The 132,017-nt window shown below is 52.3% G+C and overlaps 2 protein-coding genes across 16 annotated transcripts; both read right to left on the reverse strand.

Moving 5' to 3' along the window:
• Nucleotides 1-518: 518 nt before the first annotated feature.
• Nucleotides 519-65,405, reverse strand: Srcin1 (SRC kinase signaling inhibitor 1). 15 transcript variants are annotated; one of them, XM_057776956.1, is made up of 22 exons: nucleotides 64,047-64,326; nucleotides 56,796-56,858; nucleotides 42,980-43,281; nucleotides 39,886-39,984; nucleotides 33,560-33,583; nucleotides 28,682-28,877; nucleotides 27,946-28,144; nucleotides 27,451-27,544; nucleotides 26,113-26,987; nucleotides 25,441-25,533; nucleotides 25,145-25,188; nucleotides 24,674-24,861; nucleotides 23,291-23,466; nucleotides 16,872-17,002; nucleotides 16,613-16,760; nucleotides 16,107-16,353; nucleotides 15,443-15,677; nucleotides 13,761-13,915; nucleotides 13,360-13,512; nucleotides 12,622-12,744; nucleotides 8,929-9,075; nucleotides 519-3,891 (listed from the first exon to the last, which is right to left on the reverse strand). In XM_057776956.1, exons 1-22 carry the CDS (start codon nucleotides 64,168-64,170, stop codon nucleotides 3,757-3,759), a joined length of 3,951 nt encoding a protein of 1,316 aa, XP_057632939.1. In that variant the 5' UTR covers nucleotides 64,171-64,326; the 3' UTR covers nucleotides 519-3,756. The 15 variants fall into 15 exon arrangements, 14 of the variants coding, with proteins under 14 accessions (XP_057632939.1, XP_057632940.1, XP_057632944.1 ...); XM_057776958.1 differs by having other exon boundaries at nucleotides 3,748-4,163; nucleotides 64,047-64,327; XM_057776957.1 differs by lacking the exon at nucleotides 12,622-12,744.
• A 48,126-nt stretch (nucleotides 65,406-113,531) lies between these two features.
• Nucleotides 113,532-115,993, reverse strand: Epop (elongin BC and polycomb repressive complex 2 associated protein). The gene has a single exon (XM_057775428.1). The coding sequence runs from the start codon at nucleotides 115,414-115,416 to the stop codon at nucleotides 114,295-114,297; it is 1,122 nt and encodes a 373-aa protein (XP_057631411.1). The 5' UTR covers nucleotides 115,417-115,993; the 3' UTR covers nucleotides 113,532-114,294.
• Between the last annotated feature and the right edge of the window lie 16,024 nt (nucleotides 115,994-132,017).

Consider the following 132,017-nt stretch of genomic DNA (forward strand, 5'->3'; position numbering starts at 1 on the left):
AGGACAGTTAGGACTACATAGAGAAACCCTACCTTGAAAGTTCAAATAAACAAATAAAGAATTAGTGGGGGGGGCTGGAGAGATGGCTCAGTGGTTAAGAGCATTGCTTGCTCTTCCAAAGGTCCTGAGTTCAATTCCCAGCAACCACATGGTGGCTCACAACCATCTGTAATGAGGTCTGGCGCCCTCTTCTGGCCTTCAGACATACACACAGACAGAATATTGTATACATAATAAATAAATAAATAAATAAATAAATAAATAAATAAATAAATGTTTAAAAAAAAAAAAAGAATTAGTGGGTTCCCTCTTCCGTATCCCAGGGGTATCAGGAATCATGTGTCCTAGGTATTGCCAGCCCTATGACTCCTGTCCTATCTGTCCTTTCTCCGTGCCATGGCTGATGCGGGGCATGCTGGTTTCAGGGGTCCCCACCCCTCTGCTAGTCACCCCAATTTTTTCCAGGACCCTGAAGATGAAGAAGAGAAATAACGAGGCAGAAGCCCAGAGGAAGAAGATCCAGGAGAGGAAAAAAGAAACAAGTTTTATTAAAGCCCCAACACTCGGCTAGAAAAACCAGAAGGGAAGGGAAGAAAGCAGGGAGGCAGGGGAGAAAGAAGGACATTAAAAAAGAGACAGAAAACACAGCAACCCTTTCCATTTAGAAATTGCCAAGTTACACTGACAGGTCACAGAATGTCCACAGAAGCCATCACTGCTACACCGACACAGGCCCTACGGGGTGGATGGGGTGGGTGTGGAGCCAGGCAGGCCTTGGGGACCCCACTTGGGATCCCACTAAAGCCTTGGCCCTGAGGCCCCTGGGAAAACGGTATATTGTGGAAGGGGCCAGAGAGAACCCCCCATGCGGGTAACACAGCACAGTGGGAAGGGGTGAGGGAACCGGGTACAGGGTCCCCCAATGTGGCAGTAATACAGCACAGCGGGCAGGGGTGAGGGGACCGGGTACAGGGTCCCCCAATGTGGCAGTTTCTCTTGTCAAGCACACACTGATGGACAGAGCGGCAAGGTGCATGCAGCTGAGGGGGCATTGACGTGCTGTGGGCTTTGAGAAGGTGCGGGGAGGGAGGCCTCAGGAGGGGAGCCGGGCGAGTGGTGCAGGATGATGGAGCACACACGTGTACACGCACACTGACACACACAGAGGCCCTCTCACACGCCTGCCTGCACCGGAACACAGCCACACCCACAGCTCATATTATCTCTGTTCATCCGTACACAGTCCTCACGTGAATAGCCAGGCACGTCCGTCACACATTACCCTTCCTCCCAAGGTTCCTGTCACAAAGTCATGCTGATGCCCAGGCAGGTTATGCTCACATACATGTACACAGCTTCACACATACAATATAAGTTTTTGCCTATGTACACACAATCCACGCATGTGCACACACAGAAGTTATGTAGGCTCGTGCCAATGTGCACACACACACAGGCTGCACACAATCCCATACAAATGCCTCCCAGCACACACATGCGCGGGAACCAAAGCGAAGAACTATGTAAATCCCGCAGGCCCTGCCTGAGAGCCCGGGCAGCCCTGTATGGATGGTCATTTGTCCCCGCTCCCCCTCCCTCCACAAAGGACACTCAACTCAGGACAATGACGGAGGGGTGCACACTCAGGTCACAGGGCTGAGGGGGTGTGGGGGCAAGCAAAGAGTAGCAAGCAAAGAGAAATGGAGTGGAGGGGCCCCTCCCCCTCCCCTCCCAAGCCAGGGGTCTCTGTACAGCCAAATCAAACCAAACTGCTTCACCGACTACAGAAGCCAGGCCACACGCCTGTCCCCAGCTCCCTCCCCTGCCAGACAGCAGCCAGGGAGAGTGCGCTGTGGTTTTCTTTTTTTTCGTTTTTAAATATTTATATATATTTATATTACGTATATTATATATATATAATATGTAAATATATTTTTAAAACAATATAAAATGTTAAGACACTTCACTTAAATGTAAAGAGTTGCTTGCAATTAAAAGTAATTGCATCATTGTGAGGTCCCTTTTTTTCCCCCCTATTTTCTAGGGTTTTTTGTTTGTTTTCTTTTTTTTTTTTTTTTGTGTGTGTGTGTGTTTGTTTTTTTTTTTTTTTAATTTTATTTTTGTCCTTTTTTTTCTGGGAGGGATTTTTTTTTCTTCTTCTTTTGTTATTTTTCAAAAAGGCTTTGCTTGCCTTGGTACAAAAATGATCAAAGCTAAAAAACAAGGTGAACCAACAAAAAAAAGCAGAAATTAAAAAAGAAGAAAAGAAACAGAACCCAGTTTTCCCTCCCTCCCCAAACTCAACAGCTGCCACTGGCCTCCCCTGCCAGGCTCCAGGGTCTTGGGGCTCCATCCCTTCAACAGTTCCTTCCTGTGCTTACCAGGTGATGAGTCTCAAGACCACACCTCTGTGCTTACTCTACACTGTGCTCCAAAGGGAACCCCCTCCAGCCTTCCTTCTTGCTCTGGCCCCTCTGTGCCTGCTGGGGACCAGGCCAGGACCAACCAGCCTCTCCCTTTGCCTCCAGGGCCCACCCAAAAGCCAGTCTGCCCTACAAGGTATCCATAGACTGGAATACTAGCTGGTGGCTCTGCCTTGGGGACCCTCAAACACCTCACAGTGGTCACCAGATCCCCATAGGCAAATCACATCTCACCCCTTCCCTGAAAACCCTCAAATCATAAAGGCTGGCTGAAGGTCACGTTGCCCCCAGCTAAGGGTCAGTCTTTACTGCACCCACCCCCCCTTCTCCCTGTTTCTCTCACAACCAGACCCTACCCACCCTCCAAATGTGTCTAGGCCCTTCCACCTTGCCCACCCCCCACCCATAAAATAAGTTAATGGCATTTAAAGTGCTAAATTAGGAAACTAAAAGTTACCAAGTGCCCTGCTCAGGGTTGCCCTTTCCCAAGGCAGAGCCCCAGGGGCAGACCGAACGCAGGAGCAACCCACCAGAACAGGGGGGAGCCACCCACCAGAACAGGGGGGCTCCCACCAGAACAGGGGGTTCCTCTGTCCTTAGCTAGCACCAGCCAGACACTGAGCAACAGTGAGCCGGCTCCTCCCCTCGCACCAAGTGTCGCCCCCAGCCTTGGCCTCTTCTCTGGCAATCCCATTCAGCAGGCCTGCCTACAGGCCCACCCTGGTTCAAGAGGAAGCCACAGGCCAGCAGCAGAGGCGTCTTTCTTCGAAGGCTGGACAGGCAGTGAGGCGTCTCCCAGGCCAGGGTCTGTCTCCCTGGTCCGTCGTCCAGTCTGATGCTGGGTCTGTCCATGTCCGTTAGTTCCTCCAGGAAGGAACCCAGTAACGAACGGGAGGGGGGGGTCTCTCTCCGCTGCAACAAGTCTCCGTGGCTCAGAGTTGGTTCCAAGTGTTCTTGGGAAGTTAGGGGGGTGGGGACGTCGGATGGACTTGGGAGGAAGAGGGTGAAAGAGCAGAGGGAGAGAAGATGACAGGAAGTAGGCTGAGGGGGCCCCCCCTCCCCGTTAGGGAACAGGAAGTCAAGGAAAATCGGTGTGTTTGGTTTTTAGTTTTCTCTTTTGCTCTTTAAAAAGAAAAAAAAAGAAAAAAGATCATTAAAAGAGAATCACTTAAAAAACCAAAAACACCGAGAGGGGATGAGAGAGCTGAGGGCCATGGCCCCAAAACCCTTCAGGAGTGAGAGTTGGGAGGGTGGAGTGGGCATGAAAGGAAGCAGGGAACAATGGCAGAAGGGAGGGAGGGAGGGGCAGGCCGGGTGGTGGTATGAGGGGCTTCTAGAAGGAGATGGAAGAATTCCTTGCCCCAAAGGAAGTCAATACGGGGATGGAGGTTCTGGAACCAGAGGGCTTTTCTGAGACTGGGCTCGAGGTCTCATTCGACCCGCTCATTTCTTTAGATGGTTTAGTGGCCTGGAACAAAAACAGGGGTCAGGGGTCAGAGAGAGCAAAGGAGAGCCTCCATGCTGGCTCCTGGCTGAAGTGTTGAAAAACGGAAAAATTGCACAAGTCCAGGAGAAAATGAACTGCGAAAGTGAGAAACAGAGGGGACATCTGGAGAGTGGTCCTCTGACTGGGGGAACAGGGTGGGGAAGTGTCTGGGGGGCAGAAAGAAGGGTGAGGGAGGCATGGGGTTGGATCAAAGGCCCGGAAACCAGAGTAGGGGTGGCTTCAGTCCATGGTTACTGAGAGGAAAGACAGAAGACAGAGGAGATGCCAGAGAAACCCAGGCAGAGGGGACGAGGGACGGGAGGGTGGGGAAGGGAGGGAAAAGAAGTAAAAGGTTAGCAGCGACAGGGGTGCATCTGAAGCCAGCAGATAGGGGTCAGTAGCTCAGCCCAGCTCAGGTGCCACCTCTGGCCTGGGTGGGAGGCCCCTGGTATAAGCAGGGGTGAGCTAGCCCCACCTGGAAACTCTGAGGAGACATCCTGCCACCACCAGCACCCCCCTGCCCCTCCCCTGCCAGCCCAGAATCCCCACTGTAGCCCTCCCTGTCCACAGGCCCCAGCTCTGAGTGGTCCTAACAGTAGCTGGAGACCAGGCTATGCTCCCAGGCTCACTCTCCCAGTCGGAAGGCCCTGCGTGCACGTGCACACATACACACACCCTCCTCGCTTCTGTATTGATCTTGTCCTTTGGAGTCATGGTCTCTCAAGTAGGGTTTAAGAGCCACCTGCATCATCTCCAAAGGACAATCCATGGCATGTGTTGCAAATACAGATTCCTAGGGCCCCTTCCTTCCAGAATCATATCCACTTTGGGGTGGGAATGTGCATTTTGAGCTGGGTGAGGGTGACACAGACCGGACTGCTGGACCCTGTGACTAAATCCAGTGACTCACCTGGAATTTAGCTACCAGGCCTTGAAAAAAAAAAAAAAACCAGGTGCTAGTAGCTGCACACACCTTTAATTCCAGAACTCAGGAGGCAGAGCAGGCAGATCTCTGTAAATTCGAACTAGCCTGGGCTACAGTGCTAGTTCCAAGGCAGGAGGTCGCCACATTGCTGGTGACTGTGTTCTCCTCAGCAGGCATACAAGTGGCCCACCAGTGACTCATACAGGCTTTACCAAAGTGTCAGCTGGTAGCCAAGGCTTCCCTTCCCCTTCGGGAGAATCAAAGCAAGCTGTGGATCCTCTACTGTGGCCCTCACCATCAGGCAGGGTCCTACCCCATGGCATTCTTTATCCATTGCCACGGGGGCCAGGTGTGACCCGGCCCTCCTGGGCCTTGGAACAAACTCAAAACAGGCACCTAAGGGCTCTCTGCCAATTGCCTTGGGCTGGGTTCTGCCCCGCTCCCGCTTCTGCCTTCCTGTCGTCCACTTAAAGTTATAACTCGGAGCTGGAGAGGGAGCTCAGTGGCTAAGGGTGCTTCTGCTCCTGCAGAGGACCTGAGGGCAGGGAACTCAGAGCCCCCTGTAACTCTAGCCTGAGGGGTTCTACCGCCCTTTTCTGGCATCTATGAGTTTCTTCACACAAGTGGCTCCCAGGTACGTACCAACTGACTCAGGCACACACGTGCACATTAATAAAAAATTGAGCCAGGTGGCCGTGATGCACACCTTTAATCCCAGCACTTGGGAAGCAGAGGCTCTCTAGACCAGGCTGGCCTCGAACTCACAGCGATCCACCTGCCTCTGCCTCCCAAGTGCTGGGGTTAAAGGTGTGCACTACCACTGCCTGGTTGCATTCACACATTTATGGGGATGTCTCCCCAGGAGCTCCTCATGGAGACCATCTGTGATTTTACGTTTGGTGGAGTTCTCAAGAGCCAGCTTCCATCTGGGGATACACTGACTGCAACTCCATCCGAGATCCACCAAAGCAAAGGGAACAGGTTGCTTGGCAACCCTATGCTGTTCAGTTACCCTGTCTCTGAGGGTTTCTATCACATTCATGGCACCTGCCAATGGTCTCCTGTGAGCTTTTTTTTTTAAGATTTATTATTTTTATTTTACGTGTATGTATGTTTTGCCTGCCTGCACGTATGTTGTGTACCATATCCGTTCCTGGTGCCATGGAGTTCAGCAGAGGGCACCAGATCCCCTGGAACTGGAGCTACAGATTGTCATAAGCCACTATGTTGGCACTGGGAATTGAACCTGGGTCCTCAGTGAGAGTAGCGATTGCTCCTAAGCATTGAGTCATCTCTCCAGCCCCTCCCTACACCCACGGGTCTTGATTTTGTTAAAAGAAGCAGAACCTCTGTGAAGAGACAGAAGCCTAAGAGAGATTCAGCTTTCCTCTGAGAGAAGTGGGGCACTTCTGGACCCGGGGTCCATGGCAGCACCCTCCCCTGCTAGACCACACTGCGCCAGATTCTCAGGCTTCTCTAGGACACCTGTCCCTCCAGGCTCTGATTCAAGCTGGAGCCGCACGCCCTGCCGGCCTCCTTAGCCAGGTCATCCTGGTCCTGCCCAGGGACTAACGGAGCTGCCTCCTCTCTCCCCCTAGGGTGCTCACAGCTCCGGTTAGTACTAGTCCCTGGTCTCTGTCCCCTCAGCTCTCTGGTGGTGCCTTCGTGTGAGCCACTAAAAGAGACAGAGTAAGTGGCTGGCCTACAGGAAGTGTCCACGGCTTCGCATCTATTCCAAGTCCTGGATTCCTCAGCTCCAGGAATCCAGTTCCCACCCCACCCACTTCAGGTCCTCTGCACAGCACGCAAGGGCTCTTCCAGCCACCTCGGTGCCTCTGTCACGCCTGTCGCCACGCACGGCCCTCTCGGGATTTCCCCTCTGCCTCGGTGTCCCTGGTCCCCACCACTTCCGATTCTCTTCATCTCATCAACATGGGAGCTCTGAGGTCGGGCTTAGTGCCACAGGCCTGTCATCCCATCTACTCAGGATGCTGAGACAGAATCCACAGCTCAGGGTCTGCCTGGGATACTGAGTGAGACCTTGTCTTAGTGATCCAGGCCACCGGACATGTGCATGCTGGAGCAGAGCCTATCGGAGGACCAGCCGTGAGGACAGGACAGCAGTGAAGGGATTCAGTCTGGGTTTGAGGACACTGACTTTAAACGGCTTTGTGTGTAGGCTATCATCAAATATGCACTCTAGAAAGTCCTCACAGGTCTTACAGAGCCGATGAGAGGAGACAGTCGCAGACGACCTTAGAAGATGACGAATTAGGAGGAGACATGGTCTGGTTTGATTTTCTAGTTTTTCTTTTCCTACAGTACCGGGGGCTCAAACCTGGGGTCTCCCCGCTAGCAGGCGGGCAATCCTCTGCTAGGCCAAACCTCCCTATCTGCTTCTTTACTGCTGCCTTTTTAAAAAAATCTTCCTAAGAAACATCTATTGCTTTGCCAGAAAGCAATGTTTTGAAAGGGCAGACCTGGGCACAACATGAGTGACAGGAACAGCTGGCAAAAGGGCAGCAGGGTGGGACAGAGGCCCATTCTTGGGTGAGGAGGGGCAGGAAGGGACCAGTGGTGTCCAGAAGCTGTGGGGTTTGGGAGCTGGGCGGTGGCTCTGAGGGGCAACTGGGGAAGACACAGGTTGGAGAGATGTGTCACTAGACAGCTGAGAAGCTGGAGACCCTGACGGAAAAGAGGTGGAGGGGAGGTGCCCACTGCAGTGGCCCAGGCAGGCAGAGTAAAGCAGGGACAGAAAGGAGCCAAAGATAGGACAGTGACCTGGCTGCTGTGATATCTGTCACCTCATTGGCCGTCGGGGCTGATTAGCCGTCTGGCTAGGTGGGTGTCCCTCCTTCCTCACAGCTCCATATCCCTCCCTCCCAAGGCTGCACGGTTGGTCCAAGAGGACAACCTTCTCCAGTAGCTTTTCCTCCATAGAAGAGCATCCTTGGGCCAAGGGCATACAAGCAGATGTACTCTCCAGCTCAAACCTTCCAACAAGCTTTCAAGGTTCACAAAGGAACCAGGGAGGACTGACGGGAGAGCTGGGGTGGGAAATACCAACCCAGGTAGAGTCTACAGTGGCACAGATATGGGGAATGTCTAGACAGCCACATAACCTGAGGTAGTGAGAGAGAGAAAGCCTGCGTGGCCCTTGGCGGCTTGCCCCACCCTATGGAGAAGTCTAGGGAAGCCTGTCTTCCTAGAAGGCAGCAGGTAGATAAGGGCTTGTGTACCAGGGTTATCTGGGGCCTATGGTGGGTGGGCTTTAAGGTAGCTAGGTCAGTCTTGGTTCTAACGCTATTTGCTGTGTAGGTCTTTCTTCTGCTATTGGCTGAACCTCACAGCCAGCCTTGGCCATCCCTAACCTACTTCTGAGCCTAGGGTCTCCATCTGGACAGAATGAGGCCCTCCTGCGACCTCACACAGGCCTGGCGCACAAGAAGCACTCAGGAGAGGTTCTGAACTGAGCATGTGCACTGAAGGGCTCTCTACAGCTACATCCAGGGCCTCCTCCACTCTCCGACCAGGTGGACCACACAAGCAGGCTCCAGGGTCACAAGCACCATGGGCAAAGTCTGTCAACTCCAAACCTACAAAGGGAACCCCAAGGGGTTGTTACACCTGCAGGATTCCTACCACACCTCATCTGCCCTTCCAAAGGTCAGCTGAGCCCACCAACCTGTGACTCAAACGCGGGTGCAAAAGCAGCTTCCTCCTGAGCTGAGGGCGGAATGAAAGGTGCCGAGCAGGTGGGAGCCATGCACAGGGGCAAAGACGGGCAGGAGAGTAAGATGGCTGCCGTACGGGCTGGCTTTAGAAGTGACCCAGCCACTGAGGAAGGGAGTGAAATCTGCACTGCACAGGCAGGGAGCGAGGCTCCTCTGTCCTTGGGCAGGAAACTGGCTGTGAACTCAGAGACTCACGTCTAAACCAGATCCAAAGCACCGGGGCTGCAAGGAGGAACAAGATGGAGGGCATCGACAGGGAGGGACCCACAGTAACTGAGACCATCACTGGAACAGGGGCACATGGCAGAGGCTTGGTGTATGGCCCTCCAGGGACCTGGGTGTCCCGGATCCCACCCTCACCTGCTGCTGGGCCTGGATCCTCATGTACTCCGCCCTTTGCTTGCTGTGCTTGCCTTTGTCGGGGCTGCCTGCTGGGCCCTGGGTTGCCTTCAGCCGAGAGGCTCCTGGAGTCACCACCTTCATGGGTGGCACAGTGCCACCACCACTCTGTGAAAAGAGAGAGAGGGCTGAGGTGGGACCGTTCTGCATGGAACTCTAAGCACTGGGTGAAGGCTCTGGGGTTAGGACCTCCTCAAAGAGGCCCTTGGATGCCTGGAGACCCCTCACTGACTCCCCATAAGCACCCAAGACTTAAGTCCCTCTGAGCCCAGGTTCAAGGCCTCCCTGGAGGAGATGATCAGGCTAGTCAGAGCTCATGTGTGACTTTCCTGAGTGGCCCAAAGAAAGCCATTTTTACAGGGAGGGCCCCAGTACCACTCAACTCCCAGCCAAGGACACCTTCCTGGTTCCAGGAGGCAGTTGGAATTGGGGGTCTCTAATAAAAGAGCATCCCCAGGTCCGCACCACCCCTAGAGCAGAAGGCAAGAGGTGAGATTTCACCCCATAGATGGGCACATCTGGCCCCATGGCCCTCCCCCATATAACAGCCCTTCCCAGAGAGACTCTGGGGACCCAGAGGCGCACGGTCAGTGAAGTGACAGCAACAGAAAGAGTCAGAGACAGGAGGGGAGGAAGGGGTGGAGAAGAGGAGAAAGCTTTATTCCCTGGTTCACAGAGAGCAGGCAGGGCCAGAGCCCTCCTGATTCACGCCCAAACAGCAGAGCTGAGTCCTGGGTGAGCCGGCTTCCCGGCCGCCCCTGGCTCTGCCCATAGGCCCTGGCCTGGAAACAGGGCTCCCAGAGGGAGGTAGGCTGAAACAAAGACAGTGGGGATGATGGAGGCGGGCCGAGCTTCTGTGGCCCCACTCTCTCCACTCTGCAGGCCCAGAGACTGGAGCAGGAAGTCAGCAGGAGAGAAGGGGAGGCAGCCACCTGAGGGGATGAGGGTGGGGACTGGGGGATGCTTGGACACGTCATAGTAGTGTTGGCACCCATCTCGCTGAGGGTGGCTTCTAGCTCCTGGAGCGTCTCCTCCAGACTGTCCATACGCAGTGGGGTAGCATCCTGTACTGGGTGGCCTGAGCCGCCGGTCTGTTGTCCTCTACTGCAAGCTTGACTGTCACATTCAGAGTTTTGAGGGGTCTCCTCTGAGTGGGTCTCATCTAGAGACGGTCCCCAAGGACAGAGAACTCCGGCTTCCGCATTGTGTGGGCTCCGTAGAATTGTCGGTTCCTTTCTGGACAGTGAGCTGCTCTTGGGCCAGAGTACCTCAGCAGCTAGTCCCAGCAAGGCCTGTGGGCCATGGCAAGCCCTTCTGCTGCTGGCCAAAGTCCGGGGTCTTGGTATGGGGACTGTCCTGGGGCCCAGGTCCTCTAAGCTGCTCTCTGGCAGAGAGGGAGAGCCGGAAGTGTATTCTGTCAAGATGATCTGAGGGATACAGAGAACCCTGGGACCTGAAGCAGCCTGGGGGGACAGAAGACGAGAAGGATTGTGATCCCTGCAGACTGAATCTTGAGCTGGGGTGCGCTCACTTCCTTCCTCTCCCAGATGGGGAAACTGAGTCGGGGAAAGATCTGATCATGTCAGCCAATAAACTGAGCCTTGAGTGCAGGTGTCTTTCCATCCTGCATAGCCCGTGGACTCCTGCTTCCTGGTGTCAATGCCAGCTGCAGAAGCATGGGGGTGTGTGCCTTTCCCATCACCCCGGTAAACTTGGGAGCAAATCTCAGGCTTCGTCCCATGCACGAGGGGATAGTGACATGGGATGTGCAGCAAATTAAATGAGTCCATGAGGACACCCTACTAGTGCCTGGCATCATTTGAGCAAATACAAGCTACTGGCTAAATTGACCCAAACAACCGAGACCTTCCTCAGCATGAGCAGAGAGTGGACGCTGGCCTCCACCTCAAGGTTCAGGCCATCTTCCTTATCTTGGGCTCTGCACTCACAACCATGAGGCCCATCCCCAGTGAACTTAAGGGGGAGGGGCTTGGCCATGGCTAGTTCCTTGGCCTCACACACTGGGCAATGCTTAAGTTAGGCACCTGTTTCTGCGTGAGCTCCTTGGCTATGGTTCTGGACTAGATCCAGGGGCCTGAGGGACCCTGTGAACCTGAGTGAATTCTGCCCTAACTCTAAGTACCAGCCCATATCAGACACTAAGGCCTATGTCTTAGTCTTCAATGCTTTCTGTAACCCATGAAATGACTGTCACTCTCCCTGTCCTCGCTTCACAGGTCAGGAGCACCATGTCTCACGCCTTGTCCAATCCTTGGCGAGTTAATGGTAGAGCCAGGATTTGAACTCAGCCTAGGTTCAAGTTCAGTGCTCTTTTCACTAAACACGCTGTGAGGAGACCCCTCCTACCCCTCCCAAGACAACCCACCCAGCCCTGCCACTGCTTACCTGTAAATAGGGTGCACACAGGGAAGGCAGAGAGGGCCCCCCCGTTCGTCAGGCTCCTCTGCCTGACGGCGCCTCAGGATGCAGACAGACAGGCAGCCAGGGAAGGGGGCTTGCCTGCTGGGTCCCCTCATGACTGAGTCCCAGAACCAGAAAGGGACAGAGCTGGGTGCTGAGGACAAAACCAGTCAGGAAGTGGCCCTCTCACACTGCTCACTCCCTGAGGACTCCTGGGACAGACTCCAGACAGCACTGTCCACCTTCTGATGCCTGTCTGTACCCCTGACAGAAAGCCAAAGGCCACCAGGCCTCGAGTCAAGCCCCAATGCTGGTGGCGGCCATCATGAACCCCATTGTGGGCTGGGAAGGGAAGGGTGTGGGCGCAGGAAGTTGAGGACAGAGGTCCTCTTACCCCAACTTGACTGGGTAGAGGGAGACCTCCCCAGACCTTTCTCCACCCTCCTCCTGGAGCACAGTCCCTGGGGTGCAGACAGCAGCCCCACCCCCACAATCCCAAGAGGAAATAAGGTGCAGCAGGAAAGCAGCGAGGGCTGAAGTTTAGGAGAAGGAGAACTGGAAGAGAAAACCAGCAGCCAAGGAAGGCCATGGGCTTCTCTCATCCCAAGTCCCCTGACCAAGGCGGCAAGAATGGCCATGGGGCAGGGAGAGGCTTAGGGAAGCCATCCCCGTCTCCATTCCATCCTGACCCTCCCCACCCCCGCCCCCACCCCAGTGCAAGGCATAGATTTCAGTGGGAGAAGCACGTGCCTTCCCTGGCATAGGCAGCAGAGCAGGGCATAAGGAAGGGACCAGGCGAGGTCTCAGGACAAGGTCAGATCGAGTTGGACTCTAAGTCACTTCCTGAACAAGACCCAAATTCCAATCTCGGTCTCAGGACAACTCACAGGCTTTGGACCCAGCCTTAACTCAGGCTGTAAATGGGAACAAGGCATCTGAGAGCCAGAGAGAATCAGGTTTGCAGAGAGTTCAAGGGTCACACGGGACACCCAGACTGCAGTATTCCAGGGAGACCCCCCTGGAAAGCCTCGGGGAGGTACAAGTTGTGGGTTGCGTGCTGCCCTTGGCGTGTGCGGGAGCGTGAGTCCACGGGCGTGAAGCTGGGGCAGTGGCAGAGAGGCTGGTGTGCATGGCGTGTTAGCGGGTTAGCTTGAGAGGTGCGGAAAAGGAAGCTGTGGAGGAACAGGCAGAGAGAGCCGTGAGAGGTGCAGGGAGGCCCGAGAGGCCTGTTACCTTCCATGGGGAGCTCAGAGCTGATCCCCCAGGGGACCCCAGGTCCTGGGGGGACAGCAAGGTGGGGATCGGCTGGCGACGGGGCGTAGGGGGAAGGGAAGATACTGAACTTCTTTCAAAGACCTGGGGAGCAGAAGGCAGGGGCAGGTTTGGAGGATGGGACCCCAGTGAGGACCCAGGCGCTGGTTGAGTACCTAGGCACCTATGGAGGGTGGCCCAGGACGGCAAGGGCCCTAGTCTCACCCCCGGCACCTCATCATGGCCACTGACCCACTGGGCCTCGACTCTCGGGCCTCCACAGGGTCCTGACAGTCAGGGACTCTGGCGTGGGGCAAAGATTTCTGAGACCCCATAAGCGGTGACTTGTAACGCTAGGCCCTTTGGCACAAGGGTCTCCAAGATTCTGAGGCGTGAAGGGTTTTGGAGCAAGAGTTGTCCTCAAGATTGCTTGGGTAGGGTCTCAGTAAGCTCGGAATATCCAGGTCTGGGACAGAGTGTAGTGGGTCTTTGGGTCCTGGGGTGGGGGCAGGGAGAGGAATCTGAGAGAGTATAACGAAAACTCAGACCTACCAGGAGGAACTTTAGACTGTCTCCTTCCATTTCCCAGTGGAGAAGAAACGGAAGCTAAGCGGATCGGGTCCTAGGGCTGGCCCGCCCAGGACCTGCTGCCCAGCCCCGAGGAAGGCTTGGCAAGGAACTGAGCTTGGCAGAGGCCTCGTTCAGTCACGCCTGACCCACCTCCAGCTCAGCGATGATGCGCTCCTCATCATCTTCATCCTTGATGGCAGAGGCCATGATGGGTGGTGTGGAGGCAGGGCGGGCCACCTCAGACACAGCCCGGCGGAGCTTCACCTGGGGCTTCTGGACCTCCAGCTCCTCGGACTCAGCCTTCTGTAAAGCCCCACATCTTATCAAGCCTAGGTCCTTTCCCCCCTCCAGCAGGGGCTCACCACACCCACCACCAACCACCAGTTCCCTGGCAGGAAGACCCGCCCCGTCCCTGCGAGAGTTTGCTGTGGGATTAGAACAACACACAGCCTTAGAATCCCAGCTAGATGTCAGGTTGGGTTGTTCTGCTTGACTGCCCTCCTCTCAAGCTTTCCCTTAAGGTACCCCTGAACCCCACCAATTGGGTGTACCTTGATGAAGGCTGAGTCTTTCTTGCTGGTGACTACCACCTCTCCGGTGCGTGTGGTAGTCAGGCCATGGGAGGAAGGGAAACTCCGGCGGGGAGGGGGTGGCGGGGGTGACTTGGAGGGCTTCTCTGTGCGGTATCTGGGCACCGTGAGCTCATCTGCAAGCAGTGGGGACCCGGGGTCAGGGACCCGCCACAATAGTGTGGCTCACCCAGCCCCACCTCCTCCAATGGCACTCAGCTGCTCAGGGTTGTCAGGGAGCCAGGAACACTGTGGCACCTTGGCACTGAGTTGCTGACCCAGCATGGACATCATGACATCACCAGAGACCCAAGGCCACACTCAAGCCTGGGACTTTTGTGCCACTCTGAGCCGCCTCGTGGCCACAGCTGTCCCTCAGCCCTACCAGACTCAGCTTCATCCTTTCTCTGAGGAGCTTGGTCCCCGCTCACCATTCCCCTTCCTCCAGCCTGGTTTCCATGGCAACCCACTAAAAGGTCACTCAAACCATAACACCCTGGGGCTCTCCACCAAACACAATAGTCTGAGTTCCTAGCCCAGCACCTTCCACAAGCTCTCAGCCTTGCTCTGCATTAGGGCCCAGCTCTGGACCCTGCTCCAACCTGGCAGCATCCCCCCTGCACTTGTCACTCTGCCCCCTGAAGGTGCGCTCACCGCGGGGGATGTGCCTGCTCATTCCTAAGGCTCCATTGCAAAGTATTCTCTTTCCTAGGACTGGACAGTTCCAGGCCGGCTCAGGAGCGGCACTTAGCCCCTTTGTGCTAGGGATGCATTAAGTGTGGCCCGGGACAGATTATGTAACCATTTGGAGTCTGTCCTCTTCGTAAGGAGGGAATGACTGTGTCTGCCTTCAACTGCTGCACCCAGAAGGCCTCGGGTAGTCACAATCTGTCACTCCACTGAATCCTAAGCACAGCCTGCAGAGATGGCTCAGAGTCTAAAGGTGCCTGCTGTACAAACCTGGTGACCTGAATTTATCCCATGATCCCACAGTGGAAGAAAAACATTAATTCCCACAAGTGGTCCCCTGACATGTGTGCACGTCACACACAGACACACACAGACACACACACACACACACACAAATAATAAGATAATTAAAAATCTTTTAAATAAAAAAAATCTGAGGCTGGAGAAATGAGTCAGTAATTAAGAGCACTGGCTGCTCTCCAAGACCAGGTTTGATTCCTAGCACCCACGTGGTGGCTCAAAGCCATCTGAAACTCCCATTCTAGGGGATCCAGTGCCCTCGGGCCTCCTCAGGCACCAGGCACACACGTGATGCCCAGATATATACATACAGGGAAAATACCCATACACACAAAAACAGAAAAATAAATTCTGAGCTCCCTGAAGCACCTTTCCCAGTCAGGGTCGCTGGGAGAAATGCATGAACCAACGATGACCGTGCCTCTCCTTCAGGTGCCCCCCCCATCCTGCAGGCGTGGGGTGTCAGAGCCCTGGCGTACAGGTCAGCACTGCACTGTCCTCAGAGCGGGGAGAAAATTGGATGGACCCCAGCTCACCCTGTCCTTCCGTATCCCGGTCCCCCCAGCGATCGCTAATGGCTAGTACCCCATTTCTCTGGCAGTCCGGCTACCATGACTCACTGCCAGTGCATCCCTACATGTCAAGTTCTGAGGGTGGGCCTTACATCCCCATACCTGAACCTCTTCTCCCACTGGGCTCTGTCCGGGGGGCTGCCTTCTGACCATGGGGCGCCTTGGGGGGCTTGTGGTCTGGGGTGGGGGTTGGTCCTGGGTGGGCTTTGCTAGCACAGTCCAGGTCCGGGATGGCCTTGAGCAGCTCAGCCTGTGTCTCCTCCAGCAGCCGGTTTATGTCCTTGGCGCTGTACTGGGTCAGGGCTGCCCGCTTCTCTTCCCAGTCTCTCTCCGCAGCCTTGAGAAAGGAAGCAGAGCTGGTGTCAGGGCTCCTGCCCATGACCCCCTGAGCTCTGCCAATCAGCCCTTCCCCAGGCCACATGAGCTAAGAACAAGAACTTCACAGAGATTTAGCCCCTCCTACTGGGTGTTAAACATTGTCCTTGTAGCTTAGAGAGATCTTTTAATAAATACATTATTAGGTCTATTTCTGGACATTCTATTCTGTTTCATTGACTACCCAGTCTGTGTTTATACAAGCACCATATTGCTTTAATTATTATCACTTTATAGTATACTTTCTGTCGAGATGGGTAAATGTCACCAATACTATGCTTTTCAGACTCCTGGTCCCCCTCCTAAAGGGCCATGTGTCCCTTCAGTACCTGCCATTCCAGGCGACAGCAAGAACCGTGAGACTAGTTTGTGCCCCACCCTGGTCCATCACCTCAACAGACACTGCTTTGTCCGCGCTTCTCTTGCCGGGAGCATCCAGGCCTTTGGTGGGGTTACTGCTCTTTGGGGTAAGAGGGGCTCCTTCGGCAGGCCCACTCAGCTCATGGAGATTCAGCGGAGGGCTGGGGGGTGGTATTTCAAAGTCCAAGCCTTTGCTGAAGTCTGTTTCAGCTGCCACTTTCTTGGGAGACTGGTTCAGGAGATTGTTGGGGGGTGGCCACACACCCTCATCCACTTGCCTAGGGTTGGGAGAGTTAGAAGCAGCTAGTGAGAGATGGTAGCCCCTGGAGGGAAACCTGCAGATGTGAGGGGGGCAAGCCTAGGAAGGTGTGTGAGGAAAAGCCAGGCATTTGCACGCAGGGGTCACAGGTCAGAGTTGAAAAGATCTAACTGGTGCAGAGTGACCTCTGAGGAGTCAGAATAAGGGCCAGGTGTTCCCATGGGTTTGGGCCTGGTGTGTAACCCCACGGGCAAGTTAAAGACAAAGGAGAGAATGACCTTCGGATTTGGGCCAGCGTGTCAGTGACCCCCCGGCAGCGCTTGAGAAGTCCATCAAGGCGCTGAGGTTCCTCCTTCAGGAACTTCACTGCCTCCACCTCTACACGCAGCACGACGCGCATCTTACTCTGCAGGCCTGGGAAATGAGCTGAGAGGGCAGGAGGAGTAAGCTGGCTGGGGAGGAGCACCCAGGAGTGGCACACTGCGGGGGAGCACAGCAGGGAAGCCCTCGGGGTCACCTTTGCCAAGGCAGGCTCACCCTTGAGCTCTGTTAGCGTCTCCCCAAGCTGCTTCAGCACCAGCGCCTTCTCTTCCAGTTCAGGACCGGGTACCAGCCGGTGGTTATGGGTCACATCCCTCTGGATCTTCTCCACTGACTTCTCTAGGTCACTGCAGGCACAGAGAGACCCTTCTCAGCCCCTCTGGCCCCAGCCTAGCCCCCTGAAATTGAGCAGCTGGAAAGAAATTGTGCCACCAATCAGATCAAAATTAAAAGCTATAGCCAAGTGTAGTGGCTTACCCCCGTCATCCTAGAATGTGGAAGGCTGAGGTGGGAGGGCTGTGGAAAGTTTGAGGCCAGCCTGGGCTACATAGTAAGACCTTGATGCAAACAAAACAAAGCATTAAAAAAAAAAATCACAAAACCAAAAGCCCCACCAGGCTACATGCCCAAGTGAAATCGGAAATGCTAGCTCTCAAAGATGAGACTTTCACACTGTTCTTTACGAGGTACCGCGGCCTCCCCACAAGCACTGACCTACAGTAACATCACCTCTCTCCCTAACTCTTCCACAGAAGCAGTGGAGAAGATGGTGGCCTCAGCAAACCTTACAGTAGCCTAGAGGCAGCAGTACCCATCTGAGGACACAGCCATGCTCACCGCCTTTTGCCAAATGACCCTGCCCCAGAGCCTTTCACCTCAACATCAAAACTGCCTCAGGTTTTCAGTCCGTTCACCGGAAACATTTATGATCCTACATCTTCCGAAAACGCAAACCAGGAGCTGAGCACAGCGGCACAAACGTGCGATCCCGGCACATGGGAGGCCTCCCAGCTTTGGCGGCTGGGGACAGGATCACAAGTTTAAGGACAGCCTGGGTTACAACAAGATGCTGTTTCAATACAAACCAGCCAACCAAAATCCCAACCAAAGCAAACCAAGTCTTCCAAGTCTTCACCCTATATGTTAATTTCTTATGCTCTTTTTATTTTTATACATTTATTTTTTGGTTTTTCAAAACACGGTTTCTATATGTATAACCCTGACTGGCCTCAAGCTCATAAACATCTGCCTGCCTCTGTCTCCCAAGTGCTGGGATTAAAGGTGTGTGCCACCACTGCCTGGTTGTGTTAAGTTTTTAATATGTGGGTGGGAGGGAGGTCAAGGAGATGGCCCAGTGGGTAAGGTGCTTGCTACGCAGGCATGAGGACCTGACTTCAGATCCCCAGCACCCATCTAAAAGATGAGCACAAGAATGAACAACTTTAACCCCAGCCTTGGGTGAGGAGGGGGCAGAAACAAACCAGTTCTGGGAGCTCACTGGCCAGTTCCAGGGTCCGTGAGAGACCCTGCCTCCAAAGCTAAGGTGGAGAGGTGGAGAGATGGAGAGATGCTCCAGCAGTTAGTGAGCAATTGTTGCTATTGCGGGGATCTGGGTTCAGTTCCCAGCACCCACATGGTGGTCCAGAAGCCTAACTCCAGTTGCGAGGGATCCAGTGCCCTGACCTCCCTGAGCACCAGACATGGACACGGTGCACACATACATACACATACATACATACATACATTTATATATGCAAGCAAACGTATTGCACAAGATAAAATACATAGATCTTTTTTAAAAGTGGGAAGTGATAAAGACACCTGACATCAACCTCACACCCACGTGTGCACCCACAGACACACGTGTATACCATATAAGCACACATAATCTATATATAATAGATAGATAAAAATGAAATCCTAAGTTTGAATGAAAACCATCATCCTGAGGTTAAACCCCAACCTTAGCTCTACAGTCATCAACATCTGAGTCTCGCCCCTTCCCTGCTTTCCCAGCAGAAGGCTCTGACACAATCACCTAATATCCCTGGGCTCTCTGGGCTTCAATCTTCTCACTCAAAAGATGAGTGTGAGCCAGGTGGTGGTGGCGCATGCTTTTAATCCTAGCACTTGGGAGTCAGAAGCAGGAGGATTTCTGTGAGTTTGAGGCCAGGCTGGTCTACAGAGTGAGTTCCAGGACAGCCAGGACTGTTTCACAGAGAAACCCATTCTTGAAAAAACAGAAAGAAAAGGGAAAAAGACAAAAAAAAAAAAAAAAAAGAGGACACTGGGGCTGGTGAGCTGGCTCAGCAAGAAAGCACACTTGACGCCAAGGCTGAAAACTTGGCTTCCATCCCCAGGACCCATATGGTAGAGGAATTGAACTAACGAATTGACTGGACACACGCACTGGGGTCCTCACACATATACATCCAATAAATAAATAAATGTAATTTTTGACAGGGTATCAAAAGTTCTAAGTTCCTGGCTGGCCTAGAACTCACCATGTAGACTCATGCGATCCTCCTGGATGGAAAGTACCAGAGAAAAAAATTAAAGAAAAGAAGTGGGCGTGCTAGGAGTGTCTCCCTTGGGGCTACTACGAGCACTAAAAGAGCCAATGGCCCCTGGAAATCACTCTTGCTTCTCTCTCTCTGCATCACTACTTTCCCTGCTTGCTTCTGCTTAGATCATTCGGAATTTTTCCCAGTTCCTTATTGGCACTGCCCTCACTGGCCCTTAGAATAAATACTCCCCAGCCTAGAGTATCCCATTTACCTGTACACACAAATTTCCATGCTAATTTCATCTTAGGTCTCATAAAGAAATCCTTCCCCTGTCTCCCTGCTTAGGGTTGGGAGTCTTCTCCCAAACCCCTGAGGCTCCTCTTTGCTGGCTTGTGAACTTTCTGTGCCACTAGCCCAAAGCAGGCACAAAATGACATTTCCTAGTTTCATCTGCGTTCCCAGTGCCCAGTCGGTGCCTGGTATGGAGCACCTACATGGTCAATAAATGTGAAATCGGGGCTGGAGTTTTGAGCACACAGTGCTCTTTTGTTTTGTTTGTTTTTCGAGACAGGGTTTCTCTGTGTAGCTTTGGAGCCTGTCCTGAAACTCTCTCCTTAGACCAGGCTGGTCTCGAACTCAGCCTTCTGAGTGCTGAGGTTAAAGGTGAGCACCACCACCGCCTGGCAACACACAGTGCTCTTGCAGAGGACCTGAGTCGGATTCCCAGCACCCACCTCTGGTCTCTGTGAGAACCAAGACACATGTGCATATACCCACATGCAGACACAAATATTATACACAATTTTTTTAAAAAATAACTTTTTAAAAAATTAAATATTTTTTAATTGCAGGATGGAAAAGTGAGAGGAGGAACTGCTACGGGTAGGTGCGCCTTCTCAGCCCCGGATGGGGGTCGGTGGCATCCCTCGCCACATGTAGGACTTTCTATACTTTCCCGTCGAGTCCCACCTGTTGGATTTCAACTCAACAATGCAGGTGTAAACGACTTGAATCTGTTCTACCATCTGATGTGTCTGCTCTCGGTCGAAGTTCACTGTCATCAACCAAACTCATCAGCATGCCTCAGCCACCCTATCCAACGAGAGGATGAAATGACAGACCAGGTCAGAGCCAACGGCAAAATCCCGAGATTCAGCACCGCTGGTCAGAGAACGGCTTTGCACTGAGCACTGTCTGTTCATCAGGCGCCACGTCAGCCCTGTATATTCACTTCCTCATTTTAACCTTAAAACAGGTCCTGGAGGGAGGAATGTTTCTTCCACTTAGCACATGGGCAAACAGTGGTTCAAAGACTAAACTACATTTCCCAGCTTCCCTTGCAATTAGAAGTGGCCATCCAACTGAGGCCTATCCAGTGAAATAGGGATGGAAAGGGCACATGCCGTCTCCAGATCTAGTCCATAAAGACCTCCTGTGCAAGCCCCCTCCACATCCTTTCCCCTTCCAGTTGGTTATGAAAATCATGATCTGGGTGATTCTGGAAGGCTCGTGCGGAACACGGCAGAAATGCCACCAGCTCGAATCCCTGACAGACTGCATATGGGAGAGCAACTTTCTAACCTCCCTAGTGTTTTCTCAAAAAGATCTGTCCATCGTTTTCTTTTAGAGAGATGTATTTATTGAGCTTTAAGTGTGTAAGTATTCTGCCCGGCGTATGTGTACTGTGTGAAGGCCTGGTGCCCACATAGGCCAGAAGCACACATCAGAACCTTTAGAACTGGAGTTACAGATGGCTGGGAACTGAATCTGGTCTTTATTATTATTAATATTATTATTACTACTACTACAAGAACAATAAGTGTTCTTAACCCCTGAGTCATCTCTCTAGCCCCTTTAAGCAGGTTTTTGAGATAGGATCTCACCGTATCCCAGGATGGCTGAAAATAAGTAGCTGAGGATGACCTAGACCTCACAACGTTTTTGCCTCAGCCTCCTGAGTACTAGGATTACAGGCTTACACCGCCACACCCAGTTTAGCGTCTTTTACTTTAGAACCATTAAATGATCTGGGAGCTTGTTGTGGCAGCTGCCTTAAATAAATAAGGAACCCTAATTGAGGTTTGGCCTCCCAAAAGCAGGATGGCAGAAGCTCTGAGAGGAACTAGTTCAAGGTCACACAACCGTTCTATGGTGTAGCACTGTCTACTCACGGGGGACTTCAGCCATTGGCTCTGATGAGTCTCACTTCCAAACTGAATGATGTCACCTACCTGCTGTCCCACCTGCCTGCACTCTACCACAAAGGAAAAACCAGCCCTTTCCCACAGCCAGCGAGGGGTCAGCAGACAGACTTGGAAGCCAATAGGCTTCAGTCAACGGGGATGATGTCCAGAGAGAGCCCAAGCCTCTGGCTAGACAGACAGGTGAGTGAGCCCAGCAGGAATGAAACCAAAACCCGGCTTCAGCTGCCTATGGGACGCCAGAAAAGAGGAAGGAACAAAGGGAAATGAAAGAGAGAGAGCACATAGGGGCTGCGGGATACTGTGGGGCAGCTAGGACAGGAGGCAGGGGACGGTCTTGCAGGCCAGACCAGACCACCACAGGACCCAGTCCCTGCCTCACTCAAAAGAGGCAAGCACCAGGCTGGAGAATCCCGCTGGCAGCTCCCGGGTTCTCTACAGTGAGCACTCTGAGTGATAGGTGTGATCAGACATAGCGGGTGGAGGTTCTCAGTGCTCCCAGAGAACTGAAGCCCCCAGGAAAGCAGGGACCAGACACTCATGAGGAGCAGGGCATAAATCGGTCCTTTTATCTCTCTTGCCTCAGTGCTTTGATGGTTCCCTTAATTTCCCTTTAATGTCTCGGTCTAACTCCTTTTGAAAATCCTGGCCCAGCTCCTCTATGCAGAACGGGAAGAGACAAGGACAGGACAGGGAAGCGGGGAAACAGGATCCCTGGACAGCAGCTGGGCTGCTTGGAGATCTGGCCGAGGCGTCACTGTCACCCACCTGGACATGATGGACGGTTAGGGTTGCTGCTGATGGCTTAGATGTGAGATGCCCCTTACTGCATCTCAGATGCACGATGTCACAGCACTACCGGGCTCCTTGCCTTAAACATTGTCAAAATGCAGACCAGGCTTGCACGGGCCCTCAGGCTGAGCTGTGACCTCCTCAGAGAACCCCTGGTGAGGGTTCCAAACGTGACTTAGTAGGGTAGCATTGTCCAACAGCTCTCTTGGCACCCTGGTCTCAAGCCCCTTAGTATGAAGCAAGCCCTTAACTGTTTTAGAAAGAACTGGGGGGGGGGGCAGGGATACAAAACACAAAAAATAAAACAAAACAAACAAAACCAAAACCTTAGTACTGATGAGGGTAGCAGCTATCTTGATTATACAGCCCCTTGATTCTGGAGTTGTCTCTGGATCCCCCTGCTGCCTCGTGTCACTAAAAGGGACCACAAGAAGGGGTGGGGCCTTTGCCTCAGCCCAAATATCTCAGGAGAAAAAGCTGCGGTGGACAGCGGCGCTGCTTCCTGAATGGACACAGGAAAAACAGCAGGCATCTCTCATCACAGGTGCCAGACAAAGGAACTGTGGCCAGACAGCCATTTGCTAAATCTGGAGCAGACTGTCTCTGTTAACCCTTCTGTGTCTCAGCGCTCACGGCGGGTTGTTCTCTGTTGTGCCTCCTTTAAGAGTACCAGAGGCCGCATCACTATGTTGAGAAGAGGAGTGGGTTTCCCTTGACTCTTGGTCTCAGGGATCAGCGTGGCAAAGGGTCAGCAACACCTCACCTGAGCCGCTGACAACACCCCTGACCTTCTTGCTCAACCCGAGAGTGAAGTTGCATAGGTCACAAGGAGAGCGGGCAGAGGACAGGGGAAACAGACAACTGGCTGCAGGCCACAGGAAGCAATAACATGGCAGAGGCAGGCACCAAGCCAGAAAAAAAAAAAAAAAAGAAATCAGGAATTATGCCAGATGGCCAAAGGTTTGTGGGTCATGGAGAAATCAGGCCACAGAGGAGGGTGAAATCAGACTTCTGAACAGCCAGCGTCATCTATGTATGATACCGAAGTAAAGGGGATGCGCCTCCCATGCAAATCAGGCTGGGTCACCGCGGCCGTCACCCCCCACCCCCTCCGCGCGCAGGGGCCCAGCCTCACTTGAGCTGCTGAGTAATGAGCTCCTCGTCATTGAGGTAGCGCAACCGCTCCTCCTCCACCAGGGTGCGCTGCCGCTGCAGCGGGTCCTCCTGCCGCCGCGCCGCCTCCGACACACGCATGCTCAACTCCGCCTCGGTGCGCTTCAGCAACGCGCGTACTGATTCCTGGTTCTGGAGCTGCAGGAGCAAGGATGTCCGCGTGGGCAAGAATGCACGCGTGGAGCCGGGCGGTGGTGGCGCACGCCTTTAATCCCAGCACTTGGGAGGCAGAGGCAGGCGGATCTCTGTGAGTTCGAGACCAGCCTGGTCTACAAGAGCTAGTTCCAGGACAGGCTCCAAAACCACAGAGAAACCCTGTCTCGAAAAACCAAAAAAAAAAAAAAAAAAAAATGCACGCGTGGACCGGGTCAGGGGAGGATGCATGCTGCTGGGGAAGGGTGGGCAAAGGGCAGCCCCGTGCAAGCAAAACTCCACAGAAGACTGGGTTGCTGGGTGAACTGCTGCAAAGGCGTGGCAAAAAAGACGCAGGACTGAGTTGGAGAGAACCCACCAGGAGATCCTGTCCGAGGATGATAGGGCTCATAGAGAGAGCAAAGTTATAGGTTTCGCCCAAGTTACAGCGGCATGGCTGCGGTTGCGGTTGTGAGCAGCAGGGAAGGGTGGGACAGCTGAGAAGGTAGACCAAGATTACATTCTGGAGGGACAGGGGAACAAGATGAGAATTTGTGTGGCCAAGGGGTAACACTAGGTAGGGCCCTGATGTCAGCGTGACTGTGCAGTTATGTCCTCAAGTAGCCCTGAGTGTAGACAGGCCCAAACTCGGGTTGATAGGGTCTGCCACTGTGGCTAAGCTTACAAGATAAAGGTCCCAGTTCCGAGCCCAAATGACGTGGGTGGGCAAGATCTTACCCGTGGCCCAGATGGCAGCTCTCTGCCTCCCCCTTCAGCCTGTCTCTGCTCATTAGCTTCACCTGACAAGCCCTGAGCCCCTTCTGAGGAGCCGGCACAGTGATGCCAGGCTCCTGACAGGTGGGACCATCTGCCAGGCAGGGCAGGACAGCCACTCCAGGTTCAGGAAGGGAGAGCTGAGGGGATTTGGGGAATATGGATGTGGGGCCTGAAGGAGCTGGGACAGCCTCAAGGGATGGTGAAGGGGGAGGGGTGGGCTAAGGCTCAGGGAGGGAGGAGACTGGGGGGTCAATAAAGGGTCAGGGCTTGGTGAGAGGAACAAGGTTTAATGAGGAAGCAGAAACTAGAAAGGGAAGAGGAGAAAGGGTCAGAAGAAAGACCACTGAACATGAAGGACTCCACTCTGCCAGGGTTGGATGGTGAGGAAAGGTGGGGCAGAGCTTGGGGAGAATAAGTAAGGGAGGGGGCTCGGTACCTGGAGCTTGCGCAACTGCTGAAGCTGGCCACGCAGGTCGCTAGCACTGTTCTGTAGGCCCCGCAAATGCAGCTGCATCTGCAGCCGGCTGACAGCAGTGGGCTGCCCTGCGGGGGTGCCGCTGGCCGAGGGCGGGGGAGGGCCCGACACCGGAGTGGCCCCGCTGCTCCGACTACCCGATCCGCACGCTGCCAAGAGGGACCAGAAGGATGAGTGATAAGGAAAGAGGAACAAACGGTGAGGAGGAGAAGCCATCCTCTCCACTCACGCCCCACACCCAGCCAGGGAGACACACGGTTATGACCGTCTACCCTAAGGTGGCAAGCCCTAGCAGGAGCCATGTGCCTGGGCAAAGATGACTCGTTTATCGGCAGAAAGCCCCATGATGTAGCTACTAGGAGAGCTGGCAGCCCAGCTTCAGGGTTAGGAAACTAATCCTACAACTCTGGGAGGAAGAGAAGGGTCACTCACGTGCTGAGGGGGTGGCTGCTCCATTGGAGCCTTCAATCTTCTCACTGTGGCGGAAAGAAAAAGAAAATGGTCGTAGGAGCTTGGGCTGGCCCATCCAAGCTGAATGGGACCTTAAATGTCACCCCAGCTCCCTGCTCTTAGGATAGAGCCACAGCGAAGGAAAGGGAGTCACTCGGAGCCACACAGCAGACACAGGCAGAGCTGAGTCCTGAGCTTCTGATTTAGCTCACGGTGGCGGGGCTCATAGCTGCCTCAAGCCCCGGTCCTGATAGTGGTATTGAGAGAGGGCCTCTCACCTTGGGGTCTCGGGCTCTGAGCCTCGCAGGAGAGCGCTCTGCACCAGCCCTGTGAGGCTAGCGATCTGTTTCTCCATGGCCTCCATGCGTTCCCTGGGGAGGAAGGTGGATCTGAGCAAGTGCTCCCGTGAGTTTGCGGTCCCTCCTGTTCACCCCACTCCCCCAGATAGCAGCCAAAGGACAGACGGCTCATCTTTCCTTAGCTGTCACACAGAACAGGGACCCAAAAGTCAAGGCTCAAACTCCTAGTTCTCCACTGCCTCTCTACCAGTGCTCCCACAAGGCAATCTGATGCAGGAGGATTGCTGCGAGTTTTAGTAGCCTGGGCTACATAGCAAAACCCTGTCTCAAGAACACAAAACATAAACACAAAACGCCCAACTCCTCCCTATCCCCGAGCCTGCTCCAGCGGATTTCAGCGGGGTCCTTGCTGGACAGCTCTCACTGCTGTTGGCGCACTAAAAGGGCTGAATCAGCACCTTCCTTTTACCTCCGGGTAAACCGAGGCTTGGGGAATGAATACAAAGTCGGGTCTCTGTTCCAATCATCACTTGAGGCTTCACCCAGCCATCCAGTGTCTTCCCTGCCACACTGAAGATACTCTGGCCCTCCCCTGTGACCTAAACCCGGAGAGAACCCTCTGCAGTGCCTCCTTCTTCAATGTCCCCTCACCTGGTCTCTGTGTCCTTGGCTGGCACCGGCGGCCCAAATCCTACTAGTGAGCGCTCCCCAGGTCCAGGGAAAAGCTCGGAAGGTGGTGCTCCGGCCGTCGAGGCGCTCCCAGTGCTGCGGGCCTTGCCTCCGGGACTCTCGGCAAAGACCGACGAGGAGCCCGAGTCTTTGCGGAAGGACTGGCGCACCGGCGAGCCACGGCTGGGCGGCCCCGAGTAGGGGCTGTGCGGGGGCGGGGGTCCCCCAGAGGGCGCCGACACGTCGGCCAGCTTCTGCGGAGACGAAGGCGGCAGGCGGAAGCCGTAACCATCGCCATAGAGAGGGCCTCCAGCGCCTGCCTTATACAGCGAGTCCTCCAGGTCGGACTGCAGGGCGGCGGCAGAGTAGGTGCTGAGCGAGCGCACCGACCCCCGCTTGTACAAGCCACCTGCGCCCGGGTATGCGAACGGGTCCCCCGCCGCGGCGGCCAGGCTCAGGCGGCCCTCGTGCAGAAGCCCGTACGGATCGGCATAGAGGCCCTCGCCTTTCACCAGCACCATGCCGCCCGCTTTGCCTGCCAGGTCCTCGTCCGGCTTCACGTCGCGCCGCTCCAGGATGGCGCTGGGGCTGGGGCTCACGCCCTGGCTGGCCGGGGCACCTCCCAGTCGCTCAGCCGCGTGGTGCACAGGACTGCCGGCATAAGAGGGCGGTCGGCCCCCAGCATAGGAGAGGCGGGAGCGCGAGGGCGAGCCCGAAGGCAGGCCCGACGGCAGGCCCGACGGCAGGCCCGATGGGAGCCCTGGAGGTGGCGAGCTAGATGCTAGGTGCGATGCGGGCGACAGGTTGTTGAGGCGCCGCGTGGGCGACGACTCTCGCGACGCGTACACCATCTCTCTCTGCGCAAAAAAACAGCCCCAAAAGCCCACGGAGCTGGTCACAAAGAGGCCTTCCTTCCCCTTGTTTGAGGAGCCAGCACCTCACCTCTCCCCCAACCAGGCTTAGAAAACCCCCTCTGTCCTGTCTTTTTCTGCCTCCTGGGCCCCTCAGTACTCCCAGCATGGGGGTAAGTAAACAGGCAGATGGAAAGACACCAGAAAAGCAACCCTCAACCCATCCTTGATGGGGACCAGGAAGAAGAAGAGAAAGGGGAGTGGCCGAAAGGGACTTACAGTATCTACAGGCCATTTAGAAAAAACTTGAGTGGACTGTGGGGATGGTAGCAGGTGAGCAGATGGCACTTCTATAACCTCACAACTCACCCTGCCTCAACCTCTAAGTTCCCATCTCCGAAACCATCCTAGTTCTGCCTAGATTCCACCTGTCCAATCTCACCAGTACCCTGTGTGCTCCCAGACATACCCGCAGGTCCCCGTTAGTGAGGTGCGAGCCAGGAAAAGCAGCATACAGTGGCTCCTTCCTGTAGATCTTAATAATACTGCGGTCCTGGATATCCCTGCCAGGGAGAGAGAGGCAGAGGGTCACCATGTGCTCCCCCTAGCTGTGCACAATGAGGAGACCGGCAGCAGCTACTTCAGACAGACAAGAGGTTCCTGACATCCAGCCCTTCCCCCTTTCCTAAGCCCGGTGCTCAGTGACTCCTTGGGATGTCTGCCACCAGCAAGCAAGCATGAGTGTGCAACACACACACGGGGGGGGGTAGTCCACTTCCATAGCTTCCTGCCAGTGGGAACCCACAAGTCTGAATGATTTAACAGAGGGCAGGGCACTAGGACTTGGTGGGGAGGCAAAGGATGAAGACAGGGTGCCTAATGATCTAGGGAAGGGCCACCAGAGGTCCAGCACTCTTCAGAGAAGTGGGAAGAAAGTCTACCCAACCCCTGGGGCCGCGCCCACCGGACGTCCTCCAGCTCGTAGAAGATGTTCCGAGCTTCGTCTTTGATGAGGATGGCGGTGTTGGGCGACTTAAGCATGCCCATGGTGAGCTTCTGCGGGAACATGTGCGCGATGAGTGCGTGCAGCGTGTCCAGACTGCTGACCTCATGCGTGATGTGTACGCGACGCGTCTCCTCCCCAAACTGCAGGAACAGGACCCCTGCGAAGGAGACGCCGCCCTCACGGTCACTGCCTCTATCAGCCGGCTTCGCGCCAGGGGAGTGCGATGAGCCCTCGGGAGCGGTATTAGTCCCACAGCGGCAAGGTCTGAGGCCGGAGGCTGCCCCCGAGTGCAAGTGCACCCACGCACTCCTCATGCCGCCGGTTTGCGGCCCACCTCTCCAAAAACCCACAGAACCCCAGGCAGCTGGAGTCTGGACGCGGAAATGGGGCTGGGGGAAGGAGCTGGAGGAGCAGAAACTGAACAAAAAAGTCGGGAAAGTTGGAGAGGCTGGCGAGAACGCCGGGAGAAAAAAAAAAGCCTAGTAGAAATAGAATAGGGCTGGATAGAGAGGATGCTGACAGAACTTAAGGGCCAGCAGGGTATGCTAAGGTCTAGCAGAGAAGAAAGAGCTAGAACTTCGAGGAGGCGTCTGCTGCTAGAGGAGGGAGTGGCAGGAGATGGAGTAGCGAAGGGCGGGATAAGCCGGAGGGAGGAGCTGTGGCGGGGCCTGAAGGCAAGCAGGCTGGTCAATACCTGGTGAGCGCAGCTTGGTCTGGCTGGCAGAGCGGGAGAGAGGCAAGCTCTGTCGGAAGCGGTTCATCCTGCTGAAGCCCAGGGGCAGCTCGGCCTCGGACATGGTCTCCAGCGACTCAGCCGAGGCGTAGGACAGCTTGGCTGCCTGGTCTGCCAGCCCTGGCTGGGCTCCCTGAGTATGGCGCGAGCTGCGGGTCTGCAGGGGCGGGGCAGGGCGAGAGGCAACAAGCATGAGCCCCCACCCCCATCCCTTGCTCTGCCACAACCTCCATCTGGGCCACAGAGCTCCAGCCAGCCAGCAACACACACACATTCAGAGGTGGGTCTCCAGGGTTCCAGACTCGCAGGGCAGCTGCAGAAAGATCCCTCAACTCTCAAAGGTCTTGGCTTCCCTGGGACACCCGTAGGTAGGCAGTGGGCAAGCGACTCAGGCACCCTGGGATGCTTTACAAGAAACCATCTGAGTTGGACCCATGGGCACGCCTGCTATTTTAAGCTTCCAATGAACAACAACACGAATTTGTCACCGAGGTGAGCAGCAGAATTGTTAGGCAAATTGGAGCATTAGTTCCAGACGTTAATGAAGCGGCGGGTGCGAGGGCGGCGGATTGTCTTCATGGAGTCCAGGGGGCTTGGGGGGGGGGTAGGGAGAAAGCAAAGAGATTGAGGGACCCCAGGCTTCCGCACTGGGAGGTGTCCATGCTCAGGGTTCTTGACTTAGAGGATTTTGTCCCTGGGGAGTCTCCCAAAGCCTTGAGTCAACTGAACCACAATTTAAAGTAAACACACAGTATATATACATGCAAAGCCAGGTATGACACACAAGTGTACTGTGCGGGCTCCGCTCCTCCCTGGGATACAAACACTGTCACAGCCTGGTTGGCCTCCCCTAGCCATGAGTATTGCAGCCCTTTCCCTGTGGCTACAGCTGAGGTGAGGAAGGGTGTCACAGAGAATCCCTAGGTTCAAGTCCCAGTTCCCCTCCCTCGAAATAAAGGCCTAGGAGGTGGAGTTCAGTGGGAAGGGCCTGACCCCTGTCTCCTGGAAGGTGGTGTCTCTCCTTATTTCCGTTGTCTTTCTAGAACTTACTTTCGACTGTCACCCAGGGCCACAACCTCTGCCATTCAGCCCTAGTTCCCATACACTAAACCCAGCTACTATATAGACGCTGGATGGTTTAAATCATTATTATTTTTTTGAGACAGACTCTCAGTACATAGCCCTGGCTACCTAGAGCTGGTTAAGTAGACAAGGCTGGCCTCAACCTCACAGAGATTCACCTGCCTCTGCCTCCCAAGTTCTGGGATAAGGGAGTGTGCCATGGGTGCCCAGTTCAAGAGAACTTTCTCTATTCATTTTATTCCTTTATGAAACTGAATTATGAACAATTGGAATATATTACTTATGCAACTAAAAAGACAACAGCAAAGGCATCTGTCTTATTTTGTTTTGTGTTTTTGAGACAGGGTCTCACTATGGAGCCATGACTGGCCAACCCAGTACTTAATACATAGGCCAGGCTGGCCTCAAGCTTGTGTTTATTCTCCTGTCTCTGCCTCCTGAGTGTGGGATTACAGGCAAACACTCACCCTTCTAACAAACATCTCTAAAAAGGAATAGTTTATTCTCCTGTCCAACCTCTCCTTCCCCCTAATCCTGATAACCCCTTAATTAATCTCTGTCTTCCTATTAAGGCCAGTTTAATGTTCCATCCAACAGCACTCTCAGAACGGGAGAGCATTTTCCAGCAAGCAGTGGAAAATGCTCTCCAGCTGTCCTCAGACAGAGTGGCCTTGAGAACTTAGGGGCATGGAAAATCAGACTTAAAGGTCACCAAGGGGCTTCCAGACTCAAGCACAATACCTTGGCCAGGAGGGAGGAAAGGAGGTGGTCTTGGAAGGACGACGATGGTATATGAACTGGGCCTGCTTGGGAGATCTCAGACTTCAGAGCCTAGGCTTCAATTCTAGGCTAGCCAAAAGTGAGAGCCCCTCCCACCTTCGTCCCCAGAGAAACCACTGCAGCGGCAACCTATTCAGAAGTCAGGGAGTCTGAACCAAGCCGGTGGGCATGGGGTTGCCAGGCAACTGAAAGGTCAGTGGTTGCCAGACTGGGGTCGATGAGAAGCTTCAGAATGCAGCAGCTGGCAGAGATGAAGAATAGGAGTGGCCACTGGGTCAGAGTAGGGTCACAAATGAGATGTCTGGAAAAGGATGAAGTGGACAGTGCGAAGAGGACAGGATCCTGGGGATGGCTGGCCACAAACATAGGAACTCTAGGGAAAAAAAGATAGCCACATCCCTTCCTCTGCCTGCTGCTGCCTCCACTCTAGCACCATGGGCACCTTTCCACTCTTTCTACCTTTAAAGAAAACCCTGGGCCGGGCAGTGGTGGCACTCAGGAGGCAGAGGCAAGTGGATCTCTGTGAGTTCGAGGCCAGCCTGGTCTACAGAGTGAGTTCCAGGACAGCCAAGGCTGTTACACAGAGAAACTTTGGGGGGGGGGGGGAGGGAGTCTATTAACACTTCTTTCTGCTCCCTGGACCAAAGCAGAGAAAATGAAACATCTAGAAGCCACCAGCAGGCATGTCCAGTTTTTGACATGCTGTCTACCAAATTCACAGTTAGGAACTGAACAAAAGTTACAAAAAAGAAAAAAAATCACAAAATAAATCTTATGTTTTAAATAAGCTCATGAGCTTGTGTTTGGCCACACTGACAGTCACATATGAGCTGCTGATCACAGTTTAGATGTTCTGACTAAGGGAGATGGCAAGAGAAGGAAACAGGAATTCAAAGAGAACTCAAATGCAGGATGGGGCTGCCGAGGGAGGCAGTGAACTCAGCCATTATGCCTTTTCCACCAAGAAGCTAATGAAGCCTTGCCAGACAGAAGGAGGCAGGGCTAGGACAGTCACACCGAGATCTGGGGACTCCCAGCAGCTCTCTACAGACTTGGGCAGGAGCACCTGGGAGCTTTCACCAAATTCTTTCCAGGATTCACAGTGGAAACCAGGGGCTCACGACGGCCTATGTAGCATCCAGAGGCTGGAATCCGTTCAGCATCCACCATTCTAATGCTGATGAAGTCAGCTACCAGGGAAAACTTGCTAACTGGACAAACTGCCTCGGGCATGTATTCTTCTCATCTCTACAATCTTGCAGCAATCCCGAGTCAGCCCTGATGGTACATGCCTGTAATCCAGCACTTTAGGAGGCTGAGGCAGGAGGATCACAAATTCAAGGCCTGCCTGAGCTACAGAAGTAGCCTGGACAACTTAGTGACACCCTGTCTCAAAATAAAAGGTAAAAAAAGGGTTAGGGTACTGGGTATAGTGGCGCACACCTTTAAATCTAGCACTCAGAAGGCAGAGGCAGGTTGCACTTTGTGTTTTTTGTTGTTGTTGTTGTTTTTGTTTGTTTGTTTCTGTTTTTCGGTTTTTCGAGACAGGGTTTCTCTGTGGTTTTGGAGCCTGTCCTGGAACTAGCTCTTGTAGACCAGGCTGGTCTCAAACTCACAGAGATCCGCCTGCCTCTGCCTCCCAAATGCTGGGATTAAAGGCATGTGCCACCACCGCCCAGCCACTTTGTGAGTTTTAGGCCAGCCTGGCCTATACAGCCCTGTTCCAGCAGGTCAGGGAGACTTGGTCTCAAAAGGAAGCAAAACCAAAAAGTTGTATCCTCAAGGGTCTGAGTTTAATCCCCACTAGTGGAGTGGGGGAACCCCTCTATGATGAAGACACTGTTGTTCACTCTCCAAAGGAGAAAACAAGGCCCAGGGGACTGTAAGTTCCTGCTGGGTCGGTAAGCTAATTTTTTTCTTCTTTCTATTTTTTTTTTTTTTTTTTTTTTTTTTGAGACAGGGTTTCTTTGTAGCTTTGGAACCTGTCCTGGAACTAGCTCTTGTAGACCAGGCTGGCCTCGAACTCACTGAGATCCGCCTGCCTCTGTCTCCTGAGTGCTGGGATTAAAGGTGTGCACCACCACTGCCTGGCTGTCAGTAAGCTAACTAACAGCAAGCTAGAATCCACCACCAGGCCATCAGACCCTCAGGCCCATGCATTAACCCTCCCCTTTCTCCTGCCCCTCCAGAGAGGAGGGCTGACAGGCAGATACAGGATCCCATGATACTGATTCAAAGGCTTTTAGAAAAAAAAAAGAAGAAGTTTGCACACAGGCCACCTGATGAGTCTGGGTTACAGCTACCCTAATATCCTTTCCTAAGGTCTGAGGCTCCAGGGACCGCAGATCCTACACAATAAACCACAGCAGAACTTCCTTCATCCAGCCCTGGGTTTGGGGGTCATGGAAGGAGGGAGTGCCTGAGGGTGCTCCCCCAGGGGCACTATGGTATCCTGGGAGTGGGGAGAAAGCACTCCAGTCCTCTGGAATAAAATTGTTCAGAGGAGGTAATAAGGCACCCATTGGATACAGGGCAAGTGTATTGCCTTGTCCTGACATGATGGGGAGTAAAAACAGGCAGGCATGAGGCCTTCCTTTGAGGGACAAAGTGAGTTTAGGGTCCAGGGCCCACAGGGAACGCATGCCTACTTACTCTGTCAACTTACTCTCTAAGACTCGGGGAACCCTTCTCCTCCTAAAACACCCCTAGCAGGCTGGGAGAGCTGAGAACTTGAGCATCTCCACCCCAAACCTCCAGCAGAGACGGCAAAACTCCCACTCTGGATCCATAAGCCCCTGGCAGACAAACCCAGACTCTTCCCCAAGCAGCAGCCATAGCCGGCAGCCCCAGGCCCACCCACAGAGGAGGGGGCCCCTGCAGATGCACACCCCAGAGCAAAGCATTGTGCAAGGCAGAGGTGGGGAGGGGAGGACAGGACATGCAGTTGTCACAGAGGCAGAAGCATCGCGCACTGACCTTGAAACTCCAGTAGTTTGGTTGCTGATGGGAACAAGAGAAGAGATGGTTACGAGGGGGCTGACAGGGAAGTGGGACAGGACAGGACAGAGACTCTCAGTACACAACCCTGGGTCATGGGCCTCCACCCTCTGGGGAGCAGACAGTAGGCAATGCCTGCGCCTCTCAATTCTCTTCCAAGGCTGGAACATTCTGGTTCACCAAGGAGGGGCAGGTTCCAGGTCTGCTGGTAGGGGAGCAGGATAGAACGTTCCGGATGTTTCAAGTGTCTTTCTAGCCATAGTAATCGACCTGGGAGAGAGCTGCGGGTAAGGGAAAGCGCGGGTGGCTATGAGATGGTCAAAGATCTGAGGGACGGCAGTGACCAGTCTGGGCTGTAGGACCAGAGAGAGGCCAGGTCAAATGTCCCAGAAAAGATGGCGTTCCAGCGTGGTCGGGAAAGTGAAGAGCTGGAGATGGGAGAAAGGTGTGCTGAGCAACCTACACAGGCCTAAGTAGGTGCCCTGGAGCAGGCAGGCGGGCTGGGAAGACACAGATGACGGTGAGGGGTCAACAGCAGAAGCTAGAGACTGAGCAGTCTTCAATGGCATTACAGCTACAGATCAAAGTACAGGAAACCTAGGAATGAAATCGCGGAAAGGGAATGGGACCCCAGTAGGGCTAAGGGCAGGGAGGAGATGGTGGTGGCTGGGACCAAGGCCAGGGTAGGCAGGCCTGTGTGCCAGGATGTGCAAGGATTGTGGAGAAAAGTGGACCATTGCCAGGGGCCTCTGGCACTAGGCAGTGGATGGGAGCCTGGGCAGCACTTGGAGCTACAGAAACAGTAGAAAAGAATTGTAAGGGGGCCCCAAAGCTCCTCCTCACTCGCAGTAACCCTGGGTTGCCCTGCCCTCCCTAGAGACCAGAAGGTCCTTCCAGATGGTTACCAACAAGGAAAGGACAGCCCTGAGGGCGGGCTGGTTCTTGGCAAAGCTGAGGGTACCCTGCTGACCGGTGCCAGCCTCAGCAGGAGGACAGAGGCAGCAGATGGCCTGGTCCCAGGGTGCTTGGCACACGCAGACAAGATTCCCCAGGCCTCAGAGCTAATGGCAGAGGAGAGGGACCTTGAGGGTTCCTGCTGGGAAGACACCATGCTGTGGTCCCCTGTGCCCCCTGGATGTGTTGGGGGCATGGAAGAGCTGAGACAAGGCTAAGGATGGTTACTGCTGGATACATATTTTATAGTGACAGCTCTTTAGGGGGGAGTGATGCCAGCCTGGATCTGGAATAAAGTTCATCGGCTGCCACCCTACACACATGCCTGGTCCACAATCCCAATCTCTCTCCCAAATTACTGCCTCCAAAAGATGAAAAGTAGTCACATTTCAGGCAAGGAAAGGGGTCACCAAGGTTGTATGGACACGGGGCACCCCTGAGGTGCCAAGGGATGGGGCAGGGTTTAAAGACTTGAGCCACAGCTTCTGCGACCTTGGCTAGAACGGGAAGCATAGAGAGAGGACTCATAGATATCAGAGGCAGGCTGAAGGCTCGGAAAGGTTTGTGCTGAAAGTCAGGTCTGCAGACCAGCAATGATGGACGGCTCTGCAGAGAAAGCCTCACGCTCCGTACCCACCCCACAGTGGGCACAGAGCATCCACAGCTCCCTGCAACGTGCACGTTGTTACTACAGTGAGCTGGTAGACTCAGACACATCCTTAGGTAGACAAGGATGTCACAAACACACCCAGAACAACAAACACGCCCACTAAGGTGCACAGCATTAGGGGAAGCCATGAGAAATGGCCCCAGGAACACAGAGTAACTGGAAGACATCCACATGGAGACCATCCGATTCAGATCCATATGTTCTCCCAAGGACCCCAGCTAGTACTGTGCTCAGTCAAAGACATGAAGGGTGGTAAGACCAGTCACACCCCCCTCAGCATACCACAGAGCCACAGAGGCAAGGACACCCATTCACACAAATACACAAACACTAGCAACAGAAATATACACAAAATAGTCCACAAGGGCCAGCAAGATGGCTCAGTGAGTGAAGGTGCTTACTGCCAAGTCTGAAGATCTGAGTTTGATACCTGGAGTCCACCTGGTGGAATGAGAAAACCAACTCCCCCACACTGTCCTCTGACTTCCATACACATATGCCAAGGTAAGTGCATGTCCCCAACACACACATACTAAATAAATGGAATTTTTAAAAATCAGAGCAATGTATGAAGCACACAGAACTCAGAGAAAATGTTCTTTCTCTGCTCCCCTCTACCTGCTGGGTCAGGACATTTGTGGCACCTTTAACCAGTATCCAATAGCTAGGATGACACTATCATCGTGTGTTGGGGAGTTTCCTGAGCCAAGAGTGATAAAAAGCTGTCCCATCCCTAATTCGGTCACCAGTCTCAGCCCAAGGGACTCAGGGTACCTGGTGCAGACCCAATTGGTGTTCCTAGGAGATGGAGAGGCAAGACCTGGCTATAGCCACACTGGCCAGGCCTCACTGTGGGCTCCAAGCCTGTACAGACCCACCAGGCAGGACTTGAAAGGCTTGGGAGATAACAGGGTGGTGGTATCGGTATCTGGGAAAGATCATCCTAGCTCTGGGAAGGGCACGGATGGGAGAGAAGCTATGCTAGTGTTTGGGAGACGTGGAGGGGCTGATGACACTGTCATCTGGCCCTCTAATTTGCAGCTCTAAGTGTCATAGCCTTCTAAAGCAAGTCCTGCCTCCTTCCTTGGTCCTCTCTTCAAATGCAGAAAAAGGATCCTTTAAGCTGGCCCAGCAGGACCTTGGTACATGGTCTCCCAGCAACTCTCTGTCCTGGGAGGGGAAAATTGCAGTGGGAAGAAGCCCCTGGGGAGATGGGCCACCATCCACGCTTCCAGGCATTAACCCATGGGACCTTCCCTGATGACAGAGTGCAGAGGCTCCTCTGTTGTGCAAGAGGGACACCCCCGTCCCTTCCCTGACCCCTTCCTAGCTGTAGATTCCTCAGCCGGTGCCCAACACGATACCTGGTAGGTAGCAATGCCCTCAACAAATCTGTAATGATGAATAACTGCCAACCAAGCAAACCAGGCAAGGCCAGCAGGGAGTGGGCAGTTCTAAAGACCTGGTCCCGCTCCCTCCAATCCTGGCCTCGGCTGTTCTGAGCCTTTTTCCTGAGAATGACAGGGGGAAAAAAATCCTGAAAGAGTATGGTGGTGCAGGCCTTTAATCCCAGCACAGAGGCAGGTGGATCTCTGGGAGTTAGAGGCCAGCCTAGTCTACCTGGAGAGCTCCAAGGCAGCCAGAACTACATATTAATAGAGAGACCCTGCCTCAAAATAAATAAATAAATATTAAAAGGCAGGGACAGCAGGGACCCGGGGTCCCTCTTCTCTTCACTCAATAAAAACCTCACCAAAACCAACACATCTCTAAGTACAGGGAGAACAAGCGTTCCCAGAACTCAGGGACTGCAAAAGTGAGCTGAGCAGGAGAGCTACTAGCAGGACCTGCTGCTGGTGGTGAGGGCTTGCGGGAGCTGGGACAAAAACAGAGGCCAACCATCCCTCAGGACCAAGCTTTCAGCCATGGGGTACTTCCCCCAGGGAGGCCAGGAGTGGAGGAAACAGCTTTTTCCCTCCAGAGCTGAGGAGTTAACTCGGCACTCTTCACCTCTCCAGTACTTAGTCTTGGTTTCTTTCCCTAGCGGGCCCTCCTCCTCCCACTCCAGCCAACCCTGGAGGGGCGAGACGATCCCATCGGGACCTTACCTTAGTTCCTTTCCCTTCCCGTGGGCAGGCGTCCTGGGGTAGGGTAGGTGTCCGCATGACCCCTCCTTGACCTCAGGCCCCAAGGGAGCATCTTCCAGAGAGGAAGGCAACCCACGACTTGTACACCCTTCCTTAATCCCCAGACTGGCGCACACACCCACCTCCCAACTCCTGTGAACCCAAGTCCACGGAAACGCCAGCTCCCAGCCTAGGGCTACGCCACCGGCCACGGTGGCTGCCAGCCTGCAACCGCCACGCCGCACACGGCCCTCCCCTAGGGGTTTGCAGCGACACCAGCGGCTCAGAGCCCTGCGGAGGCTGAGTGCGCGAGGAGGGGGTGCGTTGCGAGAGCCGCACGGCGCCCTGGGCCGGGGCGCAACCAGGGAAGGTCATGACTTTCCGCGATTGGGGGAGGGGGCGCCTGCCGCATTTGGGGGCGGGGGGCCGACCCACGTGGAAGGCACCTGCTGCGGTGAGGAAAGGGAGGGGGCGTTTCTCCGAGATCGGGAACCCGCTGCAGCCGCACGCCCCGCACCCCTAGACCAGTTCTCCAAATCGTGGATCGGGACTGGATCTCCAGGTCCCCGCCCCCTCTCCCACCGAACCCCACGCGGCTACTGAGTCCCCACCACCGCTCGCCCTTACCTGCGGCTACAGGTGCACGCTCGGAGCCTGGTCCCGCGTCGGGCGGGGGAGGGAGAACCGCCCGCTACTCCCACCCGCGCAGGCTCTCCCCTCCCCCGGCCGCCTCCGCAGCCGCCGCCGGTGCCCTTTGCTGCAGTGGGAGAGCTGCAGCCACCGAGCGGGCCCGGGCCCCGGTCGCCCCGGTAACCGCGACTCCACCTGGCGCCACGCGTTGCGCTGCTGTGCGCATCCCCTCTCGGCCCCCTCCCGCAGCGCGGCCCCGCCGGCGCAGCTACGCCGAAGAGAAGAGGCTGGTGGCTACGTCGCCGCGGTCACCCGATACGCCGGCCCGCCGCCCGGGACTCGGGTTGCAGCAGGAGGGAGGGAGGTTAGACAGCCTAGTGGAAGAGCGGGAGGGGGGAGGGGAGGGGCTGTGGCTTGGTCTAACCTTTGGTCCCTTCCCAGGATCCTCTTCACTGTACCCATCTCCAAAGATCTTAGTTACCCCCACCTTCCGGGCCCTTAGCCTCCTCTCAGCCGCCGCCCTTTTGCCCCTTTAATCCTTCCATGACTTAATCCCCGACTGAATCGGGGAGGCCTAAGATGCCTACGCTTCCTTGTTGGCCTCTGATCCTGCCTTGCTGTGTGTGATTCTGGTCCTTTGCTGGGTGTCTCTGTGCCTTAGCTTTACAAAAAAATGAAGCTCAGACTTCTCCCTGGTGGGAAGGAATGTGATGAGTTCTATCCAAAGATGACAAGACGCTGTGTGTATTGTGGAGCTCTAGGACGAAGGTCCCCTACAAACTCTCCTTCCTTCCCTCAGAGCACAATCCCAGACAGGCAGACAGACCTGAACTTCACCACGGGGCACAACTCAGCCCACTCGAATCCAGCCTTGTTCCTGCCGTTCACCTTATCCCTATCCCTGACCCACACTCCACCTAAGGGGCCCGAGGCACCAAGGACCTGCCTGTCCATCCTGTGCTTGTCTGCAGTCTGCACCATCATTGTCCCAACCCTCTGTCTGTGGTCTCCACCACACATTGCCACTGGGCACACCTCTCTCCCACCTGTCATCATCCAGCCTTGATAACAGGCACGCCCCCTGCTGCCTTGTTCCCCAAATCCAGACAAAATGAGGCTGAGAGCTGGGAAAGAAGTGGCTCTGTACCCTGAGAATGATGCCCAGTGTGCCGAGCTGTTACTAGACACGTTCCTTCAGTCCAGGTGCCCCGGCTCTAGATGCTCATGGCATCCTCGTCCTTGGGAAAGCCAAGCTTTGGTCCACTCTGGTGCATGAAGAACCAGACCTGGCAGCTGCTGCCCTCCTCCTACCTACACCATAACCAGCAAGTCCAAAATCCCTGGCTCTAGGTACGGCTTGGACTCCTGATCCCCGCCCCCATGTCTGTTATTTCTCCCCTGGCAATGGCCAGGCCTGAGCTGGGAGCATATGCTAAAATCTATCTTCCTATCAGGGAAAATGAGGCTCCGTGAGGAACGGGGAAACAGGCTCAGAAGCAATGGCTAGACCCCTAGTTCTCTTTAAAAATTATATGAAGGGTGAGAGAAAGACACCACGCAGAACTTCCTGCTGGTCAGAAGGGGGAGCAGGCTCTACTCGGAACAGAAGAGTTGGGCACAGAAAGGGCAATAAGATGAGAATAATAAGAGGCCCAAGAACAAGAGTAGGTCCTCTTGTTTAAAGGAGAGAAACAACTGTTTGTTTTTAAAGCATAACTATCCCTCAAAAGGGATAGGTTTGAGGAGGCGATGGTAAGAAATCAGTCAGGGGAGATGTGGATACGGGGCATGGAAGTTTCCTGATAATGGAAGGTTCATACATAGAAGGGGTGCAAAATAAAAATTATCAATGTCCCCCCCTACAAAAAAGCGTCTCCCCAAAGCCAAGCTCCGCCATGGATTTTGGAGGGAGATGGCTGGCTCACCTGGGCAGGCTGGCCAGGCCCGGAGGGGGTGGAATCGCCGTGGAGGTGGGAACAGAGGGAGCTGAGGAGGCACACAGGGTCCACGGTCCAGCCGCCGACCTGTGTGTGTGAAGCAAGGGGACACCCCATTAGGGGGAGCGGGCAGGAGCCGCTGGGATGGGACAGTATGGGATGGATGCTCCCAGGGCAAGCCCTGGCACAGGGAAGAGGGCCAGAGTCATGGAGGTGGGCTCTTCACAGTGGCTGGTACTCTATCAAGGGCCCCAAGTTTATCTGCATGTCTGTCTGTCTTTCCTCTGACAGAACAGGCTTTTGCCACTTGATAGAATCCTGATTTCCAATTCCCAAAGTCTCCCTGCACAATTCTTGAACATCTGCCTTCTCTCCTTCCCAGGGAGGTCACCTCGGACCTCACAATGATGGGATCGGTGGGCAGGAGTGACCTCACTCCTGTTGTCTGTGCCATCTCTGTAAAAGTGACTTCCTTCTACCTCAGGCCACCAGACTTGACTCCTCTGAGGCTGTTTCCTCCTGCCTCTGGTCCTCTGGCCCCTGACACTTCTCTCTGTCCACCAATCATTCCTTCTCCAAATGTTTGCCCAGCTCCACACCATTGCTATACAATGCTATGGTACTTTGTTCAATTGAAAGGGCCCTGGGTCCTGCCACTGAGCCTCTAAGGGGGCAGATGAGAGCAGGACAGATGAAAGGCATGAACCTGAACATGACTGAGCTTCCATTCACTCCAGAAGTATTTGCTAATTACTTGCTGAGTGTTCACCAGCCGCCACCTACCAATTCACATGAATGTTCCATGCCAGACTCGGTACCTCTTGAAGCTTTTCCTGCTAAACCTCCCAGAAAGGTGTGTAACTAGGGTGCCCAGTTCCTCACCATGCCTGATCTCCAAACCATTGAAACTGGACGCTTTTCTTCTTATCCCTGCCCAGACCCGCCAAGACTTCTGAAGCATTGGCACCGCTTGTCCCACAGCCCATCTCTGACCATCATATACTGCTTTAATGCCCTTTCATGCCCCACTCCCATGTCTGTCTCCGTCTTGACTGCTCTCAGGTCTCCTGAAGCCGGTGCTTTGGAGTACAGAAATGTATGTAAGGGATCCAGCTGGCATCCTAGGAAGCTCCCTCCCAACTTCCCACCCCGCCCCTATGATTCTCACTCATTTCTCTTTCTTTCCCAGAGACTGACATCTATTTCCCTGTCAGTCAAGAGTTCAATTTCAGTTTTTTTTTTTTTTTTTTTTTTTTTTTTTTTTGGTTTTTCGAGCCAGGGTTTCTCTGTGGTTTTGGAGCCTGTCCTGGAACTAGCTCTTGTAGACCAGGCTGGTCTCGAACTCACAGAGATCCGCCTGCCTCTGCCTCCCAAGTGCTGGGATTAAAGGCGTGCGCCACCACCGCCCGGCTCAATTTCAGTTTTTGAGACAGGGTTTCATGTAGCCCAGGTTGGTAGCTGAGGATGGCCTTGAACTCCCCATCTAGAATGATGGGATTACAGGCATGCAGCAACCACGACAGCCAGTTTGTGCTGTGATGGGAATCAAATCCACAGCCTCCTGCTACCAGGCTGGCCCTTAGCTGTGTTCTTTTCTGTCATTCCCTTATAGCTCTAGACAACCAACAACCCTTGCCTATTCCCCCCTGCCGCTCTGTCCAAACTCCCCTTTCCTTCACTTCCTCCTTCCCCTGCCTCAAGCCTTCCGACCCCCAGATTCAATAACTGTACATAACAAATATAACTCTCCTGTCCTCTGCTGGCCCACCCCACTCGGGCACCACATGTCCCCCTGAGCCCACCCCCAGTCTTCTTTACCACCCAGAAGGACTTGCCATGCTCCAAATCGACTCAGGTTCATGTGCTTCTCCAGCACCCTGCAGATACAGCATTCTCTTCCTCTCTTCAAACCCTTAGCCTTGCTAGGCTTCACACAGGTGCCACCTCCTCCAGGTAGCCTTCCCATAAGGCCTTGTAACTGACATCCCTCATCCTAAGCCCCCTCCCAACTGACCAGGACCATCACACAATGTTTTATCTTCTCTTTCCCCCAGCTAAGGGGGTCAGGGCCCTACATGAGTCTAAAACTCCTCCTGATCCTCACCAACCTGAATCCTGCTCCCAGGGGGACTCTGGAGCCAGGAAAATGCAAAAGCCAGACTGAACTAGACAGGATGTCTGGGGGACCAGCAAGGTCCCCAAAACATGACAGTGTGCCCTTGATCTCTGCGATAAGGGGGGGGGGCATGTCCCTCCTCTGATCCCTAGTCACACTGAGTAGCACCTGAAAAAGGAACTGTGGCCCAACACTCCTCAGCGTGACTGAAGGACACTGGTGAGTGCACCCCTGTGCACCTTCTCCCAGAGGGGACAGTGCCCGGATTCCCAGAGATGGGACACAGCGGCCATAATGGCCCCCTTGCCAATGCAGGCCTAGACATAGAATGCTAGTCCTGAGAGAAGGAATTCAGAGCGAAGCTAGTGCTTGGGTGGAGAGGGACATGAAGAAGTCCAGGCTGGAGAAGGCTGAGAGGAGAAGCCACCAGTGCAGGTCCTGGGCCAGAGGCAGAGGCCCAGCCCCTCCCTAAGCCTTTGGGGGGAAGGGCAGGAGAGAGCCAAGGCACGCACAGGCTTCCGGCTCAGTCACACGGCCTGTCTGTGTTCTCAAAGGAGGTAGTGTCCCCAGGCTAGGACTGGGGAGGGGTTAGATCCAGCCTTCAGACGCACCCAAGCCTAAGAGAGGTGCCATGGCCAAGCATTTCAACTGTCCCATTGGGTCCAGGCCCAGTGCCCTCAGCACCAAAAGCGTCCCTTCTCTTCTTCAGAATCATTCCTTTGGCCTCCAAGACACACACCTTCCATCCCTTCTTCCCACATTCTGCCCAAACCCACGCTCCAATGTGTCAAGCAGATGGCAGGGACCTGGAGACTAAGCCTCACTCGTTTCTCCCACAGGCTCCAGGAAAGACCAAAGAGGGCCATGGCCCAGGGAACAATACTCCCCAACTCCAGGCTGACAGCTCTGCCCAGCCATAAAATACTGGATGATCACCTAGAGACCCCGGCCCCTGCTCACACTCACCTGCTCCCGCATCCTGTCCTGCTGACCTCGCAGGGCCAGGGCATGCTGGGGGTACTTGCTCTTCAGATGGTCCATGAACGCATCTCGCTTGCGGTCAGCATCTGCCTTCTGGAGCCCGCTGAGTGCCTCCAGGCTCTGGGCAGCAATCACCGTGTGCCTCCGCTCAGAGGTGTGCACCAGCCCCACATTGGAGAAGCGCCGGCCCCCGCTGCCTCCGCTGCCCCCACCCCCCAGGGTCCGGTATTCCCGAGGGTACTCGGCATCGTCGGCAGACAGCATGGGGGGGCTGCTCCGCTCCGGATCTGTGAGAGGGGGAGAGGATCTAAGGTCACCAGAATGCCATGCCGAGGGGGGGCTGCCCATCTCTACAGGGATCCCTGTGGGGCAGGGCAGGGCCTGATGAGGGCAGAGAGGCCTTTGGGAGAGGAAAGGGGCAGAGAGTATATGAGGTGAACCTAGAAATCCAAGTTAGGAGTGAGGAGCAGGTCCTGGATGCAGGTTGCTCGTTGGTGGGCTTTGGAGCAGGCAGGGGACGTTGATAGACGTGGGGACAGGGAGAGGGGAGGGGTATTGGAGGTGTCCTGATCACTTCTTTAACTACATACTCAGTCCCCTTCCTAAAGACAGGGAAATGAGCCACACTGTGGTCTAGAACACTCTCTAAGGAGAGGCTGGGGCTATGAGTGCCTTCCTCAGTCCTGCACATCAGGGCTGTATCCTCCTGCTGGGGGCTATCTAGGACAGGGACCAAGGAATTAGGAGGGTGGGGTGAGGGCAAAGGTCAGTCACAGGGCTCCTTCCCAAGGATGGATGGAGGCCCAGAATCTGGGGCAGAGAGATTCCCTTTCCCTCCCTCCCCAGAGACAGACAGATGGACAGACAGTAAAGGCTGGGCACAGAGAAGACAGAGAGACGGACTAGGACAAACTTAAGAGAAAGCAGGCAGACAAAACAGGTCAGCTCCCCGCTCCCCTCTCTGTTCCAAGCTCTCCTCCCAACACATATGCAAGCTCTAGACCCAGAAGTGACGCACAGGGGACAACGGACAAACAGAAGTGGGCGGGGGAGGCCGGGGGTTGAGGTCTCCACACTCTTAACCCCCTCCCAAGTTCCCTCAGCCTCCTTCTCCTGCCTGGCACTGCTTCCCCCCACCCTTACCCCCAAGGAAAGCAGGCCCTGCTGGGTATCCACATCAGTCATGTTCCAGACAAGGAGTACAGAGTTGCCTGCCTGCCATGTCCCCCAGAAGTTGCCCTATTGAGAGCCAGCAGTCTCCAAACCTCCCACCTAAGCCTTCCAGCCCATGGAGTGGCAACCCCTAAGCATGACCTCAGCAGGACTGGAGTGTCAGGCTCCACCAGCTTGCACTCACATGAGCAACTGTCCCACTACAGAGAACTTCTGGAAGAACAGACTGGGGGAAAAGGAGATAAGGGGCCGGGCGGTGGTGGCGCACACCTTTAATCCCAGCACTCAGGAGGCAGAGGCAGGCGGATCTCTGAGTTCAAGGCCAATCTGGTGTACCAGAGCTAGGTCCAGGACAGGCACCAAAGCTACAGAGAAACCCGGGATCCTAGAACTCAGCCAGGTTCACGAAAACTACCTTCCTTCCACACAGCTGTTTACCAGACCTGCTGCCAGGCCACACCAGGTACCTGACATCCAACCACAGGAGAAAAGGAGAGGCCGAGCCACATTTCAAGACTAGCTACCTCAGTGCCAACACACATATGCACACACACACACAGAACCTCCCACCACCACCAACATAGGGACACTCCACCCACCAACACAGACAGAGGAGGTTGGGGGGAGCCACCCTAACACATATAACACACTCTTCCGGGCTGCAGCCCTGGCATGTGCAACTGGGGTTCATAGCTCCAAACAACCCAGCCTCTCTCACTAAAACACTTAAGTCATCGGCTTACAAGGACGCCCACCATTGCCATGGCTCTCGACACTCCTGTCTGGTAGGTATTATTGTGATCCCCATTTCAGAGAAACCCAATGACAAGTCTAAAGCTACGGGGAGTAGCAAAGGCCTGGTGTGACCCCAGTGTGACTAGGTTTGCACTATCACACCTCCCCGGACAGACAATACTGTGTACTGAGCAGAGCGAACACTGAGCACACAACACATCAGGTAGGCTTCCATCTTTATGGTCTGGTCCCATCCCCCACAAAACTCAGGGTCTGAGTCACCACCTCCGACCTCCCAGGCACCCTTTATTCATCACAGTTACTATCCTTTGTGAGGCTCCCCAAGTGAGGTCCTAACACACAGCGATGACTTTGAAGACATTACATCTATATCTATCGATATATGTGTGTCTGTATGTATATATTAATTTGAGGGGCAGTCCATATATGGCGGTTCTGTTGAGCTTGTCCATATTGAGTTTCATGGTCTAAGTTGATGAGGAGGACTGATCATGTCTCTTCCTCAAGAGGGCACCAGACCTCATCACAGATGGTTGTGAGCAACCATGTGTTGCTGGGAATTGAACTCAGGACCTTTGGAAGAGCAGGCAGTGCTCTTAACCACTGAACCATCTCTCCAGCCCCACATATGACACATAGCTGATTTACTTAACTATTTTGTGTCTTGATATATAACTCAGGCTGGTCTCGATCTATGATCTTCCTGCTTCAACTGGAGCTGAGTGTTTTATACTTTATTGGCTGTGCTTTTAATTTCATAAGAATTAGAAAAGATCTGAGGGAGGGGGCCAAATCGCTGGTTTTATAGCTCTTGTTCCTGGAGTGGTAATGAGATAAGTTTTCTCTTAAGTGTATACAGTCAAAGTGAAACTGTGTTCAGAGAAGCAATATTAAATTGATACAAGGCAAACAGCTCCCTGATAACAGAAGAAACTGGGAAAGAAGTCTGCTGACTGGCTAGATAGACAGAGGCCGTCTTCCTGACGGTGTCGGACCCTGTGGCGAGCCAGGGTGACCAGTGAGTGAGGCCAGGTAGGATGGCCTGGGGAATATGGGGAAGCAGGCTGAGCACTCTGTAAGTGTAGACCCCAACCTCCCTCCTTCCTTCACTCACTCTTACTGACACCTAGAAGGCCACACCCTACTGAGGACAGGAGGGGAGACCTCCATCGCTATGGCACTGGGCACTTGGGAGTCCTCCCTCTGTCCATGTGTGCTTTGCCTGGCCTTGTCGCTAGCCCTAACTCTGGACCCAGACCACCCAGACCACCTCTTCTCCTGCTGGCCCCCTCTACCCCAGAAGCTCTCCTCTCCACCCCTGCTCCCCACACTAGCCCTCCTTCCTCACTCCTGGGAAGACATCAGCATTTCTGCTGTGGGGGAGACAGTGCGCTAGCCCAAGGCAGATAATGACCATGGGGAGCCCTAGGAGCTACCCAATTCTCCCAGGATGGTGATGGCAGGGAGGAGGAAGGGCTGGGATCTGAAAGGCTGTGGGATCTGTTTAAGAACTTTGGAGGCTTTGCTCAGAGAGTGAAGTAATCTAGGACCTGATGTCTGACTGGGTATATAAGGAACGTCTTCTTACAGGGCCTGGTGAAGCAGGAGGGCCAACCTGGACTGAAGAGGGAGCCAGTTCAGGAAAGATCAAAGGAGAATCATTTATATTCATTTATCCTCTTTCTCTATGTCTTTTCCCCCTCCCCCGCTCCAACAGAGTTCCATATAACCGAAGCTGGTCTCAAACTCCCTATGTAGCCAAGGGTAGCCTCTATCCTCTCCTCTTCGCTTCTGAGTACTGGAATTACAGGAATGAGCCACCATGCCTGATTTAAGCGGAGCTGGAGATCAAGGCCAGGACTTCATGCATGCTAGGCAAGCACTCTACCAACTAAGCACATCCCAGCACCTCAATCTTTTAGAGCCAGAGCACCGGAAGTTAGACTGTGGCCAAGCCACCTTCACTTGGGTTGAATCGGCTCCTCCCCCAAGGATCCAGTCACTCACACATTCAGCCAAGCAGGCCCTCCCCTGATGAGTCAGGGTCTAATTTGTAAACTGGGGTGTTGCCCTCAAAACCCTGCCCCACAGGGGAGAAAGTGACAATGTTGGAAAAAGCGTATCATTTCCAGTGGGAGACATTCCTGGAGGCGGATTACTGTTCTCCCCATTCTCCCTGAGCCGATCCCAGCCACCAGCACAGCCTCAAAGCTGCCCTGACTCTCTCCGGACTGCACAGTTTAAGGAAAAAAGCCAGGGTGATCGATGAGTCCAGTACGCTGGCATCAGGCTCCAAGCCCAGTAACCAAATCAATGCTACTCAGGGCTGTGGTTAGGTGGTTAGGCGGGGAGGAATATGGGGATGGAGAAGACAGCAGCAGAGGCAGGGAATTCAGCAAGTGGGGGAGGGGGGCTGGGCGTGCTAGGGGAGGGGTGTGGCACTAGAAAAGCCAGAGAGCCAAAGGAGGGGTACAGGGTCTCCCTTCTTTCTGAAGCACCTATATGTAAAAGGCCAACTATGATTCTTTTTTTTCCTTCCCCTTTTGGCTTTTTTTGAGACACAGTCTCCACATTTATCCTGAAATTCATTGTGTAACCCAGGTTGGCCTCAAATCCAAAGTCTTGCCTCTGTCACCTGCCCAAGTACTGGATTACAGACATGCACAGACACACTGAGCTCTAAGATTCTTGAATGGGAAAGTCGAGGTGACTGGGCAGATGCCAGGGAGTTACAAACTGGAGCATCAGGACCGGAGAAGTAGAAAAAGGCTCTGTCACCTCACTCAGCTCAGTCTGGGCAAAGGGAAGGGGAAGGTGGTCCCGCTGGGGTGATGGGAAGCAGTGGGCGCCCCCCAGTGGCCGGCTGTGATAAAGAGCAGGTGCTTCATAGAAACATTGTTACTTGTTCAGCAGCTTCCAGACCCCTCCCCCAGCTTATTTATGGGCCTGATTTATTTTTACCCTCCGCTGCATTCTTTCTCATGAGATCACTGTAGCTCATCAGAAGACTGAAGATCGCAGCATCTCAATGACATCCTCTCGTAAGTCATCACTCTCAGCCCCACCTGGCTTCTTTACCCTGGATGTCACCATCTACTCTGTCCCCTGCCTGTCGCTGGGCAGAGCTGGAACATGACATCATCTTCAGAAGAGATGTGTGGGGGGGGGGTAAAGAAAACGGAGGGGAGATAAGAGCTGCTGTGACAGAAAGTGACAGGAAAGGACTCTCAGACACAGCCAGCTCCTTTGGCATGAACACCAAGAGGCTAGGCAAGATGACTCTCTAGGAAGAGGGGGCTGTCACAGGTGTTCCCGATCCACGGTCTGGACAGAGGCAGGGGCCTGAAGGAAAAGGGGCTGTAGCAGAAGGAAAGACACTGTCAGTGGACAGCAAGTCACACCAGCAGTCGGGGCGACGGGGGAAGGTGACAGATTTCAGGAGAGGAAGGCCTGCTTCAGACGTCACAGTACCCTGCTCAGGAACACACACGCGTGTACAGGCAACAGAGCTCCTGGTGTCCCCTCTACAGACAGAGCAAGAGGCGCCCACGTCACCCAGGAGCAGCCCTGAGGCGCTGCCGTGGTTAATACTGCCTGACAGCTCCGTCCCACTGACACCTGCTGCAGTCTGAAAGCATGATGCGCTTGAAGGCTAGAGGCCAGAGGACAAAGGTCAGAGGCCAGATCTGCTTCTTAAATGTCAAGGCTCTAGGAGCTATGCCTGCCCCTCTTCGCCCAGGGGAGGCCAACGCTGTGGCCCCTGGGTGTCCTGCCCCTCACCCTGCTTTTCTGTCTGTGGGTCCTCGGAGCAGAAGCCCATCTGCCTCTGTTTTCTAGAACCAGCTTTTCCACCCCATCCCACAGCCACCAAAGTCATTTTCCAGGCAATTGCCTTTCTGTAAACATCCCTGTGTAATATCCCCCTAAATTGCTAATGCCCAGCGCCCTGTTGGGTCTCCTGTCACTCCAACAAGAGCCTCAGAGATGCGGGTGGGGAGGAAGGACGGCTGGAGGGAGAGGAAGCAAGCCTGAGAGAGGCTGAGACACGAACTCCCAGCCAGGGACCTCCATGCCTGCACCCTGCAATTCTAAGCTCTGCAGCCCAACTCCACTCTCTAGAAGTCAGGCATCCTGGCAGAACCTCATCCGGGTGAGAGGGAGGACAAGGAAGAAGGAGGGCGTCCTGTGAGAGGGAGATCTGAGGGGGAAAGGAGCTGAAAACATGAGGGAGGTGGTTGACAATCCAGACCACTGGGTTCCCAAGGAAGGCTGGCTTTGATCTGAACCTGGGAAGACAGAGGGAGGGGCTGGGCAGAACTCAAGGTGGACTCAGCTTCTGGGACTCCCTAGCCACGGACATGAGGTGGGTAAGGCAAGAGCATATCTGCTGGTGATATAGCCAGGGCTCCCCTACCTGACTCTGTGATCTACAGAGCCATGGTGGAGAGCTTCAGACCAGTCTCGCCTCCTGGGAATACAAAGGCCTAGAAGGTGGGGTGACCAAGGAAGGTGTATCTCTCCGGGGATAAGGGACAGGAAGGAGACTGTTACCTGTGCCCCTGTGTTCTCTTCCATTCCCAGGAAGCTGGGCATCCAGAATCAAGGGGAACAAGAGGTGAAAGAGCCCTTGGAGAAGCCAGGCGGAGAGAGGCTTGGTCACAACCTCACACAGGCAGTCACAACCTCACACAGGCAGAAAAACACAAACCAATTTGCACAGATTTAAAACCCACTGAAGGCCACTTAGTTGGTTAAACGAGTTGGAATCTAATTAAAGGACCTCCTCTGGGCCGGGGAGGGACAGCTTACCTGCCTAGGAGGAGCAGTGGGGCAGGGTCTGCGCTTTCCCCAGCTCCCTGTGGAGTTTCTGTTGCTTTCCACAGGATCCTTCAACCACCTCAGCTAGCTAGCTGTCTGGGTCCTCGTCATGAGCCCAGTAGGAACAGCCCTGCCCCCTTAGTCTGAGCACAGCATGATGCTAGCTCACCCTAGCCTCCTCTGGACCCCAGCCTCCAGCGGAGCATTATTCCCTAGGGGCAGGACACAGCCTTTCTCTGACATTATAGTTTCGTCTACAATATAGGATGGGGCCTCCTCACGGCACTGAGGGCCTCTTCAGGGTGGGGCTTGTCTCCACCCTTAAATAGGAAGATTTTCTTCCAGCAGGAGTGCCCTTCCACACACACCGAATGGTTCTGAAGGGTACCCCAGGACTGACTATCACCAGACAGCGCTGAGGATCCGGGAAGAGCCAGTCAGACCTGGCACACACAAGTCTATTGACTCTCCTAGACCAGCACAGGTGGGCCAGTAACCCTGGTAGGCTGTGACCCCTCTCAGCTCCTACCTCCTTCCTACACAGGGAGGCCTGAAGCCCATGGTAATGATGCCCTCCTGCTGACCCCACCGGTGTCCAAAGAAACCCCATGGTGCTCTCACTTCAGCCAAATGTTTTTCACAGAAAAGAACCGAAAGCCTGGAGACCAAACCTGACCAATCACAAAGAGGCCAGGAGCCAAGACAGAAGCACAACCCAAGTGCGCTGGGCTTCCATGCCTCTTCCCAGAAAGCAGCTCCCAGGGAGCCCCTCTCCAGAAGCAGGGCCCAATGGCATAAAAGCTCACCACCAATTCAGATCATAACACAGCAATGCTCAGGCCCAAAGACACAGCCAGGGGTCACGGCCCAGCCTGACCCCAGGTCCCCAGGCCTGCCTGGAAGGGATCCACCTACAGAGTTCAAGGTTGTCTCACTACAACCTTACCACACATTCAGCCGTTTCCAAATGAGCCACAAAATCAAAACCTCAAGCACGCAGCCCTCCCTCTGGTCCCTGCTCCTCCCTCCCACACACAGCAGGCAAAGCTGTGGCGTTACCAAAAAATCACTGAGTCTGCAGCTAACACAGCTCTGCTCAAACCCAGTTCTGCCAATAACTAGTTTTACGACCTTGAGGAGGTCAGGCGGCTCTGCAGGCCTCAGTCCTCCCATTTGTTCTCACAGACAGGTGCGGACAGGTGCTCGAGCTGCTCACGGGTGCACGACTTAGGTCTCTGGGGTGAGCGGACGCCAGTTGCTCATCCACCCCTAGCCTCACTGCCTCTCACTAGCTGTCAGATGGGGCTGTGTGTGTGTGTGTGTTTCACTTCCAATGAAGCCCTGCCTAATTGGCGTTCTTGGAAAAGGGGAGGTGGACATGCAGGAAGGAGCAGTCACCCTCCATCTGAAGCAGGGACTGGGAAGGCTGGAACAGCCCTGGCGTGGGCCCACACAGAACGGTGTTAACAAGCTTCTGCCTGCATAGCATCACCGCCGCTCATGCACCCAGGGAAGATGTCCTGTTGACTTCACAGAGGAAAGCAGCAATGGAGGGAGGGGAGTGAGGAGGGAAGGAAGAGGGAGTCATCAAGGCTCCCCACTTAGAGACTGCCAGAATCCCCTTTCCTCCAGCATACCTACCCGGGGCCACTGCAGGCATAAACAGAGGCACAGAGACAGCAACTACAAGGCAGAGAGGACCTCAGTCTATTCTACACGAGGTGTTTATCTTGGGCCTCGATGCTGGACAGCAGACCTTGCTTTCTCAGACCCCAGACTCCTCAGTAGCCTCCTCAGGGACATCATTCCTCTTGGGATGATCCTGTCACAGTCTCAGCACCAAGCCTCAGCAGTCACTGTGAGCACACACATCCTGGGTCGCCTGGTCCCCCACCCCAGCTTCTGCCCAGCCCCAACAGCTTTGTGTCACAGTCCACGGGCACTGCCAGGCAAAGGGACAAGGAGCCCTAGCCAGGCTGTGGCCATACACGGCACCTGTGCCTGAGTCCCCAGAGAGACAGTGCTACCTCTGGGTCAGAGCAGTGCAGCTCAGCTTGGGACACTAGCTTGATGGCTGGCTACCTGTGTTTGTAATCATTTTACTCAGAAAGGCAGAGACAGGACGATTGGGCATTCCAAGTCATCCCTAGCTACATAAGCGTGCAAGGCCAGCCTGGGGTACATGGCACTCTATCTCAAAACACAAGTCAAGGCATTGGGGGCTGTCATGGAGGCACCAACCAGCACCCTCCTCGTCTCCCCAAGTGTCTGGTCTGTTTGGAACCAGCAAAATAAACCCCCAGTCAACCTCAAGGCCGCTGACTCTGGTGATAACCAATGATCCAGCACCAATGCTGAGGTTGTTTCCTGTGGTCCTGCTTCTGTGCTACAGGGACTTGGCCTCTCCTCGGGAGTACAGGTGAGGCTCCTATCAGCTGACATGACCCCAGGCCTCCCCTCCAGAGTAGGTCACTAGCCTCCCTGCCCCCCATTTCTATCCACAGGACACAAGGCTAGTGTTCTGAAAGGTGTGGAGGAAGAAGCCACAGGAGCCAGAGTTGAAAGGGCTCAGGAAAACAAGCCTGATTACATGACGCTAGGGGAAGTTCTCTCTGCTGTCTAACCTGAATCCTTCACCAGAACAGGCAGGAAGGAGGAGGCAAGCCCTTGTTTGTGCCCTGGTATCTGCTAAAGACTGGGGTCTTCCTTCTGCTTCCATCTACTCAGGCCCCTTGGGTAAAGAGGGCGAAACCCTGGGCTGGGTGGGACCCATTCCCAGTACATTTGGAAGGCACTGGGTTCCACCCCAGCACTAACTACTAAAGGAAAAAGTGCTGGGCCCAATGGTGAAGGCCTGCAACCCCAGCTACTGAGGAGGCTGACACACGAGAATCACAAGTCCTGGCCTGCCTGGGCCACAGAGAGAGTTCAAGGCCAGCCTGAGTTAACTTTCAATGCTGTCTCAAACAACAAAGCGGGCAAACAAGGCTGGGGATACACGCTGAGTGGCAGAGCGCAAAGCCCAGGGCTCCAAGAAAGGGAAGGAGGGAGAGAGGGGAGGAAGAAGGGAAGAAAGGGGAAACAGGGAGGAAGGGAGGGAGGAAAAAGAGAAGGAGGGAAGAAAAGAGAGAGGTTGAAGCGAGCCAGTGGGCTTCCTGGAAAACAGGAATGCAGCCCGGAGCAGGGCCTGTGTCCCTGTGTCACCTCGGGCACAACACTTCAAAGGGCATTTGCAGCTATGACTCATTTCACTCTCAAAGGAGCCTTGTGAGGCCACTCTCAAGCTGAGCACAGGTCAAGAGACAGAAGCCTGGGAAGAGTGACTTAGCCCAAGATGGGCATGGAGGAGTGGAGGCACCTGTTCCTAGAAGCAGGATTCCCACCCTCCTTTCCCCGTCTGTTCCCACCACCCTCTGACTAGAGGTCTGGTCTCCAGGGCTGGAGCAAGGGATGGGCATAAGAGGACAGACAGGAAGACAGCAGCCTGCAGATGGGCTGAGCAAGCGAGGAGGAGCGGTTCTAAGCCCCCTCTTTTCAACCTGATAGACTCAGAGCCCTCCCCCACCAGGCCCCAGGCTGTGACAGAGACAGTCTTCCCTGCTCACTAGCCCTGCAGCCAGAGTCTGGATGCCTCCAGGAATGGAGACCTTGCTAGAGCAAAGGTGTCCATCATCACGTGGTCTCCTCCTCCTGAAAGTAAGGTGCAAGGAGAGAGCCCAGGGTTATGACCTCTCCTTTTCGGGGTAAGGGAGGCTGCTACACCAATATCTTCCTTGTTGTGACAGGTCCTCCCTGGATGGTCTGGCTTCCAGTGGTCACTATCCTTCCTAGCTACTGTCCTTCAGAAGTGCTCTAGGGTCCAGACGAGGTCTTAGGAATGTACCCGGTGACCTCCTTCTGCTCACATTCCAAAAAGCTTGCCCCCTGAGGCTGCTCAGGACAGAAGCAGTCCAGCTAGGTATCCAGTGCCTCACCTCCCTGCCGCCCCCTCTGGAGTATCACACTGCCTCATCTTGAGCTTCAGGTGCCCCTCACTCTCCCTGCATGCTCCTCCCAGCCATCCATCTGCCTCATGGCTCGACCTGGTGGTTATGTGCAGGGACCCCTAGCTCCAAACTCCACTGCTCCTCACAGCCCAGCATGGTGGAGCCAAGGTGGACACAGCATGTACTCCGTCTACATGTGGGTCTCTGGTTAGAGGCCTGGGACCCCAGCAACCCTGTCCAGATGCCCAGTCACCTTGAGGAGTGGGAAACCACAAACTACTGGACATCTGATGGACATGAACTACACAGCGCCTCCTCCTTCTGGCCTGTTTCCCTCTCTGGGTGCTGCGCCTGTCCTGCTGCCCAGGACCCCAGGGCTCCCAGGGCTCGGCTCCCTGCCCCCAGCCACTTCCCGCACCGTGCCCGCATCTGATGCCCGTGCTCGCATCTGATGCCCATGCTCACGCGGTGGCTAATTCTGGCGTCTCATCAGACGGTAATTATGGGGGAATGAGCAGCACTGTCATCTCGGCGCTCGGCACCTGTCACCACTCCGCCATCATGGGCTGCTGGGATGGGACAGAAAGAGGGGGAGGGAGGTCTGAAGAGGAGCCCTAGCCTGCCTGCGCACAGGTGACCAGTACATGTCCCCGGGGTGGTCACCCTGATGTTCGGGCATCCTGGCCAGGCAAAGGTCACAGAAAGAGTCTGTAATGCCCTGTTCCATACGTCCTAGCACCTCCAAACTGCCTGGCACACAACAGGTCTGTGCTAACCGTGGACATGATCATATATACACCAGATACAGTCCCAGAAGAGGAGCCACAGAAGACCTAGTGTATAGAACAGAAAGCCAGGCCTGGCGGAACTGGGAACACCTCAGTCAGGACACAGTGAAGATGCGGCAGAGGATGAGAGAGGGGAACCTCACAGTGGGTTCTCAGGAGCCAGGACTAACAAGGAATGCCTCTTGCATTCCAGTGAGCGGACAGACTCTCCTACTGCCCCAGCAACATGAGGGATGGAGGCTAGACTCAAGGCAGGCTTTGGGAGGAAGGCAGGCAGTGAGAGGAGGCATGGTTGGAACTTGGGTCATCTGTCTGATCCTGGGCATGTTGCATGATTTCCTGTCGTATCTGCTTTGCCCCCACACACACAAAAGACAGCATCTTCACCACCACTCTGGGGACAGCAGAAAAGGAAGCAAACTATGGGACTACCATAGCAAAGACCTTAAGCCTTCTCATTTCTCACAACGTCCCCAAAACCACCACCACCAGAAGCTAATGGCCTCACCACACCAGCCATACCGTGGGTAACTGCACCCCACATTCCACTGCCTTAGCCTCAGAGCCCCTGGAACACACAGATCTACCTGAAAACAGCGACATAGGCACTGAGCCCTCCCTGGGTGCCCTGGCTCCCACCCAACAGCAATTCAAACAATGCTCCATCCATTCCAAAATCCATCCACATCTTCCGCTGAGAACAAGGCAAGATGGGGGCTGCCACATCTTTCCGTGAGTGCAGAAAGCAGTCTCAGGAAGTAGTGGGCCCCTCCATCACTGGGGGCATTCCAAAAGCAGATATGCAAAAAAAAAAAAGGCCTTGGCCCCTCTGCCAGAGCAGGCCTCCGCCCACAGGCCCCCTGAGATCTATCTTTCAGGGGGTTAGGGAGGACCCAGCTTTCTCAGGAGGGTATGCCAGCTCCTCCCCACCTTCCCGGGTAGGAGCTGAGGCTGGGGAGGGCAGGAGCATGGCTGCTCTTTTAGGAAAACGGTAATTTTAATTAAGAGGCAGACAAACGAGCGCTCCGCAGATTGTCTCAGAGCAAAGTTATTAAAAAGCCATCAAGGCGGTGGAGGCAGCCACAGCGGTGAGGAGCGCTGCCTCCCCCCCCCCCACGCCTGCCTGGACGTGGATGGGGGGTGGAGGACACAGAGTCACTGACAAGAAGGGCTCCACAGCCCCTCGGCTCTGGAGTAGGTGGGCAGTACCACACAGCACCTAGGCATAGCCAGCCCAGCCCTGGGCATGAGGCAGGAAGAGAAGCCACCCCCAGAGCACCCTGCTCCGGCAGGACCCCACGGGTCAGTGCTTGTCCCTCTTCATAGCCTGTCACATGTGCATTCTCACTGTGACTCAGAACAATGAGGCTCAGAGAGGGAAAGGAGTTCGTCCTAGGCCACACAGCTGCAACGGCTTAAATGGGGATTTGAACACAGGCCGTCCTGACTCAGTGGTCTGAGCCGCTAGCCCTGAGCACAGAAGGAGGGCGGGAGGGCTGTCCTAGTCCAGGTTCCAAAAGGCCTTAGCGGTGGCCTGGATGGTACTGCTCCCAGCCTTCAGGGAATTGGAGTCTGAGTCCCTGCTTGATGGGGTGACAGCATGGGTCTCAGGACACTCTACAGAGAGGGACAGGACAGTACAAAGGGGTTTCCAGCATTAGCAGGCCGAGCCAAGAAGATGTCAATGAATAAGATACCACCTCACTGGGGTGGCGGACAGATGCCACTGTTGGAGGCTAGACCGCTGCTAGGTTACATGGCCCCTGCCGAGAGACGCTAAGGGAGACGTCTCTGTCATAGAGATGCTGTGAGCCCCCACCACTCAACACCGCTCCCTAGGCAGCCATGGCCAAGCAGGGGAGCAAGGCGTGGTCCTGCTGGGTCTCCCTCTGAAGCCTGTGCCGGCTCAGTGACTCTTCAGAGTGAAGTGGATACCAAGGGACAAGGGCTTGAAAAATCATGTCCTGAGGTCACCTGACCCAATTCCCACCACTACCCTGCCCCGAACAGAGCCTCTGGGGCCTCAGGTCTTGGCAGAGGTGGCCTGCCTCTAGCCCATGCCCAGCCCACACAGACACACACCTACATACATGCCTGCGTGCTCACACAGGCACACTCACATGCACGCGTGCACACAGACACATATTTGCCAGGCAAGAGCCCTCCCCTCACGGGGATCTGCCGTCCCCTCCCCTTGACATATGCCTGGCCCCCTGGGCACGGCCCTCCCAGCTGCAGTGGAGGGTGCTGACTAGGTGGGCTCCCTCCTGGCTTACTAACCTGGAGACTTTAAACAGAGGGAACAGAGTCCTGCCGGCTTCCCTCCCGCCGCTCGCTGGAGCCCTGGGTGAGGGACAGGAAAGGAGGAAACCAGTGAATGAGCTGAATGAGCTAGGGGCAGGAGGGTTGGGCCAGGGGGCGGGGTGCAGCAAGACAGGGGATAGGAGCTGTCCCTTTAGAGGTCACCAGGGTGTGAGGGGCTCCCCTCGGGGTAGAGACCAGGGATTGTAGGAAGGGCAGGCAATAAAAGAACAAAGACATCACTTGGGGACAGACAGGAGGACAGACAACAACAACACGAAAAACATGGGGTCCCCAGAGTTGGGCCCCCCGTCAGACAGACAGCCCTGGTCCTCTTTCTGGGACTAGGGAGGAGACGCCTGGCTTGGGTGCCCATTTAAGACCCCAAATGCAGCACCCATGGGGGCCCAACAACTCCCCCTATCCGGGTCTCCCACTTTGGGCAGGAATGGGGTCAAGGTCAGAGGGCTAGCATCGCGGCTCACTGCCCTTCCCCCAGCTCCAAAGACCCTTCCTCAACCTGGCAATCTCATCCCTGATCCCCCCCACACACCCAGCCGTGAATGTCCTATGGTCTCCAACAGAGGACACGGGCATTACGCAGCCGACAGGTGTTCGCATGCAAATGCAAACCTTGCTTGGCCACGCAGTGGTGAAAAGCTCCGGTCCTATTTCTGCTGGAGGCCCTTTTGCAGGGTCTCCACATCTCCTCTCATAAGAACTTCCTAAATCTATCCTACCCCACGCTAACAGATATCACCTCTTTTTTGCGACGGGGTCTGAGGTACAAATCCCCTTCCTGCCTGGAGACGTTGCATCTGGGCACAGCCCTTGTTTGGCTAGCCTGGGTACATCCACACTCACTGCACGCACTCTCTGAGCCCCCTGCCAATCTCCCGGTTCCAATTTTCCCACCGATTACCCGACGCACGGACGCCCTGGGGAGAAACAGCTGCTGTGCCCAGATGTGGGCAGACTACTGAGAAAGAAAGCAAGAATGCACCACCGATTCGGCACCCCAGGGTGCCCTGGTTGGTGGGTGTGAGAGGGGCAGACTGTGCCTTGGGGGTAAAGAAGGACTCAACAACCCAGTCTCCACACAGTGTGAGTGGTCCAGGATGACCTTGAACTCTGAACCACCTTCGCTGGTGCTGGAATTACAACCCTGCTTGCACCCCATCTCCAACCCCTTCTCACCACCCTCCCCAGAGTCCTGCCCTCTGCACTGGCTGAAGCACTGGGTCTCCGGAGCTTCAAGGTTTCTTGCAGAATCTTTTCCACCTCTGCCCGAATTCTCTCAATGAATCTGGAGTCTGCAGACAGTAGCCATAAATACTTTAAGGTACAGGAAAGTGAAGCCATGTCCCCAGAGCTACTCCTGGACTACCTCCCATCCAACCTCCCCTTGCATCAGTATTTGGGAAGTTCTCCCTGAAGTCTAACTGTGGTCCCTTACATGTGAGGTCCATTACATGCTCCAGTAGATTTTTTTCCCCCACATTCTTCCTGCCTTGTCGTAGGGCAGGTGACTGACCCCGGGCTGTCAGGTGGGTGACAAGGTTTCACCGTGGGTGACTTTAATGCCCTAGGAGCCCCTTTCCTGAATCTCCTGATGCGGCTATAGTAAGCGGGGGGGGGGGGGAGCCCCTCAGAGGCCCCTTCCTATTTAACACACCAGGAGGCCAACGCTCCTAAAGACCAGGTCTGGGGTTGGCAGTGAGGGTCTATGTCTGCCAAGGGCTGTTATGAGCCCTGGACACCTTCTTGGGGAACTTAATTCTCCTCAACAAGGAGGAAGCGGCTTCTATCTGGATTGTTGCAGGGACACCCAGCCCTTGGCCATTATCAGGAGACTGAAGTGGGGGAGCATAGGACAAGAATATGTTACCCTCTCTCAGGCCATGTACAAACACCTCTGGCTGGGGCCTCACTGCGGATCAAGTCTAAGGCTTACTGAGTTCTGGGGGTCCCCAGCGATGAGACCCCAAGGAACACAATTTCTCTCCTGGCTTGGAATATTCCACCCTGGGCCTTGCAGGCAGCTGAGCCTGCTGACCACAGATCTCAGAAAACCTGGGAGCAGTGACTGAGGCCGGCCACCTGCTGGACCCGCAGCATGAAGGAAAACAAGGGCTGGATTCTGGTTTCTCAATAGAACAGAGTGCAGGACTGGCCGGGCTTCCAGCCACCACATCCATCCCCGAGGCCAGAGGACAGATGCAGGCAAGGTGTGTGTCAGTCATGGAGTAAGCCACCAGCGTGTGCATGTGTGTGGGTCCGAATATCTTGGCCTTGAGCCATTTCCTCTGGCTCAGCTGAAGCTGGGAGGTATCCCTCCCACCCTTCATGTGACAAAGCATTTCTTATCTCAGGGGACAGGAGGTGGGGAGAACCTTAGACAACTGGCAGGGAGCTTAAAACCCTCTATTTCCAACTTCTTTACTGATATCAAGGACACCGAGGATCAGAGAGGGCAATATAATTGCCAAGGTCTCACAGCAACAGAGGAGACGCCAGTCTAAGTTTGTTCTTTTTTTTTTTTTTGGTTTTTTCGAGAGAGTTTCTCTGTGGTTTTGGAGCCTGTCCTGGAACTAGCTCTTGTAGACCAGGCTGATCTCGAACTCACAGAGATCCGCCTGCCTCTGCCTCCCGAGTGCTGGGATTAAAGGCGTGCGCCACCACCACCCGGCTCTAAGTTTGTTCTTTAGGGAACAAAAGGGACTCCTTATTGCTTCCTTTGTTCCACACCTCAGGACCCCTCGGTCACACGCAAGAGTTACCTTCTTGGAGAGGGTGCCATGCTGACCATTGGGGGGGAATGGCTGATAAACTAACTTCTGCTCCCACACTGCCGACCCTTCCTCATAGACTGGGAAATGCTTCTCTCTATCTGACCTCCATTCTTCCTGCTGCAGCGTGGGCTTGTTTCTTCCCAAGCTGTCCATGCAGGGAGGAGAAGGGAGCAGAGCAGACGTGCAGCCTCCACACCCTGCCAGCACTGAGGACCAGGGCAGGGTGTCCTGGTAGTTGGCCCTACGCCCGGTTTGTACATGGCGGAAGAATGGCAGATGTAGCAACGTGACTATAGAAAAAGCTTCTTCTAGGAATTGCCCAACCACGTCCTCCCCAAAGCCCAGCCTCTGGCAGCAGTCTCTGCCCCTCCCCAGAACATGGGTTTGCTTCTCCCAAGCCGGGCACTGCGCTGGGCCTTTTCGTCTATTCTCTAGTGTATTCTTCTCTATTTTATAGTTGAAACTAACTTTGCCCTCAGTGTCTGTGCTTCCCTGAAGCTAAGTCTAACCTTGTTCTCACTTGCTGCATTTCCTCTGCGCCAGTCCCTGGGGACGGAGTTCATGTCTGTCCCTTCCTTCAGAAGTTGCCATCGTGACTCAGTGGTCTCGTACTATCTCTTCCAGGCCACCAGCCTTTATCCCAGCCTCACCCTAGGTAACAGGGGACATGCATTTGAAAGGAGCCACAGGAGGACTAGGGACCGGGGTCCACTAAGGACCGGGGTCCAGGGCTCTACCCTGTGCCAGGTATGGAACGCACGTGGGTGGCAAGGAGGCGGGCCTGTAGATGTGTTATAAGATCAGGATGGGCGGACCAGGACCTCTGGGGTTCTACACACACACACACACACACACACACACACACAGTCTAAGGCCAGGCAGGAAATAACCTCTTCTCTCCATATCTACGGTTTGTTTCAATTCTCATTCATAGAGTTCAGGGGCCTGGTCTGGAATAGGAGGGAAAGGACACAGCTGGCCTTGCTGTGTGTACTGTGGCCTGAGCTGAAGCCGGAAGGGCCTGAGGCGCCAAACCAAGCACCTAGAGTGCGGCAGCTACAAGAAGCTCTAGAGAACTGACACCCTACTGCCCTGTCCTGCAGCACCCTTCCCACCAAGGCCATGCATACACATCCTGCTTTAGAGTAAGGACACAGGAGAAGTGGGGGACCGGACACCCACCTTCCCGGATGCTTAGTTCCCACCCTCTAAGAAACTGGAGCCTTGGGAGTTGAGCCAATGGGTGAGGGGAGCTGAAAAGATAGGCGGGACTCTGAGCCCCATGTGGTGGGTGGTGTCCTTCCCCCTGTAAGCAGGCGCTATTAATATATGCAAAGCATATGCAAATCACCCAGAAGAGAGACACAACTGCGCAGGAATGTCAGAAGAGACCTTGGAGATCATCCAGCCCCGCCCCCTCATTTCAGGTGAGAAAGGAGACCAGGGAAGGGACTTCTTACTCAAGGTCACACAGACAACTAGACCTGAGACAGGATTAGTGCAGGGCTCCAGGCTCAGTATGGTTTCTGATGCATCTGTCATCTGGAGGGTTAACCAGGGGAGAGTGGCCAGGGTGTGGCATGGTGCCCAGAAGCTTCCTGGATCCCTCCCTGGAGCCTGAAGGTAGTCTGATGGGCATGGGTTGAGAGACAGCTGTGTGACAGAAGTACCCTTAAGGAACAGGGACCAGGGACCAGAAGCGCTGGAGAAAAAAAATCTGTTGAGGAGGTGGGGAGGTGAGTGCCAGAAGGTTCCTGAAGTGTGTGAGGCAGGGGTATGAGGAGCCCACTGTCAAGGTGAGGTGGTGTGGGAGGAGCCACCACACATACACACACACACACACACACACAACGTGCAGGCTTGAGTGTGCTCTTAAATGCACAGCAGCCCCTCCAGCCTGCACTCTGACAGTGATGACACCTGACAGCCCATAATAGTCAGCTGGCCCATCCCCGCCGAGGGAGGCTGCGGCTATGGCTGTTCAGGGACTGCTCCCTCAGCAGCAACCTTCCACTCAGTCCTAGAAAGCAGGATCACTGCTAGGGCAGAGCAGACAGACAGAGGGGAGGGGCCACCAGAGAGAGCAAGGGGACCTCTGAAGGAGAGGGGACACAGGGCGCGCGGGGGGGGGGGGGGGGGGGGATAGCGGCGGGCAGGCTGGAGGAGAGGCAAGGAGATGGAAGGTGGGAGTGAGGCAGGAGACCGGCAGAGGTGCAAAGAGGGGACTTTGGAAACAGGAGGGCGGGAGAGGGATGCTGTGGGGTCCCAGGGACCTAGAGGACCACACTAGAGTCGGGGCACTGTGTATGGAGTCCTGCCACTGAGGTGCCACACTGTCAGCAGGGCTTGGGGACCAAGCTTCTGCCCATCACTGGCTGCCAAGAAGTCGGCCCCCTCTCTCCCTCCCTCCCTCTCTCGCTCCTGCCTCTCTCTCCCTTGGGGCAGGAGCTGCTTCCCAGCCAAATCCAAAGCCTTCATCTCCTCTTTTCAGAGCTGGGAATGAAAGAAGGGGAAGCGAGTGCAGCCCTCAAACCCGCTGACGGCCAGATTTTTATTATCTTTGCTCAAATGGGCCCTGGGAAGCCAGCTAAGGAGTCTTCAAAGAGCCCCTGAGTGCTTCATTGAAGCTGCACCTGCTCCGGCCCACCCACAGCAGGCGTGGGCTGGGGGCACAACTCATCCCCAGAACCCCCAACTCCAGGGAGCTGAGCCAAGGATTCAGAAGCCTCAACCTTGGCACCTTGTGTCCAGGCAGGGGCCACAAGGTCAGGGAGCCAGGCCAGACCTGGGCCAGCTGGGCATCCAGGCAGGCCCTGTTCCTATCCGGGCCTGAACAACATAAATGAAGGAGGAAAAGGTATCTCCTTGCCAGAGCTTAGAGATAAGTGCTTAGAATTCCTCGAAAGAGATGCCTTTATGGCCAGCCTGGGATTTCCCCTGGACCCTGACCTGCCAGGACACTCACAGGCCACTCCATTCCTCCAGACTCCCGTGATGGTAACAGCACAGACCTTGTCAACCACCACCGCTTCTTGCTGTGCTCCCAGCTCAGTGAAAGAGGTCAAATTCATGTGAGCCAACCTTCCCCTCACCTGAGCACAGTGCCCAGCAGTTCCAGCCCTTGGCTGGGCTGCTCCTCTTCCCCCAACACCTATCTGGGGTGGAGGTGGGGAGCTTCACAGAGCCCAACCCGATTCCTGCTCAGCACTTACAGGGCTGGGGTTTTGGCAGAGAATGCCAAGGTTAGCACTCGGCAGACTGCCTGTGCCACCCCTTCCCCCATCCCCTGCTCTGACCACACCATCGAGATTGATGCCTGCAGCCAAAAAGGAATCAATGGTTCTAATTAAACCCTTTTCTTGGGTGGGTCCCTGGACAGGAAGGGGAGGACACTCAGAGGAGCCATGGACAGTCACTACTCACCTTTGAGAGGCTATGTAAGTAAGGCCAGGGAGCCCCCAGACCTCCTATGCTAGTAGAAAGTGAACAGAGGGACGGGGGGGGGTGAGTGTGAGGGGGAGCATGTCTCTGAGGGCTTGTTCTAGGAACCCTTCCCCTAATGAGGTTCCTCTCCCCTCTCCCAGCCTCAGACTACATTGTTTCTTCTAGGCAGGTCTCCAGAGTAGGAGCCAGAAGGGAGACCCACCCCAGCCTCCATCCCAGGGTCACAGCTAGCCTTCCAGGAAGGAAAGATGCAGGACTGGGGGGCAGCATTGGACAAAGACCCTCTTGTCCTCAAGGCAGAGTGGCAGGGAGCCAGGGCAAAGCCTTTGCAGCCAATGGTGCCTGGGTACCAGGCAGCCCAGGGGGAGCCCCTTCCTTCCCCTTATGTCCAGAGTCCTCACCCACCGTTACGTTGACACCAGGCTAAGTCTCTACTCCAACTCTCAGTCTATCAAGAGCACTCTTGGCTGAGTAGTACTTTGAGTAACTCCCACCACCGGCCAGCATCAACCAGACCCCCGTCCCCATACCACAGCTGCCCCTCACTTACAAACACACACCAGCCATGCTAGAAACCAACATTCCCAGCTGCCACCAGAGACAACATCCTCGCCATCCCTAGTAGCTCTCCATTGGGCTCATCAGCAGGGACAGGGAAGGAGAGAAACTGAGGCACAGAGTTAGATAGCCAAGCAGTTGGCTCAAGGTCACCCAGACCAAGATGACCAGAGTAGAGAAAGGTATCTTAATACCCCATCCCCAAAGGGCACAAACCCCACCCAAAGGAACAGTTGGATCCCTAGACCTAATGTCTGCTCAGTTTCTCCTCTTCCCACCTTCATCCCAAACACCTTCTAAGGGGCTACAGCCGAAAAGCTGCCACCAGGGACCCCACTTCCCTCAAAGCTGGAGCCTGCAGAGCCCCAGATATGGCAATATTTGAGAGGGGCTGTAAGGGCAGTTCAGCCTTGCTCACACTGCTGAACCAGCTCACCTGGCTCCCCGCGGGCCCCAGGGTCCCTCGGTCCAACCTCCTCCCTGGGAGAGCGGGCTCGACCCTCCGCGGTCCTCTCCCACCAGGCCAGGGCAAAGCGCCGGAGGCACTGCCAGGGCTGCATGGGGAGGCGTGGGGCTGGGGGCGCGCACCAGCAACCACACACGCCCCACCGGGCCCTGCCAGCTGAGCTGCGGAGGCACCCGGTCGGCCCCCTCTACTGCCACCAGCATCCTGCTGCCCCCACCAACAAGACTCGGAGCCGGCCCGGGAGCTTCTGACGTAGCAGGGGGGTGCGTGGGAGAGGAGGGGGAGCCACGACGAGTCCCCTCCCCAGCCCCGCCCCTCTACTTCTCCAACCCCCTGCAGTCCCCACCTCCTCATCACCCCGGACGCCCTCCCCAGCTGGGGGCGCCCTCCTTTGCCCCTTGCCTCTGCAGGGGGAGGGTTTAAGATCCAGAAGCCCCTCCCTCAGTCCCTCCCTCTCTATGGCCCTCCCTACCCGCCCAGCGAGCGGGGAGCAGGTCCCCAGTTTCTGCAACTGCTGCGGAGCCTAGGAGGTCTCCAGGGCTAGGGCCTCGAGGTGCAGGGGGTGGGGTGTAGAATACAGCCTTGTATCCTGGCAACACAGCCAAACCCAGAGCGCTCTCAGTCCTTTGCTTCCCTGAGGGACTGGTGCGAAGGGTCCAGCACTACCAGCCTAGCGCCTGCACCCCATTCTGAGAGCTGAGGCGGGGATGATGCTCTTCCCTTTATCCCCTTCCCTTCCCCCCTCAGCATCCCTGGCCTCACCTCGCATGGACCCCTCCTGTCCCCCCTACTCTCCTCGCCACCCCCTTCACTCACCCCTCCCCCCCACATTGTAACCCCGGGTCCCCTCCCCCCGGGCACCGAGAGGCCCTCCTCGCCCCGTTTCCAGCTTCGCCAGCTCCAGACCCTCTCGGTTCCCAGCGCTCTGCCGCCCTGCTCCTCCCCAGCGCGGCGCTCAGCTGTCCCCTGCCCCCCGCAACACCTGCGCCCGGAGCATCCCTAGCCCGGCCGGCCGCCGCCTCCCGGGCCCGGCCGCCGCCCCCGCCCCCGGCCGAGGGGAAAACACACAAAGAAAACAGAAATACCTTCCACTTAAGCATGGAGGCACATTAGGGAGGAGAGAGACAGGGACATGCCTTGGGACGGAGCGTTCCCCATCGGGCGGGGGCGCGGGGGGCGGGGGCCCCGGGCCGGCCTGCCTGGCGCTCGCCCTCTCGCCGCCTCGCGGGCTCCTCGCTCGGCCCCAGCCCTGGGGCGCGGTGCCAGGCGGGCGGGCCGGGGGCGCGGGCCCCGCCGGGGTGGACCAGCTTGGGAGGGCGCCGGCGGCCGGGCGTGTGGGTGCGCGCGCGCGCGGGCGTGTCACCGAGTGTGCGAGAGCGAGTGTGTGTGTCTCTGTGTGTGTGCGCGCGAGTGCGCGCGTGCGGCCGGCGCGGGTGTGTCACTGCGGGCGGGAGCGCGCGCGACGCGGGCACGCGCGTGTGGCCGGATGGTACAAAGGGCCGCCGGGGGTGGCGGGGAGCGGGGGAGGGGAAGGGGCGCAGCGCTTCCTCGCGCCCTCCAGCAGCACACCGGCATCCCACAGCACACAGCCCGGACTGGGATGCGGGGCGCGCTCATGCTCCGCCCCCCACTCCACCTGCTATCCCCCCACCCAAAGCGGTCCTCCAGTCGCTAGAAACAAATGACCCCGGAGTGGCCTCGAAAGAGGCATCTGGGGAGGTGACTCCTTGGGTCTCCAAGCACGCCTTGGGACAGAAAAGCACTCCAGGCGCGGCGAAGCAGGACGAGAGGATGGGGAAAGGACAAGAGAAGGGGGACCACTCCAGCCAAGGTGACCTCGGAACGCCACAGTCGCTCAACACCTGGAGGGGCCCCAGGGTGCCTCTCCTGGGCCGTACCCCCACACCCCTGCCCCTCCCCCTTTCTCAGCCACCACTCGGCCTGGGACCCAGCTCCCCGGCGCCCCCTGCTGGACAACCTCCTAGCCCCTACTTCGGTTTCCCGCCCCTACCTCAGACGCGAGCAGGTACTGCACGCGACTGAGGACACATTGATCCCCTCTGAAGTGGACCCAAAGTAGGACGCTCCAGACAGTCTTCTCACGCCTCTTCTGGCGACACCTTTGCCACTTCCACGACAGTCTGCAAATCGCCATCTCGGTATTCCCACCCTGGTTCACCTTACGGGGCCTACCTGGTGATTCCGCAGACTTCTCCATCTCCAACTTGAACCCAGACATGGATTGACCTTTTGCGCTCAGGCTTCTCCCTCCTTCCTTCCCTCGGGTTCGGTGGCCAGTTCCTCCTCTAAGAATCCTTGCTTCGAGAGAGGCAGGTGGGCTGAGCCCTCTGTCTTTTTTATTTACTCCTGGCATTCCCAAAAGCAGTTCAAATGGTCAAGAAAAGGCCACCTAGTGCCCGCATCTCTTCCCTGAAGTCCACCCGGCAGAATGGCTGGCAGACAGAGCCCAGGAGAGGAGACCCCACCCCAAGTGGCCCAGATGGCAAACCGGTTTCCCCACTTCGTGATCTACCCAGTCCCAGCCTTAATCTGGGCTCTCCTGCTTTTCTGCCCGCCCCCAGGCCTGCCTCTGAGCCAGCCACGTGCCCAGCTAGGGGCAAGGTCCCAAATGCCCCTTACAAATCAATTCCAGTTCCACTAACTTAGGTGGCAGGACACGGCAGTGGGAGGGGACTCGGCTCCAGCTGGTCATGTCAGGAGGACAGCCAAGAACTGTGTCCTGGACACACGGTCTGGACACATAACCCCAGCAGTTAAGACCATGACTTCTCTCCTGGGCCAGTTGCTTTTCCCTCTGCCAAATGGATGGTGCCCATCTTTTGGCCTCTGGGCACTCACTGGGCACCCTTCCAGCTCCCTGCCTGGCTGCCTTCCCAAGATGGGCACCAGGAGGCACCGGGCCCTGTGCATGGGAGGGGTCATAGCCATTAAGCCTTGAGCCTGGCACACACCTCTCCTCCCTTCAGACCTTCACACTGCTCCATAAGACCCCTCTGCCTCTGGGGTCTTCCCAACCCAGAGCCCCCTCCTGGAGGGTAGACAAAATGTCTTCCTGTCCCTATTCTGTGCCCATCCAAGGGGAAGGACATCAGTGGGTACTTTGCCTATAATATCTAACTTAATCCTGCCATGTTAGCCACTTCTCAGAAGTGAAGGTGCAAACCTGTCATCCTAGGTTTGAGAGGTAAAGGTAGGAGGATCAACACACATTCTAGGCCAGTCCAGTTTTCCTAAGTGAGTTCCAGACTAGCCAAGGATACATGATGAGACCTTGCCCAAGAAATAAAACAAAATAGAGAGGAATAAAGGAAGGAAGGCCCCCAAGAAGTATAGGCAACTGTGCAACCCAAGAGCCTGAGCCTCAGTTGTCCTGATTCTAGGACTCCTGGCCCCTTTGCTGTTTCCACTGTCGTCTTGCTGTGGCTACAGAAGCAGAGCCCAGCCTTGGCTCTCCAAGTCTCATATCCCTGCAGCCTTAGCAGACATCAGGGGGACAGTAAAGCAGGGAGTTAGGATAGGGCTTCTCTCAGTTCCCAAGGACCTGGGCATTCTCTCCGAGGGGACAATTGGAAAAGATGTTTCTCCTGTTCTCTCCTATTTCATGGTTTCTTTCCTGCACTTAACACTTGACTCCACGGATCAAGACTGGGTGGGGAAAGGTGGTCAAATCAGCACCTAGGAACCCTAGACAGCTCCAAAGATGGTTCCGGAGGAAGCCTTCCACAGCAAGGCGGAATCACCAGGTTCCAGTGTCTTTCATTTGTGTGGCTATCTTTTGTTATGTGTGTGTGTATGTTGTTGTTGTCTTCTAAACAACCTTGCTGTATAGTCCAGGCTGTCCTTCAACCTACAAGCCTCCTGTTTCAGTTTCTCTAGTGCTGGGATCACAGATGCTGGACACCAGGGATAGCTTGTGTAGCTTACTTTATTATTATTATTATTATTATTATTATTATTATTATTATTATGTGTACAGCATTCCTTCCATGTGTGCCCACAAGCCAGAAGGGGGCGCCAGGTCTCATTATAGATGGCTGTGAGCCACCATGTGGTTGCTGAGAATTGAACTCAGGACCTCTGGAAGAGCAGTCAGTGCTCTTAACCACTGAGCCATCTCTCCAGCCCTGTAGCTTACTTTTGTTGTTAGTTTAACTTTTTTATTTTTTCCCATGCTGGGATTGAACCCAGAGCCCACACATTCTGGGCACATGCTCTGTCCCTAAGTCACATCCTGATGATGAATCCTCCACATCTCTGATCATCTCAGAGCTAAGAACTCATTTGGCACACACACCCTCTACTCCCCCCAAAGACCCTAAATATACATACACATACACCAGGGCAACCTGCCCCAGGGCCTCATGGGAGCATCATAATAAACAGAGAGTCTGGACAGAAACAAATGCATCACGGTCCCAAACAATGACCTGACCATCACCCTTCAAGGATGGGCCCCCGTGAGACCTCTGGAAGAGAACTTAACTGCAAGGAAGAGAAAGATAAGGACCTGAACAGCCTGGGTGTTCCTAACCCAACAGAAGCAAGCAGGACGGCTTCTATATGCTGGCATGGTGCCCAGCAAGATCCCATGCCAGCACCCTCCACCTGAGATGCCTCAGGTGCTGCCCCGCCTCCTCTCATTCCTTAACATAACTTTCCCTGGCCCTCCTCCCCTGTGGCTCCTGGCAGTGCTCCCTCTTAGCCAAGAGCTGACATGTTTAGGGACTGGGGAAAAAAAAAATCAGAACTTTACCACTCCCACTGTCCTTCCCAAATACTCCAGGGCCCTGGCCCACTCTGAGAGCCATGGAAAGAAGAGTCAGGAGCATCCCGGAGTGGGGAGTTCTCACCCTTTCCCCCTCTTCCCTAAGACACTGTAGCAGTAGGCTTGGATTAGTATAGTAAGAGCGGGTGATGAGAAAATCAAGGCTGACTCCCGAACTACCCATTCTGCACCTCGAAGCATCTGCTTGAGGTTCCCTAAGAATGCCCCCACCTCCGTTTGTCTGACCAGGGCATTTCACGAGCCCCATAGAGCTAAGCAGAAAGTCCAAAGCAGTGACCGTGCATGGACATGGAAGATGAGGCAGCAGAGGAGGAGGAAGGTTAGCATCTGGGACCCTAAACCCTGCACACCTCTCTTCTCACATTCCTCCGTCTTCATCCTCACTCCCACTCCACAGGAGAGCAGTGAGTGGCTGTAAATTTCAAAAGACTCTCCTGATTCCCTCAGGTCCCCCTCCCTCGCTTGTTATTGTAACGAATGCAAATGGTGCTCAATAATTGATGCCTTCATTAGCACATCAAACTGCTTTCCGAAGAATGGGGAGAGAAAGCGGAGGGGGCTCTCCGAGGCCCACCCCCTTCCCAGACCCTCTCCATGCCACTCAACTTCCCAGCCCCCAAGGTGGAGTGGGCAGCATCCTCAGAGCCCTAGGCTCTAGCTTCCCGTCCCATAGCAAGGAATCTAAGCTCTGGATGCTGCATCTCCCTCATTAAAGGAGGCCCCTGCAAACTGAACGGAGAAGCAGAGCCCTTGGGTGTTCTTGCTGCAGGAGAGGTGCTGCCCGCCCCCAAGTTTCAGAAGCAATACGTTTGAGGGGATGTGCATTTCTAGCAAGTTCCCAAGACGTGAGGCGGCTGCAGGTCCCAGAACACACTTGCAGAGTTAAATGGGTGGTGAGTGCCTCCTGGCCCTCCCAGCCTTGGGCTTTGCCCACAGAGGCAAGTCCCAGCAAGGCCTGGCCCACGTGAGGAGTGTCCTAGCCCGTTTCCACCTCCCTAAACTCTAACCCTCCCCACTGAGAGATGAATCCCCTGAAACCCTGCTGTGTGCCAGGTCCATGATTCCTGATGCTGGTGTTCATTTCTACAAGCAAAAAGGAAGAGTGTCTCCCAGCACCTCACCCTTCTCAGGGGGGCTCCCCAGGGTCTGGGGAAGGGTGTCTTATGGCTGCAGTCCATAAACACATGTAACTCTCTCTGTCCCTCACTCTGTCCCTCAGTTACCTTGAGGTAGACATAAGGTAGTGTAAATTTGTAATCTCAGCTACTCAGGAGGCAGAGGAAGATGGACCAAGAGTTTAAAGCAAGCTTGAACTAAGAAATTAGTTTGAGGGGCAGCCTGGAATACACAATAAGTCCTTGCCAATTAAAAAGAAAAAGGAAAAAAAAAAAAGCTAGGCAGTGGTGGCACAGGCCTTTAGTCCTAGGCAGAGGCAGGTGGATCTCTGTGAGTTTGAGGCCAGCTTGGTCTATAGAGTGAGTTCCAGGACATCCAGGGCTACACAGAGAAACCCTGTCATGAAGAAAGAAAGAAAAAAAGAAAAAAAGAAAGAAAGAAAGGAAGGAAGGAAGGAAGGAAGGAAGGAAGGAAGGAAGGAAGAAAAAGAGAAATTACCGTGAGGAAGGGGGTGAACAAGGCTTAACGTTTAATGGGGGTGAGCAAGATGAAAATATGAGAGGGGGAGGGAGAAGGGGACCCAGAAGTGAGGATGCAGAAGAGAGGAGGGGTGGAGAGAAGGGGGGAAGGAAGTAGGAGTGAAGAGGAAAAGAGAGGAAGGATCCAGTAAGAGAAGAGGGCCCAGGGGAGAAAGAACAGGAGACTGACCTCTATCTGACTTTAAGAAAACATACTTTGAGTTGATGGGGCCCAGGTGGGCCACAAATTCATCTCTTGCAGGATCACACCGAGCTTGACTTGGGGTTCTAGACCTGACCATCTGGTCTTTGTGTCTTGATGAGTGAGGGAAAGAAACCCACCCTGCTGGTCCAGCCAGCATCTTCTGGGGCCTAGAGGCCAGCCTGACAAGCCTATGGTGGGGTGAGGAAATGAGGCAGAAGTCACACTGACCTAGTTCAAGCATTCTAGCTCCTAGTGACCTTCCCTTTGACCTCCAAGGGCATAGCCATCCCTTGTTTAATAATGAAGGTAGATGAACCTCTTGGGCATTGCTGGTAGGAATGAATATAGTTCAGCAGTCACGTGACAGTTCCCTCAGGATTAAGTGGTTGCTTGGGCCAACAGCCCAGTGTCTCCCTGTCTTCAGCTGGTAAGTGGATAAACACGTTGTGCTGTCTATGCCGTGGAACCTCTGCCCCACCCTAAAAAGGAGTGAAGATGGCCGAGTCTGGAACTAAAGGGAAGAAGCCAGGCACTGCAGCCGCATGTTGCTCGAGTCCCTTTATGTGAACGATCCACCGTGGGTCTCCCTATAGACCTGCCTATAGGAAGGCAGAAGTGGGGGCAATGGCCCAGTGAGTCCGGCTTCCTCTTGGAGTAAAAGAAATACTTAGAAGCAAGATGGAAGCAGGGTTTGCCCAGCATCTGCAAGTAGGAGGCCCTTTGGAGTCCTTTTTATTTTATTTTACCTCCCCTGACCCTGGCAGTTGTTCACTTTAGCATGGCTGGTTTTATGTTATGTGAGTTTCACCTCAAAAAAAAAAAAAAAAAAAAAAAAAGAAAGGATAATCCTCTGTCGTAGAAAGTGCCCGCACCCCAGCACGTAGAAGGTAGAAGCAAGACGATCAGGAATTCAAGGTCACCTTGGCTACATAGTGAGCTCAAGGCTACATAAGACCTCCTCTCTCTTTTAAAAAAAAATGTTTTTTAATAAAAAAACAAACTAGGAATTGGTCAGGGAGTCTCTTGAGTCCTTATCTTCAGCAGCTCTCTCACCTTTGTCGGAAGCAAATGCTTGGGTCCAAGGTCACAAACGTCCCTAGTGCCCATGGGCACCAAAGGCCTGCTCTGAAGTCTCAGATGATGGTTGAAAACACCCTCCCACCCGTAGCGGTTTGTGTAGTGAGGCAGACTCTTCCAAAGTCCCTCCTTTACCTGGGAGTGGGAGCCTCCCTTCCAGGACCTGCCTTCCAGGACCTCCCTTCCAGGACCTGCCGCCTTCCCAAGCAGGTGGCATGAACCAATCTGCACTGAGAAGCTCAGCTTTGCGGTTCAGTTATCGGTGTGCCACCTGCCCCTCAATCAAGCCCACCTCATCCTTGTCATTTGCTCCAAAGACAGCCTTCAAGGTGGCTCAGCAGGTAAAGAGACTTGTCACCAAACCTGACCACCTGAGTTTGATTCCCCAGGACCTGTATGGTAAGAGAGAACTGATTCCCACAAATTGTCTTCAAACTCTCACACCTGCATGATGGTGCGCGCACGCGCGCGCGCACACACACACACACATTCACAAACATACAATAGATAAAAGGGGGGCTGGAGAGATGGTTCCACTGTTTTTTTGTTTTTTTGGTTTTTCGAGACAGGGTTTCTCTGTGGCTTTGGAGCCTGTCCTGGAACTAGCTCTTGTAGACCAGGCTGGCCTCGAACTCACAGAGATCCGCCTGCCTCTGCCTCCCGAGTGCTGGGATTAAAGGCGTGCGCCACCACCGTCCGGCAAGATGGTTCCACTGTTAAGGGCACTCTTGCAGAGCTCCCTGGTTTGATTCCCAGCTCCCACACGGGCACTTGAAATCACATGGAACGCCAGTACCTGGAGTGCCGGTACCTGGGGGGTCTGATGCATTCTTCAGGTCTCCACAGGCACCTTCATACAGTACACAAGCACACTCAAGCCTGCTGCTGGCTTCCCTCATGCAATCACGGATATGCCGTGACATCTCCGTGAAAACCCAGAAGGACAGGATTTGGGAAGCTTCTGGATGTGGAGGTTGCCGAACGTTGATGCAAGGGTATATGGGAGTCCTGTGCCCTTCCTGCTGCCACACATGCGGCCATTCTTCCATGTCTTTGTAATAACCTCTATTTCCTTTTCTTTATGTTTGTTTGGTTTTGTTTTTGCTTTTCAAGACAGAGTTTCTCTATGTAGCCCTGGCTGTCCTGGAACTTGCTCTGTAGACCAGGTTGGCCTCAAACCCTCACAGAAATCCACCTTTCTCTGCCTCCTGAGGACTGGGATCAAAGGTGTGCGCCACCAATGCCTGGCTAATTTCTTACTTTAAAAAAATAATTTTATTTACTTTTACTTTATGTGCATTTGTGTTTTGCCTGCATGTATGTCTGTGTGAAGGTGTCAGATCACCTGGAATTGAAGTTACAGACAGTTCTGAGCTATGTGGGTGGTGGGAGTTGAACCCAGGTCCTCGAGAAGAACAGCCAGTGCTTTTAACTACTGAGACATCTTCCAGTCCCTGTTTATTACTTTTTAATTTTTGTTCCTGTGTGTGTGTGTGCGCAGTGTGTGTGTATGTGTGTCTGTGATATGTGTGTATGTGTGTGGTGTGTGTGCACAGTGTGTGTATGTGTGTAATATGTGTGTGTGTAGTGTGTGTGTTTGTGTGGTCTGTGTGTATGTGTGTGTGCAGTGTGTGTGTATGTGTGTGTGATGTGTGGTGTGCAGTGTGTGTGCAATGTGTGTGTTTGTGTGTGTATGTGTGTGTGCAGTGTGTGTTTGTGTGATGTGATGTGTGTGTGGTGTGTGCTTGTGTGTAGTATGCAAATGTATGTGCAAATGCACATGCTTATGAGCATGTACAAAGGTTGAAGGAGGACATAGGCTGTCTTGCTCTGTGGCTCTATCTATTCCCTTGGGGAAGGGTCTCTCCCTGAACCTGGAGCTAGGCTGGTGGCCAGCAAACCCAAAAAGATCTTTCTGTCTCCACGCCCCCTCCCTGCCCATTACATCCCACTGAGCTGAGGTTACAGATGTACAAGTTACCACACTGGACTTTCTACATGAGTGTTGGGGATTTGAACCTAGGTCCTCATGAGTTTTGTAACAACCACCCTTATCATCTCTACTGTCTCCCAGCTCCAGTGATAGCTTTTTCTGTTTGTTTGTTTTTTGAGACAGGGTTTCCCTGTGTAGCTCTGACTGTCGTAGTACTTATTTTGTAGACTGGGCTGGCCTCAAACTCACAGAGATCCACCTGTCTCTGCCTCCCGAGTGCTGGGATTAAAGGTGTGCACCACCATCGTCTGGCTAGTGATATCTTTTATAAAAGATAGATCAGCAGTCGGATAGGTCAGCATTGGGGAAGTTGAGACAGGAAGATTGAAAGTAAGTTTGAAGCCAGCCTGGAAACATAACAAGATCTTGTCAAAAAAAAAAAAAAAAAAAAAGGCAGTGGTGGCACATGTCTTTAATTCCAGCAGAGGCAAAAGCAGGTGGATTTCTGTGAGTTCAAGGACAGTCTGGTCTACAGAGTGAATTCCAGAACAGCCAAGGCAACCCAGAAAAACCCTGCCTCAAAAAGAAACCAAAAACCAAAAAATAAATAAATGATAAACAGAGTCAACCAGTAAATCTAAATAAGTGTTTCAGTGTTTCCTTGTGTTCTGTAAGCGCTCTAGAGAATTAACACCGAACCCAAGAAGGTCTGAAGAGTCCTCAGAAGCCAGGGAGTGCGAGTGAGTGGCATGAAAGGAGGCAATCTCAGGGCCTGAAGCCCCAGCCTACAGGACCTGGCCTAGTTTTGGCAGCCTTATCTCCGATTGCCTCTTACAACATAGAACATGAGCACACATCCTGTCCCTTCCCTTTATAGTCCAGGCCTTTGCCCAATAGCCAATTGCTGTTACTCAGTGTGGGATTCTTTCTCCCTCTGCACCTGTGGATACCTGACTCCCGTTCTGAGGCCAGCTCAGATTCCATTTCCTCCAGAAAGTTCTTCCCGAGCCCGCCCTCTCCTCAGAAACACACGCTAACAAGTTCTAGCTAAAATCACTTCTTGGGCTCTTGAAAAACCCACTTAGTTTTCTTCTTCTTTCTTTCTTTTTTTTTTTTTCTGATTTTCAAGATTTATTTATTTTGCCAGGTGTGGTGGCGCACGCCTTTGATCTCAGCACTCCAGAGGCAGAGGCACAGAGATCTCTGTGAGTTCGAGGCCAGCCTGGTCTACAAAATGAGTTCCAGGACAGCCAGGACTATTAGAGAAAAACCCTGTCTCTAAAAACCCAAAATAATAATAATAACAAAAAGATTTACTTATTTTATATGTATAAATGTTTCAGCTTCTTGTATGTATGAAATGTGTGTCTCATGCCTCGGGAGGTCAGAAGACATCAGATTCCCTGGAACTGGAGTTACAAGTGTTTGTGGGCAACCATGTTGGTACTGGGAATTGAACCCAGGTCCTCTGTAAGAGCAGCAAGAGCTCCTAACCACTGAGCCGTCTCTCCGGCCTCCCCCCGCCCCAATTTAGCTTTCTTGTTGCCGTCCTTTTGGCTCTAGATGAGCTGGAACTTTGCTTCCCTCTGGCCTCTCCACCCTTTAGAGTACCCAGCACTGTGCTTGCAGGCAGAGTCTGGCCATGCTGCTGCCCTGCTCTGAGCCCTCCTGGGCCCTTTCATGCTAAGTCTCCTTCATAGTCTCTGTCCGAGCCATGATATCATCACACTTCCCCTCTTGGTGTCTGACTCTCTCAACAATAGCTGTTGGTATGTGATTAGGGACAAATACAGTGACAGATAAAATATTAAGAACTGTGCATTTGGGGGGTCCGGATTTTTCATATTTGTTGAGTAGGAAATTGGGGTGTGTGATGCAAAATTCAAACAGTGCAAAGGGAAAGTGTAAATCCTAGCATCTGAGATGTGGAGGCAGGAAGTCAAAACTCAAGGTCACTCTCAGTTACATAGTGAGTTCCAGTCCAGCCACAGCTACACAGTGAGACCCTGTCTCAAAAAGTAATTATTTATAAGCCCAGCACCTGTATTGCAAACCTTTAATCCCAGCACTAGGGAGCCAGGGGCAGGCAGTTCTCTGAGTTCAAGACCAGCCTGGTCTACAGAGCAAGTTCCAGAACAGGCTCTAAAGCTACACAGAGAAACCCTGTGTCAAAAAATCAAAAAAAAAAAAATTAAAATGAATCATTATTTCTGTTTTTGTCTTGATCCATGGATCCATAGCAACCAACCTCTGTTTGGTCACTCAGTGTTCTGGTTGTGTAGCAGCTGGAGAAACTGAGAGAGGGGAGAGATTCAAGGCTGTGCGAGTTGGCCGTCCATCTCCACCACAAAGCATCTGAGCTCAACATGCTATGAAGAGAAAGGGGTTGCGGGCTGCAGTCCCTGATTCGGTGGCTCCACAGCTCTAAGCACAAGGAGAAGCAGGGCATCATGGTCTGAGCATACGTGAAACAAACCTGCTCATGAACATGAGCCAAAGAGCAGAGGGAAGAGAAAGAACTAGGGCCCCATGATGCCCCTCAAGGACATGGCTCCAATGGTCTATCAGCTCCCACCAGGACCCTGTCCCTAAAGGTTCCACTATCTCCCAATATGAGGAACTAGAAACAAAGGCGTTAGCCTATGAACCTTCCCCACCCCCTTGGTTTTCTGAGACAGGGTTTCCCTGGGTAGCCGTGCCTGTCCTGGAACTCACTCTGTAGACCAGGCTGTCCTCGAACTCAGAGATCTGCCTGCCTCTGCTTCCAGAGTACTGGGATTAAGGCATGTGCCATCACACCTCCTCCTCCTCCTTCTTCTTTTTTGACAGTGCTAGGTCTTGAACCCAGAGCCTTACACTTAGGTAACCCCAAAATAAGTATATCCCCAAGCCTTCTTTGAGGAACACTTAAACCTTAGCAGCGCTTAAATGAAAGCTGGAAAAAGCCCAGCATCATGAGAGCTAGGGAGGAAAAAAAATGCCTCCAGGATCCAACCCACCCCAGAAACAGCAGAGGGCTCATCTATCCTGCAAAGAGAGAAACTAAAATAACAATCGCCTCATGTGGGGAGAAGGCAAGCAGAACACCCAAGGGCTTTCATGTCAGCTAGAGAGACTGAAATTAGCTCTGAGTGTGAACTTCCCGGCAGTGCAGCCGTGATGATGCAGCCCCAGCGTCAGGGGGAAGGACTCTGGAGGACTCTCTGCCAGGAGCTCATTAAGTTGAGGATTAAGGGTAGCAGCCCAGTCAGGCCTGCTGGGAGGCAGGGTCTCTAAAGCTGCCCAGTGACTGAGAAGTCCCTAGTAGTCCCCAGGGCAAAAGGTCAAGAGCTGGGTTAGGGAAGCAAGACCCAGAAATGTAGCGTCCCAAAGCCATCTTATCACCACTGTGTGCAGGCCGCGGGAAAGCAAGAATTATGAGTAACTCATTTGCTGGTTAAAGAAACAAAAGCCAAAACCAGAAACCTAGAGAAGCTGCAAGGTCTGTCCAAGGCCTCACAGGAGAGCCAGGACTGTCACCATTTCCAATGAGAGGACTGCCAGAGCCCTCCTCCTGAACTGGAAGCTTCCAGGCCAGGACCCAGGACTCTGTCTTTTGTCTTTCTACACGCTCCCTCAAGCCCCATTACACCTCCGCTTCACGGTGCCATTCACCGCCCATGAGCCCCGCCAGGGAGCCCCAGAAGAGAGGAGTCTTCAGGGAAGGCCAGGAGTCCACCTTCTGTCTAACACCTGAGCCTGGGAGGGAGGGGGGCAAATCCCCAACTCCCACCTCACTTGTCCTCACCCATCTCCATCTCAGACTCTTGCAACAGGAAAGTAGGCCAGTTTGGAATATGTCACAGATATTTTCGACATCCCCATCTGTACTAAAGCTTCTGATGCAGCCAAGCAGGGTGGAGCCAGAGGCTTCCTGTCGGATGAGGGTACACCTGCTCCTTCTGGGGCTCAGAGCCCAGACTGGGGCTGTGGAGAGTTACCAGAGGCCCCAGAATTCTGTGCAAGCACCCTTAGCCAGGCTGGGAAGGACTTGAGTTCCAAGGGAGCAGAAGTGAAACAGCTGGGCCCCAGGGGATCACGGCAACAGCAGGGCATTGAGGGAAGAGTAAACACATCTCAGGGAAGGGGTGAGGCGTCTGGGTTGTAGAAGGCAGGCAAGAGTCTCCTGCACAGAGAAGAACATGAGCACATCCACAGCCAGCGAACACACTGGAAAAGCCAGGGGCCCTGGGGTGTGTGCTGGAGTCAGGAGGGCTGGGGTGGAAACCAGGAGTGGCAGGAGGAGAGGCAGGTGGGGAAGGAGAAGCTTGGAGAAGCTGTGTGCGCACAATGACCAGCTAAGGAGCTTTGGGTGTGCCCTGCAGGTGCGCTCATAAAAGGCTCTAAAAAAAAAAAAAAACCCACACTTTATTTATTTATTTATTTATTTTTATTTGGGATGGGGTGAGAGGAGCACGTATGTGGAATCGGAGAACAACTCACGGATGGAATCCTTCCATCAGATGGGTCCGTGTGGGTCCGTGTGGATACCGGAGATGGAGCTCCATTGTCAGCCTGGGAACAAGCACCTTTACCTACCTACCTATTTTAGCTGTGTTGCTTTTTTGTTTGGTTGATTTGGGGGAGGTTGTTTGTTTTCTGAGACAGGGTTTCTCCATGTAGCTCTGACTGTCATGGAACTCGCTCTGTAGATCAGGCTGGGTTTGGGTTGTTTTTTTCTTTTTCCCCCCCGAACATTGGAATTCATACTATTCATAAGTCACTCTGTAGCCCAGGATGGCCCTAAATATAGTCAGCCTCGCATTACTGAGTGAGGACAGAATCTTTTTTTTTTCTTTTCGTTTTGACTTTTCAAGTCAAGAATAGGGTTTCTCTGTGTAGCCCCAGCTGCCATGGACCTTGCTCTGTAGACTAGGCTGACCTCAAACTCAGGGATCAAAGGCGTGCACCACCAACCAGCATGGCCGACAGGATATTTTCTCTTGGGCTTCTGGTCCTCTTGCCTCTACTTCCTGAGTGCTGAGCTTCAGGCTTGCGCCACCATGCCAGGCTTATGAAGTATGAGGGTTTGAACTCAGAGCTTCAGGTAAACACTCTACCAACTGAACTACACAGCCGGCCCTGCTGTGGTGCTTTACATTTTCAAAAATATACTTATTTAATTTTATGCCTGTGTCTGAGTGCGTGCCTATGCACCCGTGAGTTTGTGGGAGCCCTCGGAGACGCAGATCTCCTAAACTGGAGTTGCTAACAATTGTGAACCAAGGGCCAAACCCAGGTCCTGTGAAAAACATAAGTACTTTTAACCACCAAGCCACCTCTCCAGCTCCCCCTCTCCCAGGCTTGTAACATGATTCAGAGGGAGCATGTGGCTGTGGGCAGGGAGGCAGCAGCCTGGGAGAGGCAGGACCGGGGGAGGGAACTTTGTTCCAGTCACCAGGCTCCAAGACCTTATCCTCCTCCAAGTGGCTGGCAGTGGTACCTCTCCCAGTGGGGGAGGGGAAGGCCTATGTGAGCCGAAAGGTCCCTGTAGAGGGAAAGTTACTGTCTTCAGGGGCTAAGGTCAGAATGGGGACTGCATTTCAAGAGATCTTCCTGGAGAAGCTGGCAGAGGGGAGCCCTGGATGTTAGAACTTCCTACGGCCCTGCTATGGGCACTCTGATACACGGCTTCATTCAGTCCTTACCTCAGGCCCATGTCGTGGATCCTCTTCTTCCTGACATGGAAACAAGATTAAGAAGTTCAAGTTGGGGGTCAGCAAGATGTTCAGTATAAAAGTGCTCACCGTGCAAACTCGATGACTGAAATTCAATCCCTGGGTCTCCTGGTGGAAGGAGAGAACCAACTCCCATCCTAACGTGAATGTGCCTGCACACACATAAACACACACATACACAAACACTACTACTCCTAATAATAATAAAATTAAAGAATAAAATAGGTGAGCCGGGCGGTGGTGGCGCACGCCTTTAATCCCAGCACTTGGGAGGCAGAGGCAGGCGGATCTCTGTGAGTTCGAGACCAGGCTGGTCTACAAGAGCTAGTTCCAGGAAAGGCTCCAAAACCACAGAGAAACCCTGTCTCAAAAAACCAAAAAAAAAAAAAAAAAAAAGAATAAAATAGGTGGCTGGAGAGATGGCTCCGTAGTTAAGAGCACTGACTGCTTTTCCGGAGGTCCTGAGTTCAATTCCCAGCAACCACATGGTGGCTCACAACCAACTATTGCGAGATCTGATGCCTTCTTCTGGCATGAAATCAATAGAGCACACATATACAGAAGTGTATGCTTATACATAAAATAAACAAACAAATAAATAATAAATAAATGAAATGGGGTTTAGCCTGGCACAGTGATTCACCTCTTTAATCCCAGCAGAGGCTTTTAATCAGGAGGCAGAAGCAGTTGGATCTCTGTGAGTTCAAGGCCAGCCTGGTCTACAGAGCGAGTTCCAGGACAGCCAGAGCTACACAGAGGGGCCCTGTCTCAGAAAAAAAAAACCAAAAAACAAATCTCAAGTCCTGTCCCCAGCTTAAGAATTTAGCCGGGCAATGGTGGCGCACGCCTTTAATCCCAGCACTTGGGAGGCAGAGGCAGGTGGATCTCTGTGAGTTCAAGGCCAGCCTGCTCTACAAGAGCTAGTTCCTGGACAGGAACCAAAAACACGGAGAAACCCTGTCTCGAAAAACCAAAAAAAGGGGGCTGGAGAGATGGCTCAGAGGTTAAGAGCATTGCCTGCTCTTCCAAAGGTCCTGAGTTCAATTCCCAGCAACCACATGGTGGCTCACAACCATCTGCAATGGGGTCTGGTGCCCTCTTCTGGCCTGCAGGCATACACATGGACAGAATATTGTATACATAATAAATAAATAAATAAATATTTAAAAAAAAAAAAACCAAAAAAAAAAAAAAGAATTTAGGTCCACGGGCTGGAGAGATGGCTCAGAGGTTAAAAGCACTGACTGCTCTTCTGGAGGTCCTGAGTTCAATTCCCAGCAACTCACATGGTGGCTCACAACCATCTGTAACGAGACCTGGCGCCCTCTTCTGGCCTGCAGGCACACATGCAGGCTGAACACTGTGTACATAATAAATAAATGGATCTTTAAAAAAAAAAAAAAAGAGTTGCCTTATTCAACTCTTGAAAAAAAAAAAGAAAGAAAGAATTTAGGTCCAGGTGTCCTCATCACCCTTCACTGCACCCCAAGTAACTAGATCAGTGTCCCGGCTTTCATCACTGCTCCTAACCCAGGCCTTCAGAGCTGCACAGCAACCCCAGCTGAAGAAGTCAAGACTCTACCCACAGATACAATGCCTATTATAAAGGGAACATTCCAACTCAGTTCCCTTCTGCCCTAAAACACTCTGAGCCTCTTTCTCGCTAAGAACTTGGTCTCTGTGATCTCCAGTCTTTTCATTCATGAAATGGACCTGGAGGGATGGAGTGAGATTGCACAGAGAGAAGCTGTTTGCCACATTCTTTACATTGTCTCAGTAGGTGTCTCAGCACCTACTAGGAGCAGGACCATCTTGCAGGCGTTGGGATGCAAGTGGAAAAAGAAGCTGAGCCTCTGCTCTCCTGGGGCAGGTGCTAAGATGAGAACTAGGAGATGGACCAACCAATGGCAGAGACATTAACTGTCCTCACTATGGGCCTACGTGTGCGCTGCCTAGCATGGGCCACTCTCTGCATCATCTCCCAGATCAAGAGACCAAGGGCACCTATGGGAGCCCTGCTGAGCAGCCTCATTTCAACCCAGGGAGACCAGACCAGCCCCTTCTTCACGCCGCTCCCTGTACTAGCTGGTTTTGTGTCAACCTAACACAAGGTAGAGTCATCACAGAGGAGGGAGCCTCAACTGAGAAAATGTCTCCATGAGATCCAGCTTAGGGCATTTTCTCAATTAGTGATCAGTGGGGGAGGGCCCAGCCCATGGTGGGTTCTGCCATCCCTGGGAAAGCAGGCAGAGCAAGCAAGCCAGTAAACACATCCCTCTGTGGCCTCTGCATCAGCTCCTGCCTCCAGGTTCCTGCCCCGTTTGAGCTCCTACAGTGTGGAAGAATAAGACAAATAACCCCTTTCCTCCTGCACAACTTGCTTTTTGGTCATGGTGTTTCACCACAGCAATAGAAACCCTAACTAAGACACTGCCCCATTGGGCCACATCTATTCAGGCAGTGCCAGTGGCCTAGGCTAGTAATAATGGTAAACATCCCCCCACCAGGTCTTCCTAGGACCCATAGCCTCCATGGCTCCTTCATGCCAATGGACAGTTTCCCAAATTCCACACAAAGCTGAACTGGGTGCATCTTTGTGAAGATGGTAGGCTCCTGGTATTCAGAGGACCCTTCTGTCCTTGAGCAATGGGGTCCTAGCTCTACTCCAGTCCCCAAGTCTATTCAGAGGAAGAGGAAGGGCTCCCAGAACTGAAGAGAACGCCCTCCTATGACCCTTGGCTTCCCCTGGCATTGCTGCCACTCCATCCCCTTGAGGGGTAGCTGCCTGGCATGTCTCACCTCCAAACTCAGGGTCAAGAAGTGACATCAGGCCTCCCCTCGAGATGCTACTTCTAGAATACTGTCCATCATTTTCCTTCCCTCCTCCTCGCTAGTTGATTCTGCCCGCCGGCCTCTCGTTTGGTTCCAAGTGCATCCTGGGAAACTCCCAAGTTCCAGACTCTTGGTTGGTCCATCCCAGGGTCAGATCACTCTCTCCAGCCTTGTTCTAATGGAGATGTCACCACTGGAATAATATCTTTAACTGTGTCCTCCACCCAGTTTTTACTGAGACAGCGGTCACACAGTCTCCTCCAGCGTCCTGACAACAGACATGGGATGTTCTCCCAGCTCCCCTCAGTCGCTCTCTTCTGTTTTTGGCTCAAAGTCCCTGATTGACAAATCATTGCAGTTCCCTGCCCTTTGTCTGTGATGGCTACAACCCCTCTGACAAACCCCAGCATTGGACTTCTGATTCAAGATGGCTGCTGTAGGGCTAGAGAGATGACCCAGCAGTTAAGAGGATAACACTGCTCTGCTAGAGGACCCATGTTCAGTTCCCCACACCCACATCAGGCCATTCACAATTGTAGCTCCAGCTCCAGGGGATCAAGGATCGCCCTCTGTCTCCCACAGGCACGGCGTTCGCATCCCACATAGCCACACACAGATATACAACGAAAAGTAAAATTAAGTCTTAGAAGAAGGGCTGGAGAGATGGCTCAGCGCTTAAGAGCACTGCCTGTTCTTCCAAAGGTCCTGAGTTCAATTCCCAGCAACCACATGGTGGCTCACAACCATCTGTAATGAGGTCTGGTCAGCAGGCATACAAACAGACAGAATACTGTATACATAATAAATAAATATTATAAAAAAAAAAGTCTTAGAAGAAGAGGCTGGAGAGATGGCTCAACTGTTAAGAACACTGTCTGCTCTCCCAGGGAATCGAAGTTTGATTTCCAGCAACCACGTGGAGGCTCACAACTGTCTATAACTCCTTTTCCAGATGACTTCTCCTTCTGGCCTGCACAGGCATTGCTTTGCATGACGTGCACAGACATACACACAGACAAAACACCCATACACATAAAAATAATAAAATTTAAATCTTTTTTATTTTTGTTTTTAAAGACAGGGTTTCTCTGTGTAGCCCTGCTGCCCTGGAACTCACTCTGTAGACCAGGCTGGCCTCAAGCTCAGAGATCTGCCTGCTTTTGTCTCCCGAGTGCTGGGGTTAAAAGTTCCTGTAGGACACTCTTGCACATGACCCTTGTACTAGGGAAGGCCGCTTGTTTGTTTCCCCAGCTGCCCAAACTCCCAAAATAACCCCACAGAAACTGTATTAATTAAACCACTACTTGGCCCATTAGCTCTAACTTCTTATTGGCTAATTATTACATATTAATTTAACTCATCTAAATTAATCTGTGCATCACCACAAGGTCATGGCCTACCAGCAACATTTCAGCATGTCTATCTCTGGTGGCAACTCCATGGCTTCTCTCTGACTCTGCCCTCTTTCTCCCCGCCTAGCTAAGATCTACCGTTATAGGCCAAGCCAGTTTCTTTATTCATTAACCAATAAAAGCAACACATAGACAAAAGGATCTCCCATACCAGACCCTATCTCAAAAAACCAAAAAAAAAAAAAAAAAAAAGAAGTTGGTTCTGTTCCTAATTTTTCATAGGTTGAACCAATACCAATCACCATCCTAGAAAACCATTTTGCAGATAAAAATGTAATTCTTAGCTGGACAGTGGTGGCACACACCTTTAATTCCAGTACTCGGGAGACAGAGGCAGGTGGATCTCTGTGAGTTCGAGGCCAGTCTGGTCTACAGAGCTAGTTCCAGGACAGCCAGGGCTACACAGAGAGCACTATCTTGAGGAAAAAAAAAAGCACCACCACCAACAACAAAAAGTATGTTGCACACCTTCTTGAGTGTTACCATACATATTTATGTATTTATTCATACTGTGTATGAGTTTGTATATGTGCACAGAGGTCAGAGGACAACTTGCAAGAGTCAGTTCTCTCCTTCTGTGGTGATCTGAGTGAGCAGGGTTCCCATAGGTTCATATATTTGAATGCTTGGTCTGATGTTGAGTCAACTATTTAGGAAGGATTGGGAGGTGTGGCCTTGCTGGAGGAGATGTGTCACTGGAAAGCAGTTTTGAGGTTTCAAAAGGCCATGCCATTCCTGGCTAACTTTCTCTGCCTCATGATTTCTGTCTCAACATGCAAGTTCTCAGTTAGAGCCATGCCTGCTTGCTGCCATGTTCCCAACATGATGGTCATGAACTCTAGTGCCCTATGAAATCATGAGGCCTAAATTAAATGATTTCTTTTGTAAGTTGCCTTAGTCATGGTGTTTTGTCTCTACCATAGAAAAGAAACTAAGACATCCTCCTTGTGGGTCTGGGGACTCCAAACTCAGGTTCTCTGGCTTGGTGGCAAGAACCTTTCTTCACTTGCTGACTTCTCTCATGTTTGTTCTCTCTTGTTTGTTTTTTTTCTTTGATTTTGCAAGACAGGTTTCTCTGTGTATAGCCTTAGCTGTCCTGAACTCACTCTGTAGACCAGCCCCGACTTGAACTCACAGAGAGCCACCTGCCTCTGCCTCCTGAATGTTGGTATTAAAGGTGTGCTTCACTGTCACCCAGCTAAATTTGAAGACTTGTTTTAGATTTACTTGTTTTATGTGTGTATTTCAACTGCATAGGCCTGTGGAGGTCAGAAGGGGTCGTTAGAGTCCCTGGAACTGGAGTTAAGGACGGTTGTGAGCCACCGTGTAGATGCTGGGAACTGAGCCCAGGTCCTCTACAAGAACAACAGTGCTCTTAACCACTGAGCCATCACTCCAGACCCAAGTAAAACAAGTTTCTATGGAAATGCAAAGTAAGCAGATTAGTCAGTTTCTTGGAATTTTGTAAGTGTACATCTGTAAAGCAATAGTAAGAGATGAATCCAGGGAGCAGCCAGACCCTCGGTGCTGAAGAGAGCTCTCAGACAAAGCCTTCCACACATCGTTGCCTCGGTCACACAAAGACACAGCTGCAGTCCCGAGAGGAATGGATGTGAATAATTGGATATCTACAAAGGAGATATTCAACCCTGGTTCTTATTTCAAATATGTCCCGAAATCGATTTGAAATGGACAATAAGCTTAAGTATAAAAGATTAAAAATAGAAGCTCAAAAAAGAAATCTCATGGAAAGATATTTTCATGGTCCTGGGCTAGTCATGACTTTGTTATTTAAAGCCATACAACTATGGTAACTTGTTGAGGAATATTATTTTAACCAGGCAAAGATGTGTTACATTTGTTTATGTTGCAGAATATTACTTTACCTATGTGAAGGTGTGTTACATCTGTTTCTGCTGCCTTTGTTAACGATGAAAAGATGTGTTACGTTTGTTTCTGCTGCATTTGTTTAATTATGTAAAGATGTATTACTGTGTCACCTTCCTGCCTAAGGCACCTGACTGGTCTAATAAAAAGCTTAACAGCCAATAGCAAGGCAGGAGAGGGATAGGACAGACTGGAAGGCAGAAAAAATAGAGAGAAGAAATCTAGGCTCAAGAGAGGAGGAGGCAAGAATCAGGGAGAAAGAAAAGGACACTCCCAGAGCCAGAAACCAGGCAGCTACCAGCCAACCAGACATGAGAAGCAGTGAAAGTAAAATATACAGAAGGAAAGAAAGGTAAAAAGTCCCAAGGCAAAACATAGATGAAGAGAAACAGGTTAAATTATAAGAGCTACAAGAAACAAGCCTAAGCTAAAGCTGAATGGTATGGAATAATCCTCTGTACACTGCAAAGATTTGCTACTCAAATTGGTTCAATAAAATGCTGATTGACCAGTAACCAGACAGGAAATATAGGTGGGGCAACCAAACTAAGGATTATGGGAAGGAGAAGGGTGGAGTGAGGAGTCACCAGCCAGACACCAAGGGAGCAGAAGATAAATGTGTCATGATAATAAAGGTACCACCACGTGGCAGAGCATAAATAAGGAATGTGGGTTAACTTAAAATGTAAGAGCTAGTGGGCTGAAGAGACGGCTCAGTGGTTAAGAGCACTGGACCCAGGTTCAATTCCCAGCACCCACATGACAGCTAACAACTGTCTGTAACTCCAGTTTCTGGGGATCTGATACCTTCACACCAATCCACATAAAATAAAGTTAACTAAATTTTTTTTAAAAATGTAAGAGCTAGTTAGTAATAAGTCAAAGCTATTGGCTGAACATTTGTAATTCACATTCAGTCTCTGAGTTGGTTATCTGGCACTGAACAGTCAGGACAAGAAATTTCCACTTATACATAGTGTCTTATATTGGGCACCAGATGAAGCATAAATCCAATTAATCTTATCAATAAAAACCAGAGAAGATCAGAGAAGCAGAGGAGCAGCCACCAGTGACCTCCTTCCTCTTCCGTTGCTGAGATCCTGTCTCTGCCCCGCCTTATCACTTTCTGTCTCCACCCCACGTTGTCACTTCCTGTCTCGTCTCTGTACAGACCTCCAGACTTCTATAGTTAACTAGCAGCTAGCTCCACCCTGTGAGCTCCAGGCAAGCTTTATTTTTTTTTCTTTTTTTTTTTTTTTTTTTGGTTTTTCGAGACAGGGTTTCTCTGTAGCTTTGGTGCCCGTCCCGGAACTAGCTCTTGTAGACCAGGCTGGCCTCAAACTCACAGAGATCCGCCTGCCTCTGCCTCCCGAGTGCTGGGATTAAAGGCGTGCGCCACCACCGCCCGGCTCAAGCTTTATTTTTTAGAACACAAACAAAATATGCAACAGCCAAGCATTCATTCATCACTGATAGTAAGACTCTGGGAACTGATTGGTGGCCCCAAAGAAAGCCTGCTACAGTAACTTGTGGTCATCTGACCCTGCTCAAACACTGTGAACTGAAGTCTAGCATCAGCACCCCATAGTTGAACCAAGCACAAAGATCCAGGCAGCTAAGACAAGAGGGTCACCAATTTGTGGCTAGCCTGGGCTACATCAGAAGACTCCATCTCAAAAAGAATAACCACAACAACCAAAAACAAAGCTAGCCAGGCTTGGTGATGCATGCCTATAATCCCAGCTCTTGAGAAGTAGAGATGAGAACATGGGGAAATTCAAGGTCAGCCTGGGCTACTTAACAAGTTCGAGGCTATATGAAACCCTGTCTCAAACCAACAAGAAAACACCAGATATTTAGCCTATGTTTATGTTTGATTCAAACAGGAAGGGGGAAAATCCACCCCTTGTTACTCATCTTGGACAGAAGCGATGTCACCTGATAATTTTAGAGAGTGAAAGCCTTCCTTCCTGTGGGATTTCCTCACTCGGCTGTGCCCCCCTCTCAGGAGCACCCAGTGTAACACTGGCAAACCATCCGCACCTTGATTGCTCATTCGTTCATTTGCTTGTTTTGGATCAGGGTCTCAGGTAGCCCAGGCTGGACTCTGACTCAGTAGCTGAGATTGACCTTATACCTCTGAGCCTACTGCCTCCACCTCCCAAGTGCTGGGATAACAGGAAAATGGGAGAAGGCCTGGGTCCTCTCCAGTCCCCTCTTCTGAGAGCTACACTGCAGAGCAGAGCGTTGCTGCGGAGCATTGCTGCGGAGCATTGCTGCAGAGCATTGCTGCTGAGCACTGCTGCCTACCCAGTGCAATGTGCGCTCTGTGAACACTCACAAGACTAGGAATCTCACCAGCCCATCTTCTCAGCTTCTCTCTGGGTGATTCTTACGTTTATCTCCTCCACAACCTTCCTACTTAATTTTAACTTCCCATTCCTTCATTTAGTTTCATTTCCAGGAGGCTCTATGCTACTCCTTACAACTCTGTTTTTTGTTGTTGTTGTTGTTTTTTATTTATTTATTTTTTTAAGATTTATTTATTATACATACAGTGTTCTGGCATGGAGGGCACCAGATCTCATTACAGATGGTTGTGAGCCACCATGTGGTTGCTAGGAATTGAACTCAGGACCTCTGGAAGAACAGCCTGTGCTCTTAACCTCTGAGCCATCTCTCTAGCCCCTACAACTCTGTTTTTTTTTTTCTCTCTCTGTTTTTTGAGACAGGGTTGTTCTGTAGTCCTGTCTGTCCTGGCACTTGCTCTGTAGACCAGGCTGGCCTTGAACTCACAGAGATCCACCTGCCTTTGCCTCCAGAGTGCTGGGTTTACAGGTATGTGCCGTGACTGCCCGATTTATGACTTCTTTGAACTATACTCGATCCTCTGGGTCTAGTTCCACTTGGTTTCCCATTGTAGTTTTAGAGATATTTACTATTCACTTAGCGGTTATTCCTGTGTATGCACATTTTGAAATAAGGTCTGATGTATGCCATGGAACACACCATGTAGCCAAAAATGACCTTGAATTTCTTTTTTCCTCTTTGTTTTTAGTTTGTTTGGGTTTTATTTTATTTATTTATTTTGTTGTTGTTGTTGTTTTGGTTCGGTTTGTTTGATTTCTGGGTTATTTTTTTATTATTGTTTTAGGATTTTTTGTTTGTTTGGTTGGTTTGGTTTGGTTTTTGCTTTTTAGAAACAGGGTCTCTGTACACATAGCCCTGGTTGTGCTGGAACTCACTATGTAAAACAGGTGGATCTCAAACTCACAGAGCTCTACCTACCTCTGCCCCCACGCCCCAGTACTGGGATTACAGGAATGCTACCACACCCAGTTTTTGATTTATTTTTGCTTGTTTTGTTTCTCGTAGCTTCCCAGACCTCATTTCTACACAAATGTCACCTGGAGGAAGGTGTGGCCAGCATTTCCAGAAGCATTCAGATCCTCTGAGCATAGAAGCTGAGGTCATGATTTCTCTTAACAACTCCAGCCAATTACTGAGCACGCTGGGGACTTGGAACGGACACCTGTGCCCGGTGCGGACTCCTACTGTAGGCAGTCTCTGTGCTGAGACTCCTGGAGCCTCACCATAGCCTGGGATTCTTCTGGAAGGTGCCCTTTCCTTTCCATCCTCTTTGGCAGGTGTCTGAAGACTCCTGACTCCTCATGCCTCTCCTTTTTATTCCCTCAAGCATTTTCTTCAACAAGTACAAGGCATTTCTGGCTCTTCCAACTCTGTGTGATAGCTATAACAAACACCTGAGTAAATCCATTTAGGGAAGGAAAGGTTCACTTTGCCTTCAGTCCATGGTCCCAGCCTCTGCTGCCGCAGGCTGGTAGTGGCACAGCGCTGGAGAACGCGGCGGGAGAACATGGCAGAGGAAGCTGTCCACCTCAGTGGAGGTGCTTGGAAAGCAGGGAGAGGGGAGGAGGGCTAAGAGCCCCAGTTCCCACCACCTCCACTCTGACCACGGTCACCTGTCAAGTGAGCTAACTTCCTTTCACCTCCTGAACATCCTACCACTGCCCAACAGTATCAGAGACTGAGAACAGAGCCTTCTGGCCCTGGCCCTGGCGGACACATCTTAACCCAAGGACAGGTACTATGAAGGACGAGGGAGGTCCTTGGTTGGCTGCTTGAACTGCAGGGAAAGGCGTTAGAAGACTAGAGGTTCAGGCTGTAGGGTGGCACAGGTGTTCCAACAGAGGAGCTGGCTCTTTTGTGACCGGGCGTCAGGCCAGCGTGGTTTCACAGAGAACCTGCGAGTGTTAGGATTTGCAATTGCTTCTTGGAAGCCTTTCAGTTCCTCCAGATAAGAAAACTTCAGTCTTGGGGCTGGAGAGATGGCTCAGTGGTTAAGAGCACTGATTGCTCTTCCACTGGACCCGGGTTCAATTCTAGCACCCACATGGCAGCTCACAACTATCTGTAACTCAACTTCCAGGGGACCTGACCCCCATGGCAAAACACCAATGCATATAAAATAAAAAACATAAAAAATTAAAAAAAAAAAAAGAAAAAGAAAACTTCAGTCTTGAGGCTTTTTTTTTTTTTTTTTTTTTTTTGACAGGGTTTCTCTGGTTAGCCTTGGCTGTCCTGAAACTGGCCCTGTAGACCAACTCAGAGATCTGCCTGCCTCTGTCTCTGGAGTGCTGGGATTAAAGAAGGCCCAGCAAAAATAGCTCTGCCTTTCTTTCTTCCTCCTTGGGTACCGAGGCTTGAACCCAGGTCCTTGAACATGCTAGGCACATGCTCTCTGTACTGAGCTATCTATGCCTCCAGTCCCCAGCCTTCTTGTCAAGGCAGCAATGGAAAGTGAGGGTCAACCTCTCTCCAGCACCTGCCACACCTCTGCTCCCCTGGGCACCTCCAAATCCCTTCCCTCCTCCTCTTCAGTGTTTTGTTTCCAGGCAGGGTCTTGGCTAGCCCAGGCTGGCCTGGGACTCAGTGCAATAGCCAAGGATGGCTTTGAAATGCTGTTCTTCCTGCGTCTGCCTCCCTGTGCTGGGTGTCCACCAACACGCCTGTTTTCTGTTGTGCTGGGGATCAAACCCAGGGTTTTGTACATGCTCTACCAACTGGTCTACATCCCCAAGCCTTTTCGTTTTTGTTGTTATTTTAACACAGGGTTTTGCCAGGCACACACCAGTGAAACTCGAGTTCAAGGCCAGCCTGATCCGCAGAGTGAGTTCCAGGACAGCAAGAACTACACAGAGAAATCCTATCTCAAAAAACAAACAAACAAAAAACAAACAAGCAAAAGACTGGGTCTCACTATGTAGATCAGGCTAGCCTCCAACTCAGAGTTGTTTTTGCTTTGCTGGGGGTTTTGTTTGTGAGGGAGACACCCAGGTTGACTCAAACCCCTAATCCTGTAGCCTTAGCCTTTCAAGTGCCAGAAGTACAAGCACAGGTCACTATGCCTGACTCCTTCCCTCCTCTTTGTCCCCCAACACCATCCTGGTCACTGAATCAGTGACACTTCCCTTATCCCTTTCAACCATGCAGGACAACGCTGGAAATCTTTCTCCCCAGAGTTACCATTTCTCTGCTACCCGGGCTGGTTCCTGCCTTCTTGCTGACAGAGCATCCTAGGGAGCTCATAAAAGGAGGCAGGATAAAGGCAGATGCAGTTCATCACTAAGTAGAACCGTTGCCCCCAGCCACAGTAGCATCAAAGGTCATGCCATGCTAGGTAGAGAATGATTGTGTAAAAACAGAAGCAGAAGGACGGAATCCGCAACAGAGGATGCCCAGAGGTCTGGTCCAGAAGTCAAGAACGTTTGCTTCTCTTCGAGAGGACCAGAATTCCATCACCAGCACCCACAGGTAGTGCAAGAGCATCTGTTGCCCCAGTTTCAGGAGATCTGACCTCTGACCTCCAAGGGCACCTGCACTCCGTGCACATACCCAAACGCAGGCACGCATACCTCCACATGGCTAAAATAACAAAAATTTAAACTTTGTTGTGGTTTCTTGTTTATTGTTTGTTTTTGACACAGGGTTTCTCTGTGTAGCTCTGGCTGTCCTGGAACTCACTCAGTAGACCTGGTTGGCCTCTGTCTCCCAAGTGCTGGTACCAAAGGCCTGCACCACTATGGCCGGCTAAACTTTTTTGTTTTTTTTTTTTTTAAGTAGGACACCACTGCCAGCAGAGGTGAGGGAGAGTAGTAGGTAGTTGTGGTGGTAGCAGGCTGGGGCTAAGGAGGTAACTCAAACCAGGCAGTTTGAGGCAGAGACAGAAGGGAAAATTCAAGGGAAGCCTAGACTATATAGCAAGATTCGGTCTCAAAAAAACTAAAATATGTCTTTTGACCTAGCCTCATAGTAATTCCATGTGATCAAAAATCATAATCTCCATTTCACAGATAACTCCCAATACCCCAGTGTGAGGAGTGGCCACACCAAAAGCCAGGCTTTTGACCTTGAAGGAAGGATAGATAGAACTTAAAAGGCCTACTAGTCTTTTGAGTCTGACTGTATAAAACTTTTACCGAGAGTTCATCAAACCAGGGATTCCCAGGTGAGCAGAAGTAGGGGTGGGTTGTCCCTAAGGAAGAGAAAAAGGTGAGACAGGCCAGGAGATCCATGGCTTTTGCCTTAAAAGGAGCAACATGCAAATCTTAGGCAAAGTGATATGCAAATGAGATGCAAATTGAGTTGGGAATGAGCATCTGTTATTTCTGAGTCAACAGCTCAAGCACTTTTGGGTGAGCCCTCCCCAGCTTTCTCCCAGGGTGGCCAGGGTCAGGAACCCCTGAACAGAAATCGGCATGCCTGCCTCAAGGACAGCCTGGCTCTGCATAGGACGGGAAACCCCCACCCGCTGTATGGAGGCGAATCATATATCCCTATTCACACACACACCCGCACATTCAAAGGTCTAGGTGCATTCCCTTGCAGTAGGTGGTGGCATAAACAATGAAGACTCTGGCATCTTCTAGAGTCTCAGCCAGGCTTTCCAAACCTCAGCATTCTGGATATTTTCCATCTTTTTTTTTTTTTTTTTTTTTATATACTTTTTTGTTTTTTTGTTTTTGTTTTTTCAAGACAGGGTTTCTCTGTGGTTTTGGAGCCTGTCCTGGAACTAGCTCTTGTAGACCAGGCTGGTCTCGAACTCACAGAGATTCGCCTGCCTCTGCCTCCCTAGTGCTGGGATTAAAGGCATGCGCCCGGCCCCATCTTTCTTTAGCATCATCCTGGGTTTGACCCACTAGATAAATGATAATAGTAGCCGGGCGGTGGTGGCGCACACCTTTAATCCCAGCACTCGGGAGGCAGAGGCAAGCGGATCTCTGTGAGTTCGAGGCCAGCCTGGTCTACAAGAGCTAGTTCCAGGACAGGAACCAAAAAGCTATGGAGAAACCCTGTCTCGAAAATCCAAAAAAAAAAAACCAAACAATAATAATAATAGCAACCTCTGACCTGTAACAAATAAAAATGTCCCCAGACATTGTCTAATATGGAATAGACAGAAAAGGTACTCAGGTGGAAAACCACCATTCAAGCCAAACACGACAGTGTGTGCTGAAAGCCAGGAGGTGAAGGCAGGAAGGACTACATAGAAGGCCTGAAGCCATCCGGCACATGAGACTTGGACCGAAAACCACCAAACAAAAAAACAAAACGCCACTCAGATATCTAAGGCCATGAGCCTTTTGCGTAAGTCAGTTACTCCTTGAACTAAGTGTTTATAAGGACTAAGTTTTCTATATGTTTGTTCTTTAGCATGGTAGAGGGCAGGCTTTCAAATTTCTCTTCTTGATAGCAATGGTGGTACACATCTGTAATCCCAAAACTGGGAAGGCAGAGGCAGGGGGATTGCTCCACCCCTGAGACCATCTTGACCTATGTAATAAGTTGCAATTTAGTCAGGGTTGCACAGAAAGACTGTCTAAATTTAAGCAAGAAATAAACTGGGCGGTGATGGCACACGCCTTTAATCTCAGCACTCAGAAGGCAGAGGCAGGTGAATCTCTGAGTTCGAGGCCAGCCTAGTCTACAGAGTGAGTCCAGGGCAGTCAGGGCTACACAGAGAAATCCTGTCTCAATAAAAAAAAGAAAAAAGAGAAAGAAAGAAAGAAAGAAAGAAAGAAAGAAAGAAAGAAAGGAAGGAAGGAAGGAAGGAAGGAAGGAAGGAAGAAAGAAAGAAAGAAAGAAAGAAAGAAAGAAAGAAAGAAAGAAAGAAAGAAAGAAAGAAAGAAAGAAGAAAAAGAGTTAGGTCATCTTTGGCTGGGGATGCAGCCCAGTTGGTAGAATACATACATGCACAAAGCTCTGGGTGCAATCCCAGGTTCCACATAAATCAGGTGTGGTAGCACGTGGTCTAAACTTGGAGTACTTTGGAGCTACAGGCAAATTCAAGGCCTTGACTACACGGTGAGATGGAGGTCAGCCTGGGATTTACAAAACCCTGCCTCAAAAACCCTTTTTTCCCTCTTTCAATTTCTTTCCCCAGAACCAACCCCCCCTTGATTGCTAGCTCACCCTCTGAGCACCTGCTGGGCCTTAGCCCAGCCAGGCAAGTTCTGGAGGAGCAGTCAGGGTCACCCTAAGAAATGCCTCCACAGCCCTTCGGTTTGCACGGCTGTTCGTGAGTGCTTTTCTCTGTCCTCCTGTCTGTCTTCCAGTTGGCATCGGTGGGTCTGTGGGCATCATGCCTTCCTCCATAGGTAGCTCCCAAGAGTTCAGAAAGTCAATTTTGCCAACCGGTGTTTTCCCAGCTGCCCTGCCAAGCCCTGGGGTCTTGAGGGAACCCTGGATGCCCCCAGGGATAACAGGAGGTACTGGCTGGAGTAGAGCCAGCTCAGCAGCTGGGCACTTCTTGGTTTTCTCTCAACTTCTGTATCATGTCTTTTGGATAAAAAGTCCCAAGTGGACAAAAGTCCCGAAGGGCAGTTGCCAACCACACAGTCAGATGGGGAAGAAGAAGCAAAAAGCAAAAAGCAAAAAGCAAAAAAAAAAAAAAAAAAAAAAAAAAAAAAAAAAATTCCCTTTCTTTACTTTCTTTCCCCCCCCCCCCAGACAGGGTTTCTCTGTGTAGCCCTGGCTGTCCTAGGACTCACTCTGTAGACCAGGCTGGCCCTGAACCCGGAGATCCACCCACCTCTGCCTCCCAAGCACTAGGATTAAAGGTGCGCACCACCATACAAGGCAAGATTCCCCTTCTTAACACATCTGTTCTGGAGGGCATGGTTTGGTGGCTCTGGGGTGGCTGTCTCTCAGCTTCCTGCCCAGCTTCTGCCACTGGCAGGAACAGAAAGTGCACAAGAGAAGGGACACTGTACCTAAAAGCCAAGGGCTTTCTGTGTGTGTGTGAGAAACGGACGGGACGGGAAGAGCAAGCCTCCAGGCATGCCTGTCAGAACGTGATGCATGGAACAGAAGTGAGGGTGCTTACCCTACTGCATCCCATGCAGAGGAGACCTCACACTCAGGCGACAGCAGGAAGAGGGCTGCTTGGGGTAGGAGGGGGGGCCCTCCATCAGATCGCAGCCCCAGAATTCTGCCCGCAAGCAAGGGGTAGAGCCACACTCCAGGCTGTGCCCCACCCCACTGCCTGAGAACTCTCTTCTGTCTGAGCGTTGTGAGAAACAGTGGATGTGTGGAGATCTTGTTCCCCAGGGGCTGGGGGATGGAACGGGCTTCCCCAAACACCGCACCCTCTGGACCCAGGCACAATCAGTTAGTTCATCTCTCCAAAGGGTCGGAATGAAAGGCCAGTGTCTGTCTGCTCCCCACCCCCTTCCATCTCCAGATTGTTCCATGTGCCCCTGGGCCATGGCCTCCCCTTCCTCACTCCTTTCTCCTCCAGACCCTGTGCTGTGCACAGATTGCTGGAAACAGAGGGCCTGTCTTTAGTTCTCTGTGTGGCTGGCACTGTCTCTGCTCCCCAAATTGCCAGCGAGGAAGTTAGATGTTGATGGCCCTCCCTGTCACCCACAGGAGCCCAGAGAGTTCAGGGACTCCGATGTTCCCCAGCTGTCCCCAGACCCTCAAATCCAGCCCTCTACTTCTCACTGTGTTTGGTGCACTGAGGACCTCGAGCAACGGGTGAATTCCCCATGGAGTGGAAGGGCTTCTTCCAATTGGAGACTTCCCCAACTTGGACTTAATTGACCAAGACCTGATTGAGCGACTGAACCCAAAGCCACTTTCATCATTGTTTGTGTCCCAAAGAAGTGATATTCTCTCTGCCACCTGCAAAAACCCATATCCAATATGGTCTCCCCAATGCCACCTTGCCTTGGAAGCACAATGCTGAAGCCACTGACAGCCAACCAGATGCTAACGTCACTATTCTCCAGATCCTCACGCTTGCCCCCATCCCCCAACCAGCAGCCATAAGCAAGCATCCCGGGGCCTGACATTCTGTCAGCTTCACACCACCTTCCAGAACACCCAGACAGAAGTGCTTCCTGGATAAAACATTAAACACGCAAATCTGAGAAGAGCCGTAACCAGCGACAGACTGCAGGACCGCAGCCCGGCAAAGGAGATGCACGCTTCCGGGGGTGGGGAGGTATATATAGACACAGACTTTGGATCTTTCTCCCCAACGTGTGCAAGGCAGAGCAGTGCCTGTGGAAAAATACCGCAGCAGCCTCCAGCTGGGGTGGCCTGAGGTTGGAGGCAGGAGGCTGACAGGAGGGGGGCTAGGAAGAGCCCCAAAGCAGAGCTCAGGGTGGGGTGACAAAAGCCCTTTGTGTTTGTGTTCTATGCTATGCAGTAGGCCCATTCAGCAGGGGAACGGGAGTTTGATTGGAGGCAAGGCCTCATGATAAAGGCCAAAAAGCAACAGAGAAAAGGGGCGATCTGTTGCACGAATCTAATTGGTCTTAATAATGAAAACCCGTGGGGGCTGGGGATTTAGCTCAGTGGTAGAGCGCAAGGCCCTAAGTTCAGTCCTGAGCCTTGAAAAAAATAACAAAAACCTGGAGTCAGGTATTAGGGGGTGAAAGCTGAAAGATGAGAGGAACGGAGCAGCCAGCCACTAGTTCTTACCTCTAGGAAATCCTCTGACCGAACGGGGTCTCTACAAGTCCTCAGACTGAATGCAATGAGCTTCTGTCTCCTCCCGCCTTATATTCCTCTCTCCACCCAGCCATATCCCTTCCCGTCTCCACCTCCCTAGTGTTGGGATTAAAGGCCGGGATTAAAGGTGTGAGCCTCCACTGCCTGGCTCTGTTTCTCTTAGCGGCTGTAACAATCTAACATTGCCCAGGGTGGCCTTGAACTCACAGAGGTGTGTCCCTCTCTGTCTCCGAAGTGCTGGGATTAAAGAGGCCGGGCAGTGGTTAGCTCTGCACTCTGATCTTCAGGCAAGCTTTGTTAGATCACAAACAAAATGTTGCTATCGCCACAGGGATCTAGGGTTGCGGGGAGCACACCTCAATTTCCCTGTGCCACAGGGCCTCTAACTGTGCTGGCTAGGGTGTCATGAAGCGCATAGAGATGAGTCAGTAGGGCTCACGCCTGCATCTGGGCTAACACTAACTGACAGTGAACCTTATTGACGTAGCCCGCTCTGACCTGGAGGGACTGGGGGCTAAACCTACATTTTCAGAAACTATTGGTGTCATGTAAAGTCAGACCCACCCAGGGCTGGGCATCCGCCAGGTTCCAGAATCCCAGAGATCCACAGGAATCCAAGTTTTTGGTTTGTTTGTTTGTTTGTTTGTTTGGGGACAACATCACTCTATGTAACCCTGTCTGGCTTGGGACTCATTCTGTAGCCCAGGCTGACTGGCAATTCACAGAGATCCACCTGCCTCTGCCTCCTAAGTGCTGGGATCAAAGACGTGTGACACCACTTTGGGCACAAATCCAAGAGTCTTAAAACTCAACTGAGCTAGCCTAAGGAGAGGACCCCAAATATGTGTGACCTTGTGTGTGACATTTGTCCACAGTACCAGCAGGCCAAGGGCTATAGTGCCTCTGTTTTCTCACAGTGACCTGAAAACCCAGGCCAAAGCTTCAGGGCACTCACCAGGCCAGCACTCAGAAGAGGTCACAGGGCCTGTAGTGACAGGGTACCCAAGGCCTGGGGATGACAAAAATGTTCATGTGGCCTCACGGTATCACAGAACCCATGCTGGATTTAGAAGCTAGCTCACTTTGTCTCAGAATTAGTTGACCACAAGAACCTGGGCTGATAAGATCCTATAAAAGACACCCATTTAAACTGGGTGGTGGTAGCACAAACCTTTAATCCCAGAACTTGGGAGGCAGAGACAGGCAGATATCTGTGTGTTCAAAGTTGGCCTGGTCTAGAGTGAGTTCCAGGACAGGCGTCAAAGCTACAGAGAAACCCTGTCTGGACACCTCCCACTCAAAGAAAAGACACCCATTTGACCCAGGGTGGCCTAGAACTCACCATGCCAAGACTAATACTCAAAACCAAGCCCCTAACCCAGGAAGGGTCCCAGTGCAGGTGAGCCTGGGAAGGGGGGCTCTCCTCAGATCCCCAGGATGTGGAAGACAGGAAGGTGGGGCTGGAGGGGGCTGGAGAGAAGAGGATCAGGCACCAGGGAGGCTGCCAGCTCCAGGCTGCTGCAAGCTGCCTGCTGCTGTGGGCTGAGCGCAAGTTGGCTGTGCCCAGTTGGAAGGTGCTAAGAAGAGGTGCTGTCGCTACTGTGCCAGCTCAGACTGAGGAGGAAGTGGGAAGCAGAGGCAGGGGTGGGCACAGGGCCCTGGCACAGGAAGAGCACCCTCCCCCAGGAGGCCTGGCACCTGGACAATCCACTGCCAAGGCAGGAATTCAAACAGGGAGGAACTGAGAGGCAGGACCCCGATCTTCACACTCTCTGCTCCATTGTGACCAAGGCACGGTGCCCAGCACTGGGCAAACAGCAGGCATCTCCCCAGCTGGTGAGCTCTACTCCTAGGGGTAGGAGCCCGGTCCATGCTGCAGATTGTGTGTCCCCCACCCACGTGGGGGTGAGGCAATAGCTGGAGAGGGAGACACAACCTTGTCTTGCCTACTCTAGACTCCTCAATCAGTCAGGTGCCAGCTGCTGGGTCCTCTTCCTCACCCCAGGTCTACCTACCGCTCTCCCCAGGAGCAAGTGAATATGGGGGAGACTGGGGTGGGCCTTGATGTAGGGCACCAGGCAGGAGGAATACCATTTTTCCAAGAAATAAGGGATCTTAAGATATATTTTTTTTGTTGTTTTGGTTTGGTTTGGTTTTTCGAGACATGGTTTCTCTGTGACTTTGGAGCCTGTCCTGGAACTAGCTCTTGTAGACCAGGCTGGTCTCAAACTCACAGAGATTCACCTGCCTCTGCCTCCCAAGTGCTGGGATTAAAGGCGTGTGCCACCACCGCCCGGCTTTAAGATATATTTTTTATTTTACTTTAGTACATGCATGTTTGCTTCTCTGTGTGTGTGTGTATGTGTGTGCATATATATGCATATGGGTGCCCTTGGAGACCAGAAGTGTGTTTCAGAATATTTGTTTACACTGTATGAAGATGTGTCACTGTGGTTGGTTTAATAAAGAGCTGAATGGACCAGGCAGTGGTAGCTCACTCCTTTAATCCCAGCACTTAGAGGCAGAAGCAGGCGGATTTCTATGAGTTTGAGGCCAGCCTGGTCTACAGAGTGAGTTTAAGGATTTGCTCCATAGTTACTGAGAAAACCTGTCTCGAAAAACAAAACAAACAAAGAGCTGAATGGCCAATAACTAGGCAGGAAGAGGTTTGGCAGGACTTCCAGGGAGAGAGAGGATTCTGGGAAGAAGAGAGGCAGAGAGAAGCCAGTAAGACTCTGAAGAAGTCAGACATACAGTACAGAGCAGAGGTAACCAAGTTACATGGCTGAACATAGATTTAAAATATGGGTTAATTAAGTTATAAGAGTTAGTTGGGCATAAGCCTAAGCCAAAAGCCAAAGTTTCATAATTAATAATAAGACTCCACCTCATTGTTTAGGAGCTGGTGATCCAAAGATAGTCTGACAAGAAAAGTTGCCACAGAAGAAGGCATCACATCCTCTGGATATTGAGTTGTGAGGCAACTATGGGTCATCTGAAGTGGGCACTGGGCACTGAATTCCTGGCCTCTGCAACTTTGTAACCAGGGGGCCATCTCTCTAGCAACATTGGTGTTGGTAGCTTATACATTGTTTAAAGTTTATGTGAGGGGGGTTTCCCTCCAAGACCAGAAGGGGAAGTCAGGTCCCTTGGAACTGGAATTACAGGTGATTATGAGGTGGCCCACATGGATGCTGGGAACAGAACCAGGGTCCTCTAGGAAAGCAATGCATGATTTTAACTGCTGAGCCGTTTCTCCAGTTCCGCATTGGCTTGGTTTGGTTTTGAGACAGGGTCTTGCTATGTAGCCCACACTGATCTTGAACACTCTAGCCTAGGCTAGCCTCAAACTCACTTCGAGCCTCTACCCGCCCCAGCCACTCAAGTCCTAGGATTACAGGCATCTACTGCACTAGCACTTCTGTGTAGAAAGGGACGTGGTTTTGCGGAGTTCCAAACCCCTACCCAGTGTAGTGGGCCGCCTTCCCTATACCCACAGTCCTGGTCCCTTCCTTTGGTCACATACCTCCCAAGGCAGGTATCAGGAAGAGGCTGTGGCCCCCAGTCTAAGGGTACCAATTCTTCCCCCTGCCCGAAATCTTTCTCTTCGCGGCCTGTGACTGCTGGCGAGTTCCTCTCTGTGTCTGCAGTAGCACATCACAGGATGACCTCTGTCGGTGTGGAGGAGACATTTTACACACTCCCAGACACACTGTGCCCAACCAGAGGCACGCTTCCGCGCACGTGGGAGAGATGATGTAGAAGCTACCCTGTGCACCACTGAACACTCTCAGTCTCCGACCTGTGTACAAACATGGCTCCTGAACAGGCCCACAGTCCCTCACGGTCACACACAAGGGTCTAGCTCACAGGACACACACACGCAGAATTTCCCACAGAAGTCTAGGGGAAAAAAAGGGTCCCCAATCTCGGTCTCTGAAGTACAGAGGGTCCTGTCACGGAATAGATGGCAGGCATGTGTCACACTCAGTTTAGATATTACTTTTTAATTTTTAAATCTGTATTTGTTTCTATTTATTTGTGGGAGACAGGGTCTCACTACGTGGTCCTAGCTGTCCTGGAACTCACTGTGGAGCCCTGGCTGTCTTAGAACTAGTCTGTAGACCAGATTGGCCTCAAACTCACAGAGATCCACCTGCCTCTGGCTCCTAAGTGCTGGGATTAAAAGCGTGTGCTATCACACGTCACCTTATTTTTATTTATGTGTATGCATATGTGCCTATGTATCTGTGTGAGTGCATGTTACGTGTGTGGAGGCCTGTGGAGGCCAGAAGGAGGCAGCAGATTCCCAAGAACCGGAGAAATGGCTCCGTGGTTAAGAGCACTTGCTTAGCCAGGTGGTGGTGGCGCACACCTTTAATTCCAGCATTTAGGAGGCAAAGGCAGGTGGATCTCTGTGAGTTCAAGGACAGTTTGGTGTACAAAGCAAGTTCTAGGACAGCCAGGGCAACACAGAAAAACCCTATCTCGAAAAGACACAGCAATAAAAGAGAGAGAGAGAGAGACAGAGACAGAGAGAGAGAGAGAGAGAGAGAGAGAGAGAGAGAAAAGAAAAGAAAAAGCCAGTTGTAGTAGAGCACACCTATAATCCCAGTTCTCCCAAAGCTAAGGAAAGTCAGAAGCCAGCCTGGGCTACATAGGAAGACCTTATATTATGAAAACAAAACAAAATAAAAACCCCATAAAACAAGCAAACAAATAAAAGAAAAAATATTTCGAAAATTAAAAATAGCCAGGTGTGGTGGCCCATAATTTCAGTACTCAGAAAACAAAGGAAGGTGGATCCCTATGAGTTCAAAACCATCCTAGCCAGCCGGGCGGTGGTGGCGCACGCCTTTAATCCCAGCACTCGGGAGGCAGAGGCAGGCGGATCTCTATGAGTTCGAGACCAGCCTGGTCTACTAGAGCTAGTTCCAGGACAGGCTCCAAAACCACAGAGAAACCCTGTCTCGAAAAAAAACCATCCTAGCCTATACGTAAGTTCTAGGACAGCCAGGACTACATAGAGAGACCCTATTTCAAAAATCCAAACAAATAAATAAAAATTAAGCTGGTGGTGCACACCTTAAATCCCAACACTCGGGAGGCAGAGGCAGACGGATCTCTGTGAGTTCGAGGCCAGCCTGGTCTACAGAGCAAGTTCCAGGACAGCCAGGGCTACACAGAAAAATCCTATCTCAAAATAAAATAAAATAAACAATAAAACAACAAGAGATGTGCCTGGCTTTTCTGGCAGGAGTATGACTGTCCTTCCTAAGTCGATGAGCTGGGGAATCCAGAGAAGACATTGGGCAGAAGGAGAGATGAAGTCACACGTGTTCGGCTACCTCTGGGAGCTCCTCCCACCTCTGGACCTTCACTTCCACAGTGCCTCTCTAACTTGTCTTCCTGGGTATGGTGCAGGAGGGTTGGACAGAGTCCAGGCAGTGGGCAGCCTTCTCTGACCCCCTCCCCTGCGCTACCTCTACAGCCTCCACTTCTCTTCTCAGGACTGGATTCATAGTCACACCCTCGAGTACTTGGCCCTTGGCTTCTGTGTCCTTCCATGTCCAACCCAAACTCTCTTCTCTCAAGTTCCTTAACACTCTCTGCCTAAAATAGGAAGTTTCCACCCTGGGTCTGCAGCATTCCTAGTCTGCAAAGGAGCCCCAGGCGAAAACCCCGGGCCCAGGAAATGAGGTCCCTCTTGAAGGGATTCTGGCCAGTCTGAGCTCGGTAAACCTCACCCTCTCTGCCTTGCTAAAAACAGATCACATTCCTAAAGCTAGCCCCCAAGGGCCATTCCCTTATTTGACCACTTACTTCTCGGAGGCTGGCTACCAAGGTACAATTATCAAAGTGTTGAAGCCCAGCAATCAAAAGCCCCCTTTGGCTACCCTAATTAACACGCCCACCCAGAACAGACCACGGAATCCTAGCCCATTCTAACACACCTCCCCTTTTTCCTCTCAAAAATCCCACCGGCAAGGGCCATTGCTGCTGTTTTTCTGCCCAAGGCAGAAAAGCAGCCACTTCTACTTTTCTTCCCAACTTAGTCAAGGATCTCTCTGGGGTTTGGGTGTGGACTGGGCCTAAACAGGGGTCTGGGAGGGAACCCGCACAACACGAGGGTCCCTTCACCCCTGCTCCCAGTTTCCGGTTCTTTCTGTGTTGTTAGTAGTTTCCTTCTCAATACTTTTTCCATGCTCCTCAACCCCTCCCTTCCCTACCTCACCTCTTCTTCAACCTAGATGCCCCCTTCTCCTCGCTTCCCCTGCTTCACCCCTCCTTCAACCTAGATGCCCTTCATGAGAAAATCATCTTCCCACAGCTGCCAACCTACGTTTTGCCAGGCACATCTGATTCTCAGTCTTGGAGTGTGTGTGTGTGTGTGTGTGTGTGTGTGTGTGTGTGTGTAAGCAAGGAGGAACTTGTTGAGGACACAAGCCCCTCCCTGTGTGTCCCAACCCGTCTGTGTCCTCACTCCTCAGCCCCTCACTCACCACCTCACTGTGAGGGCGCTGGTTTCTGTCTTCCTTTCTAGACTCGTCCCCATCTCTGTCTTCCATACTCTTCAGTTCCACAGGAAAGATGTCTGCACTGTTTGGTTTGCCTTCTCCTGCCACCGAAGGACTCACCAGATCCGCCAATAGCAAAGCCTGTGGGTCTCTTGCTCCGATCTTCATGTGCATTCATTGAAGCAGTGGCTCGCTTTCTTATCCGCGGCTCACCATTCGCCCCTCAGCTCGCTCTTCCATGCTAGGGATGGGACCCAGGGCCTTGCACATGCTAGGCAAGCGAGGCACCACTGAGTTAGGACCCCAGCCCTCCCTTGAGTCAGACACAACCTAGGGTAAGATGAGTTGTACCAGGCTAATTTTCTACTAATTGTGGGCGTTTTTGCTTTTTGCTTTGGTTTTTTGAGATGGGGGTCTCACTATATAGCACTGGGTGGCCTGGAAATTATTCTGTAGACCAGGCTAGCCTTGAACTCATAGAGATCTACCTGCCTTTGGTTCCCGAGTACTGGGATTAAAAGCATTCACTATCACACCCAGGGTGTTTCAATTTCCTCTTTTGCTCTTCCCCCACCCCCAAATGAGACAGGGTTTTTCTGTGTAACAACCCTGGAACTAGCTCTGTAGACCAGGCTGGCCTCAAACACAGATATTCACCTGCCTCTGCCCCCCAAGTGCTGGGATTAAAGGTGTGCGCCACCACTGCCAGGCTCAAGTCCCCCTTGTACTAAGCTATTTTCCCCAGTGCTGGGGTCTGGAGAAAGGGTTGGTGCCTCAGCACTGAGCCGCACGTCCAGTTTCGATCCCCCCCACAGCAAGGTTAATGGGGAGCATATGTTCCCAATGGCTTAAATACCCTACCATCAAGCTTATGAATCAAAAAGGGACCTATATGTTTGTTGTTGTTTTTAATTAAAAAAAAATAATAATTTTATTGTAAATGTACATCCATGCACCATGTGCATACCTGGTGCCCACAGAGGTCAGGAGAGAGTGTCAGATTCCCTAAAACTAGAGTTACAAACAGTCATGAGCCACCATGTAGGTGCTGGGAATAGAACCCAGGTCCTCTGGAAAAACAGCCTGTGCTCTTAACTGTGGAGCCATCACTCTAGCTTCCTACTTGTGTTTTTTATATTTAAGATTTATGTGTATATATATATATATATATATATATACACACACATATTCACAATACACACGCAGCTCTTCTCAGAATCATCCGTTGGGCCCCTGGAACTAGGGTCACTCGCAGCTGTGAGCTGCCTGATAAGGGTTCTGGGAATTGAACTCCAGTTCTCTGCAAGAGCGGTGCCCTGGTCAGTTTTCTTCGTTAGTTTAAAACAAACTAGGGTCATCCGAGAAGGATGTCAATTGAGAAAATGCCTCCCCCTGATTGCCTACAGGGCGTTTCCTTAATTAATGATTGACTTAGAAGGGCCGAATTCACTGTGGGTGGTCCTGGATGGTGTAAGAAAGCAGAGCAAGCCCTGGAGAACAGGTCCCTAAGCAGCTCCCCCATCCCCCCCCCACCCCCAACCCACGGCCTCTGCTGCAGCTCCTGCCTCCAGGCTGCTCTCTGAGCTCCTACCTCGGCTTCTCTCAATGATGGACAGTGATCGGGACACGTAAACCATACAAACCCTTTCGTCACGCCAACACAGTGCCAACCGGGAGTAAAATGCTCTAACTACTGAGTCACCGTACCAGGCCCCTTCTGTTCCTGCTTCTGCACCTTTTGAGACACATGTCTAACGTGAAGCGTGAAGCTCTGGCTGGCTTAGAACTTAGAACGTAGAGCAGATTGGTCTCAGAATTAGGACAATCTTCTGCCTCTGCCACTGCCTCTCAAATGCTGGAATTATAGGTGTGTGGGTTTGTGCACCACATACCTGGCTAATTAGACAAATTTTGCTAATTAGATGAATTAGTTATAAAGTTGGATTATGCTAAACTGCATTTGCTTAATTAGGACAAGTGGTATTAGTTAATTAAATTACTGTAACAGAAAACAATGGTTGGGGAGACCTTTTTGGTTTTTGGCTTTTTTTGAGATAGGGTTTCTCTGTGTATAGTCTGGCTGTCTTGGAACTGCTTTGTAGACCAGACTGGCCTTGAACTCACAGAGATCCACCTGCCTCTGCCTTCAGAGTGCTGGGATTAAAGACGTGCACCATGCCCCCAACCCCACCACCCCCCCGCCTCCCAGTCCTTTTCCTAAATGCTTTTCTATTTCCTAATGCTTTAACTTAAATCTCTATTAAAACTGTATCTTAGCCTGGTCTGGTGGCACACACCTTTGATCCCAGCACTCGGGAGGAAGAAGCAGGTGGATCTCTGTGAGTTCTAGGACAGCCAGAGCTTTTACACAGAGAAACCCTGTCTTGAAAAACCAAAACCAGCCGGGCGATGGTGACGCACGCCTTTAATCCCAGCACTCGGGAGGCAGAGGCAGGCGGATCTCTGTGAGTTCGAGACCAGCCTGGTCTACAGAGCTAGTTCCAGGACAGGCTCCAAAGCCACAGAGAAACCCTGTCTCGGAAAAAAAAAAAAAAAGAAAAGAAAAACCAAAACCAACCAACCAAACAAACAAACAAAAAACTGTATCTTAGACAGGCGTGTATAGTCTCCTAGGATCAGGAATTCAAAGTCATTTTTGGTTGCATCTAGAGCCTAAGTCAGCCTGGACTATAGGAGACCCTGTCTCAGAACAAAGGAACAACTATGGCTTGTAAAACAAGCAGGTCGTGGTGGCTAACGCCTGAATCTCAGTATGTGAAAGGCACATGGATGACCACTGCAAATTCAAGGCCAGGCTGGGCTTTATATACAGTTCTAACCAAGCCAGGGTTATATATAGGGAGACACTATTTTAAATACAAATAAATAAATATGCTTAAAGAATGTGATGCTTCTACCTCCAGTTCCAAGTGGACACAGCCAGTTGTGAGTGCATGGTCAGGGCCATTTAGAAACCCCAGCTCTTTCCCTGTGCCCCTGTACTGCCCTCTAGGGCACCCTCCTGGTCTCATGACCAACCTTGGGTGACTGCCATCCTGGTGTTATGCAAGCCAGAAGGGGAAAGGGTATAGCCAGGCTGGGATGGCACACAGCACTGCCCCCTGCAGCCCACTGATGAGAATGCAGCCACACAACCACATTTGACTGCAAGGGAGGCTATGAAGGAGTGACCTGGATGGAAATCGGCAATTAGCAGTGACCTCCAGGGCACCTTGCATCCCTGCCTGCTCCCTGAACCCCTGATGTCTTCAGGGTTCTGTCCTTGGCCCCTTCTCTCTCCCCACACATTCCTGGGCTATTCTTGGCCAGTCCTGTGTTGATGTCTCCCTTCAGCAACATCACTCTTGAGTGGCTGACCTACCTGGACACCTGGGCCAGATCCTGGGTCATAGCAGGACTTCATCAACTCCAATCTGTTCCACATGCCGATACAGGAGCCGAAACGATGAGGCAATTGACTGGCAGTGGGCCCCGGGAAGTGCTGTGCACCTAGCTCTGATGTGGACCAGACAGTCAAGCTGGACATAGTCAACTGTGCCTTTTCAGCCTTGGTTCCTCCCCCTCCCCCCCATCCCCCATGCCTGCCACCCCTCCTCCCACCTTCACCCCTGGTGCTGAAGTCAGAAACCAGGACCTCAAGCTGGCTAAGCAGGTGCTCTACACTAACCAGCAGCCTCGGTCCCTCTTTTGGTTCTGATTTGCGATAACTCATCAGGGAAGATGTTCTAGGTTCCTGTCTGTCACGGTGATAAGCACCAGGACCCTGTGATAAGCAGCTTGGGGAGGAAAGGGTTCATTTATTTTATCTTACACGTTCAGGTCACACTCTGTCATTAAAGGAAGTCAAAACAGGCAGGGAAGCAGAAACCATGGAGGAATGCAGGTCGGCTCATCCTGAGCCAGCTCTTATACAGCCCAAATCCATCTACCTAGGGATGGTGCTGCCCACTGTGGCTGGGCCCTCCCCTCCACGTCAATCATCAACCAAGGAAACCTCTTATAGACAAAGGCACCAGCCAATCTGACCTGGGCATTTCCTTAACTGAGGTTCTCTCCTCCCAGGTGACTCTAGATTCTGTCAAGCTGGCAAAAACTAACCAACCCAGGTAACCAACCCCGGTAACCAACCCACTACATGTGCCACAATTCCCCTGGTGTTGAGAGGGAATGTTGAGGCTCAGAGAGTCAGGGTTGACAAGCAGATCTAAAAGGTACCCATATCTTTTTTAAAAAATATTTATTTATTATGTGTAAAATATTCTGTCTGTATGTATGTCTGCAGGCCAGAAGAGGGCACCAGACCTCATTACAGATGATTGTGAGCCACCATGTGCTTGCTGGGAATTGAAATCAGGACCTTCGAAAGAGCAGGCAATGCTCTTAACCACTGAGCCATCTCTCCAGCCCCAGGTACCCACATCTTAAAGAAGAGATTACATGACATGCTTTTTTTTTTCTTTTTCCTTTCATTTTTTTCCTCCTCCTCCTCCTCCTCCTCCTCCTCCTCCTCCTCCTCCTCCTCCTTTTTTTGTTTTTGTTTTTACAGACAGGGTTTTTCTGTGTAGCTTTAGAGCCTGTCCTGGAACTTGCTCTATAGTTGCCTCGAACTCACAGAGATCCGCCTGCCTCTGCCTCCTGAGTTCTGGGATTAAAGGCGTGCGCCACCGCCATCCAGCAATGACCTGCTTTTCCTGTGCTGCTACAGGCACAGACTGACTTCTTCCACATGTCTGTGCACCATGGCATGCATCCATGTCCCCCTACACACACACACGCACAGAGAGAGAGAGAGAGAGAGAGAGAGAGAGAGAGAGAGAGAGAGAGAGAGAGAGAGAAGGAGAGAGAGAGAGAACACTTAAAATAAGCCAGGTGTAGTGGCACACACCTTTAATCCCAACTCTTTTTTTTTTTTTTTTTTTTTTTTGGTTTTTCGAGACCGGGTTTCTCCATAGCTTTTTGGTTCCTGTCCTGGCACTAGCTCTTGTAGACCAGGCTGGCCTTGAACTCACAGAGATCCGCCTGCCTCTGCCTCTCGAGTGCTGGGATTAAAGGCGTGCGCCACCACCGCCCGGCTAATCCCAACTCTTGAGAGACAGAGGCAGGCAGATCTGTGAGTTCCAAACCTGCCTTGTCTACACAGAGAGTTCCTAGTTAGCTAGGGATAAATCATGAGATGCTGTCTCTAAAAAACAAAAGCACTTAGAACAAAACTTGGTTCCCTGCAAGTGCCATCAAAATACGTGCTGTGTGACAGCAGCTATCAGGAGAAAAACAGGCCAACTAAGAATACTAAGAATAAACTCTCCTCCACAGGCTGTGTGACCTCAGGCAAGTCAATTAGCCTCTCTGAGTCATACTGTTTATTGTTGAGAAAGCAAAATAATGGACATCAGCCTCAAGTCCTTGAGAGCAGAGGCTAGGTAAGCCATCATTATCGCTCAGGCCCTAGCCTAGGGGCCAGTTTGGCAAGCAGCTCAATTGCTTATGAAAACTAATCTCTGCTTTACCCGCTTGAACCACAGCCGGTGTCCTGCTGGTACTAGCAGACAGTGGCATCTTGTGGGGAAACTGTGGAACTGCACCCTGGTAGAGCGCCGCTCCCGACTCCGGTGCGGTCCTTGGGATACCCAGTCAACATTAAACAAGCATTCACTAGCTGCCTTCTGTGTTCAGGGTGCTGACTCCAAGACCTAGCATAAACAAGGCAAGAGAGACGAAATGACTACACAGGAGAGTGAGGACAACCTCACAAGGATTATAACTTTGTTACTAATGCCCAGCTTGAGAGGCAGAGAGAAGGGAGAAAGAGACTGTGTGCGTGCATGCATACTGGCACACGTGAACAGGCTTTTGCGCCATGGTCTGTGTGTAGAGGTCAGAGAACAGTCTGCAGGCATTGCCCTTTCTTCCACCACAGGTCTCTAGATCGAACTCAGATCCTTCAGTTCTGCAGCAAGCACGTTTACCCGCCGAGCCATCTCACTTGCCCAGCCCCAACTCTTTATCTGTTTGTTCAAGATATGGTTTCTCTCTGTAACAGCCTTGGCTGTCCTGGAACTCTCTGTAGACCAGGCTGACCTCAAACTCACAGAGATTCACCTGCCTCTGCCTCCCAAGTGCTGGGATTAAAGATTTGTGTTGCCACTGCCCGGCTCCAACCCTTATCTTAAAGAAAATACAAGCATTCTGCAGGGAACTTGTCAAATTGGGCAGCTCAGCTACAGGGGTGATTCTGAGGTGATGGCCTATGTCAGCGACTGTCCATTCAGCGCAGGTCAACCCCAGGAAATGAAAGGAAGCCCAGGGAGGATAATCCACTCCGGTGACTATCAGGTGGAACGGCACAGCGAGGAGGGGATCAAGTTATGTTCCTCATCCTACCGCAGGCATCGACTGCACTGTAGAATCCTGACCCAGGTTGTCTGCAGGGAGGAGGAGGGACATTTGACCCTAAAGCCTGTTTTCCTCAGCACCTCCCAGGAAATGAAGACTGGAGAGTCCAGGAGCAGTGAGACAGCTCCTCCCGTAAAAGCTCTCGCTATGCAAACCAGGCTATCTGAGTTTGACCCCTGCAACCCATGGAAAGGAAGCTGGAGAGAACCAACCCTACAAAGTTGTCCTCTGACCTCCACAAATACTCTATGACACACATCCACTCCCATATCTCACACACACACACACTATGACACACATCCACTCCCATATCACACACACACACACACACACACTAAAGCAAACCTAGGTGTGGCACAGGTCACATTCAACTGGAGAATCAAAGATCCCATGGAAAATATGTCGTTTCCAAATGGGCCTTGGAGAGCGAGTATAAAGGAGTGGGTATATAGGGAAGGAAGGATCTTCAGCGTGGTAGATCCCACAGTGTGTAAATGAAGTACAGGAGTCCAGGCTATACAGGGGAGCCAAGGACAAACAACCCAGGGCCCCAAAGGACAGGTCACGGAGGTTACACTGAATAAAGCCAGGGAGCTCACTAAGAAGAAAGCCCTGATTGACCAGAGTCAGAGAAAATACAGGATCCAGAACAGAGCTGCAGCAGCAGCAGCGCAGGCTGCAGGGAGCAGGCACGGGAGGAGGCTGGAAGAGAAGTGCATGCAAGAGCTATAGGAGGCACCAGCAGCGGTGGTACACCCCTGCGATCCCGGGCTTAGGAGACTGAAACAGGAAGATCCTGTCAAAGAGAAGAAAGAGAGGGTGCCAGGCGGTGGTGGTGCGCGCCTTTCATTCCAGCACTTGGGAAGCAGAGGCAGGCGGATCTCTGTGAGTTCAAGGCCAGCCTGGTCTACAGAGTGAGTTCCAAGACTGCCAGAGCTATACAGAGAAACCGTCCTGAATAACCAAAAAGAGAGAGAGAGAGGGAGGGAGGGAGGGAGGGAGGGAGGGAGGGAGGAAGGAAGGAAGGAAGGAAGGAAGGAAGGAAGGAAGGAAAGAAGGAAGGAGGAAAAAAGGAAAGAGAGGATGACATAGAGCTTGGGTGGTGAGGAGGTGCAATCTGGAAACAGTTGGGATGGGAGAATTGCTCTCGTGAAGCTGAGATGTCAGGTCTTCTGGAGGTGATGCGGAGAAACGGAAAACAGTAACCAGGGTAGAGACCTGACCAGGACTGCTGTGGGCAGAGGGACAACAGGAAGAGGAGTTGCCAGTGCCCACTTAGAGATAGGGAACCCAGGCTCAGGAGAGGGGCTCAAGGGACAGAGAGCATCCTGGTGAATAGTTTAACTGGTGGAAGGTGCCACCGCCCATCAGAAGATACCCGAGAAAGAAAGAGGGAGATAGACGAGGGACCTTGAGAGTGGACCAGGACAGTGTCAGGAATGTCCAGCAGTGTCAGAGGCCACAGGAGCCCAGAGGTTGAGAAAGGAAGTGGTTATTGGATGTGTCGGTATGGCTGTCACGCTCCGACTCTCACAAAAGGAGCCTCAGCGACAGAAGTCAGGCTGCAAATAGGTTAAGGGGCAAGGGAAAAAGGCCTTGGAGGCAGCTGAGAGAACCAGGGAAAGGGGGAAGATGAGAGGAAAGAAGGATGATCTGGGGCCCTGCAGAGATGGGGGGGGGGTACCCAGAGGCTCAGTGTGGAAACCTTTGGAGACTCAAAAGCGGACTTAAGAGACCCAGCTAAGGAACAGGAAGTGGCAGCACACCTACCTCTGTAACCCCAGGAGATGGAGGCAGGAAGATGGGCATTTCGAGGCCCGCTTTGACTATACAGTGTGAGTTCATCAGCCTGTGTTATTTATTGTCTCGATAAATAGTAAATAAAGATGTCAAGACCTAGCCAGGTGGTGGTGGTGCACACTTTTAATCCCAGCACTTGGAGGCAGAGGCAGGCGGATCTGAGTTCCAGGCTAGCCTGGTCTACCCAGGAATTCCAGAAGAGCCAGGGCTACACAGAGAAACCCTGTCTTGAAAAACCAAACCAAAAAAGGAAAAGAAGCCAAGACCTGTGATCTTGTCAACCCTGCCAAACTGGAAAGGAGGGAGCAGGGAAGAAATGTCAGGGCTCACTTCCCTGTCCCTTTCTGGGGTTCCAATGCACTGCCTCAAGACCAGCCTGGGGGAAAGCAGGGCCTTTGTCTGTACGAGGCTGCAGTCCTAGTTGGGGAGGATCTGTGTGTACCCCAAACCCAGCCCATGCTGCAATCATGTTTCCTCAGCCACTTTCCTTTCTCTAAGATGGTTCTTTAGTGGACCGAATGACAGAATCCCCAAAGATCCGTCCTAACCTTCAAGAACCTGTGATGTGGTTAGAAAAGGGGCTCCTGCAGGGTCAATGGTACCCACTTGTAGATCCTGCACTTAAGATTCAGAGGCAGGAGGATCACAGCAAGTTTCAGCTCAGCCTAGTTTAGGGCTACACTGTAAGATCCTGTCTCAAAACAGTGGGAAACAATGAGTTTGAATTAAAGACAAACATCCTTAGGAGAATAGAAGCTTCCAGAACAGGAGGTAGGGAATGCCTAGGGTGGTTAAAATCTGGACTGCAGGGACTCTCCCCTAGCGCCTCAGGGGGGAAAAGCAGAGCCCCTACGCAGTCACTTTGTCCTGTTCAAGCGTGAATGAAAGAAGAAAAAAAAACCCTCTGCTTTAAAACTCCACCCCGTACCCCTGGGCTCATTTGCTGTGTTGATTGGAAACCAAATCCTGCTCCCTACTCTGTAAAATGTCTAGAAGTTTCCAGGGACGCCTGGAGCTCTTAGAGTCTTCAAGTTAAACTTTGCTCCGAGGGGAGTTCTAGGTCTGGCCAAAAGGCATCAGGTGGAGAACGAGCCCTTCCAGTGGGGGGAGGGGAGCCAAGCTCGCCGGTCCTTCCTGCCCCGCCCCTCCCCTCGAGACCGCGCTCTCGGCCTCCAGATCCAGGCAGGTTAAAAGGCACAAAGCCCATTACACGGCTCCACAAATAGGTACCTGCCTCACCTCTCCCCGTAGTCACCTTCTTTTCAGGGTGTTTCTGTAAGCTCCCCAAATTGGCCTTTTCCTTTACCATTTTCATTCCCGGGGGGAGGGGGCAGGAGCGGACAGATATTCCGGAGCCCCAGAGGGATGGAAGGCTCTCTCCTACCTCTCCCCAGGCCACAGCTGGAGGGGGGGAGGGGAGGTCAGCAGGGTTCATAAAGGCCAGATGTTAAAGAAAAAGAGAGGCAAAGTGCCCACCCACCCCATCCCTCCCCTCCCCACCCCCAAAGGGGGCAGGCTCTAGGAACACTTCTGAGGTCCAAAAGAGTTTTTCTTAAGGATTTGAGCTATGCAAACCATAAACTTTCTACAGGGCGTCTTCACAGAAAAGGAGCGTCCTTCCCATTGTCACATGGGAACTGTCCTTCCTTGCCCAATTTTGGGGATGAGGGGTGTTACTTGCGTAGACACAAGGGCCATTAGGACCCTCAGTAACGGGTAGATCTCAAAGTCCTGCCACCCTGCGTACATCACCCACCCCTGAACCGGATCTCCCAGGGTAGAGAAAGTCACTTCACTCTTCTTGACTCAAGAAGTCCTCCTAACCGGGACAGGGTCCAGGCCTAGCTCCTCTCTGCAAAACAGAACCTCTGACCCCAAACCTAATCCCCAGGCCCTGCCCCCTTCTGATCCATCAGATCCCTGACAACTCCCAAAATGCCAGAGGCTAAAAAAAAAAAAAAAAACCACCATTTAAGGTAGCCCGCCCCGCCCAGGTTCCCTCCAAGCCCTCAGGCCAAAGGCCTTCCATCTGCCTTTCGGCAGCCAGTCTTGCACCCAACTCGTTAAAGGGCTGAGTCAGGAGGGTCTGAAGGATGGATTCAGAGTAGCCTTCTAACTCCAACCCATCCCATCCATAAACTGGGGGAGAGTACCTCGAAAGACAACTTGTTTGGTCTGATTTTATTGATTTGTTCCACCTTCCATTATCTTCCCAGGGAATTTTTGGCCCATTCTCCAGGAAAAACCAGCCTTGGGCCACACAACTAGGCCCTCTGCCCTCCTCTTTAAGGGAGGAGGGAAGTGGGGCTGGAGGACTCTTCCACCCATCAAACCTTATGGCAAGGGAAGCCCCAAAAACTGGACAAAAGGGTAAAGTTACTCAACCCTGCTGGTTGAGACTGAGGCTCCCATCAACGGGAGAATCACCTGAACTTGGGAAGAGGAAGGACTAGGAATAGAAAAGGGGGTGTAAAGGGTTAAAGGTCTGAGCCGTGGGGGGTAGAGGATGCCCCCAGGGAGCTGTCAATCATTTTCCCACCCCACCGCAACCCCACGTCCCTAAACTGGCCCTCAAACGTGGAAACAACCGGTTTGTCCATCACCAAGGTCCTTCCCTCAGTCCCTTTCTTTTGGTCTCCGGGCAGTCGCCGCCTGGCTCCCCCGGGGTATAAAGACCCAGGGTCGCCCGCTGAGAGGGCAGGGATGGAGCTGGTCACGCAGCCTTCTACAGTTAAGGCTTTTCCGGAAGCCATCCCTTGGTTCATCGGTCGAGATGAGGGACTATCACCCCGACCTCTCAGGTGCTTGAAGATCACTGTCATTTGCGGTCCCTCGGCACACAGTCAATAAAACGCAAAAAGACAAACAAATCTGAGAATCAAGGCTCCCTCCTGGAGTCCTCAGTCTGCCCGGGGCCCCAACCCGGAGAAGAGGGCGAAAGCTCAGGGTTCTTCCAAGTTGACCCACCAGGATTTGAGGCCCGGGGGCTCGGGGACAGCGGGTCCTCCCATCTGCCACCTCCACAGCGGGTGGGCAGGCGGAGGCTTTTCGTCTCCCTGGAGGCGAAGCGAGGAAGCCGGCCCTAAGTCTCCGTCCTCCTCCACCACCAGGGCTGGTGGACAGGGAAAGCAGTCGAGGAGGCTAAAGGTGCTCGAGGTGGGGAGCGTCGGGACGGGCCGGCGGGGCTGCAATCCGCGCGGAGGCGGCGCTGGCCGCCGGCGTTTCTTGGCTGCTACCCGGGCTTTGGCTGCCGGCCGCTCGGGCCCTCGGCGCAAACTTGGAGTGTCCAGGGCGAAGCCCTTCGCATAACACCAAAGTTTCGAGCGGCGGATCAGGCGATTGAAATGTTCCTGGCGGAGATCACTGGGCGCGTCCGGCGCTGCGTCTGCCGTCGAAGGGCTGAGCGCGGGTGCCTCGGGCGCGGCCGGGGCAGGGTCTCCACCCGATGCAGCCGCCGAGGCCGGCACAGGCTGCTCCGGAGACGCAGGTTCCGGGGAGAGGCCCGCAGGTGGCGGAGGAGGCTGGGAGCTGGGCTCATGTGGCGGACTGCTAGCTGCATTAGGCTGGAACTCCAGACTCCGGACTGGCCTGGGCGGGGACCAGGCGGAGCTGGTCGGAGAATCCCGAGGACGCCGGGGAGCAGGGCAGCAACCGGGAGGTGCGCAGGAACCAGAACCGAAGTGCGGGAAGCCGCCTCCGCCCTCTTCCTCCTCTCCGCCGCCTGGGCACACCGCGACGCCTGCATCCTCGCGGGCCGCGGAGCTCACGTCGCTCGGTCGCCCGGCCTGTCCCCCGAGGTGCTTCAGACTGTCCACCGCCCTGCCGCCGGTGCGTGGCGAGGCCGGGGGGCCCAGCAGCACCGGGGTCCGCGGCGCCAGCTCTCCAGGCCCCAGGCCCAGAGCGGACGGCCGGGGTTTGGCAAGGGCGCAGAAGGCGAGGGCACGCAGGCACAGTGGGGAGAACTCCGGGGTCCCCCGACGCGGTTTCCGGGGCGTGGGCGAGCAGGGAGACCCCCGCGGGGACGCGGGCACTGCCAGGCGGGGAGGAGGACACAGAGTCTCCATGGAGCAGCCTTGGGGGTCGCCCACTGCGGGGGCCCTGGTCCCAACGGCGGGATGCCCCGGCGGCCCGAAGAGCCCGCGGGCCAGGGGAACATCGCCCCCCGTCGACGGGGAGGTCTGTGCTCACGGGCGCCCCGGGCCCGCCACCGGGGGCCCGCGGCGGTGCTCCGGCTCCCTCCGCGGTCTCGTCACGCGGCCCTCGCGGCGGCCGGACTCCTGGGTCCCCGCGCGTCCCCGGCGCAATCGGTCCCGCTTCCTGCCGCCGCGTTCCCGGCGCGCCCCCCTCAACACTGAGGCGGGGGCAAACAAAGCGGCCGGCACTCACGGCCGGCGGGAAGGACCCCGGCCCGGCGCCCGGTGCCCGGGCCCAGCGGCGGGGAGGGCGCCTTCCGCCCTCTCGGCTTCTTTCTTCCCCGCTGGCTCCGGAGACCGCGTTATAGAGAACTGCCCCCTCGCTGCCCCAATACCAGCGCCGCGGCTGCGAGCCCGCCTCTGATTGGTCGCTGTTGCTGTGACGTCACGCAGACCCCACCCCTCGGGCGGCACGGCCCCCGTCCCCATTCCGCACACAGACAGACACACGTGGACCCTGAGCTGCTGGACTGGAAGGCAGGGATCCGGGGCGCGTGGGTCTGGGCGCGCGCGGGTGGAAGTGCGAGGGGCCAGACGCAGAGCTCCTGGCGGTCTGCTGGCATCCTGGAATCATTTTACCTGGTCGCAGATCCGGCCACTCGTTTTCCCGGTAGCAGACTTGGGTTTTCCGTGTCTGTAAAATGGAAAGTTTGTTTCTGCCCTTTGGCAGCTTGATGGAACTCCGTGAATTCACAGCGACAAGCTCAAAAGCAAGGTGGAAGGAATTGATGAAACCAAGCGTCGATGGCTTACGAGCTTGGCGTAGCAAGGGATCGCCCTTAAGGGTGTCCTGTGGGCTTTGCTCTGGGTTGGGGGGGGCCTAGAACAGGGCCTGGCACCCAGTGAACTCAAAACAAAAACCACTTGTAGAGTGACTGGTTAGGAATTCGCTACGTATGTGCAAGATGTGTAAAGGAAAAAGTTAAATTTGGAGGAGGGGAGTCTCATCAGACCCACGGAAGACATTTAGCTGGCTTTCTCGGTACCTGTTTCCTTATCTCCGTGAAGTATAGAAGTACCCCACTTCTTAACGGAATTTCAACGCGTTGGCACAGTTGAGAGCCTCCAAATGGCAGGATTCGACCCTCTGAATCCCGAGCTGCCCCGAATGGGTAGAAAGGGCCAAAGGAGACGCATAGACTCTTACTTTCCACCCACAAGAGAAAAGTGAATTCCCACGACATACCCTGATAATGCATACACCTCTCACGTCTCTCCTTCAGCTCCTACACAGCCTACTCAGTCTGTGGAAGAGACTTGTTCCTTCATGCTGATCTCTCCTCAGAGTCTAGAATGAGCTAGTATCCTATCTGCACAGAAGGAGCCCAGCAGCCGGTAGAATTCAGTTTTGATCCCTGCTATATTACCACTGCCCAAACCGCACAATAACCGCTTGTGAATAAATGGGTGTGTGCAGGAGTCCTTGGGCTGTTCATCATCATTGTAACTCCGGGTTGTTAGATACAGTTGCTTCTCATCTGCAAGAGACTGATTGTAGGAGTCAGGGAGAGAATGAGATTGAGGGTTACAGTATCGCTTCCTGGCCAGGGCAAAGGAATGTTCTCCCTCCCTCCCTGATAGGGTCTCACCACGTAGCCTATGCTAGCTTAGGACTCCGTCCCCTTGCCTCAGCTTTCTGAGCGCTACACTTACCGGCTTGCATAATAGGTTTTCCTGTGATAGAACAGCCAATGCAGCTTGCATCCTCATCCTCCCAGGGACAATAGGGACACTGTTTTTCTAAATCACATCTAATAACACCTGGGAGGAAAGGACTAAGGATGGATTCACACACACACATACACACACCCTGCCCTTGGCGGAGGCCCAAGGTAAAGCTCAAAGTGGGACTTGTGGAAAGAGAGGGTTCGATGTTCTGATCCCCAACTCCCCAATCCCAAGTGTCCTCTATGAGACGGAGCCCTAGCTCTGGGACAGCTGTCATGAAGTGGGTAGATCCCTGGGGTCCTGCCAGGTCACCTGGTTGATCTGGATCTAACCTCCAAGGTTCCTTTGCCCCCTGAGCCCTGGCCCCACCTTAAATACACACAGGCACACGCTGGAGGAAGGGAACGGAAGGCAGTGATCTGCACTAGAGAGAGGGTGGGAAGCCTCAGCAGGACTTTTCGGCTTGGTGGGAGAGTCACCTAGTTCCCTGCTCTCCTCTGGTCGCTGTGACAAACACCGGAGAGCGGCCTCGGCCCACTGCGGGAGCCCGGCCTGGGAGGCTCCTTTCTTTTTCTCTGGAGTCTCTGGAATTTCCAGCCCCGCACCCAGCACGGTGTGAATCTCTGTGTGAATAAATCAGCGACTATTATGTAACAATGCAATTCACAGGCCTCCTTCATCTCCCACTCCAAAAACTGCCAGCTCCCCAAACCTGAGTTTAGGGCTTTAATGAAGGGGGGTCAATGTGGTTAAAGAGTCCTGCCCTGGAGGAAATACCCCTTCCACCTTCCCTTCCCGGAAGACATGGAAGCAGTTAAAAAAACAAAACAAAACAAAAAAACACTGGGGGTAATGCCACAGCCGGGGGGGAAAAAAACTGGCGTCAAGGCGCCATCTTTTTTCAGAAGACTCGGCGGGGCAGCTCTGCAGCCCCGAGCAGTATTGCCTAGATACTCTCTGTTTCACTGTCCCTCTCGGTAAAACGGGTCAACTGTGGTTTTCTCAGAGCATCAACAGCAGAGCTGAACACCAAATGACCCATCACCAATTCCTCACGTCGGCTGCCCCGGCTGCTGCACTTCCCAGAGTGAACTGTAGAGGGCACTCGACTCGCCCTCCGCCTTCTACGGGAGGGGTGGCTGCTTCCCCCACAGAGACAAACTGGGTTCTGGGACCTATTTTACACCTCTCCAGAGGAAGGGACAAAAGAAATAAGACGAGCCCCCGGGGGCTAACCCAGAAAGCTTTCTTTCTTGGCTGCCCATCTAGTTTTTTAATACTTTTTTTTTTTTTAGGGTTTTTTTTTTTTTTTTGGTTTTTCGAGACAAGGTTTCTCTGTGGTTTTGGAGCCTGTCCTGGCACTAGCTCTTGTAGACCAGGCTGGCCTCGAACTCACAGAGATCCGCCTGCCTCTGCCTCCCGAGTGCTGGGATTAAAGGTGTGCCCCACCGCCGCCCGGCCTCATTTTTGTTTTGTGTGTATGGGTGTTTAACCCGCATGTGTGTCTGTGTACCACACGTATGCCTGGCGCCTTTGGAGGCTAGAAGAGGGAGTTGGGTCCCCTGAAACTGGAGCCACCATACCAATGCTGGGAACCGAACCCAAGATCTTTGAAAGACAGACAAGTAACCTCTGAGCCATCTCTCCATCCCCCAGCCCATCTAGTTCTTAACAAGGCAGAAGGAGCCCTGTTTAAGGTTTTTGAAGGGAGGGCCTCCCTGGCTAAGCTTATTCTTGAGAAAGGGACATGGAGTACCCTTTCCAGCCCCACAGAACTTTCCAGCGTTTTGTGTTTCCTAATCTCTAAGAATTCTACTGTTTATTGTCCATAACTACCTTCTAGTTTAGATATAATTAGATGGAATTATAGATGTCTATCAATCCCATAGCCCATGCTGACTATGAACTCCAGATCCTCTTGGCCTGAGCCTCCCAAATAGGTGGATTATAGTTGTCTACCCGCAGGTACGCCCTATTTTTTAAAAACTTGTTTTGCTGGGCGGTGGTGGCGCACGCCTTTAATCCCAATACTCGGGAGGCAGAGGCAGGCGGATCCCTGTGAGTTCGAGGCCAGCCTGGTCTACAAGAGCTAGTTCCAGGACAGGCTCCAAAGCCACAGAGAAACCCTGTCTCGAAAAACAAAACAAAACAAAACAAACAAACAAAAAAAAGCTAGTTCCAGGACAGGCATCAAAGCCACAGAGAAATCTTGTCTTGAAAAAACAATTTTTTTGTTTCACTTTTTGTTTGTTTTTGTTTCTTTGAGACAAGGTTTCTCTGTGTAGTTTTGGAGCCTGTACTGGAACTCACTCTATAGCCCAGGCTAGCCTCAAACTCATAGAGATCCTCCTACCTCTGCCTCCTGAGTGCTGGGATTAAAGGCATGCACCACCACTACCTGGCTGTTGTTTTTTCGAGACAGGGTTTCTCTGTGTAGCCTTGGCTGTCCTGGAACTCACTCTGTAGACCAGACTGGCCTCAAACTCACAGATGTTTGCCTGCCTCGGCCTCCCAAATGCTAGGATTAAAGGCATGCACCACCGTCTCCTGACTTAAATTCATTTTTGTGCGTATGTATGGGAGTGCACCTGTTCCTATATACACAAATACACCTGAATGTGTGTGCACATATTAAAGTTGGAGGTCAGCCTTCAAGCATTGTTCCTCAGGCTCAGATAACTGGCCAGTGAGGTCCTGAGTCAGCCTGTCTTTACCTCTCCACATAAGGATTATAAACCCAAGCTACCACGCTCACTCTTTACATTTTTATTTTTTATTATTTTTTTTGAGGGGGGTGGGTTTTTTTTTCTTTTCTGGTTTTTCTGAGACTGGGTCCCTCTATATAACAGTCCTGGCTGTCCTGGAACTCGCCTCAGACTCAGAAATCCCCCTGCCTCTGCCTCCCGAATGCTAGAACTAAAGGTGTGTGCCACCACCACCTGACTAGTCTTTATTCTTATGCATTATTATTGTGTCTGTATGTGCATGCATGGCAACAGGCGCATGCGCTGAGGGCAGAGCAGAGCTTTGCAGAGCTGCTCTCTGCATTGACCTCTGTGTGGTCCCAGGGCTCACACTGGAAAGCACTTCGCTAGCTCAGCCATCTCTCCAGGCGGTAAATATGAGGTTTCTTTCTTTCTTTTTTTTTTTTTTTTTTTTTTTGGTTTTTCGAGACAGGGTTTCTCTGTGGTTTTGGAGCTTGTCCTGGAACTAGCTCTTGTAGACAGATATGAGGTTTCTAATGTATAAGCCCATGCTTAACCCAGCGTCTAATTGAACTTTTTTTTTTTCGAGACAGGGTTTCTCTGTAGCTTTGGAGCCTTTCCTGGAACTAGCTCTTGTAGACCAGGCTGGCCTCGAACTCACAGAGATCCGCCTGCCTCTGCCTCCCGAGTGCTGAGATTAAAGGCATGCGCCACCGCCCGGCCTAATTAAACATTTTTTAAATTTTTGTTTTGTTTGTTTGAAACAGGATCTCACTATATAATCCTAGCTGACTTGGAACTTCCTTTGTAGACCAGGTTGGCCTTGAACTCATGGAGATCTGCCTACCTCTGCCTCCTTCCTTGGTGCTGGTTTTAAAGGCGTGTGACATTGTGCTGAGCTTAAACATTTTAAAGTAAACTTACATCTTCACGATCTAATTCTAGGCTGAAGTGCTTGCCTAGCATGCAAGAGGCCCTGGGTCTGGATTCCTAGGACTTCATCAAACAAGGCACAAGGCCAGTGAGATGTCACTCCTTAGGCAAAGGCAGCACCACCAAGCCCACACCTGAGTTCAATCCCCAGGACCCACAGGAAGAAAGGAGAAAACCAGCTACTGCACATCTTCTATCACCCTGCAAAATAAATATCATCTTAAAATAAAACAAGCAAATCTGCCATGGTGGGCCACTCCTGTAATCCCAGCACTCAGGAGATGGAGACAGGAGACTCAGAAACTCGGGGTCATCCGAGTTTGGGCATAGTTCAGGCCAACCTGGGCTACATGGGACCGTCTCTGGAACAAAATCCAATTTTGTTAATAAGACATCACTTCTGAGAATCCTTCTCCCCACTCACAATAACTCCATTCCCATCCCCAAGCCTCGGGAACACTCTTCTCTCCAACCATATAGCGCCCCCATCTCTGGACACTCAGAAATGAAATGGTGTGATCTTTGCTCTCTGGCTTCTTTCACAGTGTTTTTGAGGCTTTATCTGTACCCAGGTGTTTGGTGACGGATTAGTAGCTTATGCCTTTTTACTACTGCGTGGTATCTTCTCGGTGTGTAGACCATGCTTTGTTTATTCAGCTCCATTTAGGTGGTTTTTACTTTTTTGGTTATAAATAATACAATCGTGAACACTTGCGTTTAAGTTTCTATTTGTATACCTCAGTGGCAGAACATTTTATCTTATTTAGTATGTCCGATGGCCTGGGTTTCATCCCTAGTAACATACACACACAGTTCTGCTGAGACAGACTCACTATGGAAGAGACTGTCCTTGAATTCTTCATCCTTCTGCCTCTATCTCCAAAATACTGGGATTAAAAAATATTTTAGGTGCCAGGAGGTGGTGGCACACAACTTTAATTCTAGCATTCAGGAGGCAGAGACAGGCGGGGCTATGAGTTCAAGTCCAGCCTGGTCTACAGAACAAGTCCCAGCACAGCCAGAGCTACACAGAGAAACCCTGTCTTGAAAAACAAAAACAAAAATTATATATACCTATATTTGAGGGGGGCTAGGGATGTAGCTCAGCGTGTAGAGAAGCATTAACTGTGAGTGGGGGCTGAGTTTGGATTCCTAACACCCATGCACAGAGCTCGGCAAGGTAGCAAGAGCCTGTGCCCTAGAGCTGCGAGCAGGGACCAGAGACAGGGTCTTCGGCACCCTCTAACCAGCTAGTCTAGGCATTCCGTGAGCTCTAGGGTCAATGACAGATCATATCTCAAACAATATGAACTATCTCAGAAGAAGATAGCGACCTTGACCTCTAGACTCCAGAGGCACGCACACCCACACTTGCCCACCGTGTGGGGGAGGAAACACATATTCACACTCCCTTGAGTCATTACACAGCTCGGAGCAGTGGCACATTTCTCTAATTCCAGTGAGCACGGGAAGAATAGGAGTTCAAGGTTATCATCCTAGACTAGGGTGAAGCCAGCCTGAGACATCAGAGACCCCATCACAAAAGACAAACGCTGGATGTGGTGGCTCAGGACGAATTTCAGCACTCTGGAGGTATAGTAAGGAGCACAACTTTGAGACCAGCCTGGCTTGTGGTAGGAAGTTCTGTCCAGCCTGGGCTATGGAGCCAGAAAAAATCTAAAAAAAAAAAAAAAAAAGCCAGGCACGTCTTTAATCCCTGCACCTGGAAGGCAAAGGCAGGAGGATCTCTGTGAGTTTGAAGACAGCCTGGTCTACAGAGTGAGTTCCAGGACAGCCAGGGCTGTTACACAGAGAAACCTTGTCTGAAAAAAAAACAAAAAAAGGGTCGGGCGATGGTGGCACATGCCTTTAATCCCAGCACTCGGGAGGCAGTGGCAGGCAGATATCTATGAGTTCGAGACCAGCCTGGTCTACAGAGCTAGTTCCAGGACAGGCTCCAAAAGCCACAGAAAAACCCTGTCTCGAAAAAAAAAAAAAAAAGAAAGAAAGAAAGAAAGAAAGAAAGAAAAAAGAAAGGAAGGAAGGAAGAAAAAAAGAGAAACCAGAAAAAGAAATACAAATTAGCAATGACATGCAGGTTCTATTTCTCTCTCACACATCTAGTTCAGAGTGGAATTGCCAGATGATTAAGTGGGATTTCCGTTCATATATTTTGGTTTTTCTAGAAAAGACACTTGCTCTGTAGACCAGGCTAGCTTCAAACTTAAAGCAATCCACCTGCGTCTGCCTGCAGAGTGCAGGGATTAAAGGCGGGATTAAAGGCGTGCACCACCACCGCCCACAGCCTTAGTTATTCTAATGCAGGGATGCCCCTGAGCCCTGTATGCTAGGAAGTGCTTCACCCCTGAGCTACACACTGCCACATCTAGGTTTAACTTTGTACTTATTTATTTGTGAGTGTGTGTGTGTGTGTGTGTGTCTGTGTGTGTGTGAGAGAGAGAGAGAGAGAGAGAGAGAGAGAGAGAGAGAGAGAGAGAGAGAGCGTGAGAGTGTGCGCTTGAGTTCCTTGGTGTGCAAAAGGAAGTCAGAGAAAACTCCCATGCGTTGCTTCTCTGCCTCTATGTTTCTTCCTCTGCAGGGACTCAACTCAGATGGCCAGGCTTGCTGACTAGCAACTTCACCTGCTGAGCCATTTTGCCAGCACTGCTTTGGTTGAGACAGGGACTTATGCTGTAGCCAAAGGGACCAGGAACTCATGGCAATCCTCTGTCTCTGCTTCACAAATGCTGAGATTACAAGCAAGAGCCACTACATCTGGTCACTAAACTGCTTTTCAAACTGCCTGTCATTGAGCTTTCTTTCTTTTTTTTTTTTTTTGGTTTTTCGAGACAGGGTTTCTCTGTAGCTTTGGGGCCTGTCCTGTCCTGGAACTAGCTTTTGTAGACCAGGCTGGCCTTGAGCTCACAGAGATCCACCTGCCTCTCCTCCCAAGTGCTGGGATTAAATGTGTGCGCCTGGCCTCTCTTTGAGTTTTTTTTGTTTATTTATTTATTTTTTTAGGCAGAGTGTAATTCAGACTCACCTCCAGTTCCCTATGTAGCCAAGAATGACCTTGAATTTCTCACCCTGCTATCTTCATCATCCAAATACTGGGATTACAAAGAAGTGCCACCATGCTTAGCAAAACACATTTATACGAGACAAATTGTCAGTGGCTGTTCTGTAATTCAAATTTAACTGTAGGTGAGTGTGGTAGCCACACCTTTAATCCCAGCACGCAGGATCTGTAGGCAGAGGCTGGCAGATCTCTATAGATTTAAGACCAGTGCTCTACCCATCTTACTATGTAGCCAGGACTACATAGTAAGAGCATGTCTCAAAACAAAGAAAAAAACCTTAACTGTCATCAAACCTAGTTTTATGTCGCAACTCTACCTGTGAGTACTGTTATAATATCAGAGGCACAAACAGCATACAGGCAAGTTCTACCGCAGGGAGTCTCCAGTCTTGGAGACTAGGGGTCACACATGAGTGACTTTGGTGAGGTGCCCTATTTACTTAGCACCTAGCCTTCAGAAGCTTTTGATAAGAAAAAATAATTTAGCCGGGCGGTGGTGGCACACGCCTTTAATCCCAGCACTTGGGAGGCAGAGGCAGGGGGGTCTCTGTGAGTTCGAGACCAGCCTGGTCTACAAGAGCTAGTTCCAGGACAGGCTCCAAAGCCACAGAGAAACCCTGTCTCGAAAAAGCAAAAAAAGAAAAAATAATTTGCCGGGCAGTGGTGGCACACGCCTTTAATTCCAGCACTTGGGAGGCAGAGGCAGGCTGATTTCTGTGAGTCCGAGGCCAGCCTGGTCTACAAGAGCTAGTTCCAGAACCGGCACCAAAGCTACAGAGAAACCCTGTCTCAAAAATCAAAAAATAAAAATAAATAAATAAAATAAAGAAAAGAAAAATAATTTAAATCTTTTGTAGATTTATTTATGTGTACAGATGTTTGGCCTACATGTATATCTGTACACCACATGTATATGTATACCTAGTACATGAAGAGATCAGAAGAGGAAGTCGGAACCCCTGGAACTGGAGTTACAGATGACTGTGAGTGTCTGTGTGGGTGCTGGAAACAGAACCCCAGATTCTCTGCAAGTGCAGCAAGTGCTCTTACCCACTGAACCTTCTCTCCAGCCCATTACTCTTCAAATATTCATTTATGTATATGTGTGTGTGAGTGTGCATGTGTATGTTTGTTTGTGTGTCTGTCTGTCTGTCTGTGGGTATGTATAAGTGAGTATAGCTGGCCTTAGAAGTCAGAGGCATTGGCTCCCTCTGGGGCTGGAGTTACATGTGGTTGTGAGAGGCCTCTTGTGGATGCTGAGAACTGAATTTGGGTCCTCTGCAGGAACAGCACATGCTCTTAGCCACTGAGCCATCTCTCCATTTATTTAGACAAGGTGTCAGGTAACCCAGACTAGGCTTTTTGTTTGGGTTTGGATTTTTTTGGTTTTGTTTTGCTTTTCGAGACAGGGTTTCACCTCTTTAGCACTGGCTGCCCTGGAACTCACTTTGTAGCCCAGGCTGGACTCGAACTCACAGAGATCCACCTGCTCTGCCTTCCGAGTGCTGGGATTAAAAGCGTGAACCACAACTGCCTGGCCTGTTTTGCTTTTTTGAGACAGAATTTCTCTATGTAATCCTGTCTGTTCTGGAACTCCATGTAGACCAGGCTGGCCTCAAACTCAAATCCTTCTCCAGCTTCTGCCTCCCGAGTGTGTATTACCCATCAGGCTCCAGGCTGGTCTTGAACCCCTCAACCTCCTGCTTTTGCTTCCTGAGTGCTGGGATTACCTCTTTGTGCAAAGCTACCCCCATCCACCAGCGTGTCTGTCCTATTCAGAGGTCAAATCAGGAGCTGCAGCTCAGCGTTAGAGCTTGCCTGGCATATTCAAGGCTTGGACTAAGCCCCAGCACCAAAAAGGAAAAAAGCCAACCAAATCTCTTGACCCAAAGTCTGTTCTCCCTTCCCTTCTCCGTTCACAGCCAAACTTCCCCAAGCCTGTCTGTACAGACTGCCTTCCTTTTTTTCTCACTTCCCACTTACTCCTCAACCCACTTCCATCTGCTTCCTCCCCCACCTGTCCCCAAAATAGCTCTTGTTGCGGTCCTAGTGGCCTCTGTCTTATCCGACCTCCATCTCATCGAAACCAGCAGGCCCTCGCCAGCCCCGCTGCCCTCTCTGCAGCAGCCTTGGCCTCAGCTTCTTCCTCTCTCTAGTAACTCCAGGTCCCACCTCCAGCTCTCGGTTTTCCTCCTGCCCTGAAGTCTCCTCTCCTCTCTTCAGCACCAAATGCTGTGGCTCCTGGGCCTCCAGCGAGAACTCTGGCCCTCCAGACATGAGTCTGTGTCCACTTTGCCATCCCCATCTAGAGCCAGAACTCTCCTCTCGGATCTGACCTGCACGCCCAGCTGCCTTGGAGCCTCCTCCTGGAGCATGTCAGAAGCCAATCTGGTCAAAGCTGAGCCAAACCCTCAGCTTCCTCCTCTTCCCACTGCTAAGAGCCCCACTATGATTCCACGATCCAGTTCTACAACAGGAAATGTTGGTGACCTCCTGACCTCTGCAGTCAGTCCTGCAGCCGGACAAACCACAGACTGGATTGTGTCCACAGGCACCAACTGGATTGCGCTACACCCTTATCAGGACAATTTTCTTTCTGAATTTTTTTTTCCTAGATAGTGTCTCATTCAGCACAGGCTGGTCTCAAACTTGTTGTGTAGCTGACAATGACCTTGAACTGATTACTGCCTCCACCTCCCAAGTGCTGAGGCCACAGGTGGATACCACCAGGGCAGGTTATGCTGTGCTGGAGACCCTGCCCAAACTTCCTGCTTGCTACACAATCACTCTGCCAACTGAGCCATAGCCTTAGTCCTCACTATTGCAGTTGGTTTGCAGATGAAACCCAGGGCCTCTGTCATGCCAGGCAAGCACTCTACTGCAGCTACACCGAAACCACATCATCTCATTTACATCTATGTGTAATGTGTTCGCCTGTATGTATGTATGTATGTATGTATGTATGTATGTATGTGTGTGTGTATGTCCATGCAAAGCATGTTATCTTGTTATCTTCTGGAACTGGAGTTACAGATGGTTGTGAGGTGCCATGTGGGTCCTGGGAATCAGACCCAGGTCCTCTGGAAGAGCATCCAGCATAAGTGAAGGTTTCTCTGTCCTGCCCTGTCCCACAACCACTTCTAAATAATCACTTAGAGGCTTCATATTAATTACAAACTGTTCGACCTATAGTTCAGGCTTATTACTAACTAGTTCTTACATTTAAATTAACCGATTTCTATTAATCTATGTATTGCCATGTGGCCATGGCGTTATTGGTCTGCTGGCCTCTCGCTTCTTGGGCAGTTGGCTGGCATCTCCCCCAGACTCTGCCTTTCTCCTCTTTGTATTTTCAGTGTGGCTTTCCCATCGAGCCTTATTCTGCCCTGCTATAGGCCAAAGCAGCTTCTTTATTAACCAGTGAGAGGAATACATATTCACAGCATACAGAAGGGTTATCCCACAGCAATCCAGTGCTCTTAACTGCTGAGCCATCTCTCCAGCCTCAGTCATATGCTTCTGTGTCCCACCGTGTGCAGCCAGTAGCAAATCCTGAGCGTGACATGTACACAGAGGTCCTGCTGGAAAGAGGGGGCGGACTCCTTCCCCTGCCCTGTGTTGTTCTCTTTCCACTCCCAGCCCTCAGTACGGTTGGGTGTCTAAAGCAACAGTTTCATTCCCCCTCCCTCAGCCCCGTTTCTCCTGCTCCCTTCTGGGCAATGCCCATTCCTCCAAGTGTTCTAGAATCATCCATTCTCGGGGGGGGGAACTGCTCCACACCTCTCCAGCATGGGTGATGGCTTTTTCCACTGTGCAGCTGGCGCATGGCGATGCCTATTCCATGAGCACCTGGAAAGCTGAGGCAGAAGGATCAGGAGTTCTAGGCCAGCCTGGGTTACACAGTGCTACATAGTGAGTCTGAGGCCAGGGTGGGCTATGAGAGCCCTGCCTCAAAAAACAAAGAGGTGGCTGGGCGGTGGTGGCGCACGCCTTTAATCCCAGCACTTGGGAGGCAGAGGCAGGCGGATCTCTGTGAGTTCGAGACCAGCCTGGTCTACAGAGCTAGTTCCAGGACAGGCTCCAAAACCACAGAGAAACCCTGTCTCGAAAAAAAAAAAAAAAACAAAAAAAAAAACCAAAAAAAAAAAAAAAAAGAGGTGTAACCTGGTGATTGGTGCTCTCCTTTAATCCCAGCACTCCATGGAAGCAAAGGTCTGAGAATCTCTCTGTGAAGTCAGGGCTGGCCTGGTCTTCATAGCAAATTTTAGGACAGCCTGGATTATAGAGTGGGAGCCAGTCTCAAAAACACAAAATGAAACACACAAGCAAACACGTAAGGGCTGCAGAGATGGCTCAGCAGGTAAGAGCTCTGGCTGCTCTTCCAGAGGTTCCTAAATTCAATTCCCAGCAACTACATAGTAGCTCATGAGCATCTATAGTGGGATCTGATGCCCTCTTCTGGCATAAAGGTGTATATGCAGGTAGAGCACTCATACATAAAATAAATAAATAAAACAAAACAAAAACAAACACATAACCCAGTATGGTGATGCACACCTTCAATCCCAGCGCTTGGAAGGCAGAGGCAGGTTGATCTCTGAATTTGGGGCTAGCCTGTTCCACAGAGTGAGTTTCAAGACATCCCGGTCTACAAAGAGAAATCCTGAGGCTGGAGGCTCATCAATTTAGGCCAACCTTGATACAGAATGAAACCTTGTTTCAAAATAAAGCAATCAGCCAGGCGGTGGTGGCGCACGCCTTTAATCCCAGCACTCGGGAGGCAGAGGCAGGCGGATCTCTGTGAGTTCGAGACCAGCCTGGTCTACAAGAGCTAGTTCCAGGACAGGCTCCACAACCACAGAGAAACCCTGTCTCGAAAAACAAAAAACAAAAAACAACAACAAAAAAAAAAGCAGCCGGGCGGTGGTGGCGCACGCCTTTAATCCCAGCACTCGGGAGGCAGAGGCAGGCGGATCTCTGGGAGTTCGAGGCCAGCCTGGTCTACAAGAGCTAGTTCTGGGACGGGCACCAAAGCTACAGAGAAACCCTGTCTCGAAAAACCAAAAAAAAAAAAAAAAAAAAAAAAAAGCAATCAATCAACTTTCCTGTTTTCTAATGTTATCTTGGACCTAATTGTTTGTTTGTTTTCAAGACAGGGTTTCTCTGTAGCTTTAGGAACTCCTCTGTAGACCAGTCTGGTCTCAGATTCATAGAGATTGGTCAGTCTCTGTCTCCTGAGTGCTGGAATTAAAGATGTGCACCACCACGGCCTGGTTTGAGATTTATCTTTAATTATATGTTATGCGTGATTGTCTGTCCCTGTAAATTCAGGAACCTAGAGAGGCCACAAGAGGGCAGCAGATCCCCTGCAGGCAGTGGTGCAGGAGGTTGTGAGACACCTTTCGAGTGCTAGGTACTACATTCATGGCCTCTGCAAGGGCAGCAAGTGCCCTTAACCACTAAGCGGGGTCCCCAACCCTTCCTTGTGCTTTCTGCACTCACAGCTTCCAGGATGTGGCAATAATCTGCAGTGAGGCCTTATCTAATCAAAATGATTGTATCTAGGAGCTAGCTGTCTTTCTTTTTTTTAAATATTTATTTATTTATTATGTATACAATATTATTTCTGCATGTATGCCTGAAGGCCAGAAGAGGGCGCCAGACCTCATTACAGATGGTTGTGAGCCACCATGTGGTTGCTGGGAATTGAACTCAGGACCTTTGGAAGAGCAGGGAATGCTCTTAACCGCTGAGCCATCTCTCCAGCCCAGCTATCTCTCCAGCCCAGCTAGCTGCCTTGTAACGGGAGAACTGTTAAGCATTTGAAGTTCCTCCATCTTCCGTCTCCCATGCAATTAAAACTGAAGTGTGCCCATGGGGTAAGCACAAAGAACACTCAGTCACCTCAAACCAGAGAAGTTGGTATCAGTGGTCACCTGCCAATATCATGCCACATGCAGAGGAAGTTTATATGCATATATGGGAACGTGCAAAAAGGAACAGCCAGGATGCCAACAAATCAACAGGAAATGAAAAACAAACAAGAAGCAAGAAATGTCAAGCAGAAACCTTGGGGCCCCAGGAGGTTCCTGGTAGACATTACACCCTTAGTCCTCTCAGTTATGAGAGGGAATTAACTAAACATGCTGGACAGAGAGTAGGTCAGCCAATCAAGGGACTGTGGCTGCCTGAAGAGTGGTCTGTGGGCCGGGCGGTGGTGGCGCACGCCTTTAATCCCAGCACTCGGGAGGCAGAGGCAGGCGGATCTCTGTGAGTTTGAGACCAGCCTGGTCTACAAGAGCTAGTTCCAGGACAGGCTCCAAAACCACAGAGAGGGCTGGGGAGATGGCTCAGAGGTTAAGAGCACTGATTGTTCTTCCAGAGATCCTGAGTTCAATTCCCAGAAACCACATGGTGGCTCACAACCATCTGTAAAGAAATCTGGTGCCTTCTTCTGGTCTGCATGCATACATGGAGAAAGAACACTATATATAAAATAAATCTTTAAAAAAAAAAAAAAAACACAGAGAAACCCTGTCTCGAAAAACCAAAAAAAAAAAAAAAGAGTGGTCTGTGTTCTGGGGGGTGGGATAATTCCCGTAGAAATCACGGTTAATCTATTCAGAAATGATCATTTTAAACAAAGAACGTTCCTGCAGCCCACATTGTTGATCTTCTTAGGTGGGAAGGGATGGCCTCAGATGTTAAGTTAGTAATGACGGCACTTTTAAGACTCCTTTTAAAAGGTTATTTCTTATTTTATGTGTGCTTGCCTGACTGTATCTACATGTACCATGTGTGCGCAGATGCACATGGAGGCCAGAAGAGGGCCCTGGCTGCCTGCAACTGGAATTACAGAGGGTTGTGAGTCACTGTGTGGGTACTGGGAACCAAATCCAGATCCTTTGGAAAAGCAACAAATGTTCTTAACCCCCCAGCCCCCATTTGAGACAAGGTCCTGCCTTGTCTTTAGTCTTGGCTAGCCTAGAACTCAGTATATAGCCCAGGCTGGTCTTGTACTCATGGAATTCCACCTGTCTCTGCCTCCTAAGTGCTGGGATTAAAGGAATGGGTCACCACACCAGGCATGAAAAAATTTAAAACTAAAGTTTTATAATATAAAAACTAAAAACCCAACCAATTAATTAATTAATAGAAACTGTGTACCTAAATACACTCAAAATATCTTATCTCAGGGCTAGAGACATGGCTTAGTCCGTTAAGAGCATTGGCTGTTCTTCCTGAGGTTCTGAGTTCAATTCCCAGCACCCACATGATGGCTCACAACCATCTGTGAGATCTGGTTCCCTCTTCTGGCCTGCAGGTACACATGCAGGCAGAACACTGTATACATAATAAATAAAATCATAAAAAAAAGTGATCACATTCCTAATCCTTTAAAAAAAAGATGTAAGAATTAGCCAATAAGAAACTAGAGCTAAGCCGGGCGGTGGTGGCGCACGCCTTTAATCCCAGCACTCGGGAGGCAGAGGCAGGCGGATCTCTGTGAGTTCGAGACCAGCCTGGTCTACAAGAGCTAGTTCCAGGACAGGCTCCAAAACCACAGAGAAACCCTGTCTCGAAAAACCAAAAAAAAAAAAAGAAACTAGAGCTAACGGACTAAGCAGTGATTTAAATAATATAGCTTCTGAGTGGTTATTTCGGGGCTGAACAGTCAGGAATCAACAAGCAGCCTCTCCTCTTACAACACTCATGTGTTAAAAAGAAGCAGACAAAACACTCATATACATAAATAGATATTTATAAAAAAATATGTCTTATGTGTTATGCCTGGCACAAGACACCTCAGCACTTGAAACCGGAAAGGCGAACAATCCAGGATTAGCCTAGTATGGGGGGGGCTTGAGTACCAACCTTAGCACCCCCTCAGGGCTCAGAATTAGATGTCTGTGGCAGGCGAGGATCTGAGGGTAAAAGAATTAACTCAAGTACGTTACCTCTGCATGTTCTTTATTTTTCGTGCGTGGGGAGAAAGTGAAGTGAAGGGGGCGCAGAGAAGAAGAACAAGGGGAAGAATAAGGAGAAGAAAGAAGGGGGAAGGGGAAGGAGTAGAAGAAGTAGCGAGG

Source organism: Chionomys nivalis, chromosome 7 (assembly GCF_950005125.1).
Source record: "Chionomys nivalis chromosome 7, mChiNiv1.1, whole genome shotgun sequence".
Lineage (NCBI taxonomy): Eukaryota > Metazoa > Chordata > Mammalia > Rodentia > Cricetidae > Chionomys > Chionomys nivalis.

What these genes read in the sequence shown, in the direction of transcription:
- Srcin1 (XM_057776948.1), bottom strand. Translation starts at nt 64,170, where the DNA reads ATGCAGCCCTGGCAGTGCCTCCGGCGCTTTGCCCTGGCCTGGTGGGAG. An exon ending in CCTCTGTTTAAAGTCTCCAG is followed by an intron (nt 43,282 to 56,795) that starts GTTAGTAAGCCA and finishes CCCCTCTCACAG; the next exon opens with ATCCGGAGCGGAGCAGCCCC. An exon ending in AGCAGTTGCGCAAGCTCCAG is followed by an intron (nt 23,467 to 24,673) that starts GTACCGAGCCCC and finishes TTGCTCCTGCAG; the next exon opens with CTCCAGAACCAGGAATCAGT.
- Epop (XM_057775428.1), bottom strand. Translation starts at nt 115,416, where the DNA reads ATGGAGACTCTGTGTCCTCCTCCCCGCCTGGCAGTGCCCGCGTCCCCG.